General features: G+C 44.6%; 1 protein-coding gene across 2 annotated transcripts; it reads right to left on the bottom strand.

The window, feature by feature from the left end:
- Positions 1 to 1,988: 1,988 nt before the first annotated feature.
- PLCG1 (phospholipase C gamma 1) lies at positions 1,989 to 93,010 on the bottom strand. 2 transcript variants are annotated; one of them, XM_082225828.1, is made up of 32 exons: positions 92,086 to 93,010; positions 53,414 to 53,566; positions 51,970 to 52,063; positions 50,398 to 50,445; positions 39,341 to 39,425; positions 38,802 to 38,885; positions 37,970 to 37,992; positions 37,143 to 37,215; positions 33,544 to 33,645; positions 32,084 to 32,202; positions 30,968 to 31,053; positions 29,714 to 29,834; positions 28,061 to 28,229; positions 26,700 to 26,822; positions 25,786 to 25,887; positions 24,405 to 24,592; positions 23,138 to 23,338; positions 20,982 to 21,101; positions 20,141 to 20,321; positions 18,825 to 18,902; positions 17,793 to 17,896; positions 16,797 to 16,893; positions 15,123 to 15,195; positions 13,230 to 13,387; positions 12,677 to 12,773; positions 11,178 to 11,402; positions 9,414 to 9,562; positions 7,509 to 7,623; positions 4,933 to 5,094; positions 4,265 to 4,353; positions 3,957 to 4,144; positions 1,989 to 2,456 (listed from the first exon to the last, which is right to left on the bottom strand). In XM_082225828.1, exons 1-32 carry the CDS (start codon positions 92,285 to 92,287, stop codon positions 2,414 to 2,416), a joined length of 3,852 nt encoding a protein of 1,283 aa, XP_082081954.1. In that variant the 5' UTR covers positions 92,288 to 93,010; the 3' UTR covers positions 1,989 to 2,413. The 2 variants fall into 2 exon arrangements, with proteins under 2 accessions (XP_082081954.1, XP_082081955.1); XM_082225829.1 differs by having other exon boundaries at positions 37,143 to 37,212.
- Between the last annotated feature and the right edge of the window lie 17,514 nt (positions 93,011 to 110,524).

Here is a 110,524-nt window from a genome sequence, read left to right as displayed (position 1 = left end):
AGAATATTAAAATACTATAATACATCAAACATTAAAAGCTTCCCTAAACAGGGCTGCCTTCAGATGTCTTCTAAAAGCCTGGTAGTTGTTGTTCTCTTTGACATCTGGTGGGAGGGCATTCCACAGGGAAGGTGCCACTACCGAGAAGGTCCTCTGCCTGGTTCCCTGTAACTTGGCTTCTCGCAGTGAGGGAACTGCCAGAAGGCCCTCAGTGCTGGACTTCAGTGTCCAGGTAGAATGATGGGGGTGGAGACGCTCCTTCAGGTATACTGGACCAAGGCCGTTTAGGGCTTTAAAGGTCAGCACCAACACTTTGAATTGTGCTCGGAAACGTACTGGGAGCTAGATTTAGAGTGTGATTTGGTGAACCGAGATCCATGAGTGCAAAGTCCCAAACTCTGGTTAAGAGATGAGAAAATGATTCTGTCCCCAACAGGTGTATTGACATTTAAATAACTCACTACCCTGCTGTAAAGTTTATGAGTCCATCCAACTGTCCTAAATTGCAATATAAGCTGCTGCTTTTTGAACAGTTTGGTTAATTTGCACACCTGCATTGGTGACAGTCCATTGCTCCATCCACTTTCCTGTCCATTATAAGCAGGCAACTATAGTAAGCCAAATACATTGTGGTTCTGTGTGCAGTTCCAGTTGCTGGAAACCACCGGAGGCAAGAATGCTCTTGTGGTCGAATCCTGCTTGCTGGTTTCCCACAGGCATCTGTGAGAGCAGGATGCTGGCCTAGGTGGGGCATTGCCCTGATGCAGTAGGCTCTTCTTCTGTTCCATTTTTTAAGGAAGCTTCCTTGCAATTGAATTTCCTTGAAGCACTTGAGCAACACCCAATTAGTGGGAAGGGTTGTCCAGCCTGGAAATTTGTCACATGTGAAAACAGCTCTTCATCTCAGTGAAGTGTTCCAAAGGCAGGGCTTTGGGGCTTCCACCAAACAAAAACACAAGGAAAGACTCAAATAAAGTTACTTGAGGATTTTTTATTGTGCAGTCTGATCCGTCCCAGCCAACAGCCAGCTGATCAGAATCCATAGGACAGGAGGAGTCAGGCAGGACTCTGCTCCTCATAAGAGAGTCAAACAATATATAGTAAATACTGCCACAGAAAATGGAACTTGCCTTTGGAGACTGGAGCATGCTTGCCTCCTGCTCCTGCCTGGGACGCCCAAATAAAAACAACTCAGTTCTGTTGGAAGGGTGGTATAGCTTCTCTAGTAAAGCACAGCAGCACAACTATCACTGCTGCCATGTCAACATGGAATGACTGGTTAAAGTTGCCCCCACCTGCTCAACCACAGCAGGAAGAAGATGGCCTAATTCCTGTGGCCTGAGTCCATGGACACTGGTAGTGGCTTCCTCAGAAAGGGGGAGATGGCTTGACAATATGCAGAAGTCTCCCCCTGCCCCACCGCCCTGCCCCATAAGGAGGTACAACAGTGAAGTCACAGAGCAAGTGAAAATTGCCTTTTGTAGTTTTCCTGGCCTGGAAACTGTGGTCTCTTCAGGGAGACCACAGCTTCTGCCACACATACCTGCCCCATTAGTGATGGCTGAAATTCAACAGAACGGGAAGCAAATTAAAAAAAGTTTGTTTCAGTGGCAAGAGCTCTAACTCCTGCAGAGCTGCCTTTGGCTCAGGTTTCCCCTCCCCTCCTCAACCCTTTATATCTCAGTCACTTTTAAACAGTAGAATGTAGTCTTCATGTGATTCTGCCTTACACTTTTCAATGAACTGGTCACCCAAAGGAAGATTATATAGGTGGCCACTTTGTGTGCCTAAAACCGTAGCTAATGCAATACATGATCCACTTTTAGTAACATTTTGTTTGGGAAAAGACAGACTCGAGGGCCTTGCATAGCTTGAGATGGCCAAAGAGGCCGGGCCTGGTAGATCCTACCAGGATTGTGCTTGACTACCACGAGAAACGCTCCTGCTTCCTTCTGCCATGGAAATCACCTCACATTCTGTGCACAAGCTGTGATTAAGGAGTTTAATAACTATAATAATAATACGATAGATAGATCCAGGTCCTGTTGGCTCTGCTGGACAGCTCTGAGGGCATTATCCTCTCTAAACTACAGTCTTGGGGAAGAAGGATGTCGATGAGAGGCCACTGCATCCAGCCTTAGGTACTGACAAAGACATACACGTTCAGCACACCTAAGTTTACGGCTTGTTGCTGTTGAGTTTTTGTTACAGGTCATGGTCAAGACAATGAAACCATTGATTCGTAGATTCTTTTTTTAAAAAAAAATTCTCCACTTGAACACCCTTCGGAAGAGAAACTCGAAAAGCTGCCTGAAAGTAGGCCAAAGCAGTGACGTTTCCATAGAAACCAGTTCACAGCAATCCGTGAGAATCACAAGCACTGGAGGGTGCTTTACAGCAGGCAAAGGTTGGGTTAGAGGCGGTTGTCCCCATTCACCCGTGTCTTTCGCAGGACCCTGCAGGGAAGGGGAAAAGGGGTTGAAAAACAATACAGCTCTCCAGCAGACTATAAAAATGCAAGTTACATTTGGAAGTGCATTGAGGGATTTCTTCAAGAGCCACGTATCTAGTGACACTGTGCTGATTTTCTTGAGAGGAAAATGTAATGGCATTTTTGTTTTATCCACCTTTGCATCCTGTCCTTTTGCTAAGAAACTTCAAGATTTCCTCCTTTTTATCTTTACAACCATTTGTTAGGAAAGTGAGCTGGAGAGGCAGGGATTTGACCAGTCGGGGCCATCTTGTGCACCAGGATTTAATCCCAGGTCTCATCCAAACCCAACACATTGTCCACTACAACACACTGGCACCTACTAACCTTATGGGACGTTGGTGGGTGGGTACCAAAGTTTAGTCATGCATTTACTCTATAATAATCAGATAAATTTACACCATCTTTTATGACTGGGAAATGATCAATATGTGAACTGGCTGTTAGCAGCTAGCACCTGCCGTCTCTGAGGCTCGATTCTTACTTTTTGATGCTATGGTTTCTCATGAGGAGCTGTTGCCATGGCAATTTTGCACAGGGAATATTTTGCCTGGCAATCTGATTTTTTTCCCCACTTGAGGGGAAACCACTGAAAACTTCCCCAATCAATGATACATCTCTTGCATGCAGAACAAGACCCCCTAGGCCAGTGGTTCTCAACCTGTGGGTCCACAGATGTTGTTGGACTACAACTCCCATCATCCCTGAACTCTTGCTAGCTATGGATGATGGGAGTTGTAGTCCAACAACATCTGGGGACCCACGGGTTGAGAACTGCTGCCCTAGGCCATTGTTCCCACCCTCCCACTGCCACACATGGGAACAGTGCATCAGGGCTATTCAGAGAATGAGAGGGGTTCCATTCAGCAGTTCCACTCAGTATGTGTAGTACCATCCCCAAGAGGCATGCAATGGGAGCAGACCTCTATGTTCCCTGTTCCCATGGGACTAGCCAGCTCGTAGCTTTTGTGGGGGAGGTGGTCAAAACATTGCCTCTTGCCCAACATATCCCTGCAGAACTCAGTAACCCCCTGCCACAATCATTTGGGATGCTGACAGCATTGCAGGCAGTGAGGGGGCTTGCTTTCCCTGTCAGGGAAGGCTGGCATTCCAGCAGAATCAACCCTCTTCCCAAAACAAAGAAAATTGATAATTCTCCTATCTGGATGCATGCTTACTGGCCTTTGCAAGGCCAGCCTTATAAAAGCACAACATTTTTCCTTCTGCATGCATGGCTCAGTTGCAAGTCAAGAAGCTTCCCATGGGAAATAATACGTTAAGACAAAGGCTGCTTATGCTGTGCAACATTTCAAACTCCGCAATACGTAAGGACACCTGTAGAAGGGACTGAAGCTCACCACTATAAATGGCCAATTCCCAAATGACTGACTCGGAGACATTACCTGACTTTAAGAATATCAGTCTACCTTGAATATCCAGAGCACCTAATCCCTACTGAGCTTACCTTCTGTCTCGATTGTCAAAGTGGTCTGCTAGCTGCTCCTGTGACATCCGGAAATCTTCAAATGGTTGTTGATATCGGGCTTCAAAGGAGCCTTCTCTGGTTCTGCCTCCCGTCTGCTGGCTTGGAGAATCTGCTGACCTGTCTCGGAAGGCCGAAGCTCCAAAGGGGCTAATCTCCCCATTCTCCTGCTTCAGAATCAAAAAGAGACAAGACAGTTGTCACATATTCAACTTTTTCAACCTCAGCTTAGGGAGTCTTTTGCAGGACACTGCACAGCTCCATCAATAGTTAAAGAGCGTAAGACTTACTTTGCCAGGGGTGATATCGATTTCCACCAGCAAGGCAGCCAGTTCCAGATCCTCACTGTAGTTGTTCTTCAAAGGCACGGCTCGGTACCCTAAAAGACAACAAAAGGAGCTACAATGGGAGCCAACTAACTGCAGTCACGTAGTTTCACCAGCCCTATTCACACATCATGGCAAACCAAAGTTACTGTATTACTATGATTGTGTCTAAAAGGGCCTTTTCACGCCTTAGGCCAGTGATGGCCAAACTTGGCCCTCCAGCTGTTTTGGGACTACAGCTGCCATCATCCCTAGCTAACAGGACCAGTGGTGAGGGATGATGGGAATTGTAGTCCCTATACAGCTGGAGGGCCAAGTTTGGCCGTCACTGCCTTAGGCGCAAAGTACGCAAACTACCATCCCTGGCTTATTTTATGTCAAACCACAATCAACAAACCAAAAACACATGTTGGCTACAGATTATGCTTTGCAGGGAGTGACTCCCCAATTTGCTCCCAAGTTAAGTGTATTTAGGATTGCAGCCTTGCTTTTTTCACCCAATTAACAACAGACGTTTGCAATTTATTACAAAGCAACTTTTCACTGATTGCATGACAACATCTATGCTCCCATGAATCTTATCAGCAGAAATATGCTTCCAAAGATATTGGAAACACCTTTCAACCACATACCTGTCTTCAGGCCTTTAACCAGGAATGTGGCCTGAGCTAAGAAGTTCTGGTCACTGAACATATCCTCTTCATACACAACAAACCGTAAGAAGGCAAACTCTGGGTTACTGACATGGAAGTGAAACGACTTGTGAGCCCAGGCAGGATTCAGGCCATTGTCCACTATATTAAACAAACAAACAAACAAACAAACAAACAAACAAACAAACAATGTCTATCATTTCCGGTATTTCAAAAAGAAAGTAGTTCAATACTTTAACAGTCGTTTAGCTTAATCCACAGTAAACTGCTAAGTCTCTAGTGTAGCAGAACTCCTTTGTCAACAATGGATTACAGAGCTACTCTCTGGAAATTAACTTCCACAGCAGCAGTTTTAAATGGGCCACAGTTCTTCACATCCATTTATTAACCTTCCCAGTTTAAAGTTAGTGAACCCTGCCCTTAGTACAAATCAGGTAAGAATTAAAAACAGCTACAACCCACCTCTAACAATGCCCACCTCACTTTGATGCTGCTTCAATCTACCACCCTTCACAGCATGTAGAAGACCAGCCCATTGCTTTACATAAGGGGCTATTTTAAAATGAAGTTTGGGGGGGGGGGAGAGAGCTGTATTCTCCATGGTTTTGTATAGGGTGTGGCTTGAAGGGTTGCTGCTGGGGAGTGGGGGCAACAGTCCTCTCAATGGAGCAGACCCTCATCCTGAACACTCTCCCCTCCCAGAGCAAGCCTTCAATTCGGGAGAGGGGAGTGACTCTTTTCTTGCATGACTTCATTCAAGAAACCATGAAAGCCCTGTGACCTTTGCAAGTACCTGATGGGAATGCTCACCTTCCTGCATCCCTAATCCTTCGTTAACCATCTTCCAGAATCTCACAGCTGTTCCACAGCACCAAGCACCAACCTGTTTGCCTGGAATGGGGGTGCTGCCTCTAAGAGGAGTGTTCACATGTGTTTGTGGCACCAGCTTAATGGCATCTGTTGTTACCCATCATCAAGGAAGAGCAGGTGGTGCACATAATAGACAGGTATGTGGAAAAGGGTGCAATTTTTTCAGAGAGCTGTCCAAAATTGTCACCACTTTAACTGCCTTCCACAATGAGGCTAAACTGAGACCTGCCCAGTCCATGCAACCGAGTTCAGGGCAGAGCAGGGACCTGAGGCCAAGCTGTTCAACTCCAAATCCAATGCAATCAGACGGGCTCTCAAACTTAAGCTACCACAAACATGCATGTATGGCACATTTATTGCTGCAGTTAGTGTCACAGTTCACCTGCCATTTTCCCCACTTCCCTCCTAAGATGATGATCTTGGACTCTTTCCTGTCTTACTGAGACACAGCATTCTCCGAGACTCCTTAAGTGTTTCTTCATTAACACAGGACAAAATGCTCCAAGAACTTGCCAGGGCTGCACAAACCGGCTCCTTATTGATGACTAGGCCAATTCGTACAATCAACTCCATGTCTCCATTTCTTTTCCAGCCACCTCAGTAATCTAATGCATATCAAGCAATCTGCTACTAGACAATCTCATTTCTGCAGCAGACTGTAGCTTCCACTCTTGGCACCAGAGTGGTTTCCACCCCCTCTTTTGCCTAGCATTTCTTGCATGTCAAGTGAGCAGGAAACACTCCTTGCCACATCACAGACTGTTTGGAACTGGCCAGTGCTAGAATGAAGCTCAGAAAACCTCACCTTCACACAATGATTTTGAGACATGAGAAAAAGCAGCCCAGGGGCCAGGGTAAGGAGCGCGACAGGAAGAAACCCCAAATGTCAGGTCACCGAGTACACATATACTTCTGGCGATGAGAAGGAAGCTGGTTCAGTGAACAGGAAACACTTCTTGCCACCTCAAAGAGGCCGCAGTGTGCTTGGGACTGGCTAGTGTTACAGCAAATCTTTGAAAATCTTGTCTTCGCACACTGAGCTGAAGGCATGAGGCCAGAGTAAGAGAGCAACAGGAAGGGGACCCCTAATGTAAAGTACACATATACGTCTGGGGATGAGAAGGAAGTTGGTTTACAGGAATGACAGGAGCGATGAATATTTCGAGGCCCTCTTCTTAGCTTGGACCAGTGCCAGATTTACATATAAGTTAATCAAGCTATAGCTTAGGGCCCCACTCTCTTGGGGTCCCCCAAAAAATTTAGAAAAAAAACCTAGATGTATATTTCCAAAATAGAAGATAAAAAACAAATAAAATAAAACCCACATACAGCAACAGTGTTTTGTGTTGTGTAGGCTCCTATGCTGTAAGTAATGGGCCCCGTCTGCTAGCCTGCTCCCTAAAATATCACTGGTTTGCTCATTTCTATATATAGGGTGCCTACATTCTGCATGTGCAAATGGCTTTAGATACCTATTAGGTCCATAAATTACCATATAGCATATATTCAACACAAAAAACAGTGACAATTTGTTGTTGACAAAGGACAACTGGACATATAAAGGGCCCCATTACCCTCAGTAGCTTAGGGCCTCATCAAACCTAAATCCGGCCCTGGCGTGGACTTACAAACAACACTGTCATGCCTTGCAACCCGTCTGAATTTTGGGTAGTTCGGATACTCACCCACCATCTCGGTCTTCTGCTTTGCGTTATCATAATCAGCTCCAGACACCTCAACCTCTATGAAGGGGCAAACAATCCCTCTTCCATTTTTCGGAAGGTGTCGTGCCCCGAGGACCTATGCAGGGCAGGTAGGGAAGCCAAAATTAGGCCATTGCTTTGCACAGTTTGAGGAATGGCTATGCACACTGCAGCAGAGGCCGGTTCCTCAATCTATTGAGGTAACTCCAGCACAGACAACGTTTTCAAAACAAACAAACAAAACGTTTCATCCATTGAAACTAAATACAATTGGTTGTGACCCCTGGACCACTTTCTCCAACAAGACATAGTAAGTCTGTTGAGAGCCAACACCTAAGTGATGCATGGGCAACCTGAAGAGCTGGGGATGAGTGTTTCATCCCATCCCCAGGAGGCTAAGGTTGCACAAACAAGAGGTTTACTCTCCTCACATGGTGGGTACAGAACTGAAGTCTACACAGGGTCTGACTTGATGGCATTAAAAATGCAGAAATGGAGGGAAAACTTTTACAGGGACTTGCCCATCTGATATCTCATGAAAGAGCCTAAAATAATTGACCCTGATTCCATGTATACATGCCTGGGCGGAAGCCCCATCGGATACAGTTGGACTTACTTCCAAGCAAACATGCACAGGGACTACACTGAGAGTCTCACTGAAGCCGCTGGAACAAGTCAGTCATAACTAACTTAGTCCCATGCTTTCAGTGGCTGGTTGAACATGACTGAATCCCAATCAGCATGAACAACCCTAGATAGGATTTAGAAATCTTTTGTCCTGCCTCTCATATGCCCTTTTCATTCTATATAAAAGTAGAATGACAACAGAATGACAGAATTGGTGGTGTGTGCTGGGACAGGAGCGACAAACAAATCACCCTACTCTTTGCTCCCCTGCTTTGCTCTTGACTTAAATTATGAAGCCAGAGTCACAACAATGCTTTTACATTGAGCCCCAGCTAAATACAGAACGCATGAGGTTTCTAAGTGGAGGGTGCCACCTATGGGTGGCAAAAGGTTGGATGCTGCCATTTTTCGGCCCCTATAGAATTCCCCTCCGCCCCCACACCGTGCAGTCCTGGTGTGCCTCTTCTCCCTTTTGTCATCTATTTCAATTCAATCTGCATTGACTATTTGGTTCCATCTCTAGAGGGCTACTCAGCACACTGATGTAAGATGGTCCATTGTTATTCCAGCTGAGACCAAAGCACCTCAGGCTCAACATTTGGCAATTTGTTTGATAGGAGAGAAGAGCCTTAGCTTACAAAATTACTATTATTTATTAAATTTCTATACCGCCCTTCATCTCAGGGTGCTTCGCAAGATAAAAATACAGGATAAAGAAAAACAAATAAATAATTAAAACAAAAAAATCAAAACAATTACCCCTGCCCCCACCAAAACAAACACCTTGAAAGGGCCATAGAATATTAATCAGCCAAAGGCCTGGTTGAAGAGGAACATTTTTGCATGGCAACTAAAGGTGTATAATGAAGGCAGCAGATGAACATCCCTGGGGAGAGCATTCTGCAAGTGGGGAGCCACTGCAGAAAAGGCCCATTCTCGTGTTGCCACCCTCCGGACCTCTAGTGGAGGAGGCACTTCAGTGCATGGTATTTTTATGAAAAGTGGGGGAAATATTTTAGCCCAAGAGTTGCATTCCCTTGTGGGCAACTTTCTCAGGGCTCCATCCTGGTGGTGGGCAGGGCCAGAGGATCAGGTAGGTGGAGAAATAAATATACTACATGCACACAATGTCTCTTCATGATGTAATGTAGTAGTATTCTGAAGCCTGGGGCTGTAGGAGAAGGGACATGTCCACGCAAACCAAAGTCAAAATAAGGCTTTGTTATAGCAGGCATGCAGAGAAGAGCATAACACACCAACCTCAATGGAAATGGAAAGCGGCTCCACCCCCCGCAGAGTGCTCTTGTCAAAGGGATCAAAGATGTCATCCCGCATGTTGCCCGGTTGCAGCATGAAGCCGCATCGGCCTCCAGACATAAACAGGGCCTGATTCATCTGCATTGGCTTATCTGCAAAAGCACAGGGGGCTTTGATGAGGAACAGCTCCAGTACTATGCAGTACAATTAAGGACAATTCAGGGGATAACACCCGTGCTCAAATGAGGCCCCTAAGGAAAGTCAGTGCTAGCTGGCCAGCTCACAAAATGCTGAACAGCTCAGGTGCAGTTTCTTTTAGAAGGCAAAGATAATTAACCATACTGATAATGCTGCTAGAAGGGCACAGTAAAGTATCTTCCGCCACTGAAAGGCTCGTTACAATTGACACCTGAATAGGATGAGGCAATACCGTGGTTACTTTCAGACTTCAACACCTGCATGCCCATTCTCACATTTTGCAGCAAGGGTAGCCAAAAGAAGAAGAAGAAGAATAGTTGTTTGGATTTGATATCCCGCTTTATCACTACCCTAAGGAGTCTCAAAGCAGCTAACATTCTCCTTTCCCTTCCTCCCCTACAACAAACACTCTGTGAGGTGAGTGAGGCTGAGAGACTTCAGAGAAGTGTGACTGGCCCAAGGTCACCCAGCAGCTGCATGTGGAGGAGCGGAGAAGCGAACCCAGTTCACCAGATTACGAGTCTACCGCTCTGGACCATAGCTGGACACCAGACCATGCAGAAACAATACACTACACCACACTGGCTCTCAAAACAGTTTCATCCAGGCTTCACTGGACTACAGTTCCCATCTGGGTCAGCATGATGGGAGTTGTAGTCCAACAACATCTGGAGGTTGCCATGCTGGCTCCCCCGGTTTTAAGGCTAAATAAATTTGTTCTGAGACAGCATCCTAGCTACGCTGACATATGTACCGACCCAGCACAATCCATTTTTTTAAAAAAACTGCTAACATTTATTTTTTTGATTTGTGCACCTCCCTTCACCCAAAGACCACAGGGCGATTCACAACATAAAAATACAATATGAAAGGACAAAATATATAATAAAACAAAAGCAGAAGCAAAGCAAAGCAAAGCAACAATCCCCCTCTCCCAGACACATTTCAAAGTCCACAAAGTATCAGCCAAGCGCCTGGTTGAAACGTTTTTGACTGCTGCCTTAAGACATGCAATGAAGGCACCAGGCGAGCCTCACTGAGGAAAGCATTCCAGAAACAGGGAGCCACTGCAGAAAAGGCCCGTTCTCGTGTTGCCACCCTCCGGACCTCATGTGGGGGAGGCACAAGAAGAAGGGACTCAGATGATGATCTTAGGGTCTGGGTAGGTTCATATGGGGAGAGGCGGTCCTTGAGGTATTTTGGTCCTGAGCCATTTAAGGCTTTATAGGTAAACATTCAAATGAAGAAGAAAATATGGCCCAACTCCCAATCATAAGCAAGCACAAAAAGCTTTTGCCCATTGTAGTATAACAATGCAAGTAGCTGGACACCAGACCATGCAGAAGCAATACCTTTTTCCTGCAAAGTAGACATGCCCTAAGTTGAGCTAGCCAACCTTGTGTCATCCAGCTATTGTGGACCATAACTCCCAGCCAGCATGGCCAATGATGGGCCTTGCAGTCCAACAACATATGGCAGGTACCATGTTGTATACTCTTGCCCTAAGCTATGGTCACCACAGAGAGGAACCATCACACCACTGCAACAACCCAGTGAAAAGGGTCTCACCTGGTGTCTGGAAGTTGAGTGCCACCAACTGGCTGCCACAGATCCACATAGGCAGAGGATCATAGTTGGAGGAGTCAAGGCGCTGTCCCTTTGGATAGATGCGGGAAAGCTGTAGGCGGTTATATTGCAGAAACTTCTTGCCTTTGATCTTGTTGACATACTTCTCTGCCTTGGTTTCAGGGAAGGAGGACATGTCTCTGTAGCAAGCCCTGTCTGTGCCAATCTCTGTACAGGAAACAGGGCAGACAATGATATGGTGTCAGAATGATCCCACCACAATATTTAACAGGAGAAGAAAGAGCAGTGGGGAGAGAAAGAACTTTTCAGTTCCACAAATAGATATGCATATTTATAGTCATTTCTAAAAAAACCCAAATCAATCAACTTCAGAAATCTAGAGTCAATTTTCACATCTATAAAAAATTAAGCCATAAGAATCTATGTCCACTTTTTGTTCCGTGGGATTATTCAAGTTGTGAATTAGATAAACCAGAGTCATGACTAAATAGTACCGTATTTTTCGCTCTATAAGACGCACCCAACCATAAGAAGCACCCAGTTTTAGAGGAGGAGAACAAGAAAAAATATGTATCTCCCTCTCTGCGCAGCGCCTCTCCAGCAAAGTGGGAGGAGAAATGGAAGGGGCTCTGTTTCTCCTCCCGCTTTGCTGAAGGGGCGCTGCACAGGTTTCCCTCTCTGTGCAGCACCCCTTCAGTACTGAAGAGGCACTGCTCAGAGAGGGAAAGCTGTTCAGCGCCTCTCCAGCGAAGCGAAGTCAGAACAGCAAGAGGGATCGCTGTGCAGCAAAAGCAGCGATCCCTCTTGCTGTTCTGGCTTCTGGGATAGCCGTGCCAAGCCTCTTCAGGGCAGGGGGAGATTTCCTCCCGTTGCCCTGAAGGGGCTTTGCATGGCTATCCCTGAAGCCAGCAGAGAGGGATCGGTGCGCACCGATCCCTCTCGCTCTCCTGTCTTCAGCGAAAGCAACGCAAAGCCTCCTGAACGCAGTGGAAGGAGGACTCCCACTGCACTCAGGAGGCTTTGCATGGCTATCCCTAAAGCCAGGAGAGCAAGAGGAATTGGTGCGCAACGATCCCTCTTGCTCTCCTGGCTTCAGCGATAGCTGTGCAGACTGCATTCGCTCCATAAGACGCATGCACATTTCCCCTTACTTTTTAGGAGGGGAAAAGTGCGTCTTATAGAGTGAAAAATACGGTATATCCAAGGATAATCAATTTGCAATGATTACAAATTAGGTTTTGAACCAATATAGAAAAGAAATACTATATTGCAACTACTGGTGTGTTTTTGTCATGGTTGGCAAACACCTTTCAAATACCTACAAGTGAGAGCTTTACTAATCTACCCTGCCAGATTGGCAATGATTTAGAAGCTTCAACTAAAACATCACAAGGCTGAACTAATGCCAGTAATCAGCTCTAGCTGCGCAATGGGTCACTGAACAGCATTTGCAATATTTGCCTAATGGAATCTGCACATACTTTCTTCATCAAAGGGGACAGGACGACAGTAGATGACCAGCTCAGAAAGCTCCAGTGCTATCTTCTTCCTCCTCTCCATCATCTTGCCTTCCGAAAGCTGACAAAGAATAAAAGACAGTAGGGTTTATTAACTGTATGGGCGGAAGCACTGACTCAGGTACACGCTAACAGAATCAACATTAAATGAGCAGAAAACAGGAACAGCAGGACAAGTGGATTTCACTGCCGTTTGAAAAGTGTGGAATATTGTGAAAAGTGTGTGCTTTTCTACAAAAGCACATCTTCAAGACAGTCAGCAAACCTCTCTCCACTGCACTCAATCACTTAAATGGCAGAGACAGCAGGGAACCAACCACTTGCAGGGATACGAAACATAATGAGTGGAGCATCTCCATTCTGGTCTGTTACTCTTCGGGCATTCCTATATAACCCAGGAACCCAGATATTTAATTTTATTTTCACATTTCATGCAGTGACCACAAGCGCCTTCATAACAAGTTCCTCAACTTTTGCATCTATGGCTTACAAAAGTTTAAGAGGCCACATATCTTACCCTGGCATCAGCAGTTTGGGCGGCTTCACGGATCTTCTTCACCCAGTCCAACAGGTCTTCGTGTGTGTCAGCTGCTACATCCAGGGACCATCGTGTGATGGAAGCCATGCTGATAGAGAAGACAAACATGCGGTTGTTCTTTCCCTCTGGGCGGATGGCTGTGGATGAGGAATGAGCAGAAAAACAAGGATTAGGCCACAGCCTGCCTCAAGACCCTCACAAACATTATCTATACGAGAGTTATAGTTCAAAATTTCTCCATAGTATGTAGGTGGTATTGATAACTGATAAAATGAGAAAGAAGAAGAGATTGAAGAAGGGAGGCAGAGACAACATCCTGGTTGGACTGTTTCTGCACCCCACAAGGCCAGCTGCAGACAGACTGTTGCATAGGCGCCGACTCCATGGGGCTTGAGGGGGCTTGAGCCCCCTCAAAAAATTTTTTGGGGGGGCTCAGCCCCCCCAATAATCTCGGGCGCCCTTGCCGCCGTCCCCCGCCTCCTCCCCACCTGCTCTCTCCCCAGCCAGCCAGCCAGCCAGCCGCGCGCCCTAGCTGGAGAGCCCCGGCCGTCCCCCGCAAGAACAGGGGAATCCCCGGGGGCGGGGGCTTCTGCCTCTAGCCCCAGGTTTCCCGCATATCAGCTGTTCCGGAGCTGATTAATAGGCAGCAGCACGCTCTCCCCTATTCGCTCGCGAGGGGGCGGCGCCACTTTATTTGCATATTCATGAGCTTATTTGCATATTCATGAGCTCATTTACATTTCACGAGCTTTCCCGGGCCCCCCCAATATTTTTTATAAGTCCGCGTCCCTGGACTGTTGCCCCACTAGACATCATCTGCCCTGTGAGAAGGAAGAAGGCAGGCTACCATCAGGGCCTTCTCAAGTTGGCTTGTCCCCTGGGTCAATTTTACATGGTGTATCATCATTTGTTTGGGTATTTTAAAACTGTAAACTACTTTGGGTGCCTTGTCAGAAAGGCAGTATATAAATGCAATGCAATAAAGTCTCTTTGAAAGAAAGGAAGCAGCAATGGTATTTTTTAAGAGGTAGCTTCAGTGGATATCAACCTTCCCAGACCAAGGGCCTACATTTATCCCCCAGGCCCATATTTAAAATATCTCTCTCTCTCTCTCTCTCTCTCTCTCTCTCTCTCTCTCTCACACACACACACACACACACACCTCTCTATTTCCTCTTCTTGAGCATTTGACCAGACCAGACTACTGGTCTAGCCCAGCACTGTCCACTCTGACAGGCAGTGTCATCCCAAAGTCTCAGGCAAAGCTTTTCTGCAAAAACACTACCCAATTCTTATTTCTTATATCTTGCCTTTCCCCAGCAAGCCCAAGTCAGCAAAAAATGCAGGTTTAAACACCAAATCAACAATCAGTATGTTTGAGAATTGGGGTTCAGCAGAATGGACAATGAGGTGTGTCACTTTGCACCAGACAATCCTGTTCCAGGTTTGATCTTCAGAACCAGACACTGTAGATGAGCAGTCTATCCACTCTTCTATATTCCTGTAAGAATCTTATGTGTAAATCACTGGTTCACAAATCTTGCCCAATAGTCAGACCCACGAACACCAGAATTCCATTTTTGCATAACCATCTTCCCGCAGGCAGGCAAGACCCATGCATTTGAAGGGGGCTTGAAATGAGGCAAAACATTCTCGCATGCACAGCCCTTGCTAAATAGCAACCCAGAGAACTGGTCCTGCATGGCTGAGCACTTAGCCATGCAAGGCCTTTATCCTGGAGCAAAGCCTTGGGAACTGAAAACTTGCAGATTAGCAAGGAAAGGTGGGTTCTAAGGAAATAGTTGCAGCCGAAAATCAGCATCACTTATCACTTCTTGCCTCTCCCGCCCACCACACAAAGCATCCACTTACCAATCTGACAGGCTGGTACATCCAGAACTCCTCCAAGTAGGTCTCCCAATGGACTGTTCTCATCTATCTGTTGCTGGAAGCAAGTTCATAGCATATTACTACATTTCTTCACATTTTAGAGTCTGCCCTATCGTGAGAACCTCAGGGGAGGCAATCGCACTCACCCAAATAAATGCATTCTGTTTTAAAATAGCAAAGTATTCTAAAAATATTTAAAATGCCTATCCTTCCCTTGGCCTCCTCCTCCATTGGCAGCTGACTACTCCCTGCTTGGCAGCCTCCACCGTCCAATATGATGTGTGGATAGCAAATTAGAGCTACTCAGTCCTCTGGGAAAGGACCATCTGACACTAAATAAATGCTAAAGAGTAGTAAAATTAATTCTGGATAATATTTAGATTTGCCACATTTGAAGGGAAATAATTTTATTACAGCGGAGCTTTCTTCTGAGATACCTGCCTGTGTGATTTCATCACACAGTCCTGGCATAGAGGTGTTAACTGTGAACAGAACCAGGCCAGGAAGGATAACTAACACAATCTTTTTCTTATCCACACACATCTCTGAACTGCAGAAGCTTGCAACCATGTATTATTAGTTATTGTTTTCATCATTGTGGCAGATAACAACACTTATTTTATTTCGTAACATTTATATACCGATTGTTTGTAAAACAAACAAAAAACCCCTGAAATAAAGCACTTTATGCTTTATTTATGCCACAAGGTGCCATAGGAAGGCACTGGACATAGTAAAAGATCCATCGCATCCTGGTCACTGTCTCTTCAAGCTCTTGCCGTCGGGACGGAGATACAGGTCGATGAAGACAAGAACGAGCCGACTTAAGAACAGCTTCTTCTCCAGAGTGATCTCGGCCCTGAATGGGAAGCCCGGACTTTGAAAGTCATCTAATCTCCCTTGCTGTATTATACTGTATTGTTTAATTAGTGTTTTTATGGAGCAGTCAAGTAATTTCGTTGTCCCCGAAGGGGGCAATGACAATAAAGATATTATTATTATTATTTATTATTATTATTATTATTATTATTATTATTATTATTATTATTATTATTTAAAATGAATGAATTAAATTTTGGGCTACAACTCTCAACATAACCTGATTATTGATCACACTGGCTGGGACTTATGGGAGTTGTAGTCTAAAACACATGAAGAACAACCAGATTGCAGAAGGCCAAATTGAAACTAATAACCAATGTATATGTAATATACCAATGCAAATGTATGCAGGCAGCCACAGAAGGCTGTCGGCAATGGACTCTCCCTTCATGGAGTTTTGTAAGCAGAGGTTGGATGGCCATCTTTAGTTGAGATTCCTGCATTGCAGGAGATTGGACTAGGATGACCTTGGGGATCCCTTCCAATGCTTTGATTCCAAGTCTCGCTGGGCAGAGAGACCCAGAGAACTTGCCACAACAGAAAAGGTCTTCTCCCACATCCCAGCTGAATGTAAACTAGGTGTTTGTGTGATGCATAGGACAGCCCATCTGGAAGATCTTATTGAGCAGGCAGGCTCACATGGAAGAAGGTGGCCCTTTGGGTATTTAGAAGGCCTTATTTCAAGACCAAAACTCAAGCTGAGCTTTCCCCGGAATCTGAAGCTGAAAAGACTCCGCAGCTCTCTTTCCATCTTTCTCCAAACTGAATGCTCACCTCCCTCTCAGGCTCCAAGCCTGTTGGACTAGCTATTTCTTCTACGTAGTTAGATGGAAACCACAGCTGCTTCTTACCGCCACAGTCTCCTCTCCACCTGGAAGGAATGAAAAGATGCATGTGCAAAGCCATACATGTTCTACACAAAACTAGTGTTATTTTGTACCAAATGCATCGATTAGAATGTAAATGTGTGGCATTAAGCAGACCAACAGAGCTAGCTAGCTGTGCACTAAGCTATAGACCTGCCAGTAGTGGAGTGTGCAGGAGGGCAAACAAATATACTCTCTTGTTAATTTTGCCTTGATTCCAAGGAATGGAAATAAGTTACCAAATTCATGCCCTATCATACCACTAGCAGAAACACTTCCCTGTGCCAAAGTGTAAAGTGATCTTGACTAAGGGCTGAAGCTGAAGTTCAGTAGCAGACCTTGTATCTGGAAACCCTAGTCCAGGCATCCCCAAACTCGGCCCTCCAGCTGTTTTGGGACTACAACTCCCATCATCCCTAGCTAACAGGACCAATGGTCAGGGATGATGGGAACTGTAGTCCCAAAACAGCTGGAGGGCAGAGTCTGGGGATGCCTGTCCTAGTCATTCCCAAACAGCTGCAAAGCAGCATGGCGAGTTTATAATACAAGATGGAGAGGAGAGGGGTGGAGAAGTTGTTGGAAGGAGTTGTAAGAGGAAAGTGGTGGATGGGGGAAGTGTTAAGACTCCCTTTCAAATCACCTCTACCAACTCTAGCTGCTTTTCAGTTGTTCAGGAGCAACCTAGGTTCCCAGAGTATGGGAACCAAAGGGTTTGGCTCTAAAAACAAGGCGGGTGTTCATCTTCGCATTTTGCTTGTTTAAAACATATAAAAGGGGGAAGTTCTTTTCAAAAGGCATTACCAGGAATGGGAAAGTCAGCAAATGCCCTGTTGCTGCTTGGAGATGTGATCTCTGGGAGATCTTTTTAAAAGGACCAATCATCTGGTGATTGAAGGAAACTCACCAGCCTCCTTCTTGCTTTTCCACATTCTGGATGATGGCATTTTTGGTGAAGGTGAGCTCATCCTCTCGTTGAGCCTTATAGTCAAACAAGGCTTTGACAGCACACTGAAACACATACAAAATAATGAGGCTAGGTGATCCCGGCAGAAGCTGAGATGAAGTCACATAACACTCATTCCAGCCTGGTGGAATGCTCTGTCTCATGAGACCAGGGCCCTGCGGGATCTGATTTCTTTCCGCAAGGCCTGTAAGACAGAGTTGTTCCACCTGGCCTTTGGCTTAGAATCAGTTTGATTGTCTCCCCCTCTTTCTTTTCCCTTTCTCCTCCTATGAAGAGATTGCACCCTAATGTTTTAATGTTGTACCTTAATCTTTTAAACTGTATTTTAATCAACTTGTTTTTATTATTGGTTGTTAGCCGCCCTGAGCCCGGTCTTGGCTGGGGAGGGCGGGGTATAAATAAATAAATAAATATTATTACTACCAAGGAATTCTGCAGAAATCCACTTACAATCAGGTATCAATACCTGCCTCTAAGTCTCTGTGACATGCAAGACCACCGTGGGGGAAAATATACAGTGCAATCAATAGGACAAACTAATGATTGGCCAGGAATTTGCCTTTCAGACTCCCATTACCAGGGTTCAGTTCTCTTTCCAATTTTGTGTGAAACTTCATGAATACGCTAGTTTTAAAATTTAGTGTTTAGGGTTTAAAATTTAGTGTACTAATGTTTGCAGGGAGGGTAGGCATCAAGGCCCCAATGTGCTAATGGTTTGTTAAGAGCATTCTCCAGACTAAAGATTATGATTTATGATGGAGATATGCAAATGCAGCCAAGGCAAGGACTGATCCACAGGGACCACCGTGGTGCTGGAGGGCAGTATTAACCCTTCCCCTCTGCACGATTTGCCCAATGGAAGCCACCTCCTCATAAGCTGCTACTTGCCCTGGTAGTGAAAACATATTGGCCACACAAGCAATTTATCAGCTGATCTCATCCCAGTCACATCTCGAGATACAAGGAAAATACCTTGAAGGTTGGCATAGGATTGGCCTCCACATAAAATCCTGGATTCTGACCTTCGTAGAGTGAACCGTAATCTGGTTCCTGGTGAGCAAAGGAAAGAGGATGAGTCTATCTGTATGCTTGTTCAGGCAAGGATAACAGGAGTTAGAAGAGGTGGCTAAAGCCACTCACTTATAAGGCGATTTGACAGCTTGGAAGCAGACTGAGTCTCCCCCCACGCTATAGAGTAGGGTGAGCAACTTTTTCTAGCCAACTTGCTAGATTCTTATCTCCCCAACCTTTGGTGGGACAAATTTGGCAGGCAGGTGGGGCTGTTTATCTGTCAATCACCAGATGTTACTGTGACATCAGGTGAAGCTGCACTTTGAAGTCCCAGTTGTTGGGATTTCAAAGTGCAGCACAGAGCTGTTTGCAAAAGGGCTTTCAAACAGCCATGTGCTGCTCCTTGAACCTCCAAAAAACTAGAGATTTAAGATCAGCGTGGGGTTGTTTACAAAAGGCTTTTTAACAGCCTAGCACTGCACTTTGAAACTCCAGTTTTCAGAATTTCAAAGAAAAGTTCAGGGCTGATAGAAAGCCCTTTTGGAAGCAGCCTCACACTGCTCTTTAAACACCCAAAAGCCAAAGGTCCAAGGAGCAGTGCAGGGCTGTTTGCAAAAGGACTTCCTCCTTCCAACAGCTGGGTGGTAAGAGCACGCCTTAAGCTCTCAGTTGTTCCTTTGAAGCCATGCCAATACTTGTCCTGCACCTGACATCTCATATGACGTTCAGTGTGGTTTGGGGGAAATGACCTCACAGGTCAAATTTGGACCACTAGATGGCCAAGTCTGACCCATGGGACAGAGGTTCTCCATCCTTGCTCAAGAAGTGGACATCTCACTGAAGAGAGGATATTGTGGATACCAATAGGCTGGTAGACAAATGCAGGTCGGTCTTCTAGCTAGGCAGTACCAGAGATCCAACTACTCCATTTCCTTAGAGAAGGGATAGGGAACCTTTTTGGTCAGGTCAGGTCTCCCCGCCACACTGCAAGCCAACTTTGACAGATGGGTGGGGCTGGGAAAATGCTGTAAAAGCAACACCCAGTAGGATTGAAAGAAAAACCCTGCCCATCAGCTGACATCACCCAGTGATATCAGGTGATGGACAAGTGAGAGTGATTTTGAAGAATGACTTTGCAGGCTAAATTAGATCCCCTGGCAAGCGAAGACTGGGATTTGGAGATTCCCCATCCCTGCCATATTCTAGAAAAACAAGAGCAGTTGCGACCACAGTCCCAGGAAGAACACACTGGATTCCATTCCTAACACCATACTCACCGCCGTCCCGATCTTCTCCAACATTTCCTCATTAATCGGATACCTCAGCTTCATCTTGCGATACAGCGGGTGCTTCTCGTAGTAGCTGATTAAATCCACAAGGCTCTCGAATTCTGAGTTACCCAAAATGACGGTCTGGCCATCCTGCTGGACTCGGCAGTGCTTTATCTTCCCTTCTGCCCTGGGGAACAAAACAGCAGAAGAACAAGTGATCAGTCATTTCCCAAACAACCACTTAACAATGGCTGAAGAGGGTGTTTGTTGCATGATGATGGGGGTGGGGGTTACTTTCCTTCCCTACATTTCACAGCCACGACGACACATATATAAGGCTTCCTTTGAAGGTTACCCAGAAACTACAACTAAACCAGAATGCGGCAGTTAGACTGGTGACTGGGAGCAGCTGCCAAGACCATATAACACCGGTCTTGAAAGACATACATTGGCTCCCAGTACGTTTCCGAGCACAATTCAAAGTGTTGGTGCTGACCTTTAAAGCCCTAAATGGCCTCAGTCCTGTATACCTGAAGGAGCGTCTCCACCCTCATTGTTCTGCCCAGACAGAGATCCAACGCCAAGGGCCTTCTTGGTAGTGGCACCCACCCTGTGGAACACCCTCCCACCAGATGTCAAAGAGAACAACTACCAGACTTTTAGAAGACATCTGAAGGCAGCCCTCTTTAGGGAAGCTTTTAGTGTTTGATGGACTACTGTATTTTAATATTTTGTTGGAAGCCGCCCAGAGTGGCTGGGGAAGCCCAGCCAGATGGGCGGGGTATTAATAATAATAATAATTTATTATTTAAGGAAGTCCATGTTACCTGGGAGACAAACTACTCACCGAAAGGAGATTGCGTAGGAGTTTGGCTCGCTCCTCTTGCGCACCAGAAAGGCCCCATCCCGCGGCACCCGCATCAGCATGCGCTCTGCCAGAGGTCGGGTGAGATTAGCGTGATACCATCTGGGGGGGTGGGGTGAAAATATTGCAATGTAAGTGAATGTAGCACAGCAGTACCTGATAAATGTCTGGACCCCAGGATTAACTCTGTTTCACAGAAGAATGCCACTTGGCTGTATTGTTTCCTTTGGAGATTTGGAGCCATTGTGGTTTCGTTGCAGATGCAGGAAACCAGCTAATGCAGCATCACAAGCCAAGTCTTCGTTTTCCCTAGGGGCCAGTGCAGAAGCAATGTTTCCACTGTTAAGAGGTCAGAAACAGACCACATATGGTCTGTGGGTCCTTCTCTTACATACAAATCCAATCCTTCCCTGTGGCAAAGCCACACTTAAAGGCGACCTCTGCACACATCCCAACCATGGTGAATGCTAACTAAGACTCCAAGCTGATCTGCACACACCAGTTAGGATAACCATGGTTAACCTCCAAACGGTTGTAGGCAGGTTTTATGCTTAGGGATTTTGTGGCACAAGGGGATATTGCAGGCACAAATCTGAAGAATGTTAATTCTCCCAGCTCTTAAAGCAAACTGGAAGGAAAGGAAAATGTGGTCCTTTGGCTTCCTTCCTGAGCTCTGTTCAGCTCCATTTCATTTCCCTGCATCTCTAAACTGGGGATCCATAATAGTTCAGAGGTAGTTTTTTATTAAAATTAAATGTGTGTCAGCAGGGGAGAAAGCTTTGCAGCTTTACATAAACAGTGCAGATGAGTTAAATGTAAAAGAGCGATTTGAGCATTCTAGAATACCATTCAGATTAGACTCTTTGGAGACTTCTGCGGAATTTGTCTTTTATGTTAACCAAGTTGTGGAGAATGGCTTGAAAGCACCAGATTTGTGTGTCTGTCCTGCCTTTCCAATGAAATTTTCCAAGGGCCCACATAAGAGGATGAAGATTCAATAGAAGACAAGCACATAATAAGGAATAACAGCTAAAAAGAAGACAGAGATAGCAGGTTAAATAGCATAAAACTATGACATTGTAGTTCCTCTTCTGAAGCAAAGTAGGTTAGTAGGGCAAGGATGGGGAAGCAGTGGCTTTTCAGATATTTCGGGGCTATAACTCCCATCAGCACCAGCCATCACACCAATGGTCAGAGATGATGGGAAATGATGTCAAGGGACATCCATAGGGCCACAGGTCCCCAACCCTGCAGTAGGGCAATAGAACTAACCAAAATAAAACCACTCCAATTAAGTGTGAGCTATATCCAAAACTCTGTGGGTTAAACCACAGAGCCTAGGACTTGCCGATCAGAAGGTCGGCGGTTTGAATCCCCGTGGCGGGGTGAGCTCCCGTTGCTCGGTCCCTGCTTCTGCCAACCTAGCAGTTCGAAAGCACATCAAAGTGCAAGTAGATAAATAGGTACCACTCCGGCGGGAAGGTAAACGGCGTTTCCGTGCACTGCTCTGGTTCGCCAGAAGCGGCTTAGTCATGCTGGCCACATGACCCGGAAGCTGTACGCCGGCTCCCTCGGCCAATAAAGCGAGATGAGCGCCGCAACCGCAGAGTCGGCCACGACTGGACCTAATGGTCAGGGGTCCCTTTACCTTTACCTATATCCAAAATCATCACTCAAGGTGCTAAATTCAGGCTACAATACAGTGGTGCCCCGCAAGACGAATGCCTCGCAAGACGAAAAACTCGCTAGACGAAAGGGTTTTTGCGGTTTTTGAGCTGCTTCGCAAGACGAATTTCCCTATGGGCTTGCTTTGCAAGACGAAAACGTCTTGCGTTTTTTGCAAGTTTGTTTCCTTTTTCTTAACACCGTTAATACAGTTGCGACTTGACTTCGAGGAGCAACTCATAGAACGTGGTGTGGTAGCCTTTTTTGAGTTTTTTGGTGATTTTTGAAGCTTTTCCAAAACTTTTCCGGCACCGTGCTTCGCAAGACGAAAAATTCGATAGACGAAAAAACTCGCGGAATGAATTAATTTCGTCTTGCGAGGCACCACTGTATTCTTGAGTGATCTCAGCCCTAAGGCAACAACTTTATTGGAATTCTGACATAAGCAAAAGGTCAAAAACGCGTTGGCTTACTCCTTGCTCTCATGAGCGTTGGTCTGTGGCACAGGTTCAGTCAGCCTCATCTCAAATTCATTGCATCTGAGTGGCACCTGCTGATAATGAGTGATGAGGTCATAAAGACTGTTGAACACCAGGTTATCGGTGAGGAAGAATTTGGGGCTGCCAGCATCCTGCCGGGAATGGATCCGGCAGTGTTGCACTTTCCCGTTGCGCCTGCATGCAAGAAAAACAAAGGTCAGCAGTGAAATCCCATGTGTGTTTACACAAAATTAGCCCCAGTATACTCAGTGTGGCTTAGTCCTTAGTAAATGCACTTACAATGACAACCTAAAATTGCTTTTTAAAATAAAGAAATATTATTTTAGTTACATCTCCCCCCTAACAATAGCCGTCACACTGCCTGAAAACATGAGTATGCAAGAAAGGCAGTATGCAAGAAAGGGGAGAAACAGCAGCACTCAGTTGACGAAAAGGATGAAGCAAAGGCTGCTTGGGGAAATTTCAAATTACACGAAAAGCTAAGACCAGGTATCCAGTAGTGTGTGGACTTCAAAAAGCCTGACCTAAACTTCAGTCCTAATGCTACTTATCTTGGAGTAAGCCCCACTGAATAAATATGGTTAGAATTGTGCTGTTAAAATGTTGGCATTAATGTGTGTGTATTAACAGGAACAAGTTTCTACCCCTCAACATTAAAACCTCAAAACACCTTCACAACTACTGCTAAAGCCTTGGAAATCCAAGATGCGGTATGCAACTATTCCAGAAATCAAACAGCAGGGTTCCTTTGCACAGCAAAGCTTCCTGTTCAATCTAGTGACTAATTTCAAAAATGCAATGGACTCGGAATGCTGGCTTTGGATGTGAAAGACAGGTTCACATCCCTTCTCACAGCAACGCATCTCAATGTGTGGCCTTGGGCAAGTTACCATTGTTCTCACAGATGCGAAGTCAAATAATGTAAGCACTGCATAGAATTCAACAGCAAAGGTAAGCTAAATAGTAGTACACACACACACACACACACACACACACACACACACACACATTGCTTCTCAATCTGCCATTAGCCATCTTTTCCCAATTCCTACATAAATTGAATGAATTATGTATCATCCAAGTATTTGCCTAACAGGCAAATTCCATGAATCTTCTGGCTAGAGGGAGAGAGAGAGAGAGAGATTGTGCAATGCTCATATCCATTAACCTATGTCTTTCAGTTGCACATCTAGCTACAGAGATACCTGAAGGATGGATACCATGCCCAAGATTTTCTTACCAAAAAGAAAGGGTGTAATCGCCAACAAAGGTCTCACTCTCTCGCACCAAGAAAGAACCGTCAGGGGCTCCCGTCTCTATGCAGTACTCGGTCAACAGCCTTTCTGCTATGTGTCGCCCATCACGCCCAGCTCCCAGCTTGCCATGGAACCACTTTTCGGTCGAGTGGAGTTCAGTGCTGTTGCTCACCTAGTATGGAAACAAAAGGTGGCTTACCAGCTTAGTTTCCTGTGGACAGGACCAGCTCTGTATGAAGGCAGAGCCACACTACATTGTCTTGGAATTCAACTTCCTCTTCCCTGTAAATCTCCTTCCAGATTTCAGGAATCTAGATTCAGCGCAGGAGGAGACCAGTGTTCTCAGGAGCTTCAGAAATATTCCTCAATGTGCTATTATAGCATAAATGGCATACAGGATAAATGGACAAGCAAACTCGAGAGAGACCAAGGGGTTGGAGCATGCAACTTCTGCATCTAACAGCAGGCTATAACCAATATTTGTGAAAACAGTGCACTCATCTCAATGTGCAGGCAGCTGCAGGGTTCCACATAATCACAGCTTCACAGGGGATATCCAATGGGACCCTTTGTTTATATTTATTTTTGGTGGGAAGTCAATGCATGTTTATTTTGGGATTTAATTTGCTGTTTTTCCTTCTTTTTTATAGTGGCCTTCCTGTTCACCATTTTTTCCACTGCATTAAGATGGGCTTTTCTAATATGATGAGGAGTTCAGTGTTAAAGTGGGCCACTACTAATTAACAGAGGGGAAAGAAGACATGATTGGTCTGGCTTGCTTTTAGCCCTTCCAAAAGTGAATCACCATAGCACACTATCATCAATCACTGGATCGAGGGTATTTGAATGAAGATGGTATAATAAGGGAAACCCACTTTCAGTCTTATTTGGTTTGTTCTTTAAGTTTCACACCAATAGGGCATCTTGCGTCCTTTATCACAATACAAAAAATACTGCAAATGCCCATAATGTTCATAGGTTGTTGTTGTTTTTTAATCATGACTGTATTTAATGAATATTTATCTGTGCTGCTCAAGGTACAGTGGTAGTATATACTGCTGAGACAGCTGGCTACTGGAAAGTAGGGTGATGAGGCAGCAGGTAGATCAGTTCAATGCATGCTCCTATACCTGCACCACACTGACCTTTCCACCACCTCAACTCTCCAGGTAAGAACAGTAATATGGCTGGTGGGATGCTAAGTGCACAGTGGTGCCCATCTCCAGCTGCCACTGCTCCATATGTCACACCCATACAAGCACCTTCTAATGTAGGAAGAGTCATTCCTTCCAGACCTGAATGGCTGAGAAGCCTGAAGATCTTCAGCAGCTCAGAAGAAAAACTGTGGCAAGTTGTTTCACGTACCTCCTTTTGCTCCTCCTCATCCTCATTTCCCAAATCACTGCTTCTCTCTCCAGAGTAATAGATTTTGCTACTGGTCAGGACAAAGTAATGGGGGTTCCAATCCTGCAAACACACATGTAGAAAAGATGTTCATCCTAGAATATTACCCTCAAGACATGAAGTCTATCGGGGGGGGGGCTTATCCTGAGACTAACATCAACCGACATGATGAGACAACCTTTGGACAAGGACCTGTCTGCTTTGTAAATGCCATAAAAAGTAAAAAGAAGAAGAAGAAGAAAGATAAGCAGCACCTGCCTAAACTCTTCTTTTTTTTAAGTGTCAGATGCTTCCATTTGTAAAATGGAGTCCTATGAAGATATTATACAGAGGGATTTGGCTTTGCTTTGTATTACAACATACTTTTCTTACAGTCACTGCCCTGCAAAGGCCCATGTGATCATTTAAATAAATGTTCATGTTGGCCAGACCCAAGCACCACTTTTAGCCACATGCTGCCCACCCACTAGGCCCCTGGCAGCCCTGCCCCAGTTGGCTTGTTTATTCATTACAGGGTGGAGACATAGCATGTGGCAGTACCCAAATGTATTTACATGCAGAGCTTTTGTTCACTGTTCCATTACCATGCATTCGTTTAAATCATTCTAAGGTGTCGTTATGGTCAGGTCTAGGATGCCAGCAATCACTGGCTGTAGCAAGTGAAAGGTCTAGGTGTAACCGGAGTGTCAGCAGAAGTGAAAAGAGAAAGTTTTTGTGTGCATTAAATGGATCACAATACATCTATGGTCAAAAGAGGGGTTACAGCATCCTTTCTCAGACAGCTTAATTGCTGTTTTGATCATACAGACCAACCAAGTCTAGGCAATTTAGTAGTGAAGCAGAGGAGTCATCAGCAGCAGTAACAAGAAGCTCACATGATTGATGGGGTCTTCGAGGTAGAGGATTCCATTCTTTATTGAGTTGCTAATATCATTCTCTGAATACACAGCTGTGGATGGCACTTCTTCATAAGCACTGCCCTCAGCCAGTTTCTTGTGCTGCAACGAGAGGTATACACCTCAGCTTCTCTAAAAAATGAACCCAAGAGAACAAGACCTGCCTTTTGGATATCTCTAGGGCTCCCACAACTAATTATGGGGCACAACAGAGTTTGCACACTGAAGATTTTGCACACTGAACAAGACCTGCCTTTTTGGATATCTCTAGGGCACCCACAACTAATTATGGGGCACAACAGAGTTTGCACACTGACCCTGAAGATTTCCTAGCTAAATCCTGCCTGAAGTTCAACTTTGAGAATATTACTAAGCTGAAGTCTTAAGAGTAGCAAACTTCCCAGCGTTGGCAGTAAGGGAGAGAATTCTATGGATCTACAACTGTGGACCTATAGGGCACATTCAGTAGCTAATGAGAGCTTTCCCCTGAGCTCTCATAAACACCCTAAGGCACAAGATAAATATTAGATTTGTTCCCTAGCTCACTAAAGAAATCTAATCTTCATCTCATTTCTTAGGCCATTTATTTGCCTTCACAATGCAATAATTGTGATTCTATATTATTTGTATAAATCCCCAGTACCAGAAAAAAGAATGATATACATTACATATCCAGTTAAACTGCAATAACTTAAACAGCAAGGATGCTATATTGGTTGGCACATATATAGGAATTCAGTGGGTCACAAAAACAGGGTTGTTGTTTTTTGCAAAAACAGTTTGTTGTTGTTGTTTTGCAAGATGCATCTTGTAGTCCACAACATCCCTGGCCAGGCAGATCAATTGTTGTTAGATTTTACAAGCCAACTAGCCTTAGGCAACTTGCAGTAAAGTACAGTGGTGCCTCGCAAGACAAAATTAATTCGTTCCGCAAGTTTTTTCTTCTTGCGAGTTTTTCGTCTTGCGAAGCACGCCTTCCCCTCTGTCCCCGGAGATTGCGGGGCTGGCAACAGGGAGAAGCGATCTTCTCCCCGCCGCCCCTTGCTTCAAAAGAGGTCCGGGGACAGCGGGGAAGACGCGCTGCGCTTCCCCGCTATCCCCAGAGCTTGCGGGGCAAGCTTCGTTTTGCGAAGCAAGCCCATAGGGAAATGCGTCTTGCGAAGCGGCTAAGAAAACGAAAAACTCCTTCGTCTAGCGAGTTTTTCGTCTTCCGAGGCGTTCATCTTGCGGGGTACCACTGTAGTGTGTTTGAAGCTGTAATGCCAAGAAACCATGTGCCCCACTCCCCATTTTGAGTTCTAGTAGTTATCTTAGCAGCGAAGGCCATGAAAAAGACTTGCCTTTATGAGAATCTTCCTCTTCAGCTGGTTTGGAGATGGAAGCCCATCGGCAGAGATATCTACTGGTTTGGTTAGCAGCATGTCTCCAAAGATCTTCTTAAAGTTCTGAGCCATATTCCTCTGCTGGGCGATGCTGCAGTGATCCTCGATGGACAGGATAACAGGGAAGCTGAAAGCCAAACAAAAACAGCAAATGATGGCCATTAGGCCAGCATAATGTGGACTGGATAGTCTAGCTGCTAGAGACTATTATTCTATGGTAATTCAGCAGGCACCCATCTCTCAGTATGATCAAGGCTGTGTATACAAGTGACTCTGTGGGAGCATAGAGAAAGCACAGGATGTAACGGGCAGAGTATTCAGCTTCTTGAAAATCTCAGCTTAAGGTTTTTAAAAGTTTAAGTTTTTTTAAATATATATACCGTATTTTTTGCACCATAACACTCACTTTTTTCCTCCTAAAAAGTAAGGGGAAATGTCTGTGCGTGTTATGGAGGGAATGCCTACGGGTGGCATGCCTACGGATTTTCCTCCTCTAAAAACTACGTGCGTGTTATGGTCGGGTGCGTGTTATAGAGCGAAAAATATGGTATATATCCTTGAAAGGGCACTAGCAGAGCCTGCTGAAATGTCTGGATCCACATTTCATGTCAAGTGAATTGCAGATTAAAACTTCCAGTAGCTGGAGACGAAGTTTCACTGCCTTGCATAGGTCCTACCAAAGATTTAAAAAGGGACACATTATGTAACTTTATTTTTAAAAATGCATGATGATTTATGCAAAATGAAATTAATTATGCAGCTTTAATCAGCATGTATGCCAAAATCCAGTTTTTTCTTAGTGCCATTAAAAAAACAAAACAAAACATTTTCGTCCCAGCGTGATGCTTTGTTGATATACAACACCTGTGCTCAGAGACCTGCACTGGTTGGCGATAACCCACCAGACAAAGTTCAAGGTGCTGTTATTAGTATACAAATCCCTTAACAACTTGAGACCAGTTTACCTATGAGATCATCTTGCCCCATATGCCCACTCAAACGCTTCCATCGGGGGAACTGGCACTCCTACAGGTGCACATAATACCTGGTGCACATCTGTAAGAACTTGATCATTTAGTGCAGCAACACCCGGACTTTGGAACTCCCTGATTATTCAACATCAGCTAAAAACATTCTTGCTTAAACAAGCCTTCCCAGTTGCCCAGAAAGTTGAGGTAATTTTGAACAGTTTTAGTATTTTAAACTTCCGCACACTTTAAGGTAGAGTTGTAGATTTTTCTTGATTCTCCTGTTTTATTCTTTCGTAAGCCACTTTGAGGTTTCATACAATCAAGCGGTAAATACATTTTATGAAATAAATAAAAGTATGAGCCAAATGCACACTGAATCATGAGTTATTTACAGCCCAGTTTTAATATTTGTTACAGAAAAGACAATATTTAGGGTGGGGTGTTTTTACCGACTACAATGCCAATGTATCATTGCAGACAGAAATACTGTGAAAGCGGTTCAAATATATAAATTCTAGTACTGCACCCAGACAAGCTGCCACAAGCAATTTAGGGTTTGCATGTTGGAGGCCCCTGGAATCCAAGTACATGAGCTGCAAATTCCTGGAGGACAGAATGCCACAATCCCCGCTTTACTTACTCAGAGGTCACAAAAGCATGTTCCTTGATGGTGGCTAGGACATCGGAAAACTTTATTTTGGTAGTTAACGTGTGCCCATGATAAATCACTGGCATTCCATCAGGGCCATCCCAGCAGTCAACTAAAAAGGGGAATAATTAAGAAAAGGCATCTAACTCAAGAAATACAAGCAAAGAGCATTATCATTATAAGGCGGCAAGGCACAGCTCTGCAGGAAATCTCTAGTGAGCAAGGGATCTAGAGGCATGCATCATGAGCACTCTGGCAGCCAGCAACCTGGCAGAACACACATTCTAGTGAACAATATCATTTCCTTTTCCTTCTTGATGTCAACAGACATGGAAGTGATGTGTGGAAGGGAAGGCAGGTCAAAGCAGTTTTGTGAATATACGTAGCATACAGCGCACTGGTGATGCTATTGGCACCAGAGCACAAGCTACAGGAAACTCTTGTAATTAAGTGTCCTGGCTTCCTTGTAAAGTTCCTGATGCAGAGAACTTTGGGCTGGGCCTGTGTAGCGACATGTGGAACACAGGAAGCTGCCTTATAGCGGACAGGGCCGTCCTTACCCAGGAGTGCAAGGGGTGCGGGGCACCTGGGCGCTGAATTCTGGGGGGCACCAGGCACCCACTGCTAAAGCCGCCTAACTAGCTACCTGTTATGAAATAAAAAATAATTTTGATCAAGCTAGAAAAACAAAATACTAATATACCTAGGTATTACCGAAATGTATACCTACTGTTTCACTAAAGGACTTTTGACTTTGTGCGCTCATTTACCAAAGACCAGCATCATTCACAACGGCACATTTTAATCTCATCACTTACAGTTCAAATTCGTTTAGAGAAATCATTAAAAAAATAATGTTTATTTTTGCTAACTGTCGGCAATTGTCTGACACAAGCATAATAAAAGTTAATTTAGGGGCTAAACTAAATTTGGGGGTGCTGGGCAGATCTTTGCACCTCAGTGGCGCATATGCTAAAGATGGCTCTGATAGCAGGTCAGACTATTTGTTCATCTAGCCCAGGGCTGGCTACTCTGACAGGCAGAGGCACTCCAGGACTCTAAGCAGGGGTCTTTCACATCACCTGCTGCCAGTTCTCCTCAACGGGAGACAGAAGCTGCAAACCTCAGTGTGCAAAAGCATGTGTTCTACCACTGAGCTGAAGCCCTGCTCCAAGGCAAAATCACTTCTAGTTGGCTGAAGAAAACAGCCTTGGAAGCATCAGTGGGGAAGAGGCCAGCACTCACGCTCAATACAGCGGCATCCCATGCGCAGGCATCGAGCATAAGCTTCCAGCGAAGACTCACTTGAGAACTGGTCTCCTGTCAGGTACCTATCCATGAGAAGAAGGCAGGAAAACTGCTTACATGACCAACAGTGAAGGTCCTATGAACACAGCGATGTTAAAAACAACACCACATACACATCAGTGACTCAAATGCAACAGAGAATTTAAGAGCAGGGTTTGGTGGGGGGTTGTACACTGTACAACTCAGTTTGCATCAGGATAGGCGTTAGGTTCATGGTGTCCCAGGCAAGAAGGGTTGGTTGATGTGCTGACATTTTCCTTCTCCCAGCAATGCAGAAAATGAAATTAGTGAAGAGGGCTGAGTATAACTCCACCTCACCTGCTTCAGTGCCACAGCACCAAGGCAAATAATTCCTAAAATTCTTTTAGCAAAAAGAATTCAACGGACTTTGCAAAATGCTGGTGAAGCTACAGAGGTCTATGGAAAGGATCCAAACTAGAGGATTTCAGAGCCAGCTTCACACTTCGTTCCTCCTCCCTCCAGTTTTCCACAAACAAGCAATGCAAGTGCCAATAGCTCAGGCATCTCCAACACAGGTTCAGGAAGCTCTGAGATGACAAAGATTACAAAATGCATGTAACGTAGCTGTGGGAAGTAGCTGCTGTTGAGGGGCAGGAGAGGAATTGGTACAGAAGTCATAGTGTTGTACCCCAATCCAGATCACACACATGAAGCTGCCATTAGCTGCACAAGGTATAACCTACTCTAACCTGAGCAACTACTGGAAATTTCCAGTTGCAGAGGCAACCTAGACTGGGACTACAGGATAAGGGAATTAGACATCTCACTCATCCCCAGTGCCACAGTATCAATCCAAAAATGTCCCACTCTAATGACTTCTTTTAGCAGAAATATGGAAATCACTTAAGTAGATGGATTCATTTCAGGTTTTGTGTCATCCTGAGATCCCTTAACTGCTGTTGGCTAACATACTGACCTGCTGGTACAAATGAGAGACAGGTATGAAAGCGGGAGGAGAACCAGGCCAAACTCATCATGCAAATCAGGTTCTCAAAAGTAGAACAAAACAGGGAGCATCCTTTATCTTCTTACGTGTTATGCGAGGAAGAAATCCAGTAGTGGGAGAGGGGATTGTTCATGTCCTCAGGACGTACAACGTCAAGCTCCGAGTTCCATATACTGTTCTCTTTGGAAAACAGGAAGGTAAGGAACTGCCCAGAGAGGAAAAGAACAAGGGAGGGGGAAAACCCACATAAAACACTAAAACAAGGGCAGTTTTTAAATAAGCTTTAAAAATTGTGTTTATTCCTTTACAGCATTTATATGCCACCACTTCATCCCATAGGATCCAAAGGGCAGTAGAACAAAACAAGAATTAAAACCATAACAAAACTACAGTGGCACCTCGGTTTTTGAACGTAATCCATTCCAGAAGACTGTTTGACTTCTGAAATGTTCAAAAACTGAAACTCAATAGCTGACCGCTAGGCTTCAAAGTCTTGCCCTCAGCGGAAGCCGTGTTTCCTGTTTGACCTTTGAGGCGCATTTGAAAACTGAGGTATTATTATTATTATTATTAATTGAATTTATATACTGCTCTATACCCAAAGGTCTCAGGGCAGTTCACATAAAAAGATCATAATATATAAAATAAAAATAAAAACAATAACCCAATAATACCCCCCCAAAAGAGCCACATTTTAAAAGGATATGGGATGTTGATCAGGTCAATCAAAGGCCTAGTTAAAAAGGAACATTTTTGCCTGGCGCCTAAAGTTATATAATGAAGGCACCAGGTGAACTTCCCTGGGGAGAGCATTCCACAGATGGAGAGCCACTGCAGAGGAGACCCGTTCTCATGTTGCCACCCTCCGGACCTCTCGGGAAATTGATCATATAAGGCAGGGATAGGGAAGCTCTTAACTGGGGACCAGATATGGCCCAAAAGGTTTTTGAACTTGGCCCACAGCATTCCCCCACTTGGCCTTGCTCCTTGCAGAGAAATTTGGGTTGTCAAAATGGGGTGGGACATCAGTGGGAGTTATCCCTCTTAAGCCTAAATGTGGGACCGAGGGTGGTGGGTAAGGAGGTTTGGCAGGAGAGAAGGATGCATATCAGAAGATAGATAAGGAGAAAACAAGAGATAGAATGAAGAGGGGGGCAAGAAAGTGTTGCACTATGCTGCATTGTAGTGTTAACTCACTACAGTGAGCAGCAGTCAGGATAGCTACCTCCTGGCCTGCTTCTTCCTGAAGACTATTACCTGTCCACATGTGCAGTAACACAGGGAGACACGGCAGCCAGGACTGAGGTACCAGTGATCCCCCCCCCCCGAAGCAGCCGAGAAATGGCAAGGGCAAGAGGAGGGAGGGAGGCCAAGTGTTCATTGGTTCCAACGTGGCCGGCAGGCAGCCTATCAGAGAACAGGGAATTATAAAGCATCCTAGGGGAACTGTAAAATGGGCTTGTGCAATGTACCTTCTCACTTCACACACACACACACCCCAGCTCCGCTGCAGCCACCCACATCAGTAGCTTCTTGGGAGTCTTACCTCATCCAGGGAAAAATAAGGCTCTTCGATTTCCCTCAATGGGTCCTTCAGAAAGTTGAACATGAAGTCCTGGACAAAGAGGAGGTTAGTAGCCCAAAGTTCCTGTAAACACAAGGAAGGAGGAAGACAAGGAAACTTTCAGAAGCCAGATTCTTCCAGCATATCCAAGCGTTCAGTTCAATCCTAAGGTGCTTGGCATGTGTCACATCTATTACTTCAGAAATCCTTAAAATAGCTCTGTAAGATGGGTCAGTTTTATCACCCCTGAATTGCAGATGAAGAGTGAAGGATGGGTGATTGTGTTGGGCTTGAATAGGAATTGCCTAGGCTCAAATCCCTGCACAACCATGAAGCCTGGAAAAGGAGCTATTTCTCAGCTTAGCCTACATCTAGCAAGGTAGCTGGGATGCGGGTGGTGCTGTGGGTTAAACCACAGAGCCTAGGACTTGCCGATCAGAAGGTCAGCGGTTCGAATCCCGGCGACAGGGTGAGCTCCCGTTGCTTGGTCCCTGCTCCTGCCAACCTAGCAGTTCGAAATCACGTCAAAGTGCAAGTAGATAAATAGGTACCACTCTGGTGGGAAGGTAAACAGTGTTTCCGTGTGCTGCTCTGGTTCGCCAGAAGTGACTTAGTTATGCTGGCCACATGACCCGGAAGCTGTAAGCCGGCTCCCTCGGCCAGTAAAGCGAGATGAGAACCGCAACCCCAGAGTTGGTCACAACTGGACCTAATGGTCAGGGTCCTTTTAGCAAGGTAGCTACAAAGAGAAAATGGCAAACCACAGAGGAAGCTGCCCTGATCTTCTTGGGGAATATGTGGAATGGTGGGTTTGTGGCCAAGCCAGAATTTCAGCCAGGGACCTCACAGCTCAGAGCTCTTAACCATTATCAACACAAGATTTCACCCATCTCTGCTCAAAGCATCATGAAACATGCCAACATCCAAGCCAGGGTAGCTTTCTGGACAACCACAACTTTAAGCACATCATTTTTACTAGATGAAAATGATCTCCATGCAAGGAAAAACAAAATGACAAAGAAAGAGAAATGGCAAGACAAAATGCAAATCAAACCCAAACAACATAGCAGAGGTTCATTGTTAGAGAACAGTGCCCTTTCCGTATCATTATTACAGCCATTTGGTTCTCCTTGTGTGCATCCAAAAAACAATCTGTGCACACCACCAGGTACAAAGTGGGGCAGGAAAGTCTAGTTCACCCTGAGCATAAGAGTTTGAGGCCCCGGCACACATCAGCTGCCCACTAAGTGTACTTGCAGGAAAATAAAAAAACCTCTCTGGGAATCAGTGATGCACAGAAATTAGCTTCACGTGGACAACAAATCACATATTCAAGAGGCCCTAAATGACTTTTCACAAGTCAGGTAGACCCATGTAAACCCATGAAATGGGAAGTTTGGGGCCAAGGAGAGAGTAGAGCTTGGCCAAGCAGTGACCCACTGGATCCTAAGTGATAGACCTGAATACTTGTTCTCTATTGTGCCAGTGTGACACAGTGTAATTACTGCTCCACCCCCAGGCTGGGGAGCAACAGGGCTTCAGACATGGCAATGGTTCTGCCGCTGCTCCCAAGCCCAGAGCTTGGATTATGCCCTGTGCCAGATAATATCCCCAACTCCTATCAGAGTAATGAAGGAAAGAGCAAGGAGAGACATGGTTTATTTTGCTCTTTGACTTTATGGCTCCCTCTCCTTCATTATGTGCTCAGAAAACGGGCTGTTTTCTTTTTGTTTACTTCTCCAGTGGCATATCATCCTCATTCTACAATATCAGCAGGGTGAAACAGAAATTGTGCTAGTTAGTGAATATCTTAATGCACTCCTGGGACCACTGCAAGCTGGCAGCCACATGCAACATGAAACAGCTCAGACAAGCACAGTGTTTTTCCAGTTTACCTGGTCTATTTAAATTCGAATCGGTGTTTTTCCCCCTAACATAGTTTTTATTCATTTCCATTTTCTTTGAACTGTTTAACATGGTTGCATTGAGATATATATATTTGTTTGCGTTAGAGCAAATGGCACACAATAACAACATAAAATTAAAACAACCATAAACACTCAGAAAGACATTTCTGAATATATTTTGTATCAGTAACAATTAGAATTTGTGGGGGGCGGGGGCGGGACGGAAATGAAATATTTACTTCACACATGGGTATTGTTCTACCATATGCCTCATTATTTGTGCAATCAATAAAGTCACACCAGGCAGAATAAAAATTGTTGTGTTTCTTTGGGCCTCTTGCTACTTTTAATTTTTGTGTCAGTTTTTCCAATAACGTCGTTTGCCAAATTGCATTGTACCATTGTGAACTAGTGTTATTGCAATAAATAATTATGGCGATAGCCGTATTGCATTTCCACACCCAACCACCCATTCTCCCAGTCTCTTCCGAGAGCTCAGAGTGGCCTGCACATGATTCTCAGGCAGCCTCTCTGCTATCCTAGCAGCCCTCGTTCGCATCCCAAGTGTTCTGCATCATGTGACATCAGACTGTTCTCCAGCCATACAGTTATCTAAAATATTTGCATCCCACTTCCCTTCTGTTTGAAGTGGCTTACGACAAAGAGAAAAGTCTATAAAACAATTAGAAATGCAGACCACTAAAATTCATCTATATTTAAAACAGAAAAATGAGACATAGCAGCACAGAGGTGCTTTTTTTAAAAAAAACCACCACCAACTCAGCAGATTCATGCTGCATTCCTACTAACCATCTGTCAGGATTAGGACTATGAGAGGGGAAGAGAGATTGGATGTCATGGAAAATCCACTATAGTTCTAAGGCAGCCTAAAGCATCTAGTCTCATTGGCGCCTGGTCTCATCTGGTCTGCCCAGCTCCCCAACCACATCCTGAATCCTGCCTTAATCCCTCACCCCCCTTTCCTCAGGACCACAATAATGAAGGTTAGCAGCATGGTAGAAGTGCAACAGGAGGGTTCATTCAGTTTGTAACTTAGGAGTTATTTCTGTTAGTGTCTACTAGCCAAGAGGGGGACAGGAGGCCTGCTTAGCAACCAGGCATAGTGGCAGGATCAACACTGAGGCAACATATGCTCTGATTGGCTGTGTGCTCCTGAGAGACCTTTTCCTCTGCATGTTGGGTTCAATGTTTCCCTGCTATGAACAAGGCCTGGTGTAATGCCTCTCTGTTACTTTCCCCTCAAATTATATACACTGTTTTTGTTCACTTTTGCCCAGTAAAGTGTTATCAGGATTTATTTTCTCTCTGGACTCCATATGCGTTACTTATATGACTGCTAACATAGTAAACCTGATGAGAAGCCTGGTCTCTGAGTAAGAGTACTTTGTTTGGTTACATGAGATTTAGATATTGTTTTCTTATGTGTCGGTGCAACCTGTGAAATAAGGCACCGCTGTTCCAAATTTTCTAATTGTTACTGTGGCTAAAAGATCCCACTTATTTCTAAGCACCAGTGCAAGGAACCCAAATTTATTTAAAGAACTCAGAATTCTCAATTGCCTATGAGTGGTCACACTGTGTTGAGTTTGAGCCATTGATTATCACATTGTGCTGCTTTCTTTCTCCATTTCCCTTTCTATTGCACAAACTCACCTTTTGGTATTCTAGCAAAAACATCTGGAACTCCTTCAGTGATACCCTGCAGTGCTCAGATCTCTCTGCACTGCTGGAGGAGGAAGCACAGACAAGACACATTGGTTAGAAAGCATCGCCCTACAGAACAAGCAGCTGCTGCACTGAGAAATCAGCTAAACAAGGAAGACAGTGTCAGAGCCGAGATGGATTACTGAAAAAGCAACTAGGGGGCCTCAACCATCCTCATACATGACAGCCTTGCTCCTTGTCTCTGCTCCTCCCTCTCCCACAGGGCAATAATGAGTCAAAGAAATCAAAGGAAGAAATAGCAGTGCTAGAGGATCTCTACATAGAAATGGATCATTTCCAGATAACCCACTTTGCCACTGGGCAAGGGCACTGGCAGGCATAAATCCAAATAATCAAAAGATAGTAACAGATCTAAAATGAAAAGTTGGCTGGGTTTTGCATCAGCTAGTTTAATCTATCTGCAAAATTCCAAGTTTTGTGGTCACAGCAACGGGCATAAAAATCACTCCAACTTGTTTGAATTTTGCAGTTTGCTACGAAATAGATTTATTGCCATGCCAATGGTGAACTAAGAATAGGAAGAGAGAAACCTGGCCTCAGAGTCTGTTTTGAACACCCCTGATTTAGAAATTCTACCACCAAACAGCTCAGCCCAGCATTTTTATAACAAGGCCCTTCATTGAAGACATATTGAGAATAGGGTCCTATTGAGGAAACGAGCAGTCTGCAGTCAAATGTCAACATACATTCATAAACAAGTCTAATTGCCAACCCACTCAACCCTCCCACTGTATATAGGAAAGAGAGCAGTTTACCTTTCCAAGAATGGAATAGCCATCTGCAAAAGGGGGAAAATGCATACATCAGCTTATTCTGCTTGGTATATTCAGTGTCACACTTTACACTTCAGTAAAGATATGCAACGGCTTAATCAGAGCCAATTATTTTAGGCTGTGCCTGCCATCATTATTTCAGTATACTCACACATGAAATGAATGAAATAAAAGATGTGGGCTGGGGGGACAACTCAATGACCACACTTATTCTCATCATTGTTTTACTATTACTGTTCTGTTGTTTTATTTGCAAGCTGCCCTAAAAATATTCTTACTGAAGAGTGTCATGTAGTTCTTACATAAAATAAGTTAGAGAGATGCTTGGGGTTTGGAGATGGGCAGATGGTGAGAGCTCACATAACACTTTTTTCTGTGAAAACAAAGACAAAATGGCAAGTAAACTTGAGACCTCTTCGTTTTCAGGACTCTACTGTCTGTCTCTGAGTCCCTTTCTCTCACAATAGCAGGTCAGCAGCACACATAGCAACAGCAAGTCCTGGTCTGTGTAGAGAACTGATGTGAGAGAGCTGGTGATCCTCACTTTTCTGATCAGGGTTACCTGTACACTGCACTAGAAACTAAACTGCAAAAGGTGCTTCCCATTTTCCACCTTCCATTTGTAGGCACAGATTTTTTTTCTAGTTAGGGTAGTAAGTGCAGGTGAGGGAAATAGTTTGCTATTTGAAATGTATTCAATTCACATGCTAGATAGAAACAAAAGGGAAAGTAATAGGAAGTGAAACAGCACCAAAACAAAAGAGGAGGCATAGATTTTACAAAGTATCAAATATTACGATTAGAAGCATCTCACCCCTTTTTGTGCATTGAACATCAGGCTCTGGTACAACTGGGCAAACTGTCCATATGTGATATCACCATTTCTCTGCTCCACATCCTAAAATGAGAGATTGGGGAGGAGAAAATCCTCTTAATAAATAACACTCGTCCTCAGTCATGTATGACACCTCAGTTCTCCTATTTGTGGAAAACGGAGTGCTGAGATGACTGCGGTATTTTAACACTACAATCCTTGCGATCCACCGATGTGCTTTTAAATATACAAAGTGGGAGTGCATGCCCAGAGTCTCTGAATAGTTTGCTGAACGGTAGAGCATATGCTCTAGCATAGTTCATTCAGAAGCCTCTAGGTTCAATCTCTGGCATCTCCAGTTAAAAGGATCAGGATAACAGAAGAAACATTTCTCTCTCTGAGACCCCTCAGAGCTGGTGCTAGCCGGAGTAGACAATGCTGTGATATGGCCCTTCCCCAATTGATGCTATGGTGCAGCTGATGGCAATGACTGTGAAGAGAATGCTTGTTTAAAGGGGCAAAGAATATCGAGCACTTACTGTTAGCCTCTCGCGCAGAAACTTCATGTTAGGGACACGGTAGTTCACTTGTGACAGCATGTTTTTCAGATCCTTTGCAGAAATCCTAGGTGGTAAAGAATAAAAAAATAAATTTGGGGGCATGTTCCTGTGGAGCATTTATACCCCTCACTAGCCCCTAAGTCCCAGAGACTACCTAAAATACATTTAAAATACAATTTAAAAGCCAAGAGCCAATGAGGAGGGGCACAAAGTACATATAGGTCCCTCCACCGCAGTTCCTGAGATGTTCTAACTGCCACCCTGATGGGTCACAGCTGGCCTCACAGGAAATGACCCTGGCCCAGAAATGGCTGCCAAAGCAGCCAGATGTTCGTTCCTCAGAGGACAGGGCTTCCTCACTCAAAGTGCTGCTGATGCCTCTCACAACTTCTGTCTCCGGTGGCTAGCCCCAGAGTCACTGGGGGAGCTAGTGTGTTTATAACCCCAGTCCTCAGATGTTACAACTGCCACAGACAACCTGGTTGCTGTCAGGTTCCTAAAATCTGATCTCTAGCTTTAAATCCAGAATAGCAGTACAATAAAACCGAAGGCAACTCAATGAAAGGAGGGTCAAAACCACCTACAGTCCCTGCAGAAGTGGTGGTTACCTCTAAATATCTCCAAAATTACACACCTCAGAAAGCCTATTAAAGCTGCCACTTCTGCAGGATACTACTTGGAAAGGAACAAGGCCGTAATTCCTGTGGGCCTTTCCCAAATGGCAGATTGAAATGATTTCAAAAGAACTTAAAAAACAAAACAAAACACAGCTTGAGAAAAACAGGTCTGTTTGCTTTCCCAGCCATCACTTGGACAGTTTTCAGAAATTGTTTGGGAAATGGTTTCTCTTCAAGCTGCATCAGGAAGAAGAGGAGAAAATAAAGGAAAAGGAGGCAGAGCACTGAGATGTAAGATGTGAGGATTTTTTTTTTTAAAAGAGGAATGGGGAAAGTCATTTTTGAAAAAATCTATTTGTTTGCTGTTGGAAAAAAGTCTTGTGGGTCTCATGGGTCTGCTTAAGAAAATGGGTTTCCAAACTGTGTTTCAGGTTCACTGGAAGCCTAGCAGGGGGTCGCAGATGAGAAAATAAGGCAGCCTATCCTCAAGGACTGCTCTGCCACATGGGGCCACAGGGGAACACATTCTAGGTTGCGCCAACTATTCATACAGGGCAGCAGGGAGTCCATGCCCTGCATGCACTTGTGTGCCAAAAATATGACATTGCACTGGGGTTTTGTGGCAGATGTGCAGTGGTTCTGCCACCAATAATGTTAACAGAGTTCTGAAAAAGTCAAACATTTGAAAAATGTTGTCTTAAGGCATTGGGTTGTATTCAAAGCAGCACTAGGGGAAATGTTCAAGCAGTGCATGGATTTCTCCTTGCATAACAGAACATTTCACCCACTTCCTCAGCAGCCCCCCTAAATCTTCTGTTTAAGGTTTTCCTTCTGGAGCGGATTTGGGGGTGATGGAGGGGAAGTCCCCCCGCACAATTTCACTTGAGCAATTATTTCACTGAATATCATACATAATCTACCGTATTTTTCGCTCTATAGGACGTGCTTTTTCCCCTCCAAAAATTAAGGGGAAATGTGTGTGCGTCCTATTGAGCGAATGAAGGCTACTTTGCTTCAGCGATAGCAACGCGAAGCCTCCAAAGCGCAGAGGCAGCGCTCCCTCCACGCTCCGGAGGCTTCACGTTGCTTTCTCTGAAGCCTGGAGAGCGAGAGGAGTCATGCGCACCGACCCCCCTCGCTCTCCAGGCTTCAGGGATAGCTGCCTGAAGCCTCTGGAACACAGCGGCAGGTCCCACTGCGCTCCGGAGGCTTTGGGTTCCTTTTGCTGAAGCCGGGAGAGCAAGCCTCTCCTGGCTTCAGCAGAGAAGAAGAGTTTGGATTTGATATCCCGCCTTTCACTCCCTTTAAGGAGTCTCAAAGCGGCTAACATTCTCCTTTCCCTTCCTCCCCCACAACAAACACTCTGTGAGGTGAGTGGGGCTGAGAGACTTCAAAGAAGTGTGACTGGCCCAAGGTCACCCAGCAGCTGCATGTGGAGGAGCGGAGACGCAAACCCGGTTCCCCAGATTATGAGACTACCGCTCTTAACCACTACACCACACTGGGAGAGCTGCGCAGTGCCCCTTCAGCCAAGCAGGAGGAGAAATGGAAGGGGCTCCGTTTCTCCTGCCGCTTCACTGAAGGGGCGCTGAGCAGAGAGGGGGAGAATTTTTTTTTCTTGTTCCCCCCCTCTAAAACAAGGTGTGTCCTATGGTCGAAAATACGGTAACTGAAGTTCACCCCTCCTAATGCTTTTCAAGCCTTATTCTAGTTTACATACACAAGAACATTAGAAGAGCTTGTTGAATGAAGAGAAAAGCCCATCTAGTTCATTGAAGCAGGTGTTTAAATGAAATAAAAAAGCAGCAAAGCTTTTTTGGAGTGGACAGCAGCCGAGGAAGATTTGGTGTGGCATATAACTTTCCCCCACAGATGAAGATGAAAAATGTTATGATCGTTTAAATGTCAGAGGGGTAAAGCTAGATCTTTTTGTCCTAACAAGCCAGATCTTTATTTTCCCTCCTGCACATATCAATGTCAAGTGACTGACAGGTGTGGCATATACCATCGCAGCAGCATCAAATTCTCTGCACATCAGCTGATTCAAATTCTGCTTTCTGCAAGCGTTGGACATGCAAGCCAGTTCCCTACAGGAACTCACTGGTACATGTGGACCAAACAGGATTGAACTCCTGATACATCAGCTAATATGTGGGAAATTCAATCCTGCCTTCTGCACCTGTGCGTCTGCCTACCCCACACTTGTTGTGACACGTGAGGGGCAGGTGCATGTGGGTTTGGGGGAAATGGCCTGGGGAGCCTAGTTAGGCCCACGGGCCAGAGGTCGTGACCTCAGGGACTACCTTCTTTCCAGCAATCTACATTTTGCTTCCAGGAGCTCATGACTACATTTCTCCATGTCATTGGTGCCAATATGCACCACGACCACTGATTCTGCCCCAGAACTATATACTGGGCTACACAATGGGCAACATTTACAACTTTTGCCCAAAGCAAGCAATTCACCCTGGTGGTCTGCACCCCCCCCCCCCCCGTTAGCTATATTCCCAATTATAGACACACCCACTCCCATAAGCAGGCATAAGATGATCATTAAAGTGCAATTAGTTGCCACAGATTCAGAATAGGTTATGAACTCTGGATGACACACCATCCTTTTACTGAAGGCCTCTCCACATATTGTGTTAAAGCTATTTAAAAGCCTCCCATTTTCGATAAACTATATTGCCCATGGGTCATTGCTCGGCAATGCCAGGATCATTTGGATGCGATTGGGTATCTAAACCTGTGCCAATGTGCTATCCAGTAAGGTTTCAAAACAGGAACAGTGATTAGTCAATCATTTTTGTCTGCTAGTTGCAGGGAATTGTCCCTTGCTGGCCTGATTAGATCATTCAGCAGCATTTCATTATAAACTGCTGATGACTCTAATGCAAGACCCGGTAGAGTAATACTGCTATTACCTCAAGAGAGACTCTGCTCCCACCTGGCAAGGAGATTCCAAAGTGTGGTGCTGTGGAACAGCATTTCTTCACTGGGTGCCCTCCATGCATACTGAGCTGTTAACTTAAATGAATTTCAATAACATGGGATAATTGACTGGTCCAATTACCAAAACAGGGAAGTAGAAAGCTGCCTTATAATAAGTCCATGGGTCCATCTAGGTCAGTAATGTCTACATTGACCACCGCTAGCTCTCCAGGGTTTCATACAAGGGTCTCTCTTAACCCTACTTGGAGATGTGCAAGATTGAAGCTGGGACCTCCTGCTAATTGAATTACAGCCTTTTTCCAATAGAGTAAGTTATCTGTCATTAATTGAGTTTGGCCTTCTCTGATTGTGCAAGTTCAGTTTAGGAGCACTACTGCCAGCGGCTCTATGTAATCAACATATTTTACCTTTTCTGCAGTGTGTAATCAAATCAAAGGAGCCTTCTCAACATTCTGATCTTGACCATTTGCTAATTAGCTGAGGTTTACGTTTGTCCAGGGATTCTCTCTGTTCCACAGAGCAAATTGATGTTGAGAGGAGAAACCTAACGATTCAGTACAGTGTGTCAGCCAAATGATGACTGATGAAATCCAAGCAAATCAGTTTCAGATGAGGATTTGCTGGCAAAGAAATCATGTGCTCCTGGCAACCCAGACACTATGGTCCCTTCTCCCCAGGAAGAGAGACTACAGAACTCCCTTCACAGCAGCACAGGAAAGCACTGGACTTAATCCAGTTAAAAAATCCTTCCCAGCTGAACTCCTGAGAGATGCATGTTGCAGACAGACAACCTTGCAGTTTGAGGATTAGCTCCAGTCATTAGGTCAGGAAATGGAACCCAGTAACTACCCATTTATTACTTCCAGATCTCAGTGGGTGAGAAAACAGTGTCTGCATTCCAAAAGGAGGAAGGGGAACTGAGAAAATGAACAAAGGACCAATGGCCACTAATCAGTTTTCCACACTGTAATCATGAGTTCATCTCCCCACCTCACCCCTCTCTCTCACACATACACTCACACACACATCAGTATATAGGGATTTCTGTAACTATAACAGCTGCAAATTCAATGACTTTGTGCAACTCTCGTATTCAGATTATAGTAAAAAAACACTCCGTGTTGCTGAAAATGTGCAGTGGCAAAGGTTGTATGAACATTCCAGCTCAGAACCCAACCAGGCTGTTTTACTGAAGGCATATTCTGCAGAGGGAAGTGAGGGACAGATGGGGCTTGTAAACCTTAGCTGCCTTATGGGGTATCTACACAAATCTGGACTGAAGTCCCTAAGAAGGTGCCTGGCACACCTCCTTCCAGCAACTCCTGCAGCAAAGCTGGTGCCAAACACATTGCTTTGCTTTCATTTAGCCCAACTGTGAGGCCGAGAGGGGAGTCTTGTCATCTGGGCATCCCAGGACCTCTATACACACTACCTAGCTAGGCTTGCGCCCTGAGAAGATCACTTCAGGGCTGCTAATATAACAGTTTGACTTCACCCCCAGAGGCACACTCCCTTGTCGCTCAAGAAAGATGGACACCAGCAATAATTCTGCAGCATATTCTTGACTCAATTATAGTGCATTAGTGGTAGATTTATTCTGCTTTAGTTTGTTCTGCAGTGCTTCCCCAATGCTACCACATTACTGCTTTGAAGAGTGGCTACGAAAGTGGGACAAAGATAAAGCAGAACATTTGTAGTATACAAAGTTATAGGATTTCAGCAAGAGATTGGATTGGAAGTGGTGTGGTGTGGCCACTCCAAAACTTCTGCAGGTGCAAATAGTATTAAAAGTGGCATCACGTGTGACTGCCCCAATAGTATCATGAGCACAAATCATAATGAATGTGCAATGAAAGGGGTGTCTAGAGGGGCCCTGAGAGCTTGCCAGACAAGCAATCCCACCTACTAATTTCCCCATAGAATAAAACTTATAAACATAAACACCCCCAAACCTCACTCACAAAACAGGTTAGTTTCACTTGCCACCACTGAAATTTTCAAGGCAACTAGGGATATTTCTCTCTCTTACAAAACCCAAAATATCTGCTTATCAGCAGAGTGTGCACACCAAAGCAGGCGATGTGGGTAGGCTTAACCCAGCCAATTCCAGGAACTGTATTACTGAATGGCTTTATTCTGAAAGGAATCAAAAACACATGGTGCAAACAAGAAAAGGTAATTTACAATCTGTCTAAGAAGCAGGCTTTCCTCTGCCCGCCCCCCACGATGGTAAAAAGGGCATGTCTCTTACTTGCATAATTGCAGGAGTCTAGAAATTAAATGTACAGATTCCAAAACCATATCAAAGCCACTGAACACCCACCACTAGTCTCCATTATACTCTATAGCACATGTTCTCTGAGAACAAAGAGCGAGAAAGAAAGAAGTTCAGTCAAGGCCAGGAAGTTCAAAGCAAGATGGAACTGGGAAAACATCCTTGAATTTCCGGAGTCCCACCTTTTAATAGGGAAAGCCTTACTATTTGGAAGGTGTTCATCCACTTTTGGAATATGAACAAATGGATAGTTTACACAGACCCACTTAAGTGCCTTAATGAGAGGTGTATATCAGGATATAAACCAGGGAGCTTCACTAGACAGAGAGTACCAGATGATACCACTGAGGAGCATCTATGTCAGACATAGGCAAACTCCGGCCCTCCAGATGTTTGGGACTACAATTCCCATCACCCCTAGCTAACAGGACTGGTGGTCAGTGATGATGGGATTTGTAGTCCCAAACATCTGGAGTTTGCCTATGCCTGATCTATGCCAAACCTGGCAATTTGAGCCTCTCAACAACAGTTAGCACCTAATGAAGAGCCTCCTTTGGTGATCTTTGCAAGTAGGAAGAACTTATGCGGTAAAAAGCATTTCCTGAAGTATGCGAGGTCTAGTTCCAGCTGCTGACCTGGTGTGCATGCAACCCGTGCCGCTTTGGCCCCAACACATGGGTTTACTGTGTGGATCGGGTGCGTATGGGAGGAAACTATATCAACAGCTCAGTTGTCAAGGAGGACCACTACCTCGAGCACGCCAGATTTCCCCAGGTGTCCTCAGCCTGAAGAACAGCTTGCAAACTCTGATTGTTCTTTATTTATAAAAATGTATTTGCAGCACACCTAACTGCAAATGTGTTGGCTCCAGCGTTTACTCAAAGAATCTAAGTACAGTGGTACCTCGGGTTAAGAACTTAATTTGTTCTGGAGGTCCATTCTTAACCTGAAACTGTTCTTAATCTGAAGCACCACTTTAGCTAATGGGGCCTCCCACTGCCGCCACGCCACTGGAGCACAATTTCTGTTCTCATCCTGAAGCAAAGTTCTTAACCCGAGGTACTACTTCTGGGTTAGCGGAGTCTGTAACCTGAAGCGTATGTAACCTGAGGCGTATGTAACCCGAGGTACCACTGTACACATGCAGGTTTCAAATAGCAGGCTGACAAGCAAGCAAAAACATGTGAGCAATCCACTGCCAGGTATATGTGAGCGGTGCCTTCTATGCAACCAGCTTAGCATCAACATAGAGGACATTGCAGCACTTGGGAAAAACTCATTTATTTCCCCAAGCTTTTTGCTGGCCATTAGTACCTGTTGGTTGTATTTATTTATTTTATGCCTACTTTGGTCTACTGGCTGCTTTTGCATTGTAATTTTAATGTATCTTTTTTTACTGAACGCTGCCAAGCAGCGGCATAGCTGGGCGCCCGGGGTAAGTGGCACCCAGTGTACCCCGCCGTCGACCCAGCCCTCCCTAGCTGCTCCTCTGCTGCCAATAACAGCAGCAGAATGGATTGCACTTAAGCAAAAAAGCAGAGTTTCAGTTCTCTCCTGAGGGGCACCCTCAATTATTATTGCCCTGGGGGGCCCCTCAACTTCAATCTCATATCGCTTGCCAGCATGGCAACTTTTATTTGTTATTCAGGTTGTAAAGATTCCCTTGATGAAGAGATGATCAAATACACACACACACACACACACACACACACACACACAGTCAAATACACACAAAGAAGATAACTGCCATTTAGATTTCGAGAGACCTTCCTTTGACCATCTAGGTCTCTTGTACAAAAGAGCAGCTTATTTATTCCTCTGGCAACAATGGCTCTTGCTCTAAGCACACCAGCCAGTTGTGTCTTTGCTTCTTCGCCCTCTCAGACAAGGGACTGTGGAAACAGGGAAACTCAGAAGACACATACAAACAAGAAGGCATGACAAAGGTTCATTTAGAACACCAGGCTGGCTTATTATATCCACTGAGAGCACTTAGCATTTTTCTGCTTTGCAGGCTGAACCATCTCCTCAAGTCCACGGAGCAGAGTATTCAGAAAGCAGGTGGCAATAATCTCCCGAAGACACGACACAAACTCATCAATATGCAAATCATGCAAAAATGTACCCCGCCCTCCCTGGACAGATGTTGCTCATTATTTGCCTCCACGCTGCGTTGGTGCTGTGGGCTGCCTCTGTCCCAGCTCCTGGTTAAATAACGATCAAGCCAAGGCCTTCTGCCAGAACAGGAAATAGGAAGACCGACTGCACAAGGGAGAAAGGACACGAGCAAGCAGCAGAGGCGCCAGGCAGCCTTTGGCACTGGAGACACAAGGGAAATGCAACTCGTATTTATTTGCTAGGGAAAGAGATGCAAAGGGTTTCAAGTTGTGGTATCAAGCAAATGCAGTGGTACCTCCGGTTGTGAACGGGATCTGTTCTGGAGGTCCGGCCGCATGCTGAGGAATTCACAGCTGGAGGACTGTTTCTGCACATGCGCATGGGGTGAAACCTGGAAAAATACTTCCAGGTTTGCCGCATTCGCATCCCGAAGTTTACGTATCCAAAGGGATACGTAAGCAGAGGTATGACTGTACTACATTTGGCAGGTTTAATATACAAACGGGCTCCTGTGCTTTTAGTGGTTGGGCAGAGTAACTTTTGTGAGGTGTCTCCCAGCACATCATTGCAGTAGTGGGAGAGGATGAACTCTCTAGCATTCCTCCTTCATGGCAGTGGCTTCCAAACTTATCTCAAGGAAGACTCTCCACATTGATTTACTTGCCATCTGTACTGCAAAGGCAATCTAGGGTGTAGAGAGTGCTGGACTTAACTGTTCCCCTGTGCAGTCTAAGAGTGCACCTTAGAATACATCCAACTGTCCCCATTGCAGCTGCAGAACAAGATCAATACTGATGGGAAATGGCTACCTTTCAGGAATGGAAGGTCTGAAAGCTGTAATGTAAGCGTGAGCAGAGATATTACCAGCAACATGTAACCCTTTCCCTGTTTGCAAAGGAGAAACGTCATGTCCTAACACAGTGAGTTAATTGTGCATTATTCCCTTGGCCTAAAGAAACCCGACTCCCTTAAGAGATCTTTAAATATTAAACAATTCAGAAATGTTTTTAAATAAACAAACATAGGTGCTCAATCTCTGTCTCGCAGGAAGACTTTTTTAAAAAATGAAACGGGCAAAACAGATGATCCTGCAGACTACCAATTCCATCAGATGCTCAGTCACCATGGCAACAATGGCATTATTCCTGGTTGCACATGCCCTTGTAAGGTGGAACCTTTGGAAAGTTTTCTGGCAGCATTTATTTTGCAGGCAGGTGGTTTTTGCTGCCGACACCATGTCTAGTTCAAAAGATCAGGTATCAAGGTGATGGGAAAGACCTTCACCTGAGACAATGGAGAGCCAGCGCCAGTCCAAAGAGACAATAATGGGTTAGATGAACCAACCGTCTGACCTAGTACAAAGTAGCTTCCCGTGTTCCTATTGGCAGGGCCTGCGCTCCAACTCCCATTTTTGCACTCAGTGGTAATGGTTAAAACATTTCATTTCTCTAGGGGAAAAGCTCTTTTTAAAAAATCAATACTGAAAGGTTAATGTACTACTCTCTTAACATCATTAAAGGAAATCTGTGTTGAGTGGCAGAGTGGGGGGACCTAGAGGCAACAGAACATTTAAGATGGCAGGCCAGATGGCAAGGCACACTGGCACAGACACCAAGAGCAGGCGTTTTTAAAAAGGGAGCATTTCGCTCTCTTCTAAACATGACAGCAAATGCACATCACAACTTTTCCTCTCCATGGATTCAATGTAAGCCAACATGCCAAAGGTATCCTATGTACTCACAGATTCTAAAACAAGTGGTTAATAAGGAGCAGCTTGCAAAGCAGAATCATTCTATGGGCTTTTAAATGTGTTTGTGGGAGGGGGAGTTACTGGTTTGTTTTTGAATATTTACACTGTGAACCGCCCTATGAACTTTGGATGAAAGGCAGTATACAAATTTAAACAACAGCAACAGAAGAAGAAGAAGAAGAAGAAGAAGAAGAAGAAGAAGAAGAAGAAGAAGAAGAAGAAGTTGTTGTCTTGGAATGCAAACTTATGCTGGCACTACCGCAACCAGTTTTCAGATCCATCAAACCAAGTATTCTTCTCACTCAATGACCTCAGGGTGCTTGGAAAGTGGTAGAAAACCCCCAGCTTTTAAGTTACTTCAAGGATTTCTCATTTTGTGGCTGACACTCAGGATGGCCTTTGGTTGGCAAGGAAATCTACATCAACATCCCATCTCCAGGCACAGACCTGCACATTCATTTTCTCACTTCCTGGCTTCAACTCTTTTTCTCCTGCCTCCCTAGACCTATATGATCCTGCTTCACTTATCTTCAGCTTCCCAGCTCTCTTTTGTTTCCTTTCTCTGTGCCAGCCTTCCCGAACCAGGTGTTGTTGGACTACAATTCCATCATCCCTGACCATCATCAATACTGGCCGGGACAGATGAGAGTTGTAGACCAAAACATATGGAGGGCATCAGGTTGGGGAAGGGTGCTCTCTGCTACTTCTGCCGATAGTACCTCCCCTTTACAGCTCTACACAGGCTTTCTTGATCACAACCATGGATTCAGATGGTTTACATATCCAAGAAAAAGTTGCACAATTAATCGGGATATCTTTTTAATTGATTAAAGGTTGTCATTGTTTAATCTGATTAATTTATTAAATGCTGCAGCCCTAGTTGGTCTAAAATGTAATTCCCAATACAGCCAAACCTCGGTTGTCAAACATAATCCATTCTGAAAGCACGTTTGGCTTCTGAAATGTTTGACAACCGAGGCACGGCTTCCGATTGAGTGATTGCACACAAGCAGAAGCCGCATCGGACATTCAGCTTCTGAAAACCGGTCGAAAACCGGAGCATTTACTTCCAGGTTTTCGACATTCAGAAGCTGAAATGTTCCAAAAAGGAGGAGTTCGGGATCCAAGGTTTGACTGTACTTATTTAAAATTCAAATGTGTGTCTAGTCTTCTTAGTCTTAGGACTGAAGAATGTGCAAAGAGACTTCCACTCTTCCAATGCAATGGAACGGCCATAAAACAGAATTGCTGTTTACATAGATTTCTGGATGCCCCCAATAAATGAGACCACACTGTAAACGAGAGAAACCTTTGCTCTATTTACCTGTCTTCTCTGTTGCGATCAACTGAGTAGAACTGCTTTCGGAGCCACCTGAAACCAAATAGGTTTTGATATCTTAGTCATTCCAGTGCTGTGCTGACCTTTCAAAGCACAGGTTATCCACAGGTTACCCACAGTTCACCAAAGAATAAATAGGTACAGTGGAAGTATTCTCACTAAGCAGGGTTGAATAAAGAAAAAAAGAGAGCTATACATGATTGGTTTCTACAGTATTGTACAAGGGTTGAATTGCAAATAACCTACGTTGACCTCCAATGCTTCCCTACCCCATGTCTCTAAAAAGCAAAGTTAGAAAGGTTATGCAACAAAATGGTCTGATAAATCCCTGCCACTTCTGACTAGACATGCATAGGATTGCACAGGAAGAGGTATCAAAATTGAATCCTATAAAACTGGGATGGAGAAACTACATCTGACTTTGTGCTGACCTTTAAACCCCTAAACGGCTCGGTCCTGTATACCTGAAGGAGTGTCTCCACCCCCATTGTTCAGCCCGAACACTGAGGTCCAGCTCCGAGGGCCTTCTGACGATTCTCTCACTGCGAGAAGCGAAATTACAGGGAACCAGACAGAGGGCCTTCTCGGTAGTGGTGCCCGCCCTGGGAAACGCCCTCCCACCAGATGTCAACAACTATCTGACTTTTAGAAGACATCTGACCGCAGCCCTGATTAGGGAAGCTTTTAATATTTGATGAATTACTGTTTTGTATTTTAATATTGTGCTGGAAGCCAGAGTGGCTGGGGAAACCCAGCCAGATGAGTGGGGTATAATTAATTTATTATTATTATTATTATTATTATTATTATTATTATTATTATTATTACAAAGTTGCTTTGAAGGCTCAGCCCTTTGCTATGTGGATGTGTAACACAACTGGCAATTATTCTATGCTCTGCTGGCCCTGCCCAACTGTTGTGCCAAAGCCTTTGTGCTATTTTCCACCATCCTATTACCCAGAAGAGGCTGGCTGGCTGGTCCCTGGTAGCTGCTGAGGAAGACTCTGCGGAAGAGGCAGGACTGATCTCCCCTCCCAAGTCCTGTCCCCATTGGAATGGATGCTTCCACAGACATAAAGAGACACCAGGTGTGGGTGGCAGGGAGAGGGGAAGAAAGAAGAGTGAAAGAACCCAGGCATCCTGCTGACGGGGGTGTCCAGCTTAGCTAAGTGCAACAACAGAGAGCTGGCTGAGCATCTGAGCTACATTATTGAGCATTATTGTGTTTCTGGGAGTGCAAGATTCAGGAGTGCATTTGTTGATTGAGAAACTGTCATGGTTGATTGAGAAACTGTCATGGGGCACAAACCAAGGAAGACATGAAGACACATTCTTAATTCTCTCAGCTGTATGGTGGCTTCAGAATCAATCAATCAAGACAACTTCAGGATCTTTCACTCCCGGAAGCTGTAAATTATGGAACTGTACATAAATTTATTATGAAAAGGCAGTGCAGATTTTCTTTTTGGCATGCATAGTCTCAAATATGTTGGCGATGAGGGGGATTAAGTGAGAGCCACCTGCCTGTGTCTTCCTGCTCCCAATTTTTTGATTTACCTTTCAATCTGCAGCGGAGTAGCAGCCTTCAGGGTATCCGCCACAAGCCAGTTCAACCCTTTGATCCACATGCTGACTTCTTCTTCGGATGTGGCTGTGAAAATAAAGAACAAGCCGGTCTTGTAAAGATATGAGATACAGGCACTGACCCCTGTTTCCAAGAAGGAAGTCCCCGAGCAGCTGGCCTCCAGCAGGAGGAAGCTAATCCCATCGAGCTTGAGGTTTAATGGCTCTCTGCTTTCATTCATAAACCTCAAGAATATTCCCTGTGTTTCAAATGTTTGTGACTGAAAGCAGCTACCCTTTCTAAACAAATCAAGAATTTATTTTTAATACTCAATGGCAGACCTATAAATAGCTACTTTTCTGGTCGCCAGTGCCCTGGAAAAAGAAGAAGAAGAAGAAGAAGAAGAAGAAGAAGAAGAAGAAGAAGAAGAGTAGAGTTTGGATTTGATATCCCGCTTTATCACTACCCAAAGGAGTCTCAAAGCGGCTAACATTCTCCTTTCCCTTCCTCCCCCACAACAAACACTCTGTGAGGTGAGTGAAGCTGAGAGACTTCAGAGAAGTGTGACTGGCCCAAGGTCACCCAGCAGCTGCATGTGGAGGAGCAGAGACGCGAACCCGGTTCCCCAGATTACGAGTCTATCGCTCCTAACCACTACACCACAAGGTCTGGGCAGTGAGGTGAAGGGGTTTTTCTAAATTGGGAGAAAGTTTGTCATGGAGACATCCTTCATATCATACACTCTTAAATTATATCCCCATAGTATAGAGGGGACATACTGGCTGCAGCTGATGGGATAACATGAGAAAGGCTAGAGATTCCCTATCCCCGATTTAAATATATTAAAAACCAGATGATTAAGACATTTGAATTTTCTCAAAGCCCCAGTACATCTTTGAAACATTTTAGAAGTAGCAGATAATGATGATGATGATGAAATAACATTAAACAAAAACAAAACATCTCACAAATCAATGGTCGATCTTGCAAGCTCACATAGGCTCCCCAAAATGCGTATTGTAACTTAAGTAAACCAAACGTTATCCATTTTGATACTTGCTATGCATTAAACAGCATGAGCCTCACTCTCCAATAAGTATGACAGTTAATAGACACAAAGCAACAACAGGGCTGGCCACAGAGTAGATTCACAAGATAAGATGTGAACAAGCATCCATTTGCTCAGAAGCCTCATGCTCCCTGTAATAGCCATCTATTATGGCAGCTGCTACCAGCACCCGAGAACCTTCTTCCATCCTCTCGGTATCAGCGCCACCCCTTGCTCCCTCTCTTCTGCTAGAAGCCAGGCTCTCCTGAAGGAAGAGTGGGTTGTGGGAGTGGTGCTTAGAAGGCTGTGGGAGGAACAGGACAATCGTCGTGTATCATCTGAACCTATATTTACCCACTAAAAATAGGAAAGTGGAAAAGAGATCCCACCTTGCAGGCTGAGTGTTTTCAGTCTGAATTCCATGCCATAAAGGATGACAAAACAGTGAGACGGATCTGGCCGGAAAGAGGGATCCTCCTGGTACCGGTCAAAGTCTCGAGAGTTTCTTCCCAGACGAATCTCTTGGATTTCACGAATATCAACTGTAAGAGAAGAAAAGAAGGGAAAGGGATAAATTATAATGAGGCAAGATTAGGGTGCTTTAAGAAGGTACCTGTGATGTAGTATCATGCACAGTACAGTATCATGTACTGTGTTAGCTAATATGCAATCTCTCAATATGGCTTCATCCTGGATTGCAATGATAGTCTAGACCCCTGTCATTAAGAACATAAGAACAGCCCAATTGTATCACGCCAACAGTCTACCTCAGTGGTTGTCAACCAGTGTGCCGTGGCACCCTGGGGTGCCTTGAATGGTCAGGGGTGCCCCTGGCTACACTGACCTCTGTCCCCCTTTCTTTCTTTCTTTCTTTCCTTCCTTCCTTCCTTTGATGCCCTCTCACATCTCTGCCTCCCAAAGGCTTCCACAGCTGTTTATTGCAGCAGCCCTGGCTATAAGCTCCACAGGCGAACAGTGCCTCTGGGAGGCACCTCTCTTTGGGGTACAGAGGGACCAGGGATGGCAACCAGGGCTGTCCTGGTGCCCCCCCCAGGTTGCCCAGAATTGTCAACCTTTTTTTTTTCAGCAGAGGAGCCCAGCGCAACAAACCAGCCTGAGGCGTGCTCTGGGCGGGCCTCTGTTGTCGCCTCAGCGGCAACAGAGGAACCCAAGGCAATGGTGGCAGCAGAGCAAGGCCGGGACTGGGAGCCCTGGGGCGGGCAGCCAGTGAGCAAGCAGAGCCCACAACAGTCAAGCACGCGGCGGCGGCGGCAACTGAGCAAAGCCAGGTGCCTCATGTAAGCAGCGTACATGCACTGGGGAGGCCCACCAATCCCAGGCGCGCAGGAGGCCGGAGCCGGCCGGCTGCCTCAGCACCCATGGCAGAAAAGCCTGCGGCACTACGAGGGGCTCTGCTCCACTCGGCAGTGGCTGTCGGCGGGCCTTGCTCTCTTCAGTCCCCGGACTCCAAATCTCAGCCCTGGGGCCCCTGAGAGCTTGGCACCCGGGTGCCCCGGACCCCTAGCGCCTATGGGTAAGAAAGCCCTGACGGCAACAACTGCTGCCCAGAGGACTCCCAAGGGACTCTAAAAGGTTGAAAACCTTTGGTCTCATACTGTTCTCATACTGCCTACAGGAAGCCCACAAGCAGCACTCTCCCCAGTTTTGATTCCCAGCAACTGGTACTCAGAGGCATACTGCCTCTAACAGTAGAAGAAAAACAAAGCCACTATGGCTAATAGCCATTGATATCCTCCCTGAGTTTGTCTAATCCCTTTTTTGAACTATCCAAGTTTTTGGCCATCACTACGTTATGTGTGGCAGTGGTTGGTGGGGCAAGTGACAGCAGGGTGGCACACCCGGCTTCTCAACAGTGAGTGCCACTGCCACGTACTGATGGGGCGAGGCACTTAGCATGGTGGGGGCCCATCTGATGATGATCCAACCACTAGGCCCACACCACAGTGAGTTCCTGGCATCACCTGTTTCTCCGTCTGCAATAACAAAGTCACAGTCACGTAAGAGATAGAGAAAGGAGGCACCGTAGCCAAAACAGTAGCAAACCAAGACAACCTGTTGTATGGATAGGGTGGCTAGTTGCAAAGGAGGACAGGGTGTAAGACAGAGAATTTCAGCAGGTGTAGCTTGCGAGACAAAAAGCATACCTGCCAAAATCCACTTATTAAAGCAACAATCATCCTGCCCCTTTTGCACCTGGTCACTCAAGGTGCAGGCACAGGCTAACATCTCCTTATATATCTTCAAAAGCCTTCTCCGGCTTAAAGACGTAGTTTTTTTTATTATTTTATGGAATAAATTCGTGGAATTTATTAAAGCAAAACACCTTGCCAGTTTCACACTGGTCATTTCAAGCCCTGCCTGCATTCTAAGCAATTCTAGATTGCTCTGTGGGTCCACCTGGGACCACTAGAGGCCACTGTGACGCATCACAACCTGGTAGCAAATACAGTGGTACCCCAGGTTAAGTACTTAATTCGTTCCGGAGGTCCGTTCTTAACCTGAAACTGTTCTTAACCTGAAGCGCCACTTTAGCTAGTGGGGCCTCCTGCTGCTGCCGTGCCGCTGGACCCCGATTTCTGTTCTTAACCTGAAGCACTATTTCTGGGTTAGCGGAGTGTGTAACCTGAAGCGTATGTAACCTGAAGTGTATGTAACCCGAGGTACCACTGTAATGTCTTTCCACAAAGGGAAAATGCAGTCAAGCAGACACTTCTTAGAATAGGGGTTGGAAAGGTTTAACCTCGCCTGGGCCGGTTCACTCCAGCGGAGATCCTTCCATGGGCTGGAGTGCACGTACACACCCACGATTTCCAACGTCTGTGTCGACGCAACTTCCAGCACCGCAGAAGCAAGTTCCCATGCTGTGCTGCGCCAGTTTAGCGCAGCACGCAGGGACTCGCCAGCAGGCAGCTTGGTTCAGGGGCGGCTCGTGGGCCGGTTAAATGACCCCCGTGGGCTGCTTGTGGTTGCCGACCCCCTTCTTAGAGGCTCCGTAGGAGCAAATGTGAATGGATGTTTTTCTTTGGACTGCAAAAGCGAGCTGCATGCCAGTGGCGGGTGAAGTCATATGCAAAAGTGGGTGGGGCATACGGCCATACTACCCTGAACACACCCAATCTCGTCTGATCTCGGAAGCTAAGCAGGGTCAGGCCTGGTTAGTACTTGGATGGGAGACCACCTGGGAATACCGGGTGCAAAAAAAAAAAGAAAAGAAAAAAGTGGGTGGGGCGATGGATGTGGCTCTTACCTTTGTACCTACAAGTCAGATGTTTCTACATTCCCACCTGCCATGCACATCTCTCCATTCTCCACAAAGGTAAGCAAGAGGCATGATCACTGTTCAAGAGGCATGATCACTGTTCAAGGCGCATTCCAGACAGGCAAATGCAATTGAACAGTAAAGGGGGGGGGCTGATAGGGAGGGAGACAGGGAGATGGGGACTAGGTGGAGCCAGAGCCAAGGTATATGCAGTGACACCTAATTCGTGTTTTTCCCCATTTGAGACGACAGAGGAAGAAGCTGGCAAATACTGCCCCCCACTGGTTGTAGGTAAAACCCCAAAGGCACACTCCTCCACTGTCTCCTGAGACAGACGGATGCCAACATTGTAAGGCACGTAACTGAAGTTAATGCACCACTCTCCATGTTTTGTTCCAGCCCTTGCAAAAGGGTTCCATTTGCTGCTGTTGAAAGGTATACATTTATAACCAATGAGACCACAGGCTTGCCTAAATGCGGATCTAAGGTGGGGATCTTGTACAAACTGGGCAAAACAGCTGCACTCACCCACACATTTCTTTCTAATATTTTATTTTGCTTTGCTTTGTTATATGCTTTTTGCAAATACACACACACACACACACACGATCCAGTCAAACATCAGGATAAATTAAGCAGCTTTTATCGGTTGTTAAAAATCCAACAACTGTAAATTCCCTTCCCTCCTTCCTTCTTTCTCATAGGAACATTTTCTCCGCCATCTTTTCAGTCCTTGCTTCCAGGGATTTTCGCACGCAGAGTGTCTCAGATAGAGCTGGATGACAGAAAACTGAAACCACAAACTGCCCTGGAGACTTCTATACAACAGGCCTCCCACTCTCTCCTGTCCCTCACAGCTGCTCTGTCCCATGGTGATCATCAGGCAGGTTTCAAAACCCATCTACTGGCCATGGAGCTTGTTGGACGCCCACTTCAGAGAGAGAAAAACCTTCCTTATTCAAGCAGCTTTTCCCACACCCCTTTCTCCTTTTCCAGCCATCCTTTTCCTTAGTACCTTCTCCTACCTAGCAACTGTCTCCTAGCATCTGTTGCTGTGACTCTCCACACACCCATTTTGTCATCCCTAGCCCTGAATCCCCAAACTCGAGGACCTTGAGGAGCAGGCAGGGCCCCCTGAGCCCAAGGATTGCCTTGAGGGGCTTTGCAGCTTGGTGCCTGATGATAAAGCCCTGGAACTCTTGGAGGAACAGCTGGAGTGGTCCTTGAGAGCTTTGGTCCAGGCCAAAGAGCAGCAGCCCGGTATGCGTTTAAAGGACCCAAGTCATCAGTCTTCTCATGAGTAGGGCTGGGCAATATCTGGTTTTCAATATCATGATATATCGCCAGCTAAACATTGTGATATCTCAATATATCACGATGTCTGAAATAAGGCTGGAGCTTATAATAATCTGGGGAAAATGTTGGGGGGGGGGTTAAAAAAATCTAAATTTGATGCGTATAATTAAATAAAAAGTTACTCAGTGATAGCATGCTTAACTATACCATTAAATATTTCGGGGAGAATATATTACTGTTCTGTTAAGGGCTTTATATACCCATAGCAACACCTTGAACTTGGTCCTGTAACAAATTGGGAACTGGTGTAGTTCAGTGTTAAAAAGTCAGGTAGACCATCTAGGTGCCACTTGCCAACTGAAAACTAAGTTACAGATGGCCATTCAACCTCTGCTTAAAAACCTCCAAGGAATGAGTCCTTTCCAAGGGAGTCCTTTCCACTGCTGAACACCTCTTACTGTCAGAAAGTTCTTCCTGTTGTTTACTCAGAATCTCCTTTTCTCATCACTTGAAGCCATTCATTTAGGTCCTCCCCCCTCCAGAGCAGGAGAAAACATGCTACCTCCCATCTTCCATGTGACACCCCATCAGATATTTGAAGGTGGCTACCCTATCTCCTCTCAATCTCCTCTTTTCCAGGCTAAACACACCCAGCTCCTTCAACCATTCCTCATAAGGCTGGGTTTCCAGACCCTTGATTATCTTGGTTGCCCTCCAGCTTGTTAATATCCTTCTTAAATTGTAGACATATCATGCTTAGCCTGATATCAACCTGTTATTGTGCTGGGTCTCTACTCTGCCTAGCAAGAGGCAAGGTGTGTGCCTTAAACCTGCATAACAGAAGCAAGAGAAAAGCCATGTGGATCTTATCTTTTGCAGATCTGAATCTCCCTGCTTTGGCAGGGAAGCTTATTTTTATGCGGACTCTGTCTCTAGCAAGAGGCATGGGGCTCGCACCTTGGGATTGTGCAGGCAGAAAATGGCTACTTACTCTGAAGTAAAGGCTTTACTTTGTAGTAAAGTGCTGCTTCCTGTCTGCCGGGTTTGCAAGGCTGAAAAAATATGAAACCTTTATCGTGGTTCATACTGATAAGAGACAAAGTATTGATATATCACCCACCCCTACTCATGAGTAAGGAGTCTATTCATGAGTCAGCCCTGATGCTCCTTCACTGCCAGCAGCTGTGGTTAGGCTGCAGTTTAGGAGGCCAGAGTATTTAAGACCTTCCCCTTGAGCTTCTCAGCTGTTGTGATAGGCCATTAAACACCTTTCTGTTGCTGGCAGCAACACAGGTCTCTGGCTCCTCCTTCTTTGGCACTTAGTTCCTGATTCTAGTCTCTCTGCCTTGCTGTGTTGTCTGGCCTTGCCTGGCTTCCTTTCTTCTGTATCATGTTTGGGACCTAGACTGATTCTCTGTGCTACACCTCATTTTGTTTGAACTATACTGCATTTGCAACCCTGCCTTCATTGGCGAATACTTTGGTGGAGGCTTATATATTATAAAACTCGAGCTTGATATCTTCCCAACCATTAATTTTCCTAGTCACTGTGATCTAGTACCAATGATCCTATTTACTCTATGGATGGGCACACAGATCCAATTTTTCCATGTGTGCTTTTGGAAATGTTTGTCCCTACATACGCACTTTCAATTAGTTCCCCATCCTCACCCATGGGCAATATCCACAGTGTGTGTTCTTGTTCCTTCCCCATAATTTGCATTCCTCATCCTTCCTGATTTCCAGAAATCTGAGGTCCATCATGGGCTTGCATGCAGATATTTCTTTACCTGTGTGTGTGGCTATCTTGTATACATCTGCACAAAACAGTGGGTTTTAAAAAGTGTGTCATGCCTGGGACCACAGTTAGACCACCCATCTTGAGTTTCAGAAACTTGAGGTTTCAAGTTTTGGACATGTGTGCAGATTTTTGTTTAGTTGGGCATGCAGCCATTTTTTATTTTTGAGATAAAAGTTTTCAGATATAGCAGACTTGCACAAAATAGTGTGTTATTTCCCACCGCCCCTTTTAAAGTCCTATGTGTTGCATCCTAGTCCTGTTTCTGTTTCATGAAGTCTAACCAGCAGCCTGAGGAACACCTCAGCAATGGAGGCAGGGGGTGTCATGATAGATGGCATCCTGCAAAATGTCACCACATATCTGTAAAACATCATCAACAACAACCCCCATACACAATGCACTTTTGGATGTCTACCATGGGGTAACATGCAATTTCATATTGGATCTCCTCCCCCCGCCCAACTGCATTGTACGCAAAAAAAATCCAAATTAAATGGGGGGGAGAGAGAGCAGGCTGCCACTTGGGTGAGGACATCATGTGAACAAACAAAATATATGCACATATAGGACGTACAGAGGTAGCTCTGGTTACGAACTTAATTCGTTCCGGAGGTCCGTTCTTAAGCTGAAACCATTCTTAACCTTAACTTTAGCTAATGGGGCCTCCCACTGCCGCCATGCCGCCGGCGCGTGATTTCTGTTCTCATCCTGAGGTAAAGTTCTTAACCTGAGGTACTACTTCCGGGTTAGCGGAGTCTGTAACCTGAAGCGTATGTAACCTGAGGTGCCACTGTGTACTGAATCCACTTTAAACTGCTGTGTGTGCACAGCCTATGTCACATGCTCACGTTTTACCTCACTCGCTTGCCATGTGTGGTAAAATGTAATATGCACCCACCCCAAGCTGACTGTGCTATGTTTCCTCAGACCAGACAGAGGGGAAAGCATAGGGAAGGTTTAATTGTAATGCAGAAGAAGAGGCAGAGGCAGGAAGGAGACAGGAACAGGAAGCTTATGAAACAGTGTCCTGCTTTGCTGTGGAACAAGCTAACCATCTTTCCCTTCTCACAGAGCAATTCCATTTCCCCTCAGTCTTTCCAAACTTTCAGAGATCCCCAGCCTCTCCACCACCTGGAATGAAGCCATAAGCTGGTCCTGGTTCTGCTTCATAAAGTCTCACAAAAGAGAAATCCACCTGCTTCTTATAGGCTCAAAGGGATACATTCCCCTAGACGCGTATGCACACACAGTGTTGTAACTACGGTATGTAGGAAACATTTACTGTTCTGCATTTATCCAGCTGTGTTTCCAAGGCTATGTATTCTAAAATCTAGTATTAGGTATAATAAGCATGCACTTTTGCTTCTCAGGCCTGCAAACGACTTGAGGGGAGGAAAAAGAAAAATAATTGGGGTGTGGGGGGGAGGAATAATGGGAGGGAACAGCAGAATTCAAAGACTGGTGAGGACAACAGCATCTGGTGACAACAAAGATGATTACTGAAGCTCACATGGGTGTAAAAAAAAGATCAAGTACAGCAGAGACCATTTATGCTGCGCTCTCACTACTAACAGAGGTTCACGGGATCTTGTTTAACAAAACAAACACACAGAGAGTCAGGTCAATATCCTTCCTGGAAAATGACTGTGAAAACCCTCAGTGGAATCAATTAATGACATATGTGACTCACAGTTTTCCAGGCACAAGACATTTCCAAGCAGCACAGAGTAAAAACCCTTTTGCAGACACCCAGGTGTAATGGAACCCCTACTGAAAAAATACAAAACTGTGTTTTTTTTCATCCACAACCTATCATATAAGCATATTTCAACCGGTCAGGCATTGTTTGCTCGTGTTTGTTTTACTTTTGAATGTGCCTTTAGAAGTAGAAACAGCTTTGGCAAAGACACCAGGCAGGTATGTTTACCCATGAGCTAACTCTACAGTCAAGCCTAAAGAAGAGATGGAGAAGGGAAGAAGTGAGATGAGGCTACCATCTTTCTGAAGCTAAGCAGGTCCAGATCTGGATGGTAGACTTCCTGGGAGCCATATTTATATTGTGGCTTCAGGACAAGTCATGAGAAGTGATTCATAAAGGAGAATAACAACAACAACAACAACAACAACAACAACAACAACAACAACAATCACTTCCTTGGATTCTATAATGGAAGGAAGGCAGGGTATAAATATAAGAAAATAAATATGTCAATTTTGATATATTAACTTATCCAGGGTGTTGACATATCATTAAAGAACTTGCCATTGTGATTAATTTAACACAAGACTTAAGTTTATTCTGCGCCTTCCTTTTCAATAACACAATGAGTCCAACCTGTTAGGCCCAGCACCAAAAGGAATGTTTTGCTTCCCAATGCACACAAAATTATAGCAAACAAGATTTAGAACTACAAATATCAGAATAAAAAAATTCCTTCCAGTAGCACCTTAAAGACCAACTAAGTTAGTTCTTGGTATGAGCTTTCGTGTGCATGCACACTTCTTCAGATACACGGAATGCACACGAAAGCTCATACCAAGAACTAACTTAGTTGGTCTTTAAGGTGCTACTGGAATGATTTTTTTTATTTTGACTATGGCAGACCAACACGGCTACCTATCTGTAACTGAAATATCAGAATGTGGAAGGAAGTGGAACTTGTAAAAAAAATGAATAAAACAATGTATTGTGCTTTGATGGGTACATATTAATATACATTTGAGCTGGATTAAATCTGAAATTTGCTGTTGGGCTGGCACTCCTATGCTAGCCACACGAGGGTTACTGCCAGCTCTGAGCCCATATGTCCTTATGGCTTTCAGCAGGTGCATGGAGCCCTTAACAAGATGGCTAGGGTGTCCAATAGACTTAACCTTACCATGACTTTTTTTTCATTCAAATACTGAGAAAAGCAAAATGAAGCCCCCTCCCCATAAATCCACACATCCTCTGATCCCTGGTGTGAGTCGAAAACTGCCATCACAAATTGCAGGAGTCAGTCTTCCTGCCCCTCATGTCCTCAGCTACAGCTTTAGATGAAAAATGCAATAGGGATTTAGGAAGCTGCTGGGAAAACGGGCACACTGAACCATTTCCTCAAGTCCTTTGGGTAAAACCAATGTGTTTTACTTCCAAAAACTCTGAAAGGGAGCTGGGCAGGCTGCAGTAAGGTTACAGAGGCCAATGATAGCCAGACACTCAGCTGAACTCAAGCTCTCGTGGCCCAATTCAAGCAAACCAAAGCTGGCCAGTTCCCCCTAAGAGCTTTGGTGGAATGCCAGGCACACCATAAGGGATTGATGAAGTGGCTGCACTGATCTCTAAGGAATTGGAGATGGCTGGGTGATAGAAGTAGTGCCAGAAAACTTCCAGCATATGACTCCCCTTTCTGATCCAACATTTAAACAAAGCTGAAATCCTGCCAACTGGCTGTTCAAAAGCAGGTGATGGGGTCTGAATCCAGCCCCCCTCCCCTTTGTTCCACACCACCCACTCCTCATTCCCCTGCAATATATAATACTTTTTCAACAGGCTATATGCACACAGTCTCATGGAACACATAAAACTCAACACTAAGCATCAGTATATAAAACAAGCCATTCTAGGAACCATCACTACTCCATGATTACTAATGCATTTTTGAAATTCCCATTTAATTAGAATCAGAGTCTGAGGACTGCAACTTCCAATTCCAAAAGTCTGCGAGATGGGGAATTGCCTGAGAGGCATGGACAACCATATTATTTTAAGCATTACATCTTTACATTAAATTTTAAGGCTTATACAGGGACAATGGATGCAATTGTACGTCCTTTTCTGTTTTGGAAAATCAGGACATTGAAAAAGACGTATACACACACACACACACACACACAGCCACCAGAGTTGCTATTTTCTTCCCAGTCTTCCACATCTGTGTAGACAACTATAATGTGTTTCAGTCATAAACTAGCTCAGATAGAGAAGTTAGAAAGACAGAGAAAAATAAGACTGAGGGCAGGCAGACTGTCTCAAAGAAAAAGGTGGCTAAGAAAAAACAAAATGGAGTAGCAGTCAACTAAGTTTTACTTAGAATAGAGCCATTTAAATTAATGCACGTGACTAAGTGAGGTCCTCAGCAAAAATAGGTTCCCTACCCCTAACAAACAGCACAACATTATTGACACAGGGTATCCCCTTCTCTTGTCACCTGTCCCACCCAGCTCTTAGATTAGCCTTTTGGTATTTGAATGACACAAGATCGGGCACAAATGTTCAGCAGAAATAGAAGCTACTTCCCTTGCTTGCACCTTGCCTCAGTAAGTGCAGAGTGCACCCCTTCGCTGCCACCCTTGTGGTTCAAGCTTCCTTCCCACCCCCTTCATTTGCCAGCAGGAAAGGCACGTCTGCGTGTCAAACAAAGAAGCGAAGAATGGCTCTGCGGAAGCCACTACAGAATCAGATCAGCTACTCCCCCTCTGGTACACCAGGTGGTTTTTACCGCTCAACTCCACGTGCCTGGAAAGTTTGCTCATCCTCAAAGAAAAAAAAGCCCTCAGAACCATTAATTTTCTCAGCCAAGAACATGGGTAGGCAAATTAAGGGCCGGGGGCCAGATCCAGGCCAAATACCTTCTAAATCCGGCCCGCAAACGGTCCAGGAATCAGCATGATTTTACCTGAGTAGAACGTGTCCTTTTATTTAAAATGCATCTCAGGGTTATTTGTGGGGCATAGGAATTTGTTCATTTCCCCCCCAAAAAATATAGTCCGGCCTCCCACAAGGTCTGAGGGACAGTGGACCGGCCCCCTGCTGAAAAAGTTTGCTGACCCCTGGCCAAGAACAAGCAGGTTCCTCAGGCTGCCAGCTTGCAACCCAGAGAATAATCTGTCACCTTCAAAATACACAGGTCAGGTGAGAGACCCCTTTAGAGAAAGGGTCCTAGCTCAATGGCAGAGCATCTACTTTGCACCAGGTAGGGTTGGGAGAGCATTCCATCTGAAACCATGAAGAAGTGCTACAGTTAGTGGCTAAGATACTAGGCTACATAATGGGTCATTGGTCTGACTCAATATAAGACAGGTGCCTAGGTTCCTAAGGTATCAGCCAACCCCAGCTTCTCCCAACCATATCATCTTGTTCTTTCTTCCACCATCACTCCTCATTGCACAGGTGGAATGGAAGGCTGCTCCCTGGGATAGCTCAACTGGTAGAGCATGAGGCATTTAACCTCAGGGTCATGGGTTCAAGCCCCATGTCGGGCAACAGTTTCCCTCGTGGTCCCTTCCAACTCAACAATTCTATTATTCGACTATGATTCTGTTAGGAAGCTAAGAAAGGCAGTGAAAAGAACCAGGTGAGGAATCACAGCTAGTTTATTCCTCACACAAAAACAAACATCTCTAGGTTGTAAGCGGTCATGAGGGCCACCTGTCAGGGATGCTTTAGCCGAGATTCCTGGATGACACTTGGGGTCCCTTCCAACTCTATGATTCTATTATCCCAAACAGTCAAATTTCCTGCATTAAAAGCAGAACCTCGAATAACATCCAAAATGAGATGCAACTGCCTTTCTCAGAAGAATACCCACATTTACGCCTTCTAAGTGAAGGTTCAAGCAGCCCCAACATGGAAGAAACACCTCAGCTTCCTGATATATCCATAGAATGACAACATGATAAGTGCTAGAGAACAGCAACATATAAAATTATCAGTTTTACTAGCCTGGGGTATCAGGACATGTATTCCTAGTGTATATTACAGTGGCACAGGTAACATACCCATAAGGGTTGTAATCCAGTTAAAGAACCCTTGCAGCCAAGACACACAAATTATTGTTTGCAGGATTTATGCAGATTGTTTTAATCTGCTTGCTTGAACGATCTTGGTTTGGGGCTTGCCCTGCGTTTTGTTTTTGCTTTTACAAAGCTGTCAGGAAATTCTTTGTTCAGTTCTTGGGCTGTGCAGAGGGTAACCTGTAGGAGGATGAATTGTGCCGGGCAGCGGTGGGGAAGAGAGGCGTCACAGGAGGGAAAACGGAAATCTGTGCTCAGTTGGGAGGAATATTTTCTCTAATAGAAGGCAAAGCAACCCACGCATTCACCACACACAAACCCCCAAAGCAGGAAAACTGTACTTTTAAAGGATGGGAAAGAAAATAAAGCTCATATTGTCAGTAACTACCTGGACTTTACCAGAACAGAGCAGTTACTGTTGACCTCTTTCTGGGGTGCCTTAGGGAACGAGACAAAATCCCTCGCTCAAATCAATCTGAGTGAGAAACTGGGGACTTCTGGAGTGAAGTGAAAGATTTACCAAAACTGCACCAGTTCACCTTTTTCCCCCCCCACCATCACTACCACCGCCTCCTCGGTCCTGGTGTTGCTCCCGAGAGTCCTGGTGGCAGGCAGCTGGCAAGGTTTTCTTCCCAGCAGGAAAGTATTACGCTTGCCCTTCATAACAATGCTATGCTATGAAGCCAGTTAAGAGTAAGGGCAATGCTTCTTGAAATGGGAAAATAAAATGCCACCAGGACTCCTGGGAGGGCCACCATTTCAACTCATCTCTCAACCACTCTAGGAAGCACAGGAGGTGGAAATTCAGGATTTGCTGAGAAAGTGGGGGGAGAAATGAGAACATTAGTCCTGTACATGAAGAGGGCGTGTGTGTACGAAATACTGAAGGAAGCTACTTCTGAATAAGCAAAAATAAAAATAAAAATGTTTTTTTAAGAACTCTGCCCTAATTTCACCTAAATTCTCCCTTCCAATTGTTGCATGAGCTTCTGTGCTGGATTCTACTTACTACTCCTTGCGCTGCAACCCTTTCCTTCTGTCCAGGTCTAGCACACTGGATCCACAAATTTAAGATTGCGATAAAACAAATGCAAGCCTTCCCGACTATTCCCAACCTGCGTAGCGTCATGCAAGTCACAAATAAACACTGAACACCTCGGCCAACACCAGCCACCCTCCTGAAGGTAAACAGGAAGCCCTTCCAGAGTGGAACTCCTCTTCAGTCTCCAGGCTTTACAGCACACCCACTTGTCTCGAGTACAGCGCTGCTCTTGTTCCAGCAAACAATGATTACTTTAGCCAGGGCCAGAGGTTACCAATCCCACGCACTGGGGTTTGGTTACATAAACATTCATTCTCCCTTGTCAATGCAATCATAGTTGGGTGGAATGAGACTTGAGCAGCTGGAGCAAGATGGCTGGCACGAAGGAGAACGCAGTAGCCCGGGGGTGGTAATTTGTTCCTGTGGTCCAGAGACAAAGTGGGATGTACATCGGCCTCGACGGGCAACAGATGGACCCACTGCAGAGCTCTAGATATGTAGAACCAAGAGATGGGTGCACAGTGAAGGCCACGTTGCAATATTATACATCCATATTATTCTCTCAAGTAGGGATGGGTGAATATTCATTTTTGGTTTGTCTCAGTTTTCCATCTTAAATTATCCATATTTCTACATCAGCTCTCTCAATTGTAGGCAGTGACTTTTAGGTGTGTCTGATACAGTGGTGCCCCGCAAGACAAATGCCTCGCAAGACGAAAAACTCGCTAGACGAAAGGGTTTTTCGGTTTTGCGTTGCTTCGCTAGACGAATTTCCCTATGGGCTTGCTTCGCAAGACGAAGAGGCGCAGTTGCGACGGACAGTGCTTCGCAAGATGAAAAACATCGCAAGACGAAAAGACTCGCGGAATGAATTATTTTCGTCTTGCGAGGCACCACTGTATGCGTGTGACCACGCATGCACGCATCACACTGAACCCAGAAGCAACCCATAAACGTCTAAAAAATGTAACAAAAGGGGGCAGGGCAGGGCAGAACAGGGTATTTGCAGGCTTTTTAAATGGTGTTTCAAATATATGTGATTTCACTTAAATGCACAGTGCCTTGGAACGTAACCCCCACGCAAATTGGGAGTTGCCTGTAAAATATAAAATAAACGAACCTCATGAAAATTGGCAACACTGTGTGTGAATTTCTTACTATGTATATTTTTATGGTCTGCCTAATATCCACATTTACCCTAATAGAATGCATTTTTGTATGTTATTTTCACTAATATATGTATGCTTTACCATAGCATATGTTTTTTTTTTAGCACATGACTTGGCAGGAAAGCTGCACTGTGAAATGCAGATCACTGGGAATTTTGAAGGATAGATGTGTTTCAGCTCACATATTGTTTCAAAAATGAGAATTTAGTAAGCTCGCCTTTAAATGTAGAGTGCGTCAAATTTCTCCCTACCCCTACTTTCAATTTACACTTTGGAGTCCACATTCATGGCTTCAGAGGCATCATGGTATAATAGGAATTTCAGTAGGTAATTACCAAACCAAAGTCTTAACTTTTCACTTCTCTCATCCATTCCTCCCCCCAATTTCTGCCTTAAACATTCCTTTTGTTATTGCCAATTAGTGCGGCAATGAGATTTACACAAATCCTGCTTTTAAGGGAATAAGCAGTCACCCAGTTGCTCATTGCAGCAGGGGCTGTTGTGCCTAGCCAACATCCAACTCTGGGGATAATCTCCTCAGCACTACCCCCAAAAATATCACAGTTACATTCAGTAATATGGCACTGAACAGGCTTTGTCTCTGCAAATTATTAGAGTTGGCTACTTTTAGAATGTTTTCTTCAATTACTCCTAACTTAACTATGGCTGGTGCTTCGGTTTTGTTTCAGTCAAGATGATGATCTTGACAGTTTCCCAATATTAAAAACGATTACCTTATAATCAATAGGGAACCATTTCCCTGGCCATTTGGTAAAGTCCTGAAAACTTCCATATTTTCAACAGAAATATTTCAAAGGGAAACTTCAGCAATTAAGATGAAGAGCTGGATTTCATTTGAAAGTTTGACACAATCAGCCTTGGACCCAATAGAAACTGGGGGTGGCTAGCCCACAACAGAACATGTCTTTCTTTTTAGAGGTTTATGTACACTATTCAGTTTTCTTTGCCAATTCAATTTGGGAGTAGTCACACTGACTCCTTTTATCTTTTACTCCTTTTATAATATCTCATATTCATTTGTGCTCTATGGCCTGTATTTTCTATCTCATTCTGTAAAAAAAAATTAAATCCCCTAGTATTTTGCCTACTGAGGATTACCATCTCATGCAACTGAGGAACTGAGCTCAGACCCACAAAAGCTGATGCACCAATTAATTTGCTAGTCTTAAAATGGCAAGATTTTTTTTTGCTGTTTTTGCTTAGCAATTTTTGTAGCATCTAAGCCCAGTCCTGACAAGAATTTGCAAAGGCCCCATTCTCTTGCCCTTCAGTTGTGATGCTTATGAACAGTTCTCTTTTTGTCCTTGTTTCAAATACTTTTTACACAACAAACCTTGGGTTTTGAAGATTCAGTAGGAATAGAATTGTCCTGGCTTTAACTGACTTTAATAATAATAATAATAATAATAATAATAATAATAATAATAACAATAATAATACCTTTAACATTCCCCATTCCTGTAGGGATGTATCAAAGCCCTTTATCATCTGCTAGTGACTAATCTGGCCTCAGTCATGAGAATTACCACAGAACCACAAACCCCACCCAGCTGTCGGCCAAATACTCTCCAGGCCAATGGAATGAGCCACAAGCTGATAAAGGATGCTATGTAAATGATTTTGCGATTCCAGTCAGCAGAAAGCAGCCAATTTCTTCCTCAGCATGAATTAAAAGACTGCCTGGATTAGACCATCTGGGTACTAAAACCCTTCAGTTGCAATTCTTCATCTTCTGCAATGATGTACTTTTACTTACACACACACACACACACACACTCAAACCCCAAAGTGGAGCAATAACCAGGACAGGATGTAGCATGACAAGCAAGAATATGCACACTATTTAAGATACATTAGGACACAGATCCTATATAAAAATAGCTGGTACATACATGCCCTCCAATTAGACTGCAGAAGCCAAGGCAAAAAAATAAAAAAATTAAGTCCATCCAGTAGTATTTGTCTGCAGTACATTTGTATGGTTGCTTCCCACCCACTCCAAAAAGAACCATTTGCTATCTATACTAGCTCTGCCACTTCCTGAAAGTGGCCCTTTCCTCACCTCACTCCAACAATGAGGATGTATCATGACGTGAGTCTTGGGTATCAACAGCCATCTTGGAAATTCAAACACGCAATGCAACATAATGTCAACGTTTCCAAAAACCCAGTGCCATTTGGGCTCTCCAGTTCCCACAAGTTTGTTTTTCACTCTTTCATATGCAACCCTCTGAATATGAACCATGGCAGATCCTTGCATTTAAAAGCAGCTTCAAGAGGGCAAATGTAGAGAGGGTGTTATATTGACCTACACCGTTCTCCAGGTCTAAATCACTCCACAAAGCTGGCATGAGCCCCACAGCAATTAACTAACTACCGTAACTATCAATGCAGGCACAATGCAGTTATTTCTAATGTTTCTGTGGGTGCAGAGAACTTATAGTAACTTGGAAGCAGGAAAGCATAAAAGGGTTAACCCTCCCCTTCCCAATGCCACTATCCTGATCCGAATAAGGTTTTTTTTAGTGAGTGAACAAATCAATAGAAGGATAAGAGGACTAGCCATGTTAGGCTGCTGCAGCAAAACCTGGTCTTAGTCTTAAAACAACTTAAAGACTTCCTTCCCCGGGACAGCTGCCCAGTGAGGATCCGTAATCAATGTGTTCTGACATCCCACCCACGAGCTGTAGTGTGGCGATGTAGGTTAAGCCGAATTGTCTGGCTGACCATGCACAGCTCTCTGGAGTACAGAGAGCAATGTGGTGAGCCACCACCAACAAGGCTTTTCTTCAAAAAAGACAAAACTGAGTTCTATTTCAACTCCTAGGATGAATTAAAGACAAGTTATATAACTTGCAGCATGTAAGGAGTTGCGGAGGGAATAGACCCATTGGTAGAAGGCCCTTAGCTAGAAGGGGGCAACCTTGTTTAATTTTTTCAAACCTTCCACACTTGCTCCTCTTGCATATTTAAAAATGACATGGAAAAATAAAGCAGTCCCACGCTTGGAAAAAAAGAAAAGAAAAGGTTTCATTTTAAGAACAGACTTTCAGAACGGTTTGTAAACCAAGGTACCACTGTATATGCAGAGTAATGGGGGGGAAATGTTTCCAAATGGGAAAAAATGCAAAAAGCACAATTGAACCAATTCCATTGGAAATAGTCACAAATAACCTTTCCTCATTTCCCAGGGAGACTGCTTTGGACCCCTATTATGACTAAGGATCTGGGGGAACCAACCATAGCCCCAATGCAGCCTGAAATGCCCCCTCTTATTGATTTCTTCCCTCCTCCAACCTACCCCAGTAACTCCTCTGATAATATCCCAAGCCCTGCCTTGATCCCTGATTCTTCCCCTTCACCCCCTGGACCTCAAGTGGCAGCAGTCACAGCAGAAAGTCCAGAATTGCCATACGAGTTTCTGTTAGGTTGTCAGAAGCCTCTGTGAACAAGGTTCTCCTCGAGTCTCCAGAATTCCCCTGGTCTAGCTCTGGCTCAGAGTCCAGCATCCCGACTAGGTGTGGTCATGAACACACAGTAATCGTTGATTTGCCATGTTAATTAACACGTGTTGTGGTGATAGAAAGCCATGGTCTTTATACAGGCCCAAAGTGACAGAATTACGCTTCCTGATAAACTGGAATTCCCCTTGGAAGTTTCCTTACTGAAAAATGGCCACTTTCAAATCAACAGCAGAGTCTCTTGGGTGATTTGACCCCTTCCCCACAGGTTTCTGAACGCTGCCTTTTTTTGAAGTGAGATTTTTGTTGGTTCATTATTTTTGCACAGAGAATGGCCTGTTCTGGCCAATTACAGTGGTACCTTGGGTTAAGTACTTAGTTCATTCCGGAGGTCCGTTCTTAACCTGAAACTGTTCTTAACCTGAAGCACCATTTTAGCTAATGGGTCCTCCTGCTGCCGCTGTGCCGCCAGAGCACAATTTCTGTTCTCATCCTGAAGCAAAGTTCTTAACCCGAGGTAATATTTCTGGGTTAGCGGAGTCTGTAACCTGAAGCGTATGTAACTCGAGGTACCACTGTATGTCAAGAACGCAGGGACCGTTGGGGAGCTGTCGCATATATCATGTTGTAAGACGAACAGGTAGAGAAACCCTTGATGTGATGACTGACAATATTAGGCCCCTGAAAGAGTGTTGCTTGAGCAGATACAGGTACAGAGCTGGTGTCTGGGTTTGTTGCAAGCTTTGGTCCCTGTTTTTGGATCTCTCTCATGTAGCCTGTTGCTGCTGGAGCATAACTCTTTTATAAGGGGCCTGTCATAAGCAACAATATACCTACAGCCCAAGTCCTGCGAACGGGATTGCCCAAATCATTCATGATACAGTGGAATATTTTTAGCTGGGAGCTGTAGATGACAACAAATGAAACTGTATCACAGGGCTTGGCTATATATAACAGATCTTGTAGTATATTTTGGATGGAAGTGAGAAGCATGTACAGCAGTCAGGGGCATCTGGTGTAAGGCGGTACAGAAGTGGCCACAAAGTGAGTCTGAGCCAAAACTGCACCAGCACTGCTGGTGCTTTCTCCTTGTACAATGGGATCTCTAGTTGCAAACACAATCCATTCTAGGGTGCCGTTTGCACCCCAAAAGTCTGCAACTAGAGCGGTGTTTCTGCACAAGTGCAATAAAGCGCTTCTGCACATGTACGAAGCGCGCAGAACATTTCTGCGCATGCAGCAAAACGCGGAAATATATACTTCTGGGTTTGCTGCATTCGCAAGCTGAAAAGACGCAACACGAACCTAACACAACAAGAGGTATGGCTGTACTTGCATTGATTCTGATGCCAACAAAGAATGGAATTTTGCTTCTACAATCCAATAACATTTAAAAAACCACTATAATTTTTGATGTTTTATCTGTTTATGATGGTCATACATCAGGTGTTGTTGTTTTTTCTAGTGACATAATTTAGGATTTGGATGCACGGTAATCTATCAGGCCCTTAAAATATAAATGTATTTTGCACCACCAGAAATCACACAAAATACATTGTGGGGCATTGAAGGAAAAAAAGACCGCTAATAAGCTGAGAATACCATTTGTTGTTTCTGAAAAATCATTTCCGTTCAAAGCTTGCCATGCCGGCAGAATAATTTGCTGAAAGGAAGTCTCATGCGATCACCCTAGTATGTCATCCTATCTGAACTGCTGCTTTGGGAGCCAGATTATTTTATTCAAAGAGCAGCTAAGCAAGATATATGGGCTCATAATGCTCCCTGCTTCTCCCATCAATTTCAGAGCCACGTCAATAAGCTTGAATTGCTGTCTGCTAATTACGCTGTTATCTATTCTACTTCTTATTTTAAATATCAGCTTCAAACTGGAACCGTGTAGACCAGCTGAGAAAATCTAATTGATTGAAAATATGCATCTTGTTTATTTTCTGACCAAGAAATCTGTTTGCAGACAAAGTGAGCCATCTCCCCTAGTGTGATCGGTTTTGTTTTGTATTTAGATTTTTGAAATAGGATGCATTCTTGAGAAAATAACCTACAACTGTAGGTGGGTTGATGCACACCATGCAACCAGTTGTTTCATTGTGCATTTAACATCAAAGGAGAAGAATACACAAAATACTATTTCCCAAGAGATGCATGCAGCAACATACTACCACTGAAATGCTTATGGCAGCAAACAAACTCACCAGGTCCAAGACAGAGCTGGATAAATTCAGGGAGTGGGAAATAAGTTCCTCTCCAGTTGTCTCTGTTGTGGCCTATTTAGCCAAGACATTTTAGCCACTTGCCACCTACTACCACAACAAAACAACACAATGAAACAAAATAACAGTAACAAAATAACGACCATCCGTCAGAACAGGACTCGGGCTAAATATTTTTTTTTGCAACCCAAATCTGACTTTCCTTTTATGCAATGATCACACCTTGAGCCATTCTCCTCTTCCTCAACCCCAAATGCTAGAAGAAAAATTCAGAGTAGGAAAGGGAGGAGAGAAGATGCATCTGCCCCCACAAACTCTCTCACACCAGCAAATCTTCTTAACAGCGTAACCTGGTATAATTCTCTGAGCCGGATGCAACACTAACCAAATATGAGAAAGGTGTCTCAGAGGACAAAGATCAATTGATAATGAGAAACTGACATAGCTCTTCCCCCTCGGCATCCAAGACGTTTAAGAGCTGCAGTTGGGGGTGGGCAGCAATGGGGGATGAGGAAATGCAGGATCAAAAGCTGTTCTTTAAAAAGCAGGGCTGCTGTTTGAACCACAAACAGCTTTTTGGCTCAAACTAAAGTCTGGATATATCACAGGCATAAACTGTGCACTCTCACACTGGCAAGGAAATTGTGTGGCGCAATATACTGGTAATGTGGATAGATATCTGCATCTAAACTAAATAGGTAATGCAAAGATGGAAAGGCCATACATCTACATTCAGATTGCTAGAAAAAGCCCAAAGGACCGTCGCCCCCCCCCCAATAAGCACAGAGCCTTTTTTTCTACATCTTCTGCCTTGGATCCTAGTGCCTAAATTTTAAAATATGTCCGATTGTTATATCTACTTTGAATGAGTAAATTTGTGATATAAGAAGAAGCTGCTGGTGTTTTCTTTTTGAAAAAAAGGAAATAAAGTTGAGCATTTAACAAATAATCACATCCATTGTGTGCATAAACAGAAGAGAGCTGCATGCCATGAAGCCAAGATGATTGCTTTTTCCTGGACCAGCTTTCAGTTCACAAGGAGCTCCTTTAGGTGGAGAGAAATACCTTTGCTACCAAGTACAGTACGTTTCCCCTCCCAAGCTGCAATGCAGCGCACTGCCTAACAATTCATTTGGTCCTTCTATACAAGTTTAAAAAGCTATTGGGAAGAATTGATACATTTGACAAAGATTGCATCAATGCAGAAGTATGTGCAGATACTATGGGACGCGGGTGGGCTGGGATACAGGTGGCCCTGTGGCTTAAAACCACAAAGCCTAGGGCTTGCTGATCAGAAGGTCAGCGGTTCGTATCCCCGCGACGGGGTGAGCTCCCATTGCTCGGTCCAAGCTCCTGCCAACCTAGCAGTTCGAAAGCACCTCAAAGTGCAAGTAGATAAATAGGTACCACTCTGGCGGGAAGGTAAACGGCATTTCCGTGCACTGCTCTAGTTTGCCAGAAGCGGCTTAGTCATGCTGGCCACATGACCCGGAAGCTGTACGCCGGCTCCCTCGGCCAGTAAAGCGAGGTGAGCGCCGCAACCCCAGAGTCGGCCACGACTGAACCTAATGGTCAGGGGTCCCTTTACCTTTATGTGCACATACAAAAGCGAAGGTCCATCCAGCATTAAGAACTGTTGAGTCCCACTGATTTAAATGGGAGAGTTCAGACTGATTTAAATGGGAGAGTTCAGACTTGAATCTCACCCCTTTAAAAACAGTGGATTTTTTTATCTGTGCTTAGTTTTGCCTATACATATACATTATTCTCTCTTTGCGTGTTTATTTCACTTGACACCTTTTAGCTGCTGTGATACTGTGGTCAGTTTAAAAGAACTAACAATAAACGATGAGCAACGGTAGATGAGTCTTACTGTTCCTGCCCCACCACAAAGAGATTTCACTTCAGTTTTCAGCAATCTCCCTCTATTTACAGGAGACTCAGCATAGACAAGTGGAAGCTTTCATACAATACACAATTAATTTAGAGAGTCTACAGCCACGAGATGTGATGACAGCTGCTAGCTTTACGTATTTTAAAATGGAGGTTTAAGATAAATTCATGACGGATTGGACTATCAATAGTTACCAGTCATGATGTGGCCAAATGGAACTTCTGTGTTCAGAGACCAGAGTGCCCTTGAATACCACTTGATAGGAGGCAACTGTGAGAGTCAAATTTTGCCTTAACACCCTGCCTATAGGTTTCCCAGAAGAATCTACAGTAGACCCTCGGGTTACGCCACTCTTGAGTAATGTAAACTTCGGGTTGCGAAAGCAGCAAACCCAGAAGTATTTTTCCAGGTTTCGCCGCTCGCACATGCGCAGAAGCGCTCTGCATGTTGCACGCATGCACAGGAGCGGCGCCTCTGGATACAGATTTTTTGGAGTGTGCACAGACCCCCGGAACAATTTTTTTATATATTAAAAAAAGATATTTATTAAAGTTTTTTTAAAATATAACAATGAAAATGAAAAAAAATACAAAATACAGCATAAAAACAGTTAAAAAACAAATAATTTTCCATAACATATCTTCCTTACACTTATTTCCCCAGACCTCCTCATACCTCCCTTCTTTGTATTCCACTTCAATTTGTTAGTTCAGCAAATCCTTACCATTAAGCTTTTACCCATTTGTAAACCTTTTTTTTTCGTATCTCCTAAAGCATTACAGCTGGAAACCCCTTAGTTTCTATCCAACATCTTTCTAGCATTCATTAATTTTACAATATTTCTGTAAATAGTCTTTAAATTTCTTCCAGTCTTCTTTCACCATCTCTTCTCCCTGGTCTCGGATTCTGCCAGTCATTTCTGCCAATTCCATGTTGTCAATCACCTTCATCTGCCATTCTTCCAGAGTGGGCAAATCTTGCGTCTTCCAATACTTTGCAATGAGTATTCTTGCTGCTGTTGTAGCATACATAAAAAAGTTCTGTCCTTCTTTGGCACCAATTGGCCGACAATGCCCAGGAGAAAGGCCTCTTCAGGTTTCTTGAAGGTTTCTTCAGGAAGGTATATTTAAATACCTTTTTCAGTTCATTATATATCATTTCCCAGAAAGCCTTAATCTTTGGGCACGTCCACCAAAGGTGAAAGAATGTACCTTCCGTTTCTTTACATTTCCAACATTTGTTATCAGGCAAATGATAGATTTTTGCAAGCTTGACTGGGGTCATGTACCACCTGTATATCATTTTCATAATATTCTCTCTTAAGGCATTACATGCCGTAAACTTCATACCTGTGGTCCATAACTGTTCCCAGTCAGCAAACATAATATTATGTCCAACATCTTGTGCCCATTTAATCATAGCAGATTTCACCGTTTCATCCTGAGTATTCCATTTCAACAGCAGGTTATACATTCTTGACAGATTCTTAGTTTTGGGTTCTAACAGTTCTGTTTCTAATTTTGACTTTTCCACCCGGAAGCCGATTTTCTTGTCCAAATTATATGCCTCCATTATCTGATAATAATGAAGCCAGTCTCTCACTTTGTTTTTTAATTTTTCGAAACTCTGCAATTTCAATTTGTCTCCTTCTTGTTCCAAAATTTCCCAATATGTCGGCCATTTGGCCTCCATATTGAGCCTTTTCTGAGCTTTTGCTTCCATTGGTGACAACCACCTTGGGGTTTTATTTTCCAATAAGTCTTTATACCTTACCCAGACATTAAACAATGCTTTCCTGACAATATGGTTTTTGAATGCTTTATGTGCTTTGACCTTATCATACCACCCCCGGAACAAATTAAATTCGTATCCAGAGGGTCCACTGTAGTTAGGTTAGGTTTATTAAATTTATATATTGCTTCTCCCCACCCTCAATGTCCCGAAGTGATATACAGTATAACCAAGTTTTAAAAGATGAAGATAAAGTCACATTAATATATTACAAACTATCTTAACAATGCAGCATCATATCATATCATTGGTTGATCAATCTGGGACATGAGAAGACTAGACTATTGTATTTTGATATTTTGTTGGAAGCCGCCCAGAGTGGCTGGGGAAACCCAGCCAGATGGGCGGGGTATAAATAATAAATTATTATTATAGACGGACCCTTGGTCTGATTCAGGAAGACTCATTATGTTCTCATAGTTTCCACTTAAGTACTATATGAAATCAATATGCGGGAAATACACAGGAAAGGAGATGGTGTCTAATTCTAAAGAATTCTAAAGAAATGGTGATAAAATCTGCAATCTGGTGCACAGCACATGGTGAAGTCTTACGGAAACCCTGTATCAGTCCATGCAGATGACTGAACACTTGCAACCAGAAAAATCATAAGCAACTTGTCCAAAGAGCACAGAAATAAAGACAAAGGGAATGGAAGGAGCTTTACTGCTCTGTTCTTTCTCTCTCTCCACTTTGATTTTGTTTGTTTGTTTCAGAAACAGGTTAAAAGGTTTCATGATAATAGTACTGTTTACGCTGAACTTGAACTTCGTGCCCTTTCATTTAAAATGCAGAAACAAATAAACAGAGCTCTAAAAATCTAAGTTTAAAAATACTCCAGCTACGCCTCTCTACTTCTTCCTGTAATAGGTTCCAGCTCTCTGCTGGACCGACTACCAAGTGGCAGATGAAAGGTTCAAACTAAGTACACTCACAATGAAAGCTTTAGATCTTAAGGGATGCTCTGGCAAGAAGAAACCAGAGCAAATCCTAGAGGTTAACTGGTATCTCTCCAGCACCGCCAAGTCCATTTTTTTTTTTATTACAAAACTTTTAGATCTTTACTGTTCCTGAAACAAACAAACAAAAACAACATCCTGGAGCCGCAAGTACTTAGCACAAAAGCACCAATCTGTCAAGTCATAATTAAACTGGCATGTTCACAGTACTCGGGCAGGCTCTTAGTATGGTCTGCGTCCAAACAGGACAGAGGTGAAAATGGGCACAATATCTCAATGTCAGCGAAAAATAATTCAAAGCATTGTTTGATGTTTCCTGGGTGGTCCTGCATTTCCCTCCCCATCCCATGTCTTCTTTTGCTTTAGGATCACCTTCCTGACCTCAAATCTCTCCCCCCCACCCCCCAGCCCTTGGAAAACTACAGGCTGATCTAAATTCAGTTTCATGGTTTTATCAGGCAAGTGTGTCATTATGACCCCTCTAGCACAATTTGTTAAAACAGATGACATCCTTTTGCCTGAGGATCACTGGAGCTAGGGCCCCTTCCAAACAAACCAACTTGTATGGTAGGCCAATACTTATTATTCCCAGGTAAGTTACATTATAGTCCAAAGGCCATTCATCAGGAAATAGGGATTTGTTTTAAGTTTTTCACGTGTGCTAAAACTCAGTCTAAGTTTTTTTTAAAAAAACACCACCACCAAACGTTTAACCATATCAGTTAACAAACATGGATACATATGCTATAATGTTATTGCTTTAGTTAAATAAATTGTTTAAATTGTTATTAAGGAAATTATTCTTCTTCTCCTTCCAATAAAGTACAGCAGAAAAGTTGTCCAAATATAAACAGTCAACTTATTAAACCTCACCATAATTTCATAATTATCTGTCTATGTATTTCTAAGAGTATAACCAAATCAGTAATTTTTGATATAACTGTAAAAACTACTCTGAAAATGTATTATTCCAAAAATGAAACATTCCTCTGGTTGTAAATATTAATGTAAATATTATTATTATGCCAGCAAGAATGAGTCTTTCTGTTTAAAAAAATGATTTAAATCAAGTCTTACTGACTAGTGATTTAAATCGTGATTTAAATCAAGTCTTACTGACTAGTGATTTAAATCGTGATTTAAATCAAATCCACCCTGCTTTTCATCACCAATTACTCCACCGTGTGGATTCACAGTAGACTTGAGTTGCAAACCAACCACTTTCCAATGTTTATCTCCTTCTTCCTTAGCAACTATGTGGCACCAAGCCAAAAGGGGCAACGGCAGATATGTTACCAATGTACCTCCCTGGGGCAGATGACTTTCAAATGGATGGATGTGCAAAGATCCAAGCTTAATGCAGAAATAGAGATTGCTGGCATCATTCGAAGAATCACCTCTGATGCCTTACCTTGGGCGCCAGTAAAAAGTATTCTGTAATATACCAATGCTACAATCCCGTGAGACCATCAGGAATTACTTAGCAATTTAATCACTACAGTTTGGATTGAGGTGGGCAAGATCCACATATAAAAGACTGGCTGAACTGAGTCTGGAATACACTGAATATTATAAAATCCATGCACTAGTAAGACTTAGAAAAGGTAGGGCAGAGGTAAATATATATGTGGTGCCTTCTAGATGTTGTTGGACTGCAACTCCTATGATCCCTGACCACTGGCCATGCTAGCTGAGGCTGATGGGAGTTGCAGTCTAACATCTGTAAGGCACAACACTGGCTACCCTTGTTTTATGGCTTCTCAAAAGCTTACCGTATATACTCGAGTATAAGCCTACCTTTTCAGCACATTTTTTTATGCTGAAAAAGCCCCCCTCAGCTTATACTCGAGTGAGGTGGGCGGTGGCGGCGGAGGGACAAGCAGCCCAAAAGGAGCCCTTTTGTGCTGCTCCTTCCTCCTCCTCTTCCTCCTTTGCCGCTATCAGGGACAGAAGAAGAGGAACAAGCAGCCCTTTCGGGCTGCTTGTTCTTCCTCCGCCACCGTTGCCACCACCACGTTTGTGGTGTGGTGAACCAGCTTATACTTGAGTCAATATGTTTTTTATGCTAAAATTAGGTGCCTCGGCTTATATTCGGGTTGGCTTGTACTCGAGTATATACGGTATGTTGCTAGTACACAGCCTCTTGATACTTGAAGCAACCTGCTGAAGACCTTCCTTAAGGACCTTCTTTGGTTTCTTGAAAATACTGGGGGGGGGGGGAGAGAGAATTTCATTCTCCTTTTTTCCTGCTAGCCTTCCAATGCCAGGAGAAGGCAGTGTTGTTTTTCAGAGGCCACTGGGATGCTCTGGTTTGTAGAAGGCTTCCCTGGCTGTTTTACTGAGTTCTTTGTAACCACAGGTTTTGCTCACTGTACCTGCTGCTTAATTTGTTGTCTGTGTATCATGTTTTGTTCTTATGTCTCTGGTTTTAATGCTATTGGCAGCTTCGCTGAGGCTTCAGTTCAAAAAGCGGGATGCAGATATTCAGAAACAACAATGTCCTACACACTGGTAAGTGGGAAGATCTGTCCCAGTTGCAACTAAAAATCTCTTCATTTTCCACTCCCTTTAGAAAAAGAAAAAACCCCAGAGCATTGTTCCACTGCAAAGCATTGCCACAGCAGAGCAGAGAATGGGTCGAACCATTGTTATGTCAATGCCAATGGTCCAAAGGGACAAGAACGGGCCAGGTCCAATCAGCTGTCTGCTTCCCCTACCACCATGGCATCAGATCCTATGCACTACTGCATAGTTTTCACTGTTGTTAATCTCTCTTGTATCTCGCTGCTACTGCCCCCACCCCCATGCCAGCGAGAGGATAGAGTGAGCAATTTTCAGTTGCAGATGAAGCAACATTAATTCTAACACTTCCAGTCATTGTGTCTGTAAGATGATTTCCATCATCATAGTGTGTGTGTGTGTTTTAAAAAGAGTGTGTGCGCATGCCACAATTGAAAGAGGTGGTTGTGGGATTTGAGCACTGTAATTACCAATCCCCACAAGTCCATTGGCAGCAGAAAGTGCACGCAGGAATCCCACAGAGGGACAGCAAAGTGGCTTGCTCTGGATCAACAGGTGAAGAGCAATTTATCAAAAGGAAAGCTGCTCTGTTAAACATCGTGTCAGTGGTTGGCTGGGCAGGGGGGTGGGGGAAGACAAAAAATAATAAGTACGCATCAAAAAATACAGAAGCACTGCAGCTTTTGAGATTCCAAAAATCCTGAGCTCTTTCTGATAGGCACATACTCTCCAAAAGAAAAAGAAAAAAAACAAACAAATCACATACAAATGTGTATGCGCACGCACACACAGAGGCAATGGTAAAGCGGTTTTTTGGCTTTCCATCACCATTTGGCACCTCTCCCAGTATGTAAACAGGAAAAAAAATCCATCCCAGCAGCTGCCTTCAGCCTGTATCTCCCAACTGAGATAGAACCCACCTCCTCTCTTCCTCTCCAGTATCTGCACTACTTTCCATATTAGACAGAGATACTATTTACGCCTACATTTATGTAACCAACAGATATGGCCATTTCCCAGAGAGAACACATGACTTTTAGTTGGTCTTATGAGGAACATATACACATTTTCATACTTCTTCATACATATTAGTAACAGGGAGAGGTGGGAAGAAATTATGGGACACCAAGTCACAAATCTTGCAATCTTCTTCACAGAATTTTAATTTGAGAGGAAGCCTTGTGCTGATCAGCAGGGCTGAGTCAGCAAAGGATTGGACTGTATGGTTAGTAAAGAAGTAATATTGTCCACTGGCACAGAGTCATACTTGAAAGGGTTATTCTGTTAGTCACTATTTCACAACCTCAGCATCCCACAGAGAACAAGGGTCTTCTTCTAAGGGAGAACTATGCTGCAATCCACTTTACAAATTTAAAAAAAGACTAGAAGTCTTTTACCTGGCATTCTTCCAGAATTCAAAAAAGATTAGTGCAGGTTTGAAATCTGTAGTTAAAAGTTTTGAAAGATTCATTTCAATATCTTGATTCAAAATGGCAACCAACTGAATACAAGTGCGGATGAAAACCTACTCTTTGATGTTGAAACCACCATGCAAACTTTGTGTAAGGTATCTTAAGAGGTGCCAAAATGTGTGGAAAACAATTGACTTTCCAAAACTTACAGGTAAAGAACTGTTCAGTGCATTTTACGCTGCTTTCCCAAAGCTCAATGTGGCTTAAAGACTAGAGTAAGATTCAATAATAATTTAAGCCACAAGAACAGGCATGTTATGAACATGTCCAAGAAATCTTAACACTCATCTAACAACGTCTTGAAAGGCCAGGAATTGGACTTTTTCAATCAAATTGCAACCAATATTCAGTAGTGTGGGTTGGGTTGTACCAAATCCTGACACATTGCAAATGCAACCATATTGGGAACAAGCTTTGCTATCTTCTTCTTCAGTGGAATACACAAACTATGCACCTCCAGATCACTGAAAGCAACCTCCAGGTAGGAGTTCAGAAATGGGACCCAGAAATGGGTGGGGAAATTACTTGATGTGGCTAAAGAAGGACAAACAAGAATCTAGCAAAGGTATTGCAACTGGGTCATTTGGGGGGAAAGCACCTTATTGTTTTTAGAGTTAGTTTGCCATTTCTGCTTTCAGCTATAGTCTTTCTTCAGATGCATTAACCAAAGGAAATATGGTCAACAGAAAACCCAAGCAAATTGATTAAATTACTGGCATCATTTTGTGTTAGGAGTCTGTGTTGAGCAGGCATTGGGAACCTTAACCCTAGAAGCTGAATGCATCCCTTGAGATCTCTCTGTCCGACCCTTGGACATCCTTCCTGGCCACACCTCTCATTGGCCTTGCTCCAAACCCTCCTTAAGTACTTCTGTATATTCTTGAACTATGATCATTCTTCTTGCTTGCTCAGATGGAGGATGGAGAGTGGGCATAGAAACATCTGTAGCATAAAGCTAAGAGTCACTTTGCCTCTGGTCCCACCCTCCTTGAGCTTGCAAACCCCTGGAAGACTTCCTGAAAAGGTTCTCTAGGTAAAGGATAAAGGGACCCCTGATCGTTAGGTCCAGTCATGGCCGACTCTGGGGTTGCGTCACTCATCTCGCTTTACTGGCTGAGGAAGCCAGCGTATAGCTTCCAGGTCATGTGGCCAGCATGACTAAGCAGCTTCTGGCAAACCAGAGCAGCACACAGAAACACCGTTTACCTTCCCGCCGGAGTAGTACCTATTTATCTACTTGCACTTTGAAGTACTTTCGAACTGCTAGGTTGACAGGAGCAGGGACCAAGCAACGGGAGCTCACCCCGTCGTGGTATTCAAACCGCCGACCTTCTGATCGGCAAGTCCTAGGCTCTATGGTTTAACCCACAGCACCACCTTGCATTAAAAAGTAGAGATATTCTTACAGGAACTATATTAGCAGCATCCAGAAAAGGGAGGAGGACTCAGATGATACTCAATACTAAGCAGCATTTTAAACGCTGCGTTAGACTCAGATGTTGAAAAACAAAACAAATCAAAAACACCTCTGTTTTTAAAATATGTAAGGACACTTAAAAGCAACTTTTCTAATGCAGATTTTATTTGACCTGTAACTGATTACTGAACATCTGCTAAGAGGTTTCAGCCAGTCTCACAAAGAAGAAAGTTTCTGCTTTCTTAAGAGGTTTCCACAGCATTTGGAGAAGAGCAACTTGAGACCACTCATCTGGCAGTCAGGACCCACAGCTGCCTACAGCAGCGTTTTATGGCTAAGATTATTTGGTCAGTCCAGGATTCATAACTGCTTCATTTTAACTTTTGCGCTGGCTTTCTTTTGTACAGACTCAGCTGGAGGCTTGCATAATTCACCCGGTTTCCCACGATACAAGCACTCTGAGACTTCTTCCATCACCCACTCAATTCTCGCAAGCAGCAAATGGGATTCTCGACAGCAAGACGTTTTTGCTCTGGGAGTGAAGAAAGGGAATGGTCATGTTCAGACAATTATCCGAACCATGGTTTGGAGGCCCAAGAACAAACAACAGTGAGCTTCAGGGTAACATGCTGCCTCCTTCCCTTCTCCACAGTTGTATCTTGCTTTGAGGACAAACCATGGTTGATGCAAACCATGGTTTACCACATACAGACAAAAAGGTATCTTGTTGAAATTAGAAGCAGAATTGCTTAATCTCCTCCCTTGACATACAGCAGAAGGAGAGGAGGGAGCGTACACACCTGCCACTCATACCCAATCCATCATCTCAATTCAGCCATGCTCTTTCACATCACAGAAGATACAAATGGAAGATTACTTTAGCTTAGCAATGGGAAGCCTGTAGCCCTCCTGATGCAGCTGAACTCCGGCCAGCATACCCAATTGTGGGGGGTCATGGGAGTTGTAGTTCAGCAGCATCTGGATGAACACAGGTTAGCCTCCCCTGTTTAGATGAACTACTGAAAATGGAAGCCTAGCATATTCTGTAAAGGACAGGACCAAAGGTCTCTACAATCTTCCAATGCAATCAACACAACCAGCAACTAAGAGCAAATGCAGTGACAAACTGGCCCAGCTATGCACACAAATAGTGTGGGAAAATAATACTCCTATTTTAAAATAAGTGGTGCTACTTCCAGTCTGTTGCTATAGTGATGAAGGGCCCAGCAGAGCAGAGAATGGCTCAAAATGATCCAGCAATCAAGCAAGTGAGATGCACTGTTATCAGAGATATGGATTCTGCAGCCAGTTGCACAGCAAAGTGGCAATCGATTTATTAAAGAGAAGACCCTCTCACTTGCTTTCTGCTCCTGTGCATCCTTTTCTCAGCTAAGTGCTTGGCTGGGCAGTAGCCCTACAAAAGGTTGTCTTAAGAGTAAGCACAGCACATATAGACCTTTGATGGATGTTTATCATTAATGTGGGGCAGTCCTGCAGCCAAACAGGCCACAGCACTGCTTTTAATGATATATTTAATGAAGCATCATGAATGCTCTGGAGGCCTCTTCCCTCAACTATAAGGGGAAGGAGGACAATACCTTGTGGGGCACCAAAACAGATGCAGCTGCACTGGCCCTTGGACTGCTGTCGCCCACAATGCATCCCTGAAGTCATTGGGGATAAAAGAGCTTTATTCATTGCAGTAGTTTAAAGTATTTCCTATTATAGTGTCATCACGCAAACAGAGCAGTTTGATGCTTTTCAGCAATGGAAACCCTGAAAAGGAGGGATAGGATATGCTGGATGAGTAGAAAGAGAGAATAGATCAAGCACTGGACCCCATGGCTTAACTCTCACTCCTCAGACAGAATCCAAAGCACTGGGTATTAGGGCTTGAAAACAAAAAGACTAGACCAGGGGTCAGCAAACTTTTTCAACAGGGGGCCAGTCCACTGTCCCTCAGACCTTGTGGAGGGCCGGACTCACTCTCACTCTCTCTTTCTCTCCATATATTTAAAAAATCAATTTCTATGTACACTGAGAGGGGGCAAGTAGTCCTCCTCCCCACACACACCCCAGCCCTGGCCGCCTTTTCAGTTTGCCGCCTGCCTCATTCGTCAAAGGGCTGGCAGCAGTGGCATGAAACGCGCTTCCTCCCCGCCTAGAGAAAGAAGGCGCTGTGCTTACCTCCCCAGGGGCTGGTAGGCAGAGCGAGCTTGTCCACTCTGCTCTGTGGCCCACAGGAGCACCAGGATGGTGGCAGTGGGAGGAACAGGCTGAGTGGCAGCGGCTCTCCCAATCAAACCAGGCACAGATTCTGATTGGTAGAGATGTCCCCATGCTGCGCTGAGGTAAACCAAGTGCAGCGTTTGATTGGCAGAGTCGCCGCTGCTTGGCTTCCTCCTCCCGTCACCATCGCCAGGAGTCTCGGCTTCGCGGCGGGTTCTGCTTCACAGTGCAGACCGGATTTGTGAGCCTGGGGGGCCGCATCCGGCCCCTGGGCCTTAGTTTGCCAACCCCTGGACTAGACAGACAACCTTTCAACAACAACAAAAGTATTCAGCTTACCACAAGACAGAACACACAGTATTCCTTAATACCTCTGATAATACAAAGCTCATTCTTACATTTAGCCACTGATATTCATAGCAATGCATTCTAAGGCCATCATAGAAGAAGGCCTACTTTATTAAATCACTGTGAAAAGCAGAACAAGTGAAGATAGGACCTCAACTCACAAGAACGGCTGTTCAAGTACCCTAGCACAAAGGATACTAGCATCTGCCATCATTTACTAATTTTAGTATTCTTCCTTTTCTAGGTGTTACATCAAGCACACCCATCTACCACACCAGAAAAGGCAATGGAAATGTTTCCAATCTGGCCTTTTCCTTTCAAATACATGGAAGCTACAGGCAGGTGAGGATTAGGCTGCAATGCTTGAAACACACACACATGCCCTGCATTACTGACTGGCATGCTACGTAAGAAGAGTGGTGCTTAAGAACATAAGTAGGGGATGGCAGGATCACACCAATGGCACATCTAGTCCAGCATCCTGTTCTCTTCCATGGCGGCCCACCACATGCCTACAGGAAACCTGCAAGCAGGACCAGAGTACAAGAGCATTCTCTCCCTTTGTGGCTTTCAGGAAGTGGTATTCAGAAGCATTATTGCTTCTGGCTGTGGAGGCAAATGGCTACTGGCCCTTGATAGGCTTCTCCTCCATGAAGTTGTCCAATCCTCTTTCAAAGCCATCCAGGTTGGATGGACAGCACTGTATCCTGTTGAGTAGCAACGAGCAGCCATCCCAGATGCAACCACTGGCAAGGTGGGGGAACCATTCTTATCATTTCAACCATAGTGCTTTCCGCTGGAATCAGTTAATACATTCACGTGTAAACTAGCCTCGAAACCACAGTTCACAGTTTCCTCCTTTAGAAGACCTCCCCTTACTCCAGAAAGTTGCAGACCTATGGGCCACCCTCACGGATATTCCTCAAGCAATTCTTTGCAAGGGAAATCATTAATCTGGCACACATGTTGAAAAGTTCCCTGTGACCAAGTGCTAAGCACAGCCATTGGACAGGTGGATAGCATTTGTACTGCTCTACAATGCTGACATACAATGCTTCTTGGCCTTTATTCAAGCATTTTTGGCCACATTCACACATAACACTAAGCCAGAAAACATTGTCCATTAAACAATACATTGCTACCTCGGGTTAAGAACTTAATTCATTCTGGAGGTCCATTCTTAACCTGAAGCATCTGTAACTTGAAGCGTCTGTAGCCCGAGGTACCACTGTACTTTGCATGGTCTGCGTCCTGGTGCATGCAGACCACATACAGTGATACCTCAGGTTAAGAACTTAATTCATTCTGGAGGTCCGTTCTGAACCTGAAACTGTTCTTAACCTGAGGTACCACTTTAGCTAATGGGGCCTCCCACTGCTGCTGTGTCGCTGGTGTGCAATTTCTGTTCTCATCCTGAAGCAAAATTCTTAACCCGTGGAACTATTTCTAGGTTAGCGGAGTCTGCAACCTGAAGCATCTGTAACCCGAGGTACCACTGTACTTCCTTCCCCCCTTCCACAAGTGGGGGGGGTGTGGATCAGAAGCAACTAGTTATGTCTAAACACAGGGTTTGTTCCACCCAAAAAATTATGCTCACTAAGCCAACTAAGCTGTGGCTTCAAAACAGGTAGTGATCACAGTGGTTTGGGCAAAACAAACCATGGTCCTGGATTTGGAAATAATGCTAAACCGACTACTTCGTGGTCATCTCTCCTCCTCCCCATCAATCACAGCTCAATGCTGCAAAAAGGAAAATTACTCCCCACACTGAAGCCTACAAAAAAACCTCAATGACAATAATGAAGAGGCGCAAAGAACACATCCCATTTTAAATCTCTTCCTCTGGAAATCTGGCCTGTTGCTTGCTCCCTACCCCCACCCCCAAATTAATGCACATGAAGCTTGGATAGAGATATTAAATTAGTATGATTAAAGGCCCAACTCACAGGGTTTACAAAAGGATTACAGCTAATCAATCCACCATCCTGCAGAGGGAAAAAAAACACATTTGCTTGCAAGGCTGATAAATTGGTGACTAATAGTTAATCTCTAGAGATTAGCATTTCTTACTTTGTCATTTCCAGGAGGGGTAGTTGTGATAGTCTACTTCAGAAACAAAAAAAGAGCAAGAGGGAAAAAAGCACTTTAAAAATCAGCAAATTTATTGTGGCAGAGTCCACTGACTCAGATGCATGAACTGTTGTCTTTAATTGGTGAATATTATGTATATATATTTTTAATCTCACTCACTCACTCAAACAAACATGCACAAGTACAAAGGGGGAGGGATGTAAACAGTGAGGTCCAAAAGCATAAAATGTCATGAACTGTATTCTTACATTTCAGTGTCTTTCTGTTTCTATTTCTACACACACCGCAATAAAAAAATAAATAAATGTTATGCCACAATGTATCTATCTGTCTTGAAGGTGCAACAAGACCTTTTGCTGAGTGATATCTAGCTCAAGGAAAGACGGAAAAGAGAGTGTTGCTATCTCAATTGCTCACTACCTAGATTTTATCTGGCATGAGATTCAAGAACCCCAGACCTCCACATTTCATGTATGAAGGACCTCCCTGCAGGGACAAAGGGGGAACAAATTAGACTGAAGAGTTGTCAACTATCTCTCTACATTCCAGAGAACATGGCAGCAGAAGGTAATGATAAAAAAGGCAGGTTCACAGAAAATAATATTTGTATTACATGGGATACTTCAGTCTTTAAGCACCTAACAATGAATAGAAATTCACTGAGGAAGATCTATGAATTAAGTTGGAAAATATACAGGCAGTGTATCTGACAGAGGAACTTAGCCTTGAAAATAAATCCAAAAGTTACTGGTGCAGTGAACTTTATACTAGCCAATCTGCTTGTGCAGACCTTACTCATTTATCGTGCAGTCACTGCAGAAAAAATACCTTCCATTTTAAAAAAATCTTCCTTGTCTTGTCACCTGGATACAAATATTACTCACCACAGAGAACCAGACAATTAACTGTTCCCTGCCTGCAGGAATTACACAGTTCGAACTTGCACTGAAAGCTTTCAGAAGCTTTACATTGCTTCAAAAGCTGTACTTTCCCCTTTACTTTTTTTAAAAAAGGTGTTACAATTTAAATTTTAGAATCTCCCCCCAAAAAATGATTATAAAAAGCTTTCAAGAGAATATTCAAACTTGAGAATGTGCAAGTCAAAAACCAGTTGCCATGAAATTTATATATATATATATCAATCACTTGAGAAAAACAGGAAATATCTTTTCCTCTTGCAACTCTGATGTATCAATGGGGCAAGTGGGAAAATTGTGGAATGGTTAGGTGATCATGACTACTAATGTCATCAGGAAGGAGGGGAATGCTCACAACACAATGCATTTTTTAAAAAAGTTATTCTTGCATTGGCAAGTGTCTATACAAATCTGTGCACCATAGTTTGAGCTAAGGGGATATTGGAATTATATGCATGCCAAACACTTGTACTATCCTTTGAGGGTGATACAAAATTCACCATCAGGCCGAGTAAGCTTGCTTTTGGTAAAACTTGAACACCTGCAATACCTTTTTCAACAGCAATGGTTGGCCCAGTTAAATAATGGCACCTTACAAATGTATGACTAGGGCCTTATCTATTTATTAATCATCAGGGAAGCATAACTGATTCCCCCTTACACAGACTTACACACCCCTACACTTTTTCTATCATACAAGTACCCTGCTGAATCCGACTAAAGGTCTCACCCATCTTCCTGTTTCTCAGTGTAGTTAACCAGATCTTTCTCAAAAGTCAACAAGCAGGGTATGAAGAAAATAACCACCCATCACCATTTATGTATTTAATTTATTTGTAAAATTTATATCCTGCCCTTTATCACCAAATGATCTCTGGGTGGGTGGCAACCATAAAAATACAGCACTTCATAAAAGCAACCAATGCATTAAAACAAAAGCAATATTGCACAGTTCAGACCACGCAACATTCACCTCCTCCACTCAGTACACACCAGAACCTTTAGAGCAGCCTTTCTCAACCTGTAGGTCCCTAGAGGTTGTTGAACTACAACTGCGATCACCCCTAGCTAGCAAGGCCAGAGCTCAAAGATGATGGGAGTTGTAGTCCAACAACATCTGGGGACCCACAGGTTGAGAACCACTGCTTTAAAGGATTAGGTCCCCAAATACTTGACAGAAAAGTTTTCAGATAGTGATTAAAAATAACTAAAGTTGGTGGCAGCTATACATCAAGAAAGCTGTTCCATCACCAGGGTGCCATCACCGAGAAGGCTCTGTCCCATAGTTTTCACTTGGCAATGCTATGACAAGCAGTAGCTCTTAAAATCACAGCCAGGACAATACAGACAGGGAGGCACTCCTTCAGATAACTCAATCCTTAACCATTCAGGGCTTTGTATGTCAGAATCTTGAATAAGGCTTGGCGGTATGAAGTATGGACCTTTAAGGACCATGGTTATGTGATCCTGAGCAGGTCCCCACCCACCCCACCCCCCAAAAAATGTGGTATTCAGCGTTCACCGCCCCTGAACCCAGAGGTTCTATTTACCCATTATAGATAACCACCACTGATAAACAATGAGTTTGTCTACTTTGCAATATATTGTAGAAAGGCTGTTCTCTATGCATTTGGACACCTCTTAAGAAATTTTGCATGATGGTTCCTGAGATCGAGGAGCAGGATATTGTCCATGTTTGGGATACAATTGGATGCTTTTAAAAATCAAGATGGCAGACAGAACCATTCAAATCTCCCCTGGATTTACCACTGATTTCTGAACTGATTCCCCACCCCCCCTGTGTTTTATAATTCCACTGGGCATGAGACTCCTAGTCTCCTACAAAGTTAAGCCCACAAACATCTCTGCATTATGGAGCAGGGAATGCCATAAATTATGTGTTGTAGGAAGAGAAGTATTTTCATATCCTCAGAATAATCCCATGGGATAAACTGGGCTGAGATATACTTACTGGCCCAAGATCGGCCAGTAACCTTTGTGCCAGAGGAAGAACACAGCAGAATTCAGCAACCAGATTATGAATAGGCGCTCAGAATAGATCACACCCATTATGGTGTGGCTGCACTGGTTGCTGAATCGCTCCCAAGTCCAATTTAAAGTGCTGGTTTTGACATATAAAGTTTTTCATGGCTTGGGATTTTTAGAAGACATCTGAAGGCAACCTTGTTTAGGGAAGCTTTTAATATCTGAAGGACTATTGTGTTTTAATGTTTTTTTGGAAGCCGCCCAGAGTGAGGCGGGGAATAAATAATAAATTATTATTATGACCCCAAAAGCTCACTGACGGCTGTTCCTGCAATAATGAGCCCCGAAAAAGTTATCTGAGGCCATTCTCTGGGAGAAGAGCGACAGGGCCTTTTCAATGGCAGACTCCCCTTGTGGAATGGTCACCTCAGGAAAACTCAGCAACATTTACATCCTCAGCCAAACGCATTTTTGTTCTACCAGGTTTTTGGGTGCTAACATTGTTGCTGTTCTTCCTGCTGTTTTCATGGGCAATCTCTTGGGTTTGAAGGTGGTTATCCTTTTGGTGAATGGGAAGGATTTTTTCTTTTCTTTTTAAGGCAGTATAATTGTTGGTCACTTTTAATATATATTACCACTGTAAATGTTGTTGGATTTTTCTTTGTATAAGCCACCATGGAGCAAGTTGCTCTGGGACGGTTCTTGCACAAAACAACTCATAAAATAACCCAAGCCTACGTTATTCTAGGACCAAGATGGGGAAGCTGTGACCCTCCAGCTGTTGGGGCCCCAGATGTTGTTGGACTGCAACTCCCATCATCCCTGACTATTGACTATGCTGGCTGGGGCTGATGGGAGTTGGAGTCCAACAACAAGGTCGCAGGTTCACCATCACTGCCCTAGAACAAATGACTCTTACCAAAATTAGGCATGTAAATCACCACTAGCCAGTCATCGCCATAGTGAGTAAGGATTTCCCCAAGTGACCAGATTTTTTAAAAGCCCATTTGTGTGCTAAACATTTGTGGGTTTGCAAAACCAAGAAAGCATTACATGAGGGCAGAGGTGAATTAATATGCATGCATCTGTTAATTTATTAAGACCATCAGCTGCATCCCCTACATTAGAGGGAGAGTTCATTCAAGCAGGAGCTACGCCTTGCAAGTAATTTACTTGCAAGTAAGTCCAGTTGTGGCAAATGGAGCTTCTTCCCTAGAGTTTCCCCCCCCCCTCCAGGACTGCAGCCTCAACTATAAAGCGTCAAAAAAATGGATGAAAATGCTCATCACATTCCACTCCGATCAGACGCTGCTCCCTAAAGAGTGTGTGTGTTTGTGTGTGTTTTCATACGCCAGACAACTTACTTGCGCCTTCGATTTTGTCCGATCCCCTGCTCCAAATGATCTGCCTGGTCTCCAGCTTCACCTGGAACGTTTTCCTTTCTGGCCTTTGGGACTTTTTGGAGTAAAACAAAGTCATCACGGTGCCGACTTCCAAGCTCCTGGAGAGGTGAACCACTTCGGCTTCGCTTGGGTTGCAGGGTCCATTGGTAAAAACAGACGCCATGGTGGCTTCCCGAGTCCTTTTTCTTCTCTCTTTCTTTCGCCCCCCCTCGGGTTCAGCAAATGCTGGGCGAATGAAGGGGGGGGGGAAAGGGGGGCAGAAAACTTCCCAAACAAAAGAAGGAGTTCAAACGCTTCTTCTACGCCAAAGCTGGAAGCAAAAGCGTGGAAAGGGGGGAACCGGGTTGTGGGTTTATTTATTTTTTCAACTCCACACCAACATCCTCCGAGCCTTTTCCAACCGAGAAGCAACGAATTTCAAATCTTGGGAAGCCGTCCCTCCAGGGAAGGAGCCAGGATGCCACCACCGACCAGTGTTTATAATGCGAACGGGAGGGAAGAAGCGAACTCCTTAGCCCCGGTCGGTGGGCGCCCTCTTGGGAACCAGCAGCTCTTCGATCCCCCAAAACGAGAGAAAATCGCCCCTCTTCCCTTCGCGATCATGCACCATTTTCCCTCTGCTTGCTTTCTTTTCTTCCTTCGTTCCTTTTGGGGGTTTCACCCACACCCCCTCCGCGTCTTCTCGAGTCTTTTAAAACGAAAGCGAGCAGAAAGGGAATCGGGCCGGATGGTACGGCGGCGGCGGCGGCGCGGGAGGTAAGAGAAAACAAATATGCATAAAAATCTAACTCCAAGTCGGTCTTCCCCAAGCGCAAGCAAAGCTGGCCGGGGGCTAGAAAGGGCTGGCTGCGATCGAGGGCGGAGAGGAGGGCTCTGGCAACCCCCGCAGCCTTGCTCCCTCCCCCTGCGACTGCCCCTCTTATCCCCGCCCCCCTTCCCTCTTCCTCCTCCTCCTCTGCCAGCCCCCTTTGGCGCTGCCTCGACTCTGCAGGCAGATCTCTCTCTCTCGGAATCGATCAGAGACAGGCTGATAAAGATCTCCCTAGAGCTCAGCAAGTAATGGCTGGAAGTAGCGGGGGGAGGAAAATCTCCAGTAATCGGAGTCCATTGCACATTCTTAAATGACTCTCTTGCGTCGTGCTTTGCAGCAACGTATGCAAGGTCGGGGGGGGCGTTGTAGCAGGATTTTCTTTTTCGCATACCGCCCCCCCCCCGCCCTACCACCCCCACCTTCCTTTCTTTGCACACTATAACAAGAGAGGAGGAGGCTCAGGGTTGGATCCGGACGCCCTCGTCTCCAGATCCTCTCCCCAAAGTGAGCAGGCAGGACTAGTCCGCAGGGCCCAGCGAGAAGCGAAGATTTCCATAATCCAGTTTTTCCTCCTTGCCTTTGCATGAAGGGGGGGGGGCAGAGAGATCCGGAGACTTTGGGGGTGGCGGGTGGGTTTTTCATCCCAGCAAAAGTGAGGCAGTGGCACATTTCTGTTGGGTCTTGTCTTCGCGCGCGCCCACCCCAAAAGGGAGCCCGGGAGAGGAGTGGTCGCGCTGGAAGGAAGGGGGGAGCTTCGCAATGCAGGGCCCCTTTTGCGGCCTGCGAATCTCGGGTCGACTCGCGTCCAGGTGGCGAGTTGGTTGGTGTTATTTTTTCGCCTTCTTCCCGAACACGTGACGGCGCCTAAGAGAAGAAGCAGGAAAAGGACGCGGTGGGGTCGGGTGTCGGGATTGTCGCCGCTTGCGCGGTGGAAGGCTGCAGTTGCGACAGGCAGAAGAAGATGCATCAGAGGCACACACACACACGCCACTCCACTGTGGAATTCGGATCAATGGCTACTGTGTTGTGGTGGCTCCAGTGTTGCACTGGGGAGACCCGAAATGTTCAAATGCCCGCGATATCTCTACGGGAGCTTTTGTTGTGTGAATGGCGCCACAGACCCCGTGGGGTCCGCAGGCCATCATTTGGGGAACCACTGGTGCAGAAAACAAACAATAGGGCCTTGAGACAAAAACGAGTAATGCAGCGATATAAAAACAGAAAAGCAAATGAAACGGAAATTCAAACATGTGCCACAGGGTCCATTCTTGTGAGTCAGGGAAAGCTTGGGCGGAAAGATCTCAAAAGCGACATACGGTTAAAATAAATTCTGATTGGAAATCATCTTAACAGATTTTAATACAGTCATACCTTGGGTGTCGAACAGAATCTGCCCAGAAGTCTGTTCAACTTCCAAAACGTATGGAAACCAAAGCATGACTTCTGATTGGCTGCAAGAAGCTCCTGCAGCCAATTGGAAGCTGCTGAAGCCCCATCGGACATTCAGGTTCCAAAGAACGTTCGCAAACGGGAACACTCACTTCCGGGTTTGCGGCGTTCGGGAACCAAAACATCCAAGTACCAAGGTGTTCGGGATCCCAGGTACAACTGTATTGTATTTTTATAGAGCAGCCTGCCCTAGGATGTTATGGTGAAGTAATATCAATAATACATACCTCCCCTTCACCCTAAGGTCCCGAGGTGGGTTACAACACAACACAAGTAATACAGTTTATGACCAAGTAAAGCCCTGGTGGAGGAGCCTCCTGGGATGGCCTGAGGCTTCGTATGAGGCCTCTCCACAGCCCAGGCGATAACTTCGTCAGGTCCCCTGCTAACTGCTGTGGTGGGATGGGGGACCTAGGGAAACAGCCCCACAAGAGGAGCCCTTCTGCACCCTGCCTGGCTGGCCTCTGGTCTCCAAAGAAAAAACACACAAGTACTACAAAAACCAACTTGCCTCACAGGGTCGTTGTAAAGAGAAAACAGGGAGGGGGAGAACCTTCTACATTGTTCCTTCAATAGAACTTCCAGCTTCAGGGGCTGTATACTCCTGAATGTCACTTGTTGGGGGACAACCCTAGAAGACGACAGTTTTCGCCTTTAGGCCTTCCTTGTGATCTTTCCAGAGGCATCCAGCTGGCCTCTGTCAGAAGCAGAGGTATTGGACCAAGCTGACTTTCGGTCAAATATATAAATCTCTATAGGTACACTCAGTTGAGAGAAAGCCCTATTTCCATTCTGAGTATTATAAAAGTGGCGTAAGAGGACTCTTTGAAGCAGAGAGGGAAAGAAGAATGTAAAGAGCGATGTTTGGTTTCTGTAATGAAAGAAACAAGGATCCATACGTGCTTAGAAGCCGTGTCCTCTGCCCTAGAGACCTTTTCCTCTCATATTAGGGGTTGAGATTTGGGGGGCTGTGTGTCCTGCTTTGCATAGGCCACTTCTCTAGCTGAATGGCTCTCAGAAGAGAGTCTTCTGTTTGAAGGGCTGTCCAGTCCAACCCTGGTTTAACCCTAAGAATGGAGAGCAGATGCCTTGAAGTTGCCCGTCCACCATACAGCTGCACACACACTGTACAAAGAAAGCACACACACACACACCCTTCCTGGAAACTGCAGTGTACACCTAACAGAGTTGCAATTCTCAATGCCCTTAACAAACTACAGTTCCCAAGATTCTTTGGTGGGCAGGAGCAAGCAAAAAGCTTCAAAAGTATAGTGTATATACTATATAGAGCTGACGCACAAGTCGTCTTCCTCACTGTGGTGAGGCATTTCTGTTCAAATCATGTTGTTGTTGTTTAGTCATTTAGTCATGTCCAACTCTTCGTGACCCCATGGACCAGAGCACGCCAGGCACTCCTGTCTTCCACTGCCTCCCGCAGTTTGGATGTTTGTAGCTTCGAGAACACTGCCCAACCATCTCGTCCTCTGTCGTCCCCTTCTCCTTGTGCCCTCCATCTTTCCCAACATCAGGGTCTTTTCCAGGGAGTCTTCTCTTCTCATGAGGTGGCCAAAGTACTGGAGCCTCAGCTTCACGATCTGTCCTTCCAGTGAGCACTCAGGGCTGATTTCTTTAAGAATCGATAGGTTTGATCTTCTTGCAGTCCATGGGACTCTCAAGAGTCTCATCCAGCACCATAATTCAAAAGCATCAATTCTTCAGTGATCAGCCTTCTTTATGGTCCAGCTTTCACTTCCATACATCACTACTGGGAAAACCATGGCTTTAACTATACGGACCTTTGTTGGCAAGGTGATGTCTCTGCTTTTTAAGATGCTGTCTAGGTTTGTCATCTCCTTTCTCCCAAGAAGTAGGCGTCTTTTAATTTCATGACTGCTGTCACCATCTGCAGTGATCATAGAGCCCAGGGAAGTAAAATCTCTCACTGCCTCCATTTCTTCCCCTTCTATTTGCTAGGAGGTGATGGGCCCAGTGGCCATAATCTTAGTTTCAAATTATAGTACAGTAATGATTTTGAAATGTGCATATAAATGAACATGTGCACATTTTATGCAGATCCATGTCGTCTTTTACCCACTTCTCTGGTCCTTTTTTTTTTTTTTACAGTGTCATAGAATTTTGGATTTGGAAATGACCCTGAGGATCATCTTGTCCAAGCCCCAGGAATGCAGGAATCCTGCCCAAAGCTTTTCCTAGGTGGACTCAAACCACCAACCTTCTGGTTAACAGCCAGATGCGCTGACTTGTTGCACCACCTGGACATCCTGCTGGGGACTGGTTGTGGTTATTAGCTAAAGTTTTTCTCTTTCTAGATGGTTGTCTTTGCCTTTAAGAGCTACAGTTGCAATCGAAATTATTCATAGACACACCCATTGCAATTAGGGTTTTTTTCAAAATTGACAGACTTTTCAGCTGTTTGCAATGAGCAAATCAAACAAAAGGTGTTCCGACTCAAGCACGCCTGGTGCAACTAATAAAGCCCTTGATTGGTTGCATCAGGTGTGCTTGAGACAACCCCAGTTGTATTGGTGCTGTTGTGAGGGATTCTGTTTAGGGGGTTGAATAACAGTGAGACTGGAGAAACCAGTATAAGTTGCAATTTCAGCTGAATTTGGGGAAAACACTTGAAGCATCCATTATGCTGAGCTATTTCAATTGCTTTTGTCTGATTTGCTCATTGCAAACAGTTGAAAGTCTGTAAATTTTGATGAAAAAACCCAATTTGCAATGGGGGTTCGAATAATTTTGATTTCAACTATATGGAAAGCAGAAGGAAATGGTGCTTTCTCTAGCAAAGCAAAACAACAACAAAACAAAACAAGACCTTCCCCAGCTGTATTATTATCGCGTAAGAATGGCCTATTTGATCAGAATAAGGTCCCGCTCTATTGGCCCCAATATTTTGCTTCCAAATACAACCAGCCAGATATTTTTCCTCCTGGGTCTCAAAGTACTTCAGGACTGAATCCTAGTGCACCTGTGTTAAGTGAAACTATGGGTGGAAGGGCTTTTGACTGATTTTTAAAATGTATTTTAATGATCTGAATGTGGCTTGGAGAGGGAGAGATCAGATTCCGCATTTAAGCTTTCCCCAACCCTGGGGCTGCAGAAGTAACACCAAGCTCAACCCATGTGGCTCCCTTGATCATCTGCGTGACAGATGGGGGTTAAAAAGAGGTCAGTGGGAGAAGCTGCCCTGTCTCAACAAAACTCAGGTGTGATCTCAGCCTATGGCTCAGCTCCATGTCCTCATACCCAGGCATGAAATGTTAAATGTGTGGTGTTAGTATGCTTCCCGGCTGTCACTATTTTGGGGTGGGATTCAGTCACATACCGGTAAATTCAGCATTGCACAATTCTAGTTGGTTGGGTGGTCTTGTGCAACAAGCCCACTTCCCCCAAAGATCGGGCTTTTTGAGATAAGGAAAGTGATGAGAAACTGCACTAAAAAGTGTGGGGTAACACTTGCTCTGACGCAACGTCATCTAACCTCCCTGCAAACCAATCAGGATGAGTGAGCACTCAGTAAACAGTTTCTGTGGAAACACTAAGCTTGCCATACGTCAGGAAAAGTCCTGACATGTCCTGGTTATTGGGTGTAAAAATGGCATTGGGCGGGGGAGGGGGGTTTACCAAAGTGGCAAAATGTCAGAGAAAACCTGGATGTATGGCAATGCGATGGAAAAAGCAGCGGAAACAGCTCAAAAAGCTTTAAATCATTATTTTGGGGGGAGGTTCTCCCCCCCAAAGCCCAACAATTTGGGTGGGGCCTTCCTAAAAAAATGCTCAGCAACTTAGTGGGTGCCAGGAATTTTAGTTTTTGAAATATGGCAACCCTAGGAAACACACTTTGTGTATATTTGTTTTTAAAGTTGCTGGTTTTATTTAGATTTTGATGAGTTTTATGTCCTGTTGTTTTTAATGTTTTATTTTATTGGTATTTTCAATGAATATTTCATATTGCTTTATCTGGTGCACAGCAAGTGCCCTTTCTGCCTATTCAGAACTGCTTTTTTTTGTCACATACACAATTATACACATACACAATTATGCCTGGCGTGCTCTGGTCCATGGGGTCACAAAGAGTTGGACACGACTAAACGACTAAACAACAACAACAATTACACATCTGCCCTTCTCCTTAGCGCTGTGTGTGTATGTGCATGTCTCTCCTCAAACTCGGATGGGCATCCATTCCCAACTGTCTCTTAATCATTGACTCCCATCAGCCAGCCACTCAGAGCTATTAGCTGGACATCTGCCTAGCAAATGGATGGCAGCTGTAACAAAATCAGGTGCTTCTGGGAAGGCATGGGTGAATCTGTCAATTTCAGTTTCTCTCATTTCTCCAGCCTTATGTTCAGTTCTCCACATTTCTTCATCAGTTTGTGGTTTATCTATTTAAATGGGGGGAGGGAATCATCCTGAAAATTTACCAGCATTCTAATGATAATATACCATTTTTGGTAGGCAGTTTGGTCAAATATACACACATTTGCCAAATAATTTCCCCTATAATCATGTCTTTTTGTACGTTGTGTTCGCTGGTGTTTAAAATGTGTGGTAAAGGGACCCCTGACCATTAGGTCCAGTCGTGGCTGACTCCGGGGTTGTGGCACTCATCTCGCTTTATTGGCCAAGGGAGCCGGCGTTTGTCCGCAGACAACTTCCAGGCCATGTGGTCAGCATGACTAAGCCGCTTCTGGCGAACCAGAGCAGTGCACGGAAACGCCGTTTACCTTCCCGCTGAAGTGGTACCTATTTATCTACTTGCACTTTGTGCTTTCGAACTGCTAGGTTGGCAGGAGCAGGGACCGAGCAACGGGAGCTCACCCCGTTGCCGGGATTCGAACCGCTGACCTTCTGATCGGCAAGTCCTAGGCTCTGTGGTTTAACCCACAGCGCCACCCGCGTCCCCTAAAATGTGTGGTAAGGAACTGCAAAAAAGGGGGGTTGACAAATGCCTGGCAGAACACGATATGTGGCTTCGAGGGGGTGTGTATGAGTAGTTTGGTGGGTCACAAGTTGTGGAGGCCTGTGCTACAACCCCAACTGAGCCAATGGCAGAGGAAATGTGGTCAAGGATAGCAAGCCAGCCTTCGCCATCGTGGTGCCCTCCATATGTTTCATACTACAACTTCCATTAAGTTCCAGCCAGCAAAATCAAATGGTAGGGGTGGTGGTAACTGTAATCCAAAGCATCTGGAGAGTACCAGGTTCGGGAAGACTGTAATGAGCCATCCGAAGAAACAGCCAGGTAAAGGGAGGCAGTTTCAAACTAAGTGTTAGTCTGTGCTGTTGTGCCTTGTTCTTACTATTGCAATTATCCCCGCCTTCCCTTTGACGTACATGCCCATTGCCTTATGTTTTCATTGCCCTTAGGCTAGTTTGTTTCCTGCTTAATCTAGCCTTCATGGCCTCGTGGATTGGCTTTCAGACAATGCCAGCTCCTCTTCTTCCATCCTTGAAAAACCCCACTTCTTAATGAAATAATCAATCTCACACAAGAAGATCACTAGCGAGAGCTGGAACCGGGACAAAAAAGAGGCAGCAGTTAAACGGTAACGATGATTCACGCTTGGTGTTCTTGCTCAAGACATGTTTGTGGACGTCGAAATATCCCTGATGTTGGCTCGGGGAAATCCTTTGCAAAAGCACCATCGAGTACCTCTTCTAGCACATTAAAGAACTCCCATGGTCCCATGCTGACCTGCGTCCTTCTATGCTCCTGAATGGAAGTGATGCCATCAGATTTAATCCCTTGCAATGGAAAAAGGGTCTGATTCATAGCCAGAGTGGAACAGTGATAAAGGATTTTCACCTGGCAGCCCCTGGGCCATAATGTTCCAGGAGAAGATAATCATGCCATTCAAGCAGAAAGAAGCAACAGGGAATTTTGGTTTGTGGCTGAGCTTTGGAGTGGCCTAGTCACCTGAACAGTTGGCCCAGGAGTACTCCTGGGTGTCATTTTTTTGTAGTGCAAAGAATTGGAAGTGCAAGAATTGCCTGCTTTAGCACCAGGCCAAAACTGCAGGAAGAATTCTTCCAGAAAGCTGATTCTGACATTTCACGGTGGGCTTCCAATTGCTCCTTTGCTGGAAACAAGGTACGTTCACAATCACACATCAGCTGATAGGCAGTAGGAGGGGGAAGCAGTTTCCATTTGAGAGGCACACTTTCAACCTCCAGTGTCAGAGGCTGAAAGGATCAGCATGGAGCAAGCTTTGCAAGCTTCCCCACACTCCCCCTTTCAACCTCTGTGTCTCTCACTTTTCTGCAGAATCCAGGGCGCTGCTTTTCATTTCCTCCTGTGCTATGCTGATTTACTGCAGTCCCTTGTAAGTACCCTTAAAGGTAAAAGTAAAGGGACCCCCTGACCAATAGATCCAGTCATGGCCAACTCTGGGGTTGCGGCGCTTATCTCACTTTATTGGCCGAGGGAGCCAGCGTACAGCTTCTGGGTCATGTGGCCAGCATAACTAAGCCGCCTCTGGCAAACCATAGCAGCGTTTACCTTCCCGCTGGAGTGGTACCTATTTGTCTACTTGCACTTCAAACCGCCAACCTTCTGATTGGCAAGTCCTAGGCTCTGTGGTTTAACCCACAGTGCCACCCGCGTCCCTTTTGTAAGTACCCTTAGTTGTGAATAACAAGACCCGGCTGTTGTGGCAGTTTTGTTTGCAATCTTTTATTTCAACTAATAAGGCTGGACCTGCTTCCAAATGAAGATGCACAGGGTTGAGCTGCATGTGTTTTATTGTTGATGCTTTTTATAAATGATTTCCAAGCAATAAAAGAGTGCCACAAAGTACCAAGAGTTGCATTTGCAGGCTGAGAGTTACAGGCATGTCAGGCATCTTGCCCTTCACATGGACTTACCCAGGTTCAGAAGGGAAAGCTGTGGCAGAGAGAGGAAATGAATCTGCATTCCCCAGGACCTGAGCCAGAAGCTCATCTTTCTCCAGCCCGAAAAGAAGTCTTAGTGATCCCATGTAAAAATAACTCAGAAAGTGCATCTTCCCCGTCCCATATAAAAATCAACTTGCATCTCAGACAGAGGATACATTTCTTTTCCTATTAACACCAGGTTTACCATCGCTTTTGAAAGCACCAGGCCAGTGGCAAAGCTGCATTGGAAACAGAACAAAGGGAAGTTTATGGGAATGAAGGGCTGATATGGAAAGTATTTCAGGGGGAGTTTGTGGCTCTCATTCTTTCCAAATCCCCTATTTCCCTTTGCCTCCCCAGCCTCAGAACCAGGCAAAGGAATCTGGATAAATAGAAATAATTTAAACAAAACGGGGGTGGGGGGTGGGATTGCTCCATCATTGGGTTCAGCCACCCTGACTTTGCCCCAGCTTAGTTATTTTATTAATTTTAATAAAAGTTCACCAGGCATATTTACTAAGGACAAAGAAGAGACTAAACGGAATGAAAAGTTGTAAGAAGCAGCCCTTGAAATAAGTAAAGCAATAAATAAATCTCTCGATGTGAAAACCAGGCAGCCCAGTCTACCGCATGGGGATGTGAAACGATGTTTTGAAACGCTGAGAGCTCTGAGGTCTAAATTCGAGAGGGTAATTACCAAATGAAGCCATTGCTGTAACTCCTTCGTTCTCATGCCTTAAGCATCCTCCCAAACCTGTGTGCATGTAACAACTATATTCCTTCCATTCATTTTTGCTCCTCTTCCCTCTCCTTCCTCTGTGGCTTCCCCATGTTGAGTTTTATATGCCAAACTCCTTGGGGCAGGGACCACTCCTCTTCCATTCTGTATAGTAACGTGAATACCATTGGAGATATGTGTGCCTGTGTGTAGGATGGTAGCCTGTAGAAGCTTCTGCCTTACCATCAGTGGTGGGTGTATTTTAACTGGATTTTGAATAAATGTGCAACTAATTGTCACTGTTCTGAATTTTATTGTGTTGCTATATTCCTTAGTGCAGGGGTCAGCAACCTGCGGCCCACGGGGGTTGTTTAAATGGCCCGTGAGCTGCCCCCGAACCAAGCTGCCTGCTCGGCGAGTTCCCACACGCTGCGCTAAACTAGCGCACTGCAGAGCGGGGGCTCATTTCCGTGGTACTGGAAATCGCGTCTGTGCAGATGCGATCCAGCTCACAGAGCGATCTCTGCGGGAGTGAACTGGCCCAGGTGAGGGAAACTTTGCCAACCCCTTCCTTAGTGGGTCATGCAAACCACCATTCTGATTAATGCTTTATATCGAGTAGGGGGCCTTAGGGATGGGTTTATGGAACCAGGGGGGGGGGAGGTGGCCCAAAAAGGTTTGGGAACCACTGATGTAGGCATAGGTAAAGGACCCCTAGATGTTTAAGACCAATCGCATTTGGCTATGGGGTGTGGCTCTCATCTCTTCCTTCAGGCCGAGGGAGCCTGTCTGCAGACAGTTTTCTGGGTCATAGCGCACAGTCAACCATTTACTTTCCCACCACAGTGGTACCTATTTATCTACTCACACTGGTATCCTTTCGAACTGCTAGGTTGGCAGAAGTTGGGACAAAGCAACAGGGAGCTCATCCCATCGCACGAATTAGAACAGCCGACCTTATGATCAGCAAGCCCAAGAGGCTCAGAGGTTTAGACCACAGTGCAAACCACATCCCTGCCATTGATGTAGACAATACTGAGCTTGAGAGGTCCATGCTCTGACTCACTGTAAGTCAGTTTCCTTTGTACTGATCAGTTAGAAGTCTCATGCCCCTTGGTGTCCTGTTCCAATGACTGAATCCTGCACCACAGTGCCAAATTTGCTAGAGATGTCTGAGGAAGCACTTGCTCCACCAACACATCCGATGAAGCTGCTCACCTGCAGCAGGCAGGCACATTTGAGGGAGGCTAGCTGGCAAGATACGATCTAGCAGCACAGGAAACAGCGCTTTTAAAAACACTCAAGTCGGAGGGTATCTCCGGAGAAATCGTACTCGACAGCAGGGCCCCATGAATTGTGCATAAAAGGCTTTGTCGCTTGCAACAGGAAAAGCCAACTCCATTAGCAGAATATATCACATCAATCTGGGAGCGTAGGAAGTTGCCAGTCAACCCTGCCACAGATGAATACAGAGGATTTGGTACTGAAGTCAGATCTCCTCCTCCTGGCCAGGGATAAACACACATATACATAACATGCCATTGTGGGTTACACTGATCCTGTGATATGGCACCAGTACTGAAATGGACTCCAAGGAGGAGCCCTGCATAGATTGCCTGAAAGATCACCTACCTGAAAGATTGCCTTCCCTTGCATAAACCTGCAAGGCGCTGTGCCTTACAGAATTTCATATAGGCTCTATGTAGCCTATGGTTTAAAGGTAAGAATCCTATCCATCACTTCACCCTCTTTTGCCCAATGACATGCAGCCCCCAGGAAGTTGCCCTGGGCTTAAAAAGGTGCCTCCCCCACCCCTGCCCCATGTTGCATATACTGTGGTGTGTGAAAATAAAAAAATTCCTTCCAGTAGCACCTTAAAGACCAACTAAGTTAGTTCTTGGTATGAGCTTTCGTGTGCATGCACACTTCTTCAGATATACTGTGGTGTGTGAATGGCTGTGTGTGAAGCAATGGAGGAAGTTGTGCATTTTGGACCCTTTGGACAACAGTCCAACATTTGCCAACTTTTAAATTGCAACAGAAGCGCCAGCTGCTTTTCACCTTGAGGAGATGCCCTTGTGGAAATTTATATCCATATCTGGTTTTCACTAGAGGCTCATCATCTTTCAGTCTCTGCAATTTTGAAATAAACACGATCTACAGTGGGAGGTGGGGGAGAGAAGCAGGGCAATTCCAGCCCCTCTCCCGAGAGACCAGTTGCCTCGCGCCCTTGCTCAGCTCTCACCTAGCAGCCACCCTTTCTTTACATTACCTGAACTGTTCCCATCCCAGCTGGTCATGATGAGAACTATAACCTTTAAGAAGTGGTGCCTGAACTTCCTTTTCCTTCCTCCCCATCTCCCACTTTCCTTCTTTCAGACTGGAATCCTGAAGTCAGAGGAAAATATTGCTACTGATTTTTGTAAACTGCTATGGGAGCCTTTTTTGGTTTATAAATGAATGAGTGAATGAACCAATCAGTCCAAGAGCTTTTGCTGGTGTGATGATTCTTTGTTTCCTCTGTGAATCATAACATGGGAGCAATGACATTTAACTAAAGCCGTTTTATGGCTTTAGGTAGCAACCGAACACTCAGCCTAACAACATGAGGGGCCATTTCTCAAAGCAAACCAATGATGTTATTTGAAGGACTAATTGCACATCAGTAAACCTAGGTTTGCTACTATGCTACAGCAGGGAGTTGTAACCAATCCTGGCTCAAGAATAGTGTGCCAGAGTGACACTCATGTTTGCTGTTGCAGGCAGGCATTATTTTGGGGGTTATGCGTCACCCTGAAATATGCAATGTGTGACATGTATTGATCACCTTTAGTGATCTTTCATCCAAAGAACTAAAGGTGAGGATGGTTCTTATCTCCACAACATCCCTTGAAGTAGGTTAGGTTGAGAGGTAATGACCAGCTCAAAGTCACCCACAATGAACTTCCTAGCTGAGTGAGAATTCGAACCTGGTTCCTCCTTGTTCACCACTCTAATCACAACAACATATTGACACTTTACCAAATTTTGTTAAGTCTGGACCCTTTTAAGTAATTCGTGGGGAAAATGTTCACATATATACACTGGTGTTTTCCCAGCTGGCTTTCCCAGTTGAACAAATGATCTTTACCACGAGTAGGGTTTTAGTCTTGTTTTAAATGAATTTGCTGTTTTTAATTGTTTTTATTATCTCATGTGTAAATCACCTTGAGACACTGGTTTAGAAGCAATAAAAAATTGTAATTAATGTATGAGGACAGCAGAGTTTCTCATCTTTGTTAGTAACAGAACAGATCAAAATGACTTGGGCGTAAGTTTGTGACCTCACATGTCTGATAGTGGAAAGTAGTATATTGTAAGTAAAAGGTAAAGGACCCCTGGATGGTTAAGTCCAGGCAAAGGCGACAATGGGGTTGTGGCACTCATCTTGCTTTCAGGCTGAGGGAGCCGGCGTTCATCCAGACAACTTTCTGGGTCATGTGGCCAGCATGACTAAACCACTTCTGGCACAATGGGACACCGTGATGGAAGCCAGAGTGCACGGAAACGCTGTTTACCTTCCTGCCACAGCGGTACCCATTTATCTACTTGCACTGGTGTGCTTTTGAACTGCTAGGTTGGCAGGAGCTGGGGGAGAGCAACGGGAGCTCACTCCGTCATGGGGATTAGAACCGCCAACCTTCTGATCAGCAAGCCCAAGAGGCTCAGTGGTTTAGACCACAGCACCACGTCCTGCAGTACCTCAAACATGAACGTTGGTGATGCTGCACTTGAAGGGAAATGGTTTCTACAGCATTTTTATTTGCACTTGCATGAACACATCATTTCAGTGAGGGCAAATCTCCCCGAACTGAGCTCTAAGCAAAGCCTCTGACCTCAGAGGCAAAGCTGTTGACACCGGCATGTTTCCAGATATAAAGTTTTGGGGCACAATCATAGTGTCAAATCATGTGAAGCTTGGACACAGATTGCATTTTTTGACTTTACACGTCTCCAGCCATACCTGGCCTGAATTTGTTTTCCACAAGCTACCACAGAAAAGAATGGGAAGAGAGAGGCTGTGGCCCTCTCCCTCCAAACTCAACCACTATTGTATTTCAATTTTTAAAAACATCATTCCTTCAAATCCTTGTTTCTCCTCAACATACCTTAAAAGCTGCCTTGAGAGGGCTATGGAGGGACAGCACTACCTCTCTCCAGGCAGGCAGGGCTCGTCTTATGTCCTTATGAGAATGAGACGTGTGACAGTAGGTGTTCAAACTGAGAAACACATCAATCACCAGGCTTTTTGGAGTCCACATTCAGGCAATGCCTTTATCAGGACCAACCAAAATAGCACAAAGTAGCAAGCAAGCACCTCAGTTTCCCAGAACTTTTAATCAGGCTGGATGTTAAGCAAAGCAGGGGTTGGGGTGAAGGGCAGGGAAGGGGCCGGGGAAATAACCTGACACTGAAGCCACAAAATTTCCATTTAGTCACAGGCCTCAACTGCCTGTAGGAGGTAGCAGATTTGACTAGACTGGGTGCTATGTAGGTTTCAGGTTACACCTAAAGCTATCTGGGACAAATACACCTAAAATGGTTAATTCACTTTTAAAAAAATATGAACCACCAGCACCAACTAGGATCTGTCTCTTTGTTGTTGTCTAGTAGTTTAGTTGTGTCCAACTCACATAGGTTCCTCATTGGGTAGAGAAGTGTAACATGGCAGGTTTTTTTATACAGTGGTACCTTGGGTTAAGTACTTAATTCGTTCCGGAGGTTCATACTTAACCTGAAACTGTTCTTAACCTGAAGCACCACTTTAGCTAATGGGGCCTCCTGCTGCCGCCGCACAGCCGCCGCATGATTTCTGTTCTCACCCTGAAGCAAAGTTCTTAACCCGAGGTAATACTTCTGGGTTAGCGGAGTCTGTAACCTGAAGCATATGTAACCCGAGGTACCACTGTATTAGCAAAACTGAAGATTATTTTAGGTACCATGCTATAGATTTTTTTAAAGCCAAGAGCCCAGCTTGGGACCTTCCTTGTGTGCATATGCCTGTCTTGATGTGCAACAGTGTGCAGAAACTAGCTGACTCTACAAAGGTAAAAAATCACATTTGTTTTCACCCACACCCACCGCTATAGCCAAGTCCTGCAAGAACTCCAAAACACAGGCTTCATGGGTCCATGTGCAAGTAAGCATTGTCATGTACAGACCAACCCAAGTAGTGTCCACATAATGGGTCCTCCCTGGCATTGATGAATCATGTAGGACTGGTCTCTGCAGTGTGTTGCTCCTAGAGTGCATTGCCCCTGTTGCAGTGCTGCTGCGGTGTGAACATAAAAGCTCTGCTGGGTCAGTCCAGTCTTCTGCTCCCAGTGGCTGAGAAGGTGCCCCATAGGGAGCCCCAAAGAAGGAATGGTGTGTGGCTGCCCTCTCCCACTCTCGTGAGAGGCATACCACCTCTTGACACGACACCAGTTGTAAGCATTAGCTTTGCTTTTGTTCCCTTTTTATAAAATACAAGAATCAAAAGATATTTATTTTCACAATCTCCCTGCTTACCCTCTCTGGGTTGGTTCACACATGCGCACATCCTGCAGTCAATCATAGCTGATGCGCCTGCAGTTCATCACTCAACGCTGCAGTCGCCGAATGAACTCCTTGCCTCCACAATTATCTGCTGTCACTTGACCCAAGTTGTTCAGAGGAAGGTTAGAGCTGGTATTTCTCCCACTATGCAAGTGGTCAGGGTTTTGTGCAAGCTTGCTCCTTAGGGTTTTCAAAATGAGTCATGTGCAACCAGGAAGTAAGATGTTAAGATAGGCTAGAGAACCAACTTGATGCAGTAGTTAAAAGAGGGTTGGCACATCTGTAGCATCCCAGATTTTGTTGGGACTACATTCCCATAATCTGTGACCATTGGCCTTGCAGGCTGGAGGGAAAGAGGTTCCTCATCTCTGGGCTAGAGTGCCAAACTAGGACTGGCCATGGAACTCACTGGAGAACCTTGGGCTAGTCATCATCTCTCAACTTAACCTCCCTCACAGGGTTATTGTGAAGATAAAATGGGGACTGAGGACTATGCATACACAATGCACTCCTCAGAGGAAGGGCAAAAGTAAAATGTATTAGGTACATCAAGTAGCTTAGAACATGAACATTGTGCTAGGGGAGACACTTCCATCAGTATTAGATGGTGGGAATGGGGAGAATAAAAATGGTTGTGACATCTACATGACTTCTGGCACATTTCTCTGCTGCTCTAAACGTTTTTATGAAATAACTTCCATTTCCACCATTTCATGACATAAATTGTAGGACACAGCTATTGACCAGATGGATTCTAATCACAAGCATCTTTTAGGTCCTTCTCCGGAAAGACTCAAAGCCACTCCTGCACTCTTTTCACATCCTCACACCCCTTCCTGGAGACACACAGGGAATCAGATAGCAATGGCCTACAATGCCTTTTCTTCTTTTGTATTATCTACAGAGCATTATAAATAGAACGTTTTGTCCTCCCACATAGCTCTGGCATTGTCCAATGAAGTGCTTCTGGCGTATTCTGGTCAGCATATCAGAGGTCAAATATTTAAGCATTTTCTTACATTTATAGAACACCTTTCTTCCATTGTGAAACCCAATACATGCAGTCCAGGAAGTCTGCCTCCCAGCCAGGCATTGACCAGCCTGACCTGCTCAGCTCCAGGAAGGTGGTAGCATCAAGCCACCTATAGACCACACCCTGGGACCATATTATCTCCTTGCTACAGGAGAATTTTGGAATGCTTAGCTATTAGACTCCATCAAATTGTATTGTGAATAATCAACTGTGTGCGCACACAAAAATTATGAAGGTGCAGATACATGATGCCAACTAGAAGCTCCATTAATGTCTGGAGCTCCCATTGTTGGTTACATCAGATGGAATTTCATGAGCAAATGATCTTCCTGACAGTGTGAACCCAGCACTGCACTGGTACATAGCCCATTTGTTTTGATAATTTGGAATGTTCTCTGTACAAGTTCAGGCATTTATCTTCTCTAGGTCTTGAACAGTCATTTTATATCCAGCCAATGTTCTCAGGCATATAGGGAGACCTTTTCAAAGGTGAAGAAACACAGGGAAGCAATGCATGTATGAAAACACTGTTGATGGAGGAGCCATTTGTATCACACACCCCTCAATCTTATTGCGTACAGCTGAAGCATCAGCCTTTGCCAACATGGTGCCCTACAAATATTCTGGATTCTCAGCAGGCTGACCAGACACTGGTTGGGAATTGTGGTCCAAAAGAAACCTGGAGGACAGCACATTGGTGAAGACTGAGCTACGGTGCCTTCAGGGATATGCTGGATATTCAAATGAATGGCTGTGAAGGCAGTGATTCTGCCCTCTTGCTGTACTTATCATCACAGGAACTCAAGGGTGCAGCAAGGGCACTGGAAAACCAAGTTCCTTACTCTCCTGTACCTACCATCATCAGGGCATCTGGATAGCTGCGGGTACTGCTGATCTGATCTTGGCTCCAATTTAATGCTCAAGGGCAGGGTGAACTTCTGAAAGACTGCCTGAACAGCAGCTAAAGCATGTATACTTGTATTTTTCAAGGCTGCCAGGCCTGTGTATGCTTTCTCCATGCTCTCTCTCCCCTACTCCAATTTTAAGGTTAAGTTGGGCAAGAACTGTAGTTCAATGGTAGAGCACATAATTTACCTACAGAAAGTCCCACGTTCGGTAGCCAGCTAGGGATGGGAAGAAGTGGAATCTTGGACCACTGTTGCCAGTTAGCTAACCAAGTGGCCTTCAGACCTTTGGTACATCTAGCCCACTGCCACTTCTACTTACTGGCAGTGGTTTGCCTGGGGAATATTCCTAGTCCTGGAGATGGTGGGGATTGAACAGTAAACTTCCTACATACAAAGCAGATGCTCTATCATGACTTAGCAGCCCTTCACCATGGATGCAGAGTTTGAAGGTATAAGGCTGGTTCCTATGCTCATATGCAATGTAGGGACAGTGAATTCCACGTACAAGCTGCTTCTGAGTGCTTGGGGCCAAATCAAACCCTGTTGACTCCCCTGCCAACTAGAAGTGGTCTAGGCCAGGCTAGGTGCATATTATGGAGTTTTTTTGTATGCTGTACAAAGTGATTTTTGGTTTATGGTCAGCTTTGGACAGGGAAATGTGTATGGATGTCAATACCCACCATTCCAATGGCAAACTTTGTGTCTAACTTAAACACAATTACGGAAGCACTACAAAGCGCACACACGCAAAACCAGATGCAGAAATATCAAATGTCAACATGGAATGTTTAGATTCAGGATTTTTGTCAAATGTTAAGAGCTTGGGAAACTTTTGTTCACCACCCAAGTGGGCTCAGAAAACATTGCAAACAATGTCAAAATACAACAAACATATCTAAAAGACTGTTGAGCACTCTGACCTTATTTAAATGACTGGATGAGAAGAGATGCATTTCTACACTGCAAAATGATGGGGAAACAACTTCATGGCTTAATTG

Source organism: Podarcis vaucheri, assembly GCF_965113315.1.
Source record: "Podarcis vaucheri genome assembly, chromosome: 6".
NCBI classification, from domain to species: domain Eukaryota; kingdom Metazoa; phylum Chordata; class Lepidosauria; order Squamata; family Lacertidae; genus Podarcis; species Podarcis vaucheri.
Note: the sequence above shows the minus strand (reverse complement) of the source record. Positions and strands in the feature narration are given on the sequence as shown.

Excerpts from the sequence above, each read along its gene's own strand:
- PLCG1 (XM_082225828.1), bottom strand. The coding sequence starts at position 92,287 with ATGGCGTCTGTTTTTACCAATGGACCCTGCAACCCAAGCGAAGCCGAA. Across the intron at positions 31,054-32,083 it reads ATTTCTTCCTCGCATAACAC|GTACCTGACAGGAGACCAGT; the intron begins GTAAGAAGATAA and ends TCTCATGGATAG. Across the intron at positions 4,145-4,264 it reads TCGATATCACCCCTGGCAAA|CAGGAGAATGGGGAGATTAG; the intron begins GTAAGTCTTACG and ends TTGATTCTGAAG.